Here is a 144179-nt window from a genome sequence, read left to right on the forward strand (position 1 = left end):
ACAAAAAGTACTCAGACCCCCTAGAAAAATTGAAACTACTTCGAAATAAACTTTATGGCTGTTGTAGGTGTTGCTCATCGATACCCCACAGAAGGAGAGGCAAAGGTAATGTGGACAGATTCATCCCTGAGGTAGCATCTGCTTCTGCCTCTGTTATTGCTGCTAAGCAAAAATCTAGTTCTCTTTGCATACTTCCCTTCCATTTTCCTGACTTTCCTGTGAATTGTCAGGGAAGATAGCAGTGGAGAGTACATGAAGAAGCAGACAAGGACATCTTTTATTGTTGCTGCACAACCTGTTGCTGGGTTTGGGACTGAGGGATGGAATAATTCACTTTATGCAGTTGACTCCACAAATTGGCTCATTGAAGAGATTTGGTTTTTATAAGTCCTTGAGGATTTTTCTGCCTGGACTGAGTTTCTCTCCTCACTTGTTCACATTCTTTGTGTTTTTCTCTAATTTGTCTATTTTTATTTGTGCTGCTGTATATATTAAAAGACAGAGCAATTTGATTTTCCTAGTCTCCTTGTGCCTATGTGTGTAGTGTACCCAGCATGGAATAGAGTGACTGAAGTATCTTCTTAGAGGATAACAAAGTGAAGGACATACAGCTTGACTTTGCTGTTAAATCTACACAAGTAGATGAAGAAAGAGCTGATTATTAGGATGTCAAGTAACTGGATTGTTATTCCTTGAAAAGCACCTGAAGCATTTTTAGATTATATTTTCTTCTGTCAGAGCTGGAAAGTTATGATTTTTTTCCTATATTTTTTCTGTTGCTGGTGTATTTGCTTTTTGTTTAGTGGCTCAGTGAGGAATGTCCAAGGTCTCTCTAAGTTGCTGTTGATAGAAGATGAACATGAAAACACATTTAAATTCAGCAGTATCTCCTACTTTGTCAGGAACCCTAGTTTTCACTTTTAGTTTTTTACTGATGGAAGGAAGAGGGCCTTACTTCATTTTTGTCATTTTCCAGGGCAATTTTGGGCAGAGCTTAATTGGTATTACTAGTTTGCTGTGGAAGGAGTGAGCAGCGTGTGTATTGCTCATTTTTCTTCCCTTAGATCACCTGCAGAACTTTAGAGAGGCATTCCATAGCTGCTCTCTCTACGAAGAACAATGAGAACTACGCATCCTGCAAACACCAAGAGCTCAGAAGGTATTTAGGAGATGTTGGTCCTGTTCCTGACTCTGACTGTGATGTGTTGGATGAGCTGAGGAAGTTGTTGCCCTCATCTTTTCTTTTTTGTCTGACTTGTTTAGATTATCAAATCGCACTTGTTTTGTTGCTTGTGTGGGCCAAGTGGCACCTTTACAGCAAGTATACTAAACTGATATAGACAACACATGTCACCAAAAGTAGCTGCTGCCAGGGTGCTTGTCCTTCAGCAGTAGAGATGCTGTTCATATGGACCCAGACCTACCCTGGAGGTGTTAGAATTGGATGGATGCAGTGGTCATCAATTACTGCATTAGAGGCACACAAGCAGATCTGTAGAAAGGACTGTTTCATGTTATATGTTGGCCTCATACCAAATGAAAACCCTACTCTGACTTGCAAACTTCAGGAAATGCTTCAATCCTGAGAAAGAACTCAAAACAATACAGTGAACATCAAAGTAACTAGAATCCAGCAGAAGATATTAAAAATAGATTCCATGGTTTTATTTTGGATAAATTTGCAACAAGAAGATGACTTTATTTTAAGAGAAAATAGTGAGAATGTGCTCTGGGAGGCAAAGTTTTAAGAGGCTGCTGATCATGGCTAGTGATGCAGGTAGCAGTATTGTCCCCTCTCTGTGTCACTGTGGTACCTCTGGGGAAAACGGGAATGAGGATCATGGAAAACAAATGTGGTCTCTACATATATATATATTTTTATCTGTTCTTCCTGTGTATCTATAGTCATTCTAGCCTTTTTTCTATTTAGAGGTCACTACATAGGCATCATACTAAAAGCTGTGAGTTTTGTTTTTTTTCCCTGCAGATATGTAATGAATTCTGGTAACGAAATTTTTTGCTTCATTAAAACTAATAGCTTTTCATTAGCATTTCCTCTGATGTCAGCATTTTAGTGTCATATAATTTTATTTACTTTTTCAGCACACAATCCTACCCTGGCTTTCTGTGTACCATCTGCTGCAGTGGTGTGAGCGGGAGGATTGATGATGCAGTAACATGCTCAGAATCTGCTGTTGATAGAGAAGGAATGTCAAGCTCTGCAGCCGTAGGCTACCAATGTAACACAAATATCAGGAGTGGCAAAGAAGGCAAATCACGGAATCATCATGGCGTATCCTGTGTGGATTTTTAGATACAAAAGAACAATCTGAATTTCCCAATTAGACTGTTGCACGTGCTTTGTGTTACGTTACTCATCCTGTTGACCGGGTGCACCACATTGCGCACCCTGACAAGCCCTGTGCAACCTGGCGTTCAGACGTTGTGGTGGAATCAAACGAGCAAGTTCCAGTTTCCCTCCTGGGAGCATGGTTATAAATAGAAAGAAAACGCAGTTAGGAAAGTATTCTTTTATAACTGGTTCCAATAACTGTTACACAGTTATTGGAGCTGTTACACAAAGGTCAATTCTGTTAAATCTGGTTAAAGCTGTAATAGTAACTGTGGAAACTGAAGGAGATATTTCAAACACTGACCACTTTCTTCTGTCTGTGGCTACAAAGTCTCTACCTAATCTAGTGATCTTACACACTGGAAAAAGGAGGCAGTTCTTTGTACCTTGGTGTCTAATGTGGAAAAAAATGTGGAAACAAATGTGGAAAAAACCACCTTTTTTTCTGTCTTTATATTTAAAGATAGCAAAGAACGTAAAATTTAATTAGGAGTAATTGTCTTTCTCACATGCTTGAAACACACACATTTCTTTCTATATTTAGGTCTTTGGAAATCTGGTGAATATTGTCAAATATATCACTGATGAAAAGCACCTGAGCTTTATTGCTATAAGAATTTTTGGGTTTCAAGAAACCATTTAAATAAGACTTTTCCCTCAAGTCCTGTTAATCACTGAAATTGCTGTAAGCCCAATTTTAATGAATCAAGGACATCTTTAATAGCTTTTTTCTCTTTAAATAATCATTGCATACACGAGGTTGAAAAATCAGTTACAAAGTCAAAATTAATTGTAACTTTGCAGAAAACAACAGCAGACAATGAGATAAACATTTGCAATTTAAAATCAGGATAGGTTTTGGGTAGATTGAGCTTGTTTTCAGCTTTTGAAGCAAGATAGTCAGAATAATATTCTTCCTTTTGCATAGCTCTGATTGCAGACAGTGATCTGCTAACAGTGATTGCTGGATTATTTAGAAAACTGCATAGTAAGAACCCATTTACACTTGGACATTCAACTGCATATTCAATGTCCTTTTAACAATGACTTTTCTGAAGTTACAAATTCTTAAATTCTGTGTCTTCAATAAAGAAAACCAAGATGACCCCTTAGAAGCCCCATGTCACAGATGACAGAATTAATTTTAAAACTATAATGCCATCCCTGTATCATCTGACATCAGTTAAGCTGTTGATGTGATGACACCACTTTCTTCCATTCTGACGTACAGTCACAACATTTCCGTAGAAGGCAGGTTCTTCATAGCTGTTTTCTCTTTTTGCTTCAGCAGAACTTGTTGAAACCAGAGACGGGGTCACCTGCACTGCATTTAGCACAATGAGGTCTATGGTTAGTGCTTCCAGGCTACCTAATGAGCAAATAGAGCAGATTTCTGAAACAATATAAAGGCATGAAAGGAAGCCTTGGCTTCCCCTGAATGGGATGCTTTGCTGGGTGTCTAATAGGAAATCGTGTGCATTCCTGTTCTGCAGGTCTCTTTTTTGGAGGTAAAACACTGCTTTTATTTGGTTGTTGTTGTAAGTAACATGGGGGCAAAAAACCTCTGTCTTATGAAACTGAAGAGCATTCAGCACCCAACTGTCTTGAATAATACTGCAGTAAATGTGATGTGCAAATGTATTAGCAGTGAAGATCTAGCAGAGACCAGGAGTATTAGGCACAGACATTTTTGCAGTCTTCCTCCTCCTTATTGACATGACAGATGCTAATTTTAAAGGAAAACAAACAAACAGAAAACAACTTAGAGAATTTGAAGACACTAAATAAAGTGAAAAATGTTGGTACTATTTTATGGTAGTACTAAGCAGTATCAAACAGTAAGTCTCAGCCAGAATGAATCTCAGTAAAAGTTCTTTTTAAAAGTGTAATAAAATTCTAATATCCTCAGAAAGGTTATTATCCAAGTAAAGAAGGCATTTTGTATAAAGCTATGCCAATTTGCATCGTCAAGATGGGGCTTTTCATCACACCAAATGTGAACTAATTCTCTTTTCACTTACCTTGTGAGTAGCTTTATTCCAATACCACTGAAGTCGATGACAGAGCTGCCATTAAATTCTTCTCAAATAATAGCACAGAACTAATGGTAAAATGGCCATGAGATGGCAATTCCGGCTGGCAGCACTTACAAAGGAGATGTTATGAGGAAGCTGGATAAATTCAAAGCCGAAGTGCAGAAGAAGGCGGCAAATTCTTAGGCATTAGACTAGATTTACAGAAACAGAAAAATGTACTGTAACAAATGAAAAAACTGACTTAAGTTTGTATAAGTGCTATTACATTTAATTGGTGGAATGTAACAGAACTATGGAGTTATAAGCTGATAAAGAGGTTTATGGAAACCAATTAAAGTATAAGCATTGGGAATGGCTGTACAGGCATTTCATTGCTAGGCATTTCCTGAGGTTGTGTTCTTCCATAGAGATGTTTTAATTGCTAAGGATAGTATTCTGAAAAGCAAGTAGCTTATTTTATTGCTTTCTGTTATTTCTGTAGCTACTCACTTACCACTCTAGATTGTAAAGGCATTTCTGCTGATTTAGCTGTTTGTGTTTCTTTAATTTGAAGTCATTTGGGGTTATTTTATTTCTCTCTGTATATTACTTCTATGGGGAAGATGGACATTCACCTGCCACCAGAAACCCACCTGTCTCACTGTGGCCAGCTCTTAAAGAAGTATAATATTATCATCCACAGAAGATGTTTGTATAGTAATTCTGGAACAATCTGCTCCTAGCTGCTAGTAATAAGCAGCTGAAGAGAAGGCAAAGCTAGTCATTGGATTAGCATCCAGTAATAAGCATTTCTGTCACAGCGTCATATCAAATGAGTCTCTCCTGTGCGATTTAAGTATTTTTGTATCTGAACTTTTGTCTGTTCTCAAACTCCAGGTCCCCACTTGTAAACAGGGAATAACAGGGATGTTCCACTTCGCAGGCATGTACCTTGATCGCAGAAGCACATAAGAAGGAGAAATATTTCAAAGACAGAGGGGCTCATTTATAGGACCCTCCTTATCATAATATCTAGCTAGAGGAGGTAAATATTGACAAAATTTATTTTCAGGCATGAAGGTCCCAAGGAAGCAGGCCCCATACAGTACTTAGAAAAAGAATGCTGATTACCTAGCCTGCAAAACAGAAAGGTAGGGGAGATGCACAATAAATGTATTTAACTGATATACTCTGGGGTTCAGGGAAAGGTGTAAAATTGAAGGAAAAACCTATACAAAGTCTCTTCAAATTAAAACCTGCACATTTTGCTTCTCAGAAAAAAAGATAGTGAACAAAGAACTAGTCAAATCTGATAAAGTTGCTGTAGGACTATGCACACTCATTAATTCCTGTGTGGTTATATCTTCCTGTGGTTTCGTTACATATGTGCCACTTTTGATTTCCACCCCATGATCCTTGCACTTCTTTCTGAGTGATAGAAAGGGTTCCTGATCCTGTGTCTCCAGATATGTTGGCATTTTTGTTCTTTATTCAAGTTTCTCCCCATTCAGGTCTGTCTTCAGGTAAACAAGTCTTTTCTGCAGTCTCCTTATGCATGAGAATTTTCCCATGCCCTTAATCAGATTTAGCTAAGTCATTAATTGCCTCATTATATACGGTCAGATTTTCTAATGCGATCATTTGCATCACTTAGATGACATAGAATGGTCATAATCTGGCTGCAAATTCCCTGTGGCACAGAGAAACTGATGGCTGGACAGAATTTGCCAGCTCTGAGTTTCCCCCTTCTCTCCAGCCTCGCTGATTTATTGGAGGGGAATGACAAAACATGGGAGCGGGTGGATGAGATCAGCTGTGCTACATCAGTCCAAGGCTGGGAAAGAGTACGGCCCAGTGGGTTTCAACCACCTGTAAGATGCAGAGTTGTAAGCATACCTCAGTGGTTGTTTTTATTTGTGCAATGTGAATGCAGTAAAATTTCACCACAGCATTTTGGATGACAATTTGTGTGTCTGAAATGGGTGAAATATTCAAGTGTCACACGCCGCAAATCCCAATGGCTGTGCTATTTAAGGCAAGTTCTGTTTTTATCAGTAGATCATTTGTGACATGTGACAAAAAAAAAGAGAAAGAGAGCCTACGGGAAAATAGATTTTAGCTAGGTCTGAATTGGATTTTATAGGTCAGCTATTCTCAGTTAATTCACTGCCATCTGATTGCTAAAAAGGTACTTAATGAGGCTTAATTAGAAGGGATGTCTTTTATTGTCATTTGATGCAGTTGCATTTATATGAGCTCAAGGGTTGGTAGTAGGTTTTTCTGCTTGTGCTTCTTGGGTCTCAAGCTAACAAAGGCAAATAAATGATCCCATCTGCTCCCAGGTTTCCTGTCTGATGCTTGCAGTGTGGGCAGCATAAGGACAAGGTTTAGAGAACATATGACCACTGCACAGAAAGAGTCTCAACCTTAAACTCCTTGATAAACAGAGAAATAATGTTGTAAATGCCATAGTAAGTTGAAACTTGAACTTTGCATTTCAAGAGAATAGGACTTTTATGAGAAATTCTACTACTTGAAATTTCTTCCATGTTTTCCATCTCATTCTGTTCTACAATTTTTAAATTCCCTCAAAATACGCTCCATTAATGTTATAATGTGCCATAGCAGGAAAAAAAAAATGCTGTTATCTTTCTAAAGATGAATTAAGAGTAGCTGCTTCTTGGTATTGACTCTATTATCAGTTTTTTTGTGAAGATGTTTCCTGTTTGTCATAACAAATTTGCCTCTTAGGTATATTGTACAGTAGTTCCTAAATATGTTGTGTGTATATAAGAAGACATGTATTAAAAAAGAACCAGCATTTTAAATTACAGTTCAAGTATTTAAGAAATAAATTAATCTTTGAGTACTTGGGAGTGTTTCAGACCTTTCAAAAACATCTTGGTCTTGAAAAAAACTCCATTTTTTTCAAAGTTTTTTAAAAAACATTTACATTAATGTTTTCTACTGACCAACCAGAAGGAACAAGTTTTGTAGTCAGACTCCTAAGGAGCTGCTACGTGATGTTCTGTGAGATACACCTGGTTCTGAACACCAGCACTCTGCGGCCTTTTAAGTGAAAGTGCAAGCTTCAAATTACCCAATGCGCAAACATGCTTTTACTGAACAGATATTGGAAATAGGGCAGACAGACTTGGCTATCAAAAAGAAAAGAAAAATGTTGACATGACAATAAATGAACTAATTTTGAATTCTAGGAAGTGTATCTTCATCAGGCTCCCAGATGTGCTTCTTTAACAGTTGAATGCTATTAAATTCTATACAATAACAACCTTGTTAAATTAAAATTAAATGCTAATTTAACACATCTTAAGGCTTTATCACATTTTGTGCTGAATTGGTTTCTTTAATGACTTCAAATCATGTGTGATGTATTTATTGCGAATTTCTACTGCAGTTGTTCTGGGGAATTTGTTATTTTTATTTATTAAATTATATTCTGTTCCCTGTCAACATTTTACAACAAGCAAAGAAGTCACAAGAGTCAGTGAAGCACAAACTGAAGACATAAAATAGGGAGTAGTTCACATAAATTACGTAGAAATCTAATGACAAAATGAGGGAGAAGGTTGTAATGAAGAAGATGCAATTAAGATTTAGAGGAGGAATTTCAAGTTACACCTTCAGGCATCAAAATCCTGCCAACTAAAATGGTACGTGAGTCCTAGTGTACTCATACGTTGTTTAGAAGAAAAGGTGTCTGTATTTTTTAATGAAATTAGGATCTACTTCTCAATACACCATGCTGCTTGAATAACTAACCTTTAACTAATGTGCTAATGCCACTTCCAGTTCATGTACCTATTTAAAATGAACAATGCTAGTGACAGAATTCTGAAAACAATTAAGCTGAACTTGTCAAAATTAATAGAAGAGATGGCATCTTCATCGTAGCCAGCAAAGGCTATTAGAATCAAATGTTTTTCATAAGTAGACTTTGTCCTGTTTGTGTGTGGTTTAGAAAAGATGTGCACTGCAGAGTCTTGTCTTACAAAAGCTGTGCTGAGCTACATGGTTTCAGCAGATCCCAGCTGGACTGAGGTAAGAGTTTCCTTTTGGAAACTCGTATTCTCTAATTCTTTCCTTTCCCTGATGTTGCTATAACAGGTAGCCCCCGCTGGCCCTCAGGACGTTAACAGGCCTTCAGACAGTGGTATCTCTGTGCGTATCTCGAAGCAGGTCTGACTTTTCAAGTGCTGACGCACCTTGTAGGTAGATTTGTTCATGTGAAAGGAAACTCAATGAAAAATATCCATTCACAAGGCAAATGAAAGGACGTAATACATAATATGGTGTTCCACAAGCAACAGAGCTAAGTGAATTTAGTTTCCTCTAGATTTTTCTCCTATGTTCTTGTATTCAGGTTCACACTAGGTGCCCTCTGTGGTCTGGTTCATTACTACAGTACCATCTTCATCTTTTAAATCCCTCCATACTTGAAATCTACCTCACACTTACTCTGGATCTCTCTTATGGACATTCTTATGTTCTTCTATAAAATACGATCACCTGTGCAACCTAGTGAACAAACCACACTTCCTGGACAGTGCCTGATAGCAGCATCTTCTCTCCAGCGTTTGTATCATTATTTTACTAGAGGAGATAAACTGCTGGTGTAATTGCGGTGTTTTTAAAATAACAAGCTGAAGTCATGCTAACATATGCTAACCTAACAAAGGTTACAGTATATAGTTTAAGGATAAGTTGACCTGCTGTGTTTTGCTGAATGTTTGCGTAATGTTTCTGGACTTAGTCAATAACTTACCTATACTTTGGTAAAACAAAGATTTGCTGCATCTTTCCCATCTACTGAATAAAAAATACTAGTCTCAGTACTGTATATTGAAATTTTCCTGTCTTTCATGTGTTCTGGATAAGTCTTCATAGTATTAAAAATAAATATTTGGAGTGTATTTCCACAGAGTTATAGTATATTGCTATTATTTTTGGAACGACGTTTGATGCTCTATAATTACTACTGTGCTACCAGAAGCCTTCATTAATCACAAATATTTTGCTCTTCTATTTACGACTCTTCCTTCCCTTGTTCCACTGACTTCCGCTCGCTTTCTTCTTTTGTTTGAATCACTGGCCCAGAGCAGCTATAAAGTGATAGACATTTATGACAAAAACAAAGAACAGCAAATTCCATGCTGGGCAATGCAGGCAGTCGTTTGTTTGTTTGCATGCTGAGAAATCTGCCAAAAGTACCAGAACTTCTCTCTGGTGAATAATGTAATAAATTAGATTTCATCACCATGTAATCACAGATCCATGAGAACTGGTTATAAAAATCTTTTTTCAAATATTTCTCAATGGAGCCCATCGTGCTATACACACCAGCTCTGTTTGAAAATGTACTTGCTTATTAGATGCCTGTGTTTTCTTTTCAAAAAAACCCCAGTCTTTTCCACCTCAAAAGCTGCATGGAAGCTCTACTTCTAACTAGCTAATAAAAATGCATGAAGAAAAGATGACTGAGAAAGTAGGGCATCTTTATAAGCATCTGTTACATTTGTATTTCCTAAATGTGTCCATTCGGGTGGGCAGATCCACAATTTAGGTGAAATTAGAAAAGATTTTACAAATATTCTGAACTTTTTTTTTTTGGTCACATTTTTAGTACCCCCAGAAATGTAAATAAATATATGAGGAGGACTGGAAATGTTCAGAAAGGAAGCTGATATGGTCCGTGAACCTGAAAGCTACTTCTATCATGTTTATTGCCACAAGTACACAAGGCAGTGGCTGGAGGGCCAGATGTGCTGGGATTCATCAGGCGGTTAAAGTGTGTCAGTCCAACGCTGCTGAAGAGCAGTTTAAAACCACAACGAATGGAGAATGTGGCCTGTAGCTTATGAGCTGATTTTCTGAAGCATTAGTTCCTCACAAGCTATGTCAGAACCATTAGTAGGGTTTGGAAGTGCTCAGCTAAGGAAGATACCTGGTGGATCCACTAGTGTTCTGCCCTTCCACACGGAAGATTTAAGGCATCCTAAATGAGATTATAAAGTTACAATCTTTTAAGTGTTTTTTAATACCTGCTGCTAGGTACATATTGCATTTTGGTGATAACTGTTGCAGGAAGACATGAAAATGGGTAGAATCGAGGGAAGGTGCCTGTAGATATCTTGTCCAAGAAAATGTTCTGCTTGAGAGAAGGCTCCTGTATTGTACCCATTTCTTTTTTAGCATCAGCACCCTCTTTACAGCTTAATGATCTATGGACCCTGCAGTTTCTTTGGTGGGTTCCTCTTGATCTGTTTCAGAAAGTGTTTTTTTTTTTTCTGGGAGAGGGGTGTGTTCCTTTTTGTATGTAGACAGCATGCTAAGTCTCAGAATCCTGTTTTATTGTTTCAAATATAGCTCATTAGTATAATTCCTGTCCCCCCCCTTTTTTGTGTGTGTATGCTTAATTGAGCAATAACTACAGCTTTGTGCAACAGGCTTTTTACTTCTAATAGTCTCTCTCATTCTGCAATTTAAAAGCAACATCTTTTTTCCCCTTCCTTTAATATAGTTTTGAAAATTTTTATACACTTGCTGTGAGCTTCAAATAATGGTGTCTTTTAATAGTCTTCCTACCATGGATAAGCATTTGTACCCTTTTAGTTGCTCTTTTTTGTTTGCTTTCAGAAAGCTGCTTCTTTTTCTAATAGTCCTCTCCTTGGAATTGAGCGTTACTGTGGTTAATTTGTGTCTGTGCAAGGCTTCTTCACAGCTCCAAAGACACTGAAATCAATTTTGTATTGAAGAGTTGTTCTTATTTAGTAAGTGGGTCTTCAGTAATTGCGGCTTGTGCTGGGTCCACTGTGCTAAGAGAGTCATGAAAAATTGCTTTTGCATTTCTGGATTCTCTTTTTTATCAATTTATAAATTAAATAATTTCGCTTTTCTGTCTCTTCGTCTTTCATCTTATTATGGGTATAAGAAAGACAATGTGGAAACTGTTGACTAGGGAGGTTGCAATTCTTCAGATGGGTTTACTTTTATAAAAGTATTACCACCCTATTGAAACTCTGAATTCAAAGGATGAAGAGGGAAGAAAAGAATTCTGCCTGAACCTTCATCCATTTACCTATCGCTGTTTCCCTAAATGGTAATTATACAAGGTGCTATAATGTGGTATATGTTTACTAACTATTATGGTATAGACAAAGCTTCTTTGATTAGACAAATGATGGTACAGCAAGCAGAGTTCAAAGCTTGTAAAAAGAACGTGTGTTTTGATAGCTGATTTCGTTGTCTAATACAGGAGTAGTAAAGAAAACAGTTAAAAGAAGGGCAGTTAAAAAAAATCTCCATGCAAGTCATCATTTCAGCCATTCTCATTTTGTGATTTTCATCATCAATTGCAAAATTTTTTTCTTTTTTAAACGAGGTATTACATCTAAGTAGAGTATCATTTATTCTAATAGATAGATAATTGGACTAATTGGCTGCTGTAATTAGCTAGAGATCTAGTACATCTTTATTTTGAATGTTAAAGGCCTCATTAAATTTCCTCCTTGGTGAAGAGGTGAAGAAGAAGGTGCCATTAAACTAATTGTTTATGTGAAGTGAAAATGTTCTACTCCTTTATGTGATATCAAAGATTTGAGCACTTAAGGATGTATCTTGGGAACCCTTATCCATCCAGAAGGACTTTCCTTGGGATGTGCTGTGAGCAGGGAGAAAGTGATAACCACAAGAGAACTTTGGTTATAAATAATAGCTAAGATTTGGCTCAGCAGAAATTTATATTAGTATCTATGCGAAAACAACCTAAAGTTAAAAGTTAACATACATGCTGAAAACAATTAGGTTTCAGTTGATACGATATCTGTTAATTGTGTACTACATTTCAGGTAATTCGTGTTGGTGTTTGTTGCCATACCTCATAACTAAGAAATCAGCTCCTCATTTTTCAAAATAACAGTGAAATCAAACTTCTGAAATTGGCAATGTCGGCCAGAACAATTACTACTTAGTATCAAATATTTTCTGAATTGCCTGAAACAGCTATTTGTGTCTAGTGACATTTCTTGGGATTGATATCTTACACCTTCCTTTCTTTAGAGGACAGAAAATTGAGCTAACAGCCTGACAGTAGTCTTATGTATTTCTCTAGTCGTTTTCAAAGGTAGATACAGCCAAAATTACATCAGACTAGCTGCATAATGTCTTTACTGAAGAGACTATCCATTGCCAGGCTTGATGGGGCATATTAGAGACAACAGCTCTGAAATGTATCATGAACATCAGAGTTTATGAACGATGAATATCCTGCGTTACACACACAGCAGGGTGTCATTGCAGGACCAAGTGTTACAAAGTAGGTATTATCTTAAAAGTGAGAGTTTGGTCATTTAGTTTTCAGCAGGTAGGACATTCTTAACACATGAACCAGCAGTGTGGCTGCTGGAAAGAACGTTACTGCACAGCTGGCACCTGCCATGCGGTGTTTATCAGGAAGGAATAGGGGCTTCATTTCCATCAGCTTTTGGCAGTACACGATACAGCTATCTTTTTCTTTAGGGGCCGCTATCATTTTTATCCTTAAAGGAAATAATTCCCATATTGTAACAGTAGAAAGCCAATGGCTGGAAGAGTTTCATTGTGAACACTGATCCTCTCCTGGGACAAGCTCCCACACAGCAGCTGAGATGAAGTAGTACGTACTGAAGGGCTTGCACAGAACCCAGCTGAATTACGAGCACTTCAGTTCTTGTTACATACTGAAGTTTTCTAAGGTTATATTTCGAAACGTTCTGAAAGCAACAATTAGGGAAAGAAAAGCCTATTTAACTGTGGTCCTCTTGTCTCAGGATATCTTCATTCCAACACAGACCATGGGAAAGCTGATAACTTTCTCTTGGGAACTGGGTGGTATTTTTCTTTCCTGCAACAGCTCTGCCTTTGATTCCTTCTGAGCAAACCATATGTAACACCAAAATCTGTATTCAAACAATCCATTAATCCACCAAGGTCTTGTATTGAATTTTATTGAAGTGATTATTTGCTAAAGAAAAAGAGTAATTCAGTTATTTAAAGGTTGCTGTTGGGCAGTGGAAAATGTGTGTTCTCTCCTGGTTTCTCTGATGCCCCCATGTAGACTGATTTTTAAAAATAAAAAAAAAAAATACAGGATATTAAATTAGAGTAAGTATAACAATGTTGCTTTGTCAATTATTTGTTAGACACACAGCTGGCTGGTGTGTTAAATTATGATCTTCTATTATATGTTGTGAGCTTGCAAACTCTTTTTTTGCAACCAAAAGATTTTAGGATAGTGATTCTGATTTGATAAGCTAATTAGCTTGATCTAAAATGACTGACTCACATGCCATATCCTTGAAATGTTATATGCTTAATATATGTGTTTAAATGGACAGACCTTATATAGGGTTTCTTATAACTAAAGAATGGGCAACTTATTCCTGGAAACTTAGTAATTCTCTCAGATGGCAGTTTAAATATGGGTCAAAATATAAGGCAAAAATGAAATGGTAAATGTTTATCTGAGATAATATCAGATTTTTATGCTGGAAAATTTTGTTCTGCAGCCATTTTTTGATTCCTTCTCTTGTCACAACTATCATAAATAAATCAGTTCTGTTTGGAACAGTTTTAATTTGGGAGTTCTCACATTCTGCTTTACTATCTTGAAACTGTAATATAAATTTACAGTAATCCATTCATTCTTCCTCTTTTATATGCAGTCTTGACCTCACATACTCTGATATAAACAGAGAAATTACTTGTGCCAGCAAACATACTGTAATTTGAGGCTGTTAAAGTCGAGGTTAGAATCTGGCCATGAGTATAAATAGAATGTAATCTACTTCCCTGAGGTCTGCAGATTCAGTAACTTTTGATATTTATGAATTCAAACCCTATAAATGGTTTATGCTGACATGCAGTTCCTTGATGCAGCTTAAAATTGGGTGAAGGAAAAATTATAAGAGGAATGTGTGCCCAACTTAAGACTGAGTCTGGAGGCAGGGCTGTGAAAGTGAATCCTTCATTCCTGATATGCTCCATCCTGTCCCTTGCATACACACCTCTGCACCTATCGTGTGTGCCGAATACCTTGCAGATATTTCTATTTGTTGGATTAGCCATGAAGACTATATATATATGAAAAAAAATCATCTCTTGTGGAAACTGAATTTAAGGCAACTCTCAAGTATCTGTGCTGTCAGTTAATGATGGTAGTGTAATAAAAGAGAAACATTTTCATTTTATTCATGATTGCATAGTGTGCCTTAACTTCATTTTCAAAGGGAAATACTCCTATGAGCTTTTTGTCTATTTTATGTATGTATAGTTCTGTAAATTTTCTGCTGTAGTAGTTCGCATACCATCATCAAGTTTGCTGTCATAGAGCTATATTGTTGTAGTTCTCATTCAAAATGAAGGGAGCATAAGTTGCTTACTTAAGCAATGTACTGTTTCCGACTGTTTCAGAAACTTGTGTAATTATCTTTCACTGTAGTAAGACCAACTAAATCATGACTCTGCCATAACAGGCATGATATGTGAGATAGCTTTGTTTTTGCGTGATGCTGTGGAAAGACTAGAAGTTTCTATGGCTTGTATAGTGGAGCTGGGCTCTCTGTCTAGGTGCAATAGCTCGCACCTCTGAAGGACAGACACAATGGGGAGAAGATGCACGTGTACACCACTGACCAGAAATTTTGGGAATGCTTCTCTGCATATGACCTAAACTTTTTCAGTCCTTAGTGGCTCAAACAACAAATGAATCCCATCTGGTGACAAAAGCCAGCCTGGATGAAACAGAAAGCATGGAACCAAGGATATTTGAGCTAACCACAGCAATTTGCAAAGAGTCAACTAAAATATGGAAAAAGAGACAGTCATTGTATTTAGATTAAGGCTAAATAGCATATATGGGTGGGTTACATATCTGCATATTAGGAGACTCCATATGTAAAAAATAACTTGCATTTGTAGGAGACAAGGTAGCCATATAAATTATGATAAATGAAAAAATGTCATTACTATTTGCAGATAGTAACTGAGTTACAGGAAAGTAACTTGCATGCAAAAATAACATCATCCAGAGTTTGCAGACAACGAGCAACAGTAGCTCTGAAAGCTGTGACTTGCCATACTTCTGACAAGGAATCCACATCTGGTTTTATCCAAACAGCATTGCTCATTAAAGTATTTAAGTTAATAGGAGAGTTATTCTGCTTTGAAAACCTCTAGACTATGCTTTCCAAATTTCATTGAGATAAATTTTTAAGTAAATTGAGTAACTGTGGTCTCCTAGGCTTTACATAAAAGCAAAATGATCGAGAGAGGTCTTGATTGAGTACAGAAATGTTTTGCAAAACTCTATTACCATGTAGGACAAGCTGTGTATTCAGAAATTCTCCCACTCTAAATTTTAAGCATTCCAGCAGTTAAATGTACCTCATTTTGGAGTGAGAGACCCGAGGCAGTGGGACAGCAAGTTCACTTTAATAAGGAGTTAATGGTGAACAAATTTGGTGTTTTCTTTATTGACTTTCTTGGTAGCACTAAGCATTACTATTTAGATTTTCTAAATGCATGAGCAAAAAATGCTACTGTGCCTATTACTATATACCTTTGGCATGTGATACAGCTTATTGGAACAACCTGTGTTTTTGTTTCAGTAACTGGAGTGTGAAGAGCTCTTGTGAATGGAATAGTGTGACCTGAGCAACTGCTGCTCAATTTGAAATTGTGTTTCAGTTTTCATTTAAAAGATATGCATTGGAGAGTGGAAGCTGCTAACAGACTGTGTCGAGATGTCTTGCCCTGGGTGCCTCCTGGTTCCATAAACATTGAAAGTGTCAGATGACAAATGTGACTGTCTTCAGGGCAAAGAGGTAAGGGCACAGATTAGGGTGCTCAGTCATTTTGTGTGTCCTCAGCTGAGCTAGACCTGATGTAAGACAGCTTTGTGTTCCTTGGATAACTGTCTGAAGCAATTGCGGTTACTTTGTAATGGAAAAGCCAGTTGAAGGTCCAATACCTAAAAGGAGCTAAACATGGGGCCTTTTTTTTAAAGAGTAATAGATCTGGGAAATTTTGCATCAGTCAGTTTAACCCGAGTTCCCACAAAAACACAGGAATACGGAAACTTAGCTGTATGGCTTACTTAATTCTGTTTAGTCAACAGAGAAGGGCTTCAACAAGGAGTAACTCAGAGCAGCAAAGCCAGGGCGTCTCTGAATCACTCTCTGAAGAAGAGCCTCTTTGCTTTGATGCACAGACTCTAAGGTGACTGGCCTTTTAAATGGGCTACCTGAATCTGTACATTACAGATACTCATCTGCTTATATATCAGCAAAATATTGTAAGCATTGTCACCTAGATTAATCATTCCTGATTTTAGGTACTTGAATAAGGAGCATAACTATGGTCCTACTTATCCTTAGGCTTCTTTATTAGTGGTGAAAAATAAGTGCTGGTAGGGACAATGTTAGACCATAAATGGGTCATAGGAATGAAATGTAAAACAGAAATTTGAGATTACATACCTAGAATTTTCTAACTGTAGGAATAGTTAAATATTGGGATAAATGGACTGTGGATTGGGTAGTAATAAAGAACATATTAACTAAATAGTTGTTAGGAATGGTTTAGGAGCAGACAATCACTTTGGATTAGGACAGGAATATAGCAACTTCTCACAGCACTGGCCCACCTGGTTTCTATGGTGGTTGTTTGTTCATTGTACCTTCCGAGAGACTGTGGACAGGCAAGTGGTGACTGAGCCTCAATGTTTTCCACAGCAGAAACAAATTCCTCATTAATGGTTTCCAAGGTTGCATGACTTATTTATGTTTTTCTTTCACTTTTATTTTACTCTGTTGACTTTGTTGGTTTCATGTGGTCTGGAGGGATACAAATAATAATAGAGGTAATCCTGTAAAAAACAGGGGAGAACCATACAACTGCACAGTTAAAGTTGTGGTCCTTTAACATCTTTTGAGAGATTAACCTACTCTACAGTGGTTTACTAAAAAGCGTAATTGATCTGAATTGGCACAATTGCTGTTAATGTAGCCATAAGAACTCAAATTACACATGGCTTTCATACACGCATTTCCCATATTTAAGATATTTATTTGCTTTCTGGAATACTAGTGGTGGTTGAAGAAAAAAAATGCTATTGTCCCTTCCTGATCTCATAACTGAAGCTGGACTTTTTGGGTACAGTACAAATCACACTAAGTGTCAAGTACTTGGGATTCAGAAGTAGCAACGTCTCTGTGACCAGTCACCTTGAGGAAAATAGTACTTAAAAATATAAAAGGAGATGAAACGTAGGACTGAAACAGTCACTTGTCTAAATTCCTTTCATTTTCTAGCCATGTGAGATAGGCAGATAGATATATAGTATTTTATTTAATTCCTTTTAGTGCAGAAGAGTTTTAATTTCAGTTGTACGAGAGTAGTGCTGCTCTCTGAGTCATGTTCTGTGTGACGAGGGAACAAAATCCGTGGTATCTACTATCAGAAAATAGCAGCCCTGCTTTAAATTAGGGTCAAAGACTGGGATGGGTGTTCTTCTTGAAGTATGTAGAGCTGAGTGTTAATAGAAAAAGCTGAGTGTTAGATCTATGACTATAACTAATGTAGAGATAAAGTTATAGTTTGGGTCTCTTTAGAAGTTAAATATGGCATTTATGCATGGATGAATCAGAAGTCAGATGTGAATGTGCTCAACTTCTATCAACTATTATTAGGCTTTTATAACTTTTGGGTTTTTTTCTCAAAAAGTTTTTCAGCCTTTGTTCATATTTGTTCAGCATAAGAACAATGGGCCCTTAACAATATGAGTTTGGCTGGTTTTACTCAGTTATCAGCTTCCTGGTCAGACAGCCTTTTATAGCTTATGACACAATTGTTAATTATGAGTATTGCTCTGCTAATGCTTTGGAATATTAGGGGAAGATTAAGTGATTCAGAGAGACATAAAATTGACACACCTTGCATCAATGTGGCATGAAAAGGGTCTGATTTAGGAAGATAACCCCTGAAATTTAGTGATATTTGGAGGAGTCTAAGTTTATATTTCTGATTAGTGTATAACGGACTAACAAAGACAGGTTTGATTTTGCAAGGTGCTCTCCAATATCCTGAACTTTTTGACAAGTAGAATTTTATTTCCATGTATTTTATTTCCATACCTCTCTCTCAACAAGGAAATCCTACAGATTCTGTTCTACTGTGCACAGATATTACAGAAAAAGTTTGTGAATCTGTTCCCAAAGTCCTCTCTAGAGTTAGGTTGTAATGAAAAGACAGACATACAGTGATTGGAAATGAGAAGGGCCACTCAGATGATACCAGCAGCTGGCGAGAGGCACAGGGAAGTGACCAAGAGCAGGAGGAGCAGCACAGTCAGTGCAGTTCTGAATGTGGATCTAATCCTGGTGCTGAGCAAAATCCACTCTTGTTGCCTAAAATGCACCCTGGGGATGAACTGTATTATTTAGTTCTTCATGACAAGGCTACCGCAGCTTATGGGTGACCAACGCCTCTCAAGAAAAATCAAGTGCCCTCACATTTTTCTGTGTAATACCTATTAATAAGTGCAAAATAAACACAAACAAGCAGATGTTGTGTGCAACAAAAAGAAAACAGTAAACATGCTATTTTATCCCATTTCTCCTTAGATTTCAGCTCACAGATAAACACAACTTTCCATTCAGAGCCAGTATTTAGCATAGCTTGACAGGTGGACTTGCTTATTTTTAGTGCATAAAAGGATCAGCTCCAAGACAGTCCATTTTTCATGCTAAATCAGCTCATAAATTACTAGGATCCAATCACAGTCACATCCCAGATATGCCAAAGAAGTGAAGGTCACATAATGTAAGTTGAAGCTGTCCTAGTTCATCTACTGGCTTTTGTGTTTGTATGCATTGGAAGGGAAAGATCCTGCTTTTCCAACCCGTAAACCGCTATGGGAATAGAGTTTCCCTAGTGAATAATTGGTGTTGGTGAGTAACGCCAGTTCACTCCGAATGAGGCATGGGAGTCCGACTAGGCCAGTTCTTTCTAAAAAATAACTTTGTAAGGAATGCAATTTGCTTGGGTTGTCATCATTGAAAAAAACTTGGCCTTCATTTGGTTTATTTATGTTGGGAAATTTAAGGAAAAAAAAAATGACCCCAAACAACAAAAAACTTGACAACTTGGCAATTGAAAATCCACAGTAGTTTTGGAAAAATGACAATGTACATTTTCTTTTTCTGCCAACAATGAGTCTATGTCTTTGCCAACCACAAACTCAACTACTAATGACAGCCTTGGGTAGCCTATTCAAATTCCTAAACCCTCTAAGTGACAAGAATGTCTTGTACTGTCTGCTTAAATCATTCAGTACCTCTTGAAACTGATTAAATAATCAATTACATCAGAAATTTATTGCAATTAATTGACCTACAACTAAAAGCTGACAAATTACAAGCTTCCTAAAATGCATTTTTACAAAGCAATTAAATTCAGAACTCAAGTTTTAAATGTTAAAAGACCTCTCTGTGCTGAGTACTGGAGTCTTGAGTACAGCTGGGACCTCTCCAGTGCCAGAGATATTGGGAGCTGCTGGATAGAGTCTGCTGAGGGGCTGCCAAGGTGATGAAGAGGTTGGAATATCTCTCCTATGAGGAAAGGCTGAGAGAGATGGAATTGTTTATCCTAGAGAAGGCCCAGACAGGGAACCTATGAATGTGAACAAATATCTGAAGGGAGGGTGTAAAGAAGACAGCGTGAGGCTTTCTTCGGTGGTTTCCAGTGAGAGGACACACATGAGGCAATGGGGACAAACTGAAACACAGGAGGTTCCCTCTGAACATAAGGAAACACTTTTTACTGTAAGGGTGACCAAGCACTGGCAGAAGTCGCCCAGGGAGATTGTGGAGTCTCCCTCCTTGGAGATATTCAAAAGCTGTCTGGACATAATTCTGGGCAACCTGCTCTGGGTGAACCTGCTCGAGGTGGTGGGGTGGGCAAAATGAGCCAGTGCAGAACCACAAAGATGATTAAAGGAGTAGAACATCTCCCTTACAAGGAAAGGCTGGGGGAGCTGGATCTCTTTAGCTTGGAGAAGAGGAGACTGAGGGGTGACCTCATTAATGCTTATGAATATGTAAAGAGTGAGTGTCATGAGGATGCAGCCAGGCTCTTCTCAGTGACAACCAATGATAGGACAAGGGGCAATGGGTGAAAACTGGAACATAGGAGGTTCCACTTAAATATGAGAAGAATCTTCTTCCCAGTGAGGGTGACACAGCCTGGACCAGGCTGTCCAGGGAGGTTGTGGAGTCTCCTTCTCTGGAAACATTCAAAACCCACCTGGACACCTTCCTGTGTAACCTCAGCTGGGTGTTCCTGCTCCGGTGGGGAATTGGAGTGGATGATCTTTCGAGGTCCCTTCCAATCCCTGACATTCTGGAATTCTGTGGCTTTCAGAGGTCCCTTCCAATTTCAACCATTTTGTGATTCTGTGAAAACATGTAGCAAACTGCAATAAGACGAACCACAAGAGGGAAGGCAAACAAGACAAAATTATTTATGCAAAGACCTTATTTATTGTACAACGAAACTAAATGTTGAGGGACAGATTTTCTAAGTAGGGACTGTGGAGTTGTACAACCAAGGGCAGCAGTTCGTCACTGTTACAAGATGCCATATCTCTTTATGTCTGCAATGCTTGAGAGAAACAATTTTCCTTTAAACCTCTTTAACAGATGCTGCATGTTTTGTGTTCCCAAATGCCCAGGGCTTAGGGAGGAAGAACTACCATCTCCTCACTCAAGCCGACTCTTCCTCTAATGGAATGTTTTGTCAGGAAAGTTTGTCATGTGGAATGTCTGAAATAATGGGGAGCCCTCATGCAGACTAGGAAAAGTAGGTAAAAGAAATGAGGGCTATAGCCAGGTTACTATCTGAAGGCTACCTCCATTTCACCCACATTCTGATATTGAACAATTTATTTCATGTCTTTACAGGCCTTCATTTTTGTACATGGGATTTTTTAATTATCATTATCCGAGCTATATTTGCAAATGCATATGGAATAAATAGCCATTTCCCCCACCTTTATTTATATACAACATATATTACTTCTATTGTTTTGTTCCTTGCATAGTTAGAAATCAATAAGTTGTCCGGTATCAAGAAATTCCACTTGCTAGTTATGCCATACGGACACTCAAGTCTGCCAAATGTAAGAATGAAAGATTGGTCATGGAAAACGGTCAGCCAAACTGTGGTGTTCACAGAGCTAGAGCTTGATCAAAACTTTACAACTTCAGAAGTAATGGATTATTTCAAACAACGGTATTTCTTTTTTAGTTGTTTAAAGGATTTCTCAGTCTCTAAAATGACACTTTGATTTATGCCCCTACGTTCTGGTGGCTTACTGCAAAATATTTATCTAATCAATTGTGAGGTTGTCACAGAGGAAAAGTCAAGTGCCTATTTAGAATGCAAATTGGTATATACTGAAAGCTGTAGTGTTTGTGTCTGTTACAGTATTCTGTCTCCTTTTGTGTTACTAACATCCGATGCTGCTGAATATTTAGTTACATACCAAGCTCAGTGACTGAGGCTTTATTACATTGCAAATTACTAATATGGGGTGAAATTCTCATGTTCAGCCCCAGGTGCATGCAGGACTCAGTAATCTGATGTTCAGTCTAAAACTGATCTAAATACAATTGCAAATGTGCATTTTTATTGTTTTTCCTCTCCGTAGTATTTTATGGCAAATTTAAAGTGTAAGATTACATATTTATGTTAGGCAGTTCCAAGTATGACTTTTCAATACTTCAGCACTTATAAGCATAGAAAGCTGTGATTTCTTTTCTGATTACTTCAGTGAAGTAGTCTTTCTCTCTTTGTGATTGCTATCTGTCCTGATTTTCTGTTAACCACAGCTACAAGTGAATAGAATCCATCCCTTAAAATGTCTGCCTGAGAAAGTGTGTCCTCCTCTGCACCAACCATTCACTTCCAGTTCACAAAACTTTCAAGCTCATGAGGCAACATTAGCCCTTGTCAGAATCCCCATGTCTGAGGGTAACTTAAAGAATTCAGACATACTTTTACACCCTTGACAAGACTCAACTTACTTTAATGTACCTCAGAAAGTGAAGCCATGTAATACAGGAAAATATCCGGAGTAATTTTAAAACTGTTGTTTGTACTTTTTTTCTTCTCTAGTATTGCACAGACTCTTTGTCCAACATTGGGGGGAAAAATTCTGGCTTTTGCTATGGCAACACAGAGGACTTAGAAAATGATCTCTCAGCATGGAAGAATGATGACTCCTAAAAATAGTGTAGAAACACTGAAAAAGAGTGAGATTCTCTCTTGTGCCAAGGTCTTTTCAGCTCAGGAATGGGGGTTTTCCCAAAGAATTGGCTGTCATTCTCTCATCATTAAACTTCTTTAAACGTACAGTAATTTAGAGCAACCTATACACTGGTCTAATTTATGACTGTCCAACTATTGTTTGCAAGGACCCATGTATATATTCTGAGCTGTCAGAGTGCGGCAAGACTTTGCCAAACTTTAATGCATCCCCGTTCTTGAAGTGACAGGAAGGGATAAATAGCAGAGGATGAAGATTCTCTAACTTGATACTACTGGCTAGCTCTAAATAGTTGGGAGAAGTCTTAAGCTAATTAATGTTTTTAGCCAGATTTAGGTCCTTTGTACTGTTCAAAAACTTTCTCCACAGGTAGTAAATTGATCACAAACTGCTTTAGGAGCTGGCTGTTTTGCTTCATTAATCCAAGCAGCCAATGTACTATGAACCAAACAATGTCACAAATGTGTAAGGTGATGTTTAGTAATACAGCATTGTCTTTGCCACCTTTTAATAAATCTGGAGGAAAGAAGAGCTGACTGTAAAGTTCTGCAAAGTTCAAGCTAATTATATCAATGATTTTAAAAATGACTCAAGTAGCTCAGTTAACGAGAATGAATAAAAATAACACATATACTTTTTTTTTATTGCGAAGATATGTGCATTCCTTAACCAAAAATGAAAATAAAAGTAAAAATGCCAAACCGTATCTTATGCAAAACAGAAGTATGAAGAAGCTTTTTGTGAGGCTTAGTATCCTCTGCCACTTTCTGTGAGGATCATACAGGATTTTTACTATTTGGAACCAAAATCTTGCAAAATCCACATGCTGGATTTCTGCGTCATCCAGTCCAGTGCCTAACCTAGTTGTTCCCTTCAATCTCCTGTTCAATGCATCTTATACAACAACATGGTCACTTGTGAGACATGATAAAAGGTAATATATTGAGTCAATAAGATCTATTTCATATGCCCTTGAGTTCGCTAGTTCTAATTTTCCCCTTTTGTAGTAGTATGTTGTACAATATTATCTCACAGCTTTCTTATCTGCAATAGTTTATAGTCTACTAGCCAACTGTAGAGTGTTCTTCAGCTAAATTCACATCTCTGGCTGATATGTGTTGAATGAGATGTAATATCTGCTGCTGTTCATGACACTTCTGTTCCTAACCCAACATGCCATATTCAAACTAAGATTACTGTGAGTGTTCCTTATTGGGAGTATTTTATGGTATTTATTTCTGAGGTCAGAGGGATGTCAACTGTCTCCCTAGAACCTTTTAGACTGCTGGAAGTGAAAGCTATTTGTGTGTCTTTTTTGCAAAAACTGCTTATCAGCCTCGTAGGCAAAGGTAAACATTTGAAGGAGTCCACTGATCCATGCATACATATGATACACTGAGCTTTTTGTGTTCACAGTGATTTTACTCTAAAGTACATGGCTAAACATCCTTTGCTTACAAGAAATGTTACTTGAAAGGTTTTGGGAACTGCTAGATTTTGCTCTGCCTTTGCTTTGTGCCTGTGCCCATATCATCTGAAGTTATTCAGACTTCAGGATTCATATAATTCACCTGGCAGCTGGCATGACCCACGGGATGGTTATTATCTAGACTCAGGGATTCAAGCAATGGCCCTTCAGCCTGCATCCTTAAATGAACGAATGCTTCGTTCTGCAGCAACAGTCTCCCTCTGAACAAATCTCTCCAAACACTCATATCCCATGTGAAGTTCACATGTCCTTCTGTTTTTCCTCAATTCAGGTATATGAGGTTTCTGTGTTCTGTAAACAGTTGTGTTTAGTGTGTTTGAGAGGCTTAGGACTGGTCTACCATTTTTGGCCTTTGATAAGAGGGTTGTGATTTTTCTTCTTTATTGCTGGAGTTGTGTTAGTAATGCCCCTTGAGTGCTTGCAGTTATTTAGCTATCAAGGTGCCAGATTATTTCATTCATCTTTTAGTAAAAGCATAATCTGTACATATAAACTCCTTTATGCTATTATCACTAACTGCTGACACTTAGGGGAGTTATATCTTATGTGTAGGCAAGATTGTGGATATCAGTAAAAGTCAGCATATTAAAAACTGTGTGCTAGTAATAATTTACCATTGGGGGGGGGGTGCTGTGTGTTTTTTTTCTCCATCTCTTTACAATTAGAGATGTCCATTTGTATTTTATAACATGGGAGTGTGAAAAGCCTCCATTGTTATGAAATTCTACTGCTATCACAGGGTCAGTTCTCCATCTGCAGTCTCTCTTAAACTAGAATCTATAATTTCACTTGTCCTTTGTGTTCAGTGTGGTTCTCACATTATCAGCCTCAGCTGAAGTGTCAGTCTACCACAGGATTCTCCTAATATATATATATAAATATATGTATATGATCTTTTCCTTTCCCAGCTGATGGGGCTTATTCTTGTTCACATTTTTTTTCATGTAAGTGGGACACTTAAAATCTCATATCCTTTGGAACTGGGATTAAATCCGCTTTGTTTTATGATGCCAAAGCTGCCTTTCCATGTTGCTTATCATCACCCACACTATATTCTTGCAGTGACATTGCTTATCCATGAGGAGGTAATTTCTGGAATGCAAAGTGCATTGCAGTGCTAACTTTTACTGGTGGCAGCTGTAGTTAACTCTAAGCACATTGAAAAGAGCTGCCTTCACATTTAAAAGGCTGATTTTTGTAGTCATGAGAATATTTGCACCTTTGACACTCCCAGATGAATGCCCCTTATCTATATGCCTCACATGTGGCATCCAGAATGTATGAGATTTTGAAAAATAAATACAACCCGAAGCTTGTAACTAATTTGGCAAACTGAATGGGGTCAGAAGAAAATAAAAGTTCAGATTTCTACATTGCTACAAGTCTTTTGTTTCTCTCTAGAAATGGAAATCAATCTATCAAAACTAACAGGAAATGTGGGAAGAACTCACTGTTGTGGTTTTTGTTGTTGTGGTGGCAGTGATGGTTTGTTTTGTTCTGTTTTTTTACTTGGTGTTGTTAAGCCGTTACCAAGATGGTGAGCTCTTTCCTTCTGCTTAGCGGTGGTCATTGGCAGCAGCTTCATGTGATGTCTCTTCTTCGTAATTACTTTCCTAATACTGAAAAAGGTGTAATATATATATATATATATATATATATATATATATAAAATAATGACGGCAGAGGACTTCTTTTTATTTTTTTTGTCATATGCCCATTAAGGAAGATGGGATCTGAGAAGAGGATCAGCAGTTAACGTTGTTCCTTGCAACTCACGTTGAAGGATTGGGTAGGCTTCTGGTTTCCCACAGAACTGGTGAAACTACAGGCTACTGACAAACAGATCTCTCTGCCTTCAGAAAGGGGCTGTGCCCTTGTTATCTGGCTGCAAATCTGTATGTGAATATGTTCAAATTCTGTGGCCTGATGGATGAGGAAGAAAGGCAAGCTTGCTGGAAAAATTAATAATTAACAAAATGGCAGACCTGTTGATTCCCTTGCACAACCACTAGTCAATCAAATTTGAATTAACTTAATACCTTTGAGACCTTTCCTCTCCGCAATTTTATTGAAGTTAGCCACATTGTTGGAAGTTACTGCTGACAGGACAGACACACAATAATCACATAAACATCACTTTATTCAAAAATCAGCCTCATGATCTGAGCTTTTAGAAGGGACTGGTGCTTGATTCTTTTATTAAAAACAAAACAAAACCACTTTTCCTTCATAGATTTTGTGCCCTCTTGTTAGATAAAGCACATCAGAAAACTGTTGCTTATTTAAAAAAGAAAAAACAAACAAACCACCAGCTATACTGGAGTGCTGAGCACCAACCATTCCTGATGGCTATGACCAGATTATATAATCCACAATATGTTAAGAAATGTAGATTGCTGACTTTTAACTGCTTTCCTACCCTTGGAGTTTCGGTATGGTATACGATTACTTTTTCCCAATTCTATCAAATGTGGGTGCTTGGAAACCCCAATTTTCTGTAGTGTTCTGTGCTGAAGCTCATTACTGGCTCTGAGGGCAACAGAAGTTTGATGATACTGGTTTCTAATGGCTGTTGGATCATGTCTATGGCTGGGTCTTTAAAAACTGAGGCAGTGAAATAAAAGCTATTCTTGAATGTCTTGGGTCAGGAAGAAGATATCTGTAGGTCCTCATGCCAGCTCTGAAAAGTTGTTGTGTTTTTTGTTTTGCTTTTACTAGTAGTACCTTTTGATACTGTGTTTTAGAAGAACATGTTTGGTATCTAAACCTATAAACATACTAATAAAGAAATGCCTCGGTGAAGCAATCACGAAAACACCTTGAGTGAATTTGGTGGTACTTTGAGGAAGATTAGTTTCCTTGGTACATCCTCGGAATGACAAATTCTTGCTTCCAGGAAAATGACTGACAGAGAAAGTGTAAAGAATGTTTTTCTTTTCAATGATATTTCAGCAACTCCGAAGTGGAGAGGAGAAAATTCGAAGTTACAGTTATCAGACTTCTTTCTCACCTGGCAAATGATAGTACTTGCTTCACTAGAAAAATATATAATGAGAAAAAATAGAAAATGAGCTATGGTTTGAAAAGTTCCTTATGCTATTAAAAGGAAAGGACAATGGCATTTATATGATCTTTTAAAACTAAGCAATAATGACACATGAAAGACTCGAATGAATGGAACAAGGGGTGATTTGCTGAAGTGTTTCATAGAAATCTTTTCCCATAGAAGCATCACTAAATAGATTAACTTACTAGAAAAGCATACATTTTCACTGAAGGAGAAGGCTTTTTATCTTATTTCTGTCATCTATGTATTCTGGTTGATTTCAACGTTTGTTAATCAAAACCAATTTTTTAATAGCTTGGTGGCATGGAATAAAACATCTTGTTAAGCTCCAGGTCAACTAACAAATACAAATTGTACTGTCTATCTTTAATTAGGATGTTTTGTGGGTTTTTTTGTACTTTCTCCTGTCAGGCTGCTAGGAATCTATCCTTATAATCAAAATGTTCCTGGGGAAGAAAAGAAAAACCTTCATCACCAAAATTCAAATGAAAATATAAGAAGTGAAATGAAGTGAGCATTGCCATTTGAGATAAAGTGCTAATAAAACACTCAGGTGTTAGCTTCTGCAGGAGATTTTTATTCTCAGACAGTTAGAAATCCCTTGCAGCACTGGAAAGACTGGTATAAGATTGTAATTGGCATCCCTGACCTGTTTTATATAAACTGCAAAAAGTTTTTCTTCCTCCTCTTTTGGGAATGTTAATTTATAGCTTGTAGAATGATGTCTCTTGCTTGCAAAGTTTGTGATAAAACAGAGCTCCCAGAATTCCCTGGTCTTTTGCTTTGAAGGTCTACAGTTATTAAAAATACTTATTTAGCCTTTTTATTAAAGTTTATGTGGAAATACTGTGATGCTTACAGGGTTTTTTTTTGCTATAGCATAGAGAAAAATGATCTGGTTTACCTGTGATATGGAGCAGAAACATCAGGTGTTCTTTCGTACACATTCTTAGATAATATTTTTTGCGATAGATTTGAAGAGATTACACTTTTACTGTTGAAAGCATGACCTTCAAAGTTACGATATGTTACAATCGTGTACAGCGCCCTCTTTGGGTATCATTCTTCAAAACATTTTCATTGCTTATCTAGGCCTGGGAACTGTGTTAAAATCAAATGAAGCATTTATTCCTGTAAAGAGGCAAAAATATAGCCTCATTAGCTGTGACAGAATCAGCATCAGCTCTGCCATGAGGGGGATTACCAACGGCAAAACAAGCAAAAAGTATTCAGGAGCTGCAATATTTGATTGAGATATTGAGGGTGCATTACAAGTATTAGCAATTTCTTACAGGCAGGTATAATGCATCCTTCTCACATATAGTAGTGTAATTACAGTGATGAGGAAAAGATTTTCAGGTCAGGTCCTTCATTTAGATAATTCTGTCTTAATATTCAAGGATAATAAACCAAAATATTAGCATTCTGAATGCTGAAGGGATTTTTGTGCCTTGCAGCGTTTCACTCCAGCTAGCTTTGTTGTGGATATATTTAATCTCTTTCATGCTTTATAACATGGACTATGCTCAACAGAGATGGAATTAACATTTTGCTTATTTAATTCCTTCCTAACCATCACTCTCAAGGTGGAAGCCTTTGTCAGCCACAAATCATTATTTCAGCACCCTGTAGGGGTGGGTGCTCACTAAAGGAGAGCAGTAGGATGGGCACAGTGTTTCAGATGTCCCCTTTCTCTGCTCTGTGCGTCCCGTGATGCTGCAGCTCTGCATGCATACATGTGCCACACTTGTGTCTGAAGCCACAGTGTTGACATTGCAAGTCTTTCCCATTGCAGCAGAAAATACAGGTACAAAATTATAGACTTTGAGACATTCTCAATCTTAAAATATACTTCCCTTGTACGAAATTACTGTTATTGAACAGTAAAAGAATGGGCTTGGCCTTGCTTCTATTCATCAAGATCTATTCCCCTTTCCCAGAAATTTGCTCTGAGTTGACAAAATATATGGTCTTCTGAGTAACAACCTATATTAACAAACACAAAGGTTAATAGAATTTGAGCATCTTGAAATGTGGTTTAATTTGGAAGACTGTAATCTGTGAATATTAACTACTAACAGATTAAATTATTCAATGACAAATCACATCAGGCACCTCTGTAATATCAATAGGTATTGTCATTATAATAATTCTTCTAAATAGCAGGATGCGGGGAAGCTCTGCATTAGTATTTTGGCTCAAGGTGTTCATTTGCAAATGAACAATTCATCATGTGAAGGGAAAGGGAAATAGCTCCAGGTTTGTGTCAGATTGCCCTGGTGTTAACTGCTGCTCTTTGATGTGACTGCCTGGACCTAATGCCAGTGGGAACAACAGAGGGGAAGAGTGGCCATTCTATTATTTTGGATGAATTAAACTATTGCCTACCAGTACCCAAGTATAATGCTTCTAGTGAAATATATCTATAACTTGCATTAATGAAAAAATTGATACGCTAGGTATTTGCTTCCAAAATGTAAAAATATAACCTCTGTATACATACGTTGTTATAAAATAAGTACCTAGGCAGTATCTTATAGTAATTTCTTTTTTCTATTAAAAAAAAAAAAAAGTGTGAGCCAGGGCCTGCTGAAATTAACAGGAGTCATTATTTTGTTTTCTATTGACTTTATATTAGCTTTTATAGGAATGCATTACTAAACTGCCATCAACGATATAATTTATTCTGGCAACTATAGAATAAAATTAACAACTGGAGGGCTACTGCATAGTGCAGTATAAAGGAAAGAGGTGCATCCTTAGTCACATAGAACAGGATACTTTATTTCCAAGACTTATGCAGACAGAATCTAGATAGTACCAAGGCACAAGTTTCTGCCCTAGTTCACAAAAAACGAGGGGAAGAGACTTTAGATTTGCTAATTCTGTTGTAAAGAACTAAATTTTAGGATGTATTACTGTTTGTTTGAAATCATTTGTAACTGAATAATTAATAGAAGAAAACCTGTTATTATAAAATTAAGTTTGTGTGTATATGGTAAGAGACTAAACGTATTAGAATTGTAAAGAACATTCCATTTCTATCCTAGAATAAACAGCATATGCAGAAAGCAATGGATTAACATGTAACAAAGTCAAAGATATATTTTGAATGCCTCTGAATTCAATCAATACTTTGATTTTGTTAAAAAGAACCCTGAGTATTTCTTAATATCATTAAATTCACGTCTATGGAAGGGTTGCATGCCAGGAATTAGATATAATTTGTTCATCTCATTTTTAAAATAAGGCTGTATACTTTTGAAACAAGACACACAGCTTCTGTATTTGTCCTTTTTATGTTTTTAATAGGCATTCTGTTTCAATTCTCAGGCAGTCTCTTCCGAGATACTCTTTATACTTTTTACAGATATTTACAGCCACAATATAAGAAAACTAAACCCAACCAGAAACCTCTTCAAGGCTCTGAAGGTTTGTCTTCTCCATTGGGTTTCATCAATTTAGAAATAGTTTGTCTCAGCTGGAAACCAACACCACGGTTGGCCCCAGTTACAAGGTGTCTTACAGTAGTAATTTCAATACTCTAACAGAATATTGATATTACATGGAGAAGAGATGCTGGGTTACCTTGACCTGCCAACATGGGATTACAGCTGAATTAGTAGATGTGACTTCTTTGCCTGCTCTCAAATGATCAAAGAGACTTTTGTTTCTTCTCCCAAGAGCCATCAACACAGCACAATAGACTCAAGTTAGGCTTTCTTCCTCCTTTATTGCTGTGTCTTTTGAGAACAGCAATTATATGGTACCATCATAAAGAAGTCTTCTCCCTCCCTAGTATTCATTGTCCTGTGATATTCCTCTCTTTTCTGCTTTGGATGGTTTAAACACATTTAGAAGCTTTTCACAGTCTCCCCATTCTAACCAGAATAATGTAGAAGGTCAGAACAAAATTCTGCTCCTGCTTTCTCAGCTTCGTCAGGCTCGCTGGTACTCGATCTACAGCAGAGTCATGTCACTGAGAAGCACTTCACATCAAAACACTATGACATAAACCTGGAGCTATTTCCTTTCTGTTTCACATGATGAATTGCTCATTTCTAAATGAGCACCAAGAGCCAAAATATGAGTCCTGACTTTGACTACATTGTAGTGTTTGGAAAACTCTCCTAATTTCCAATTCACTGCAAACTTGAAAAATCACGCAGTGTTTACTGACAAGTTAATAAAACCTTTCTGCCAACAAGGACACAGTTTACAGAGTTGCACAGAATTACTGGAGAAATTGAAGCTTACCCTAATTTTGAGGCAAAGGCAAATGAAACTCAAAGAGTTCAACTACATTTTGGTTTGAGGTCTGGGATTTGGTCTGGCACAAATGTAAGGCCACCTAGATGTACCTTTTTTGAAGTAAAAAGTCTGATTACCATGACTGTAGAGTTCATCTTTTCCAGTACATGCATTTTCCAGTACATACATACATTTCCAGTACATTTATTTTACTACCCTTTAAAAATTTCTGTCAAGGAGTAAATATATTTTCAGTGTCCAGAGCTGTATGTTGTACTGTTGTTACTAGATCCCTGGTGTTAAATACCACCTAATTACTTAGATAATTACTTTGATTTCCTTTTAATTTTCAGGCCTCTGACTGGTGATATTACATAAAACATCAAAGTACTGCAGATTATTTTAGTTAATATCAAGCTATCAAAAACAAGAAGATAAATTGTTTTACCCTAAACCCTGGACTTTAGCTATAGCAGAAGCAGATTTGCTGATTAAGCAAACATACGTGATTGTACTAATAATTGTTTCTCCTTGTTTTCATGAACAGGCAGTATGTCTGTATGTATAAAAACCTCGTTACTTAGAATTTGTGAATAGGATTTACATGCTTATGAAGTTACAGTCATTTTGAGATGTTCAACTCAGGCCCCACAGAAAGCCAGATTTGCAAAAATGGTAATAAAGTAAATTTACGAAGATACCTAGCTTCTTAAAGATTGAGAGAGTTTTGTAAATGCAACTGTAATTATTGATGTTAGCGTAACTACCACTGTAACAGTGATTAAATAACTAACATGCCTATTCCTAACAATCCCAGTAAGTATATACTTCCAGATTTAGAACATGAACCCCTTTTAGGCATCCTTTGTGCTGCCTTTCACAATCTCACATTACATTGGTTATGAAGTTAATTTTACTGCCCCCTGTGCAATATCAGAATGGAGACCTGTTCAAGTAATTTGCCATCAAAATTACTAAATTCTACATGACTAGGGACAAGGATTTTAAAATATCAGAGACTGAAATAACCGGCAGTGATGATGGTTTCTTTACAACCCTTTCCCATTTCTGTTTTGCTATCAAGTCAAAATTCCTATCCTTATGAAGTTATGATGACAGAATCCCAAATTTGTCATGTTACAACTGCTTCCTGTTCATATGGCCAAACAAAATAGCACCAAACACTATGTGTGGATATAATTAAACTACAATAGCAATACTCAAGCTCAGTAATGTGTGGATATAATTAAACTACAATAGCAATACTCAAGCTCAGTAATTTAAGACCAACTTCAATTCCTCTACAAACTTAAAAGACTTCAGCAGCCTGTATTTCACCCAACCTCAAGTTTCTGCATTTTCATTATTGATAAGTTTCTGATATAAAACAGACCAACTCACAAACATTGCCAGGTAAGGAAAAATAAATTGGAACATACTCAGAAAGAGCATAAATTGTTCTCTCTTAATTAGTGTAGTTTAGTATCAGTGTCCTTCTGAACCATACTATGGCTGTGATTGTAGGTCAAGATAACTCCCAGCACTATAAGAAAAATTATTTTCCTCACTCTTCTGAGATTTATATTTCTCATTAATGAAATGTCAAAGTCATTTAGGAACCATATAAGTCAATGAACTCCTTGTGCACATGAAAATTGAGGAGATAGTACAGAAGTGTGTTTCATTTTTTATTTTTTATACTAGAAGTTTTCTGTTTTAGAAGAGAAATGGAGTAAATTATTCAGCTTTTCTGTCAATGGTATTATGAAATATTTTGGGATGCTCTCTTCTTTTTACTTACAGCACAAGTAATATCTAGATTTTTTTTATAATAAGTAAAAGGAACCCAAGGTAACCTGGCATGTCTTCCTCACAGAAAAATCACTAGTTAAGTTGAAGAAGTTTTGTCTCAGTAAAAAATATCAAATTCCATCTCAAGGAATAAAGAAACGTTAATGATTTATACGATACCATACTGTGTACAGCTCTGGTCATCTGACTTCAAGAAAGATGAACTCGGAACAGAACAGGTTCAGAGGATGATAACTAGGATTCTTAGAGGAACAATGTACCTAGACAAGCCTGCCTTGTTGGGCCTTATAAAAACAGAGAAGGGAGAAAAACTGCAACCTATGAATATCTACAAAGGTTATGGAAGGAGACATGAAGGGTGTTGTGAAACACCGTGGCAGAGAGATGGCAAACTGAACACACATTAGGTCAAGAGAAAGTGGACATAAACTATAGGAGCCATCAGATTCTGGGATAACCTTCCATGGAAAGTTGTAGGAGAAAACACATAACCACATGCAAAATAGAGCTTGAGAAACTAATTGAAAGGATTATAAGAAAAACTGTTTGTGATAGCTGGGAATCTGGATCAGTAATCAATGTCCTTTGTCTCTTGGCTCCCCTAATAATATTTTCTGATTTCACTGAAGAGTCAGGGAGGGAAACTGAGGGGCAGTCAGGCCCCCTGCCCATTGGGAAAAGAACAATTCTGCACCTGGGCTTGTGTTTGATGGCATATAGTAAATTAACTGTATTGGCTGCTTGCTGAATGATGGACATGTAATGTAATATTGATTAGTTAGTTCACCTGAGGAGTGTGAACCACCCCAAGCCTGAATGAGGCCAGAGGCATCTGGAAAAATCAATACAGGGTATAAGAGGGCAGAAATATGGTTATAAGGGTCTCCTGAATGCTGCTGTTTCATAACTTCCAAGTGCTTGATTATGCAATATTAATGAGTCTTCTTTTGAAGATCTTCCAGAACTACAGTATCAAATACTTCAGTCATCTACAGTTGAATATTGGTCAGCAACGGATATATAGGGATGAGAGTAACCATGGACATACGGAGAGTGATGCCTTCCTTCTCCCAGCAGTCACAAATTCAGAGAGTTCAGGAGCAGAATGAGGCAGATCAGATGAAAACAAACCTCTGAGTTTAATTTGTTCTTCAATACTGCTTAGAGGCAGCTGTACTTGTGGCATCCAAAATACTGTGTGGCATTCTGAAATGTTTATTTTATATCTGCTGCCTGTTCATTTATATGAGTAGTGACTACTTCCTGTGTCATGCAAACTAGCAAATCCCTGTCTTTCAAGATTTTATTGTGGCCAGTCATATATCATCTCTTTCCAAACCTGAAGTCATAGACTATTTATTCTCTCAAAGTGAAGGGTGTTCCATACTTAGCATCTTTCTAATTGTTTTCTGTATCTTTTCATGTTTTGCTATGTTCCTCTTCAAGTTGGCGTTATCAGAATTTCATTCAACGTTCAAAATAGAGGGAACACCAGGAATGTACTATATTTTCTTAATTTTTCTCAGTTTTATTTTTTCTCTAATATTTAACCTTACTTGCCTTTCTTGACCTATAACAGGGATTTTCAGAGACCTATCTGAAATTACTCAAATATTTTTTCTCCTAGTAAAAAAAAAAAAAAAGAATCCCATATTGTAAATGCTGGGGTTATTATTATTGATTGCAAAAAATCAACACTGCATTTCATCTGCTATTTTATCCTGAATAATTTGTATCACCTGGAAATGTTTTATCTCACTGTTCACTCTCTTTTCCAATTCATTCATAAATATGCTGAACATCATGTGCTTACAAAACAGATCCCAGTGGACTTCTGTGGCAACCTTCCTTCATTGATAATTTTGGCTATTTCTGTTTATCCTTATTTCTTAGTTTTTAATATGTTACTGATATGCAAGAGAACAGTTCTATTCTGTGAAAGAACCCTGTCAAAAGCTCTTTTAAAAATCCAAGGACAACGTGTTGATCACACTACACCTATCCCCATGCTTATTGACTCCTTCAGGGAACTGTAAACAGCTTGAAGGACGTACCTTCTGCCTACAAATCTGTGTGACTTCTTCCCTTATGGTTATCTGAGTATCTGCCAGTTCTACTTTTCATTCTGATTTTTAGTTATTTGCCTGAAAGTCACAATTACTTATCTATAGATTCTTGTATACCCAGTGGAGTCCCTCTCAAAGGCTAATGCTGCATTTGTTGCCTTCCACTCCTCAGGTACTGATAAGGATTTAAGTGACAGATTGTAAGACACGACAGTATATATTTTCCTTCCTACTCAGTTATGTTCAAGTTCTCTCTGACTACTTGAATACACAGGAGAGTACAAAACAGTTGTTTAAAAGCTGCACTTTGTCCACCTATTTCACTGAGAGACACTGATTTTTTATTATGGTGTAAATAAAATCTATAATTCAGCCAATATGACCTTGCTGACAGATTCTGAATATCTTTCAGTCCTTGAGATTTTGTTTAGTACAAATGGATTATATTCAGTATTAGCTGGAAAATCAAATGTAAATGCTGGCCTACTGGTTATAAAAAAAAAAAAATATGAATGATTTATTAAGTATCAAGATATTTAGCATTTACCTGTCACAGTGTTCATACCAGATAACTAAAAGCACACAGTGTTCAATACAACGGGAAAGTCATAATTTATTCCTTATTTCCATCTGACCTAATAAAAAAAAAGGATAAGAGAGCTTTATGATTTTGTTAACTTTTGGGTTTTTTTTGGAGTAAGCAAGTGTCCACAGGGGCCTTCACTTTTATTTTATAACAGACATCTTGTCAGGAGAAGCAGGTGGCATGAATTTTACTAGAAGCACAGTTCTCTTTATCAAAAATTTCTTCTTTGTCTTGGAATAATGCTCAGTCCATTTTAGCCTGCTCTCAGATGACTCACGTTCGCTCAGCGATTTGAAACCCAAAGGGTTTTCAGCCCTTTTTTCCTATTTCTTCTAAGTCACAACTCTACATATTAATTTTTGTGCACATTGGTGATTGTTAGCTGGTTTTATTTATGCTCAAACTGTGCTGCCAATGCACTACGAATCAACCGCAAGAGATTTGCACAAGTCAGTTTAGTTTGGTTTTGTCCTTTTATTTCCAGACAGGCCAAGGCACTATTGAAATGACTCAACCATTTTCCTGCAGTGTGGCTCTGTTGTTTGTATCAGACCTATTTAAAAAGCTGAATGAAGACAAGAGCTTAAGAATTGATGCGAAACATTTGACCTCTAGATTCCATAAAAAATCAGTGGTAAGAGTTAGGATCTTCCACATGTTGTTCCTATTCCTGAATGCATAGACATAAGAATGATTCCAGAAGAAAAACTAAATCTCTGCCTCATTATGTAGTAAAACACAAATCATCAGACTGCAAAATCAAAACTTATAATATATTGAGTCTAGAGTGCATAATCCTAGACTTCAGAGACTCTGTTGCAACAGGTTGGAAACAGCTTGCAAACATGTTGCTATATCATATATATATATCAAGGTACATCATGTTTAACACTCAGCTAGCTAGAAGCCTACAAAGAATTTCCTTAGATCTGTATCAATGCCACTCATTCTGGAGCTAGAACAAAAGGCTGCATTTCCAAGCAAATTAAAAGCATGAAACAGAACAAGAAAACAGAGCTAAGGCATTACAAAAGCTAAAACAGGGATTTTATTAAAAAAAAAAAAAAAAAAAAAGAAATTCAGCACAATAAGCATCCAAGAAAGATCTATTATGATAAAAATACTGAGCTTTAAAAGCAAATCTAAGCCAAAAATAAAATGACCTGTTCCTTTTGTTATTTGCCTCATGGAAATGCTGTTCTGAAATGGTTTTTCTAAGTGTAGAACAAAGACTATGCTTTATTGTCAAGCTTTTGATATGATATTAGTAATCCATTTCCTTCCCATTCAAATTACATGTCCCACTGTGGATTATGCTTTCTGTGTTAATAATATTAAAATGAAAATAGCACAAACTAGCTATTAAACCAGTTATTGCTCTTGCCCACTGTTGGAGTCGTCACTCTAACCATTCTCTATGCCCTGCCTATCAAATCTGTTCACAGCAGCAAACACACTTTGTGCATTGCAGTGGAACTTCTTTTTTTGAAGCAACATAACTTTTTTAGTAGTTTGTAACGTTATGATATTGAAAAGACGCAAGCCTATAGGAACACGGAAGAGAAACGAACTTCTCCAAATAAGAAGCAATCTGATACACTTTATAGATGGCTCCACACAGGCTGTGAAAAGCAGGGAAGTAGAGACCAGAGGAGCTGGGTGTTACACCTGGTATCAGCAAAGTAGCACCTGAGGAATTACCTGTAGTGCTTGAAATGTTTGTGCTTATATGTGAGCCAAAGTTCAACTTAGAGCAGAAAGAGTGAAGAGATTAATTCTGGTCAGTGACACAAAGTGTGAGGTTCTTTGTATTTTTCTCCCCCTTTTGGCTAAATTACTTCTCTGTGTAAAACAAAAATCTGAAATGGGATTATATGCAAATGATAATGATCTGAGTTGACAATCCAAATACCCTGTATGTTGTTTTCAAATTTGGTTTGTAAGTTGAATCACACCAAGACTTGAATTTTCCACCTGGTTAGATACCCCACAACAGTGTAGTGAGGAAATTGAAACCTTTCACTTAGAAAGTAAATATAAACAAAGCCATTCCCTGGAAAAGCGTCCCATGTAAGCGCAGGAAAGAAAAGCTGTTACAGTTCAGTGCTGTGAGTGTTCAGTCAACATGAAGTCCAGCTGACAGCAGTTGAGAGGAGCTGATCCTCATTTCTGGAGACAATAATTGAAACAGAAGTCAAGTTCCTTACAGATGGTGTGAAACTGGAAGATCTGTAGAGTCTTCAATGTATTCTTCTCTCTAACATTTTTGTTTGTTTCTCATGATCTAATTAATAGACAAAAACGTAGGATGGGAAAATGAAAAATTCAGCAATAAGGTCTTTTCCTAAGTATATACACATCACTTCAGTGACAGAGCTGGGTGCATGATGATTGACAGGTCTTGTTCATGTGAACAAAGGTTATAAAACTTATGGAAAAATACAGCATCTCTGGCCCTTTGCAGTGTTGTTTGAATACATGTTAGTTTACATACTTTACACATTGTAATTAGTAGACAAGATGAGTAGTGATTAATATTTGTTTAGTGTAAACATCATGGCTTTCTGCTGCATGTCAGTTCCCCCAACATATTCAGCTGCTGTTTCCAACCTGACTTCTGCCATTTTTGCAGTATTGACATTGACTTTTCTGTTGTGCTTAAATAGCATTGCTTGTTAGTCTGTGGTTCCCTTTGCTCATCCCTGTTGACCTCAATGTTTCAGTTGATATTACTGCCTGTAGCATTCTGGCATAGCCTATTGGAGTCAGTGATTTTTGTCTCTATTTTCTACAACCAACTCACTAACATTCTTACGCTGCCATTATATTTACATTAATGACCCTCTGTTCAATGATGGGGGATTTTGCTATGCATTTCTTATCAGACCTAGTTCTGGAAGTCACCACCTTTCTGTGACTCCAAGATACAAATTGTTGGAGGCTGAGAAATATTCTGAGGAACTATCACAACACTGTTGGCTTGTTCATATAATCCTTTAAACATCTGTTCTTGGCTGTTTAAGGGAAGGGATGCAAGGAAATGGTGATCTTTTTTTCTGGTAGAAAATCCAATTTAATACATTGAACCTGGGATGCTTGTTATTTCTAAGCAGATACTATAGAGATCCATAGTCTTCATGCTTACTAATGTCTTTCTCCTCTATGAATCCCATCAATTCTACTTAATAAGAAGATTCAGTATGTAATTGTGCCATTCAGGAGGGACAGGAATATCCCTTCTGAGTTCCCCAAATTCAAATCATAGGATAGCTGATGTGAACTATGAGTGAGTGTGGTTGAGGTTTGCTGAACTAGTGTCAGCTTAAGTGCTTCTTTTTAACTTGTTTCTTTTGTTAAAACACCAGCTAGCATAAAAGGAAAATAACTGAATAATGAAGTTACTCATTGGCTGTAAATAGATAGAAATATGTGTTAACATATGGTGACAGTTAATAGTGGATTACTTGTTACAAGAGTTATATCACCTGTCTGTCCAAAGGATCTCACCACAGAAGCATGGCAACATTTTACTCATAAGCTATTATAGATTTGAATGTTAACCAACTCTACTTTCTGTGACTTTGCAATAATTCTGATGTTTGGTAGAATATCTCATTTGTACCACACTTATAGTGATTTAGTGCAGCTGCGTTTAAAGCTGCAAAATAAACTTGGTTTGCTGGCTAATAAACAAAAACAAATGTCTTTTTCCCACCTACCAGGCATCACATTTGCAATTAGCATTGTGCATAGCAAAACAGAGGCTGCAGAATATGTGTGAGGACTCAGAGGTACTGACAGAAGGAAAGCTTTTTAAAAGCGAAGCACACCCACTGGGCAGTTCAGAATCTAGGGCAAAAATTGCTCGTTCACTCACGCATCCCCTATATTTACACATCTTTTATATAGAAGTCAGTAGTGCTTATTTGAAAGCAATTCTCTAGCTGGGTGTTTCTAGGAGGTAGGCAAAGCATTTTAAAATTTTCAGCCTCAAAACCAATTGATGCTTGATAATGGATAGTGGCAAACAATTCAGTAGGAAGAAAAAAACCAATATACTGTGACTGGTCACTTGAAATGATGGCTTAATTTACTTACAGGTGATTTGAGTTTGCACTGTTCCTATCCATCACTCTGAATTTTGCAGACTCAAGCGAATCTTACACCTCAACAGAAGCAGGTATACACAAGTGGCGTTACTGGCAGTTTTATAGAGTTTAATTTATCAGAAAAGACATTTCACTTCACAAATGTGCCATAAGTCTGTCTTGTCAACTTACATAAAGCTTATTTGAATTATCCTCTTAGTGTAAATTAAGGAAGGTTATAGCCTATATATGGATTCTTTTGTCTGCAAACACCACTGTTATACATTTTCCTCCAGCTGTGTGTGAGCCAGAGTTACAACTGCATCGTCAGGGAAGAATAAAGGCATTTTTAGCAGCACAATATGAAAGGTCATTTTAAAAAAAATCTAGAAAAAATAAATAATGTTTAGCTGTGAATTACTTGCCATTCTAGCAAGGCCTGGTGGTGCTCCCATCAATAACTCTGTATAGTACCTTTGTGAGTGGCCTGTTGAGTCCCAGATGGCAACTTCTCCAGCATGGCTCTGAGCTGCAGGATGCAAGGAGGCATGTAGGAAAGGACCGGGGCACAGTCTAGCCCTTGGCTTTTGGCCAGTGGGAAGTATGGCTTAATATGAAAAAAATGAATGTTTTTTACTCTTCCCAAACTCTGCTAATTATTCACATCTCATTAACTCAACAAGCTGTAAATAGCAGGCAATCATGCATTGTGAATGTGTCCCCGTGAATGGTGTCCCTGCATTTTTACTCAGTCCTATAATACCGATAATATTACACCAGTCCTATGATACCGATAGTACCTATAGCACACAGTTAATACGGAAATGTGAATCATTCCCAAGAAAGCATTGCCATACTCTGGAGACACCTGGATTAAACATTTCCTTACATGTATTTACAGATGCATTCCTTACTTTTTTGATGGAAACCAGATAATAAGTCTTCCTCAAATGCTATAAATTGTTGATATCTCCGCAAATTAAAACCTGGATTGTCAAATATGGGAATGGGAAATCTTATTTTTCTATTGATTGATATTTTATTATAACACTGTTCTTCCTGTTCCAAATGCCGTCTCATCTGTGGGAGCTGCACACAGGAGCTGTAGGTAGCCTCATAGTTTCCATATGCATGTTTACTGAGATGCTACACCTTCAAAATTTTGTGGAGGTGTTCAGACCTCTGACCAGATTTTAAACTCCATTTACAAAAAAACTTTTTATTACTTTTTATTGCTGTTCTCATGTTTGATGCTGCCTGGTTGAGATTCTGTCTCCTCACTTGCATTATGTGTGTTGTCATCTTCTTGTAGCAATGTTGGACAAGGAAGCTCTGAGGATCAGGAACAAAAACTTTAGTATCTTCTGCCATGCTGGCAGGGCCTAGAAATGTGTGTGACATGAAGTATGGATGATTGATTTTCCCTTTTTTCCTTGGCATATGCCAAAGTGCCATTATCTCTTACAGATATAAGTCAAGTGAACAGGCTTCTAGGAATGAAAGAAATGGTGAAGAAGTGCTGAAGGAGTTTTGCTTTTCTGTGGAAAATTCTCAATTCTAGCTTCAGGTTATGATTGCTAAAAGGGACCTAAATTATTAAAGCTCATATCTGAAGATCAGATTCTCCCTTTATTACCTGTAACTACAATTTGATCTTTTTTTTTTTTTTTGAAAATAGTAAAACCAGTGGAGGGTTAAAACAAATTCAGAGCACAGTGAAAGAGTGAGTCCTCACCACCTTAATATTGCACTGTAACCTACTGTTTTCTATTTCTGAAAGTATTTGAATTGTTCTATACTGCATTTCAGTGCATTTTATAATACCTCAGTCTAAATTTATTCTTTACAGGAACATATTCCCTTACTGGAGAAAAAAAATGAATTCATAAATTCCTCATGATCCTGATTCATATTTTATGAGAATCAAGGGGGGAAAAAAAAAAAAAGTATAGACAAATTCTAGAACATATTTTCCTTGACTTTCATAGCATTTGTATTTTGATAAGGTAGCTTCCAGATTATGTAAACATTGAGCTGGGGTCTCCATATGCAAAGGCACTAGAAATTAAGAGTTTCTTCCTGACGAGTAAAATATAAAAACAATAATTGAACCTTTTGTAGGTGCAATAGTGCTTAATATATTTAATAATTCCTGAAAAAGATTATGAATAGGAAAGCAGCAAAATTTGCAGAGGATATAGGCATATTGGTTAGTAGTCATGAAGGAAGAATGATTTACAGTGTGTGGGAATGGAAGGAAAATGCTAGTACTGAGTTTTCCGGTTTAAACATTAATTATGTGGTGAAGTGCTTCCAGACTTAGAGGCTCTGTGGTCTTATTCAGTACTGTGTGCTGATGGATGAGCTTCACCGGGACCATGACACCAAGTGAGACTCACCATCAATACAGGCAAAGTATTAAAACATCTATGAAAGTAGAAAGGATTCAGAATTAATTATTCAGTTCAGGAAAGAGATTTGGATGCTGTTACAGACAGCTTAATGAAGGCTTTAGCTATGGCTAGAAGTCCAAAATGACATTAAGAAGCATAAGGAGTAGGATGGGGAATAACATGTAAAATATTGTAACTAGACCTGATCGGGAAATGTTCCCTCAGCAATGGGTAGTTTTGATATCTCTGAACAAAACCCATGCCTTTATTTGCAAAAACTCTCCAACCCTTCAGACCCAAAATTTAACAACTTTCATCTCGTCAATTAATAAGAAGAATAACAATAAGAATGTCCTGAATTATTTTTTGAAAGGTCTAATAAACTGGATGTTTCATTTCTATGCTTATCCAAGTAAGGAAATATTTCACGGGGAGGAGTGAATATACCACAAATTGTAAGAAGTGTTGTGCTGGCCATTATTAGAGAAAGAAATAGGATTATATGGCTAAGTGAACCACAGGGTCAAGATAGCGTAGTGTTCCTATTTTCTTGTCCTTTGCCTATGCTAGGTGAAAATTAATCCATTTATACATGGGTCAGTATTTAGACATGAGCCTTTCTGATGGATCTTGGGTCTGGCCAGTGCGCATTAAAAGGTGTCTCATAAATCAGAGTAAAATTCTACAAAAATAAAAAAGAAACTGAAGAAGAATATTATTAAACCACAGGAAATTTCTTGTGTGCTCTTAAATAAAGGACACAAACATGTCTGCAATTTGGTATAAAGAAAAAAAATACACTGAAAGTAATTTGCGCAAAACAATATAGGACCTGGTTAAAATACCTTCATTCCATTGGCCTCAGTACGGTACAATATGTACACTTCATTGAAGTTATGTCACTTTTAATTTTAATTGTTTTATTAGCTATCTGTTCTAGGCAGTACTTGAACAGGCACAGTCCCCACTAGTGTAAATTAGTGTAACCCTATAGAGATCTTAATAATTTTAGCATTAATGATCTGATCCAAGTTAGCTTTGAACAAAGAATTTACCTTTAACCTTGTGACATTTTTTTGATTAATTTTGTAAAAAAAATCAAATAGAACTGAGCAGAGAGTAGACCCTCCTAAATTTGTAACAGTATTTTGCACAGGATGATGCAGAAGCAGAAAGATCACAACTTCTGTGAATGAGTAAAGGTTATTGTAAAACACTTAGATGGAATGGAACTAATCACTACTATCTCTCAGGCCCAATAATGCATTGGTGTTTGTCTCAGCTAGAGGCAATTAAGTACTGAGTGCTTTACCTTCTCTTGGTCAGCCTCAGTGAATTCTCATTTTCTTTTCTTGTTAATCAGGAATGTTTGGTTTTCCCTCCCATCTTTTGGCATATTCCCTCCTGCTTATTTTTTTTTTAATCCTAGCCATTCTGTATTCTTTATGGCTCTTACATTCTATGTACAGCTTCTTTATATTTCTTTTGCATTTCTTTTAGGCTTCTCTTAACTTTTTTCTCCCTTATCTTTTCTTCCCTCTGCCTCCAGAAAGTTCAGTGTGCAAGTTAATCTAACAGTATGAGGCTGATATGATCACGACTTGTGAAATAGAAACTAAGCTCTCACTGACTTTTAGAGCCTGCTGGTGGCAAATCTCACATGAACAAATTGGTTCTTGACATTGAATTGGATCTACTTGCTTCTTAAAATGCTTTAAAAACAACCTGTAAGCCTGATTCTCCTTTTATGCTGGAAATGTTGTACATTTGTTCCATAAAACTTACTTCTCTGTAGAATAGCTCCTGATGTGATAAGTATAATCAAAGTCAATTCTAGGAAACTTACAGTTAGTTTGTTTCATTATAATCCTGTACATTAATGAGAAGTTATCGTCTCCTTCTGTGTACCTATAAAGATTCAGGCTTTGTAAGAAAAAATATCTTCCTTACATCATTAATATATATTGGAAAATCAGACAAACTTCAGGTCTTAGAAAAACCTGGAGAGCCCTAGGAAATGAAGGGCGTCTGCTCTCCCTGTCATATTCCCTGAATTACTTTACTTTCTCTGTATTTTTGGACTAAGACAACTGCTGCCATTCTGATGACCCTGAGTATACCTACCAACCTGTTGTCTGGACAGACTAATTAAATAACTGCTGCCACCTTAAGGACATAAAATAGGCCTTATCAAATGCATCATAATAATTAGGTTCTTAATTAAAGTAACTAATTAGGTTCAAACTTATCTTATTGAGAAACAGATATAAAAGGTGTCAGATCGGCATAGGCTAACCTCTGTAACCCATTGTAGGACACAGGATTGCAGCTCTGACATCCGTTCCTGATCGTGACACATACAGCATCCCATTTCGTCCCACGCTGGGCGTGAGATGTGGCACTAGAGACTCTTTTCTCAGGCACAGCAACTTGGCTCTGCATTTTTAATCTCTCTTTCAAGCAAAGAGGTTCAGAGACAGCAGCCAGGTCCGAAGTCCATTCAAATCAGTGTACAAGTGCTCAGGAAAGCTGGATAAGGCCATTTGAGTACAAATGAGCAGAAACTTGTTGCTTCAAGGAGGCAGGAGACTGGCATTACGTTTCACTTAACGCATTGTGTAAGAAGCTCACAGCGTGTGTTAAAGTGTGAGCCCAGTCGTGCAGCTGTTTACAGCACTGCTCTGTACGAGGCACGGGCAGGTACGTGGCACTGATGGTGTGAGGGTACAGCAGTGGGCAGGCTGGCTTTCTGCTGCAGCTGATTGAGATTCTAAATTGTAGATCTGGTTTCCAGAGGGTCTCTCACTCCTGATTCTACCTCTAACAGGTGATTCCTGCTCTTTCTTTTCTTATTCAGAGAATGGCATTGACCGCACGTATTTCAAGTAACTGCAGCAGTTCTAAATTTACGCACAGTTCCAAATATATATAGAGTATCATAACCATAATGCCCTCATTATGTCATGTCTGCTTGAAATGTGTATACTTGTGTATTAGGTAGTTTTACTCTGACCAGAAAAAATATAAAAACCAGAATGAACTTTTTCTCAGTGTTCAGACAGCTTCATTCCGTGAATACTATTAAAAAATAAAAATAATTACATTGAGATCAGAGATAATTATCTCAGAGACATGTTGATACTGGTCTCCGTATGATTTTGTTCAATACAAATTTTGTTGTATTGGCTCAGCAGAGCTTTTTAAACTTCGTAGTTGAATGGAAAGCTTGTAAGAAGAGGAAAGGCTTTGAAAGAAGACTAAATAGGAAATAACTGAATGGACTTGCTGAATGGCAAACTTCATGTATCTATTTTGCCACAATGAAATCAATCAATGCCCAAAAGGTTTTGTATATTTCCTATACATACAGACACAAGATATTAAGTTGATGCCATAATGACCAAAACGCAGATCCTTGGCTGGCCATAGCATAAAATGGGATGTTGTGGCTTCCATTTCAGAGGGAAATTATTTGAGCTTCATTGTGCAGTACAATCTCCACTAATGCAGAAGCAGCTATATGTCATTTGATCAATTTCCTTTCCAATAAAAGATACAGTACTTTTTATGTTGATCATCTTATGGGCTAATCAATGGATAGAATCATTTTATAGCAACAGGTCACTATAGAGTCACTTGCTTTACGTAGGCAGAGCTGTTGTTCAACCTCAAGCCCCTAACAGAAGAGGGAAAGAGTGATTCCTCTGCTTGAAAGAGGGTAGAAGGACAGAAGCACTGAGTGTTGTCATTCCAGTGAATATAATATGTGCATTAAAGTCCTGTGGAAATGTTTGGGAGCTATGTATAGTGGGGATGATGTCCATCCTGCTGTGTCCAGTGGCAAAATTTCCACTTATTGCTGTTAAATTAGGCTCATATCGAGTACATTTTTTCTTTGGAATAGTAGGAAATGTGCATTCATCTCCTGAAACTTCTGTGTATTCACTTAATCTGCCTCTAAGCTTTTTCAGTAAGGCAGCAATGAAATTGCAACATGAAGTCCAAGGGCAATCAAGAGAGACTTCAGGGCCTTGGAATGACTAGTCAAGGGATCAGGAGCACAAGCAGTGTTCTCATCTGTCCTTCCAGTTCCATGGAATGAGGAGAGAAGAAACAGGAAGAGTCAGCCAATGAATACCGTGGTCTTTGGTCTTTTCCAACCTAAACAATTCCACGATTCGCTAAGATTTGAGGAGTTTCTTAAAAAGCAGTTGTAAATGCAACTGGTTTTACGTTTCTGAACCGAACAGCAAAATCTTTTAGCAGCAAAGATTTGCTGAGTAGCAGAGAGAGGTCTGCTGCTCTGAGGTGTCAGATATAGGACCCTCATTAAGATCGCTAGTTTTCGCAGGTGTGATGTGATCTCACTTTGAAGTGATTCATAGCAGGAAGGAGAGGTAAGACAGAGTTATTCCCAGGCCAAGCAATACGGTAGTGGTGAGCAGTCTTCTTCCATGGGAAAGATGCAGGACTAGAAACTAGTGGCTTCGTGCATGCTGCATGGCTTAAAATTATCTTTTCAGCCACAAACTCGGTGTCTCCTTACAAATCACTTTGTTGCCGGGAGGATTTTCAATATATGAAAGCTGTTCCGGTAAAGCCTTTAATCCCACTCCTACTGAATTTACATGGACTTTAGTGATACAGAATTGCATTCAAAAGTTGCAACTGGCTTATAATATCATTGATGGGTGTATTTCATCCTTTCTCAGTAAGAAAGAAAAAAAAAATAAAAAGAAGATAACGGGCTGATATTTTTAGAAGAGTTGTCCCTACAGCCTGAAATTTCTTTTGTATTTAGCATGCCTTAGAGTGGAAAGTGAAGGGTATCAAATAACAATGAGCAACAATAGCAATACATACTTTACACTTCAATAGCTCTTTCTACCTGGGACTGTAAGAACTCTAAATACTAGCTGAGGAAATCTAATGACTTGTAAAAAAAATACACACCCCCTTTTTGCAAAGAAGAGAGTAATTCTGTAATTAATATGACTCACCTCTATGACTTTGTAAGTAACAGTTTTAAGTTACTTGATTTCTCAGTTTGAGATTCTTGCTATAGAAGGAATTGAATGACATGTGGTTTTGTTAATTTACCAAATTTACATTCTCCTTGTGTTTGAACTTCCCATGGGGAAGTCCTTATCTTCCTTACAGTTCTTCCAGTTAAGCCCACAATTATGCAGTTATTGCATGGATGAATTACCCTATCAGTTGATATCTGAATAGGTTATTTTAGTGGAACCAATGCAAACATACAAGAGACATAGTTATTGCTGGTTTATTTCTTTTATAATGGAGAGAAGTGTGGATATGTAACTGGAAGACAAGAAGGGCTCACCTATAGCAAGAGTAGCCTGTATTGTCTTTCTGTCTCTTTAGTACGGAACAGAAGAGTAAAATATGCATATTTATTATTATAGAGAGCAAGTAATAAAAAATAATTATTATTTATTTGCTAGAGAAAGTAATACCCACAGCTTTCCAAATGAAGATTAATAGTGTTGAATCTATAAGTAAGATGTTAAAAAGCCCAGTCAGGAAAGTCTTTACTTTGTGCATTGTATTACACATTTTGTCCATAAGGCTCATAGGAGGTGGATGGAGGCAAGCCTGCTTGGGGAGGTGGGGCTAGAGATTTCCAGCTACTTGATCATTTATCTTGCCTTGACTTCTGCAAAAGGGATGACTAGAAGTCATAGAGCACGAACTGGAATGGCTGCAGGGGAACCTTGTTCATTATGTGAGCATCTTGGAAAGGCTGCAACAGCTACTCGAGCTTTGGTTTCACCTTGGGAGCTGGGACAGAGGCCTCAGGGGTTCATTGTGTGTCCTTCCCAAACTGAGTGTTCCTTAGTTTCCCAAGGCACTGTTTATCTGGAGAAATGTGACTGGTGACAAAATACCAGCAACTGAAAAAAGAGAGAAATCACCAAATTTTATAAACTCACATGACTTGTCTGGGTAACAATAGTTCTCTGTGTTTGCACTGCTAGAGTAAAATGGGCATTCAGGTATCCTATAGAACTGCTCAGAATTTGAGAAATGAATAAGCATTAGCTGCTTAAAAATAATTTGTATTTCTTTTATGACTGGCTGTTCAAGAGGTAATTTATGGTTCAGCTCAACACTCAAGAAATCAACAAGCCTTTGAAAATGCTACCTTTTCCTCCCAAGCATTTTCATTTACAAAAGGACATATAAAAAAGATGGAGTGATTTGTCTAAGTGAGTAATAGCAAAGTGAGGTCTCTCTCTATAAGCAACATTATTAGGATACACGGCAGATCATAAAGCCATGGTTGGCTAAGCAGAATAATTTTAAATACTTGGATGGATGCTCACAGCAACTGTATATGGCTGCCGCTGCCTCAGAGTGATCAATATGAGGATTGACAGCACCTGGTGGAATCTCTTGCTTGCTCAGTACAAAACCACTCTCAGTCCCTTCCTGGTAGTAACTCTTAGGCGTTTTCCAAACAACTATTTTGTCTCTCCTGCACTTATTTAAATCTATGCATGAGTACCTTTGCTACCTTTAAGACTGCTGGATCTCTCTCTTTGGGTACATGTATCCAAACGTGGCCTTCAGTAGCTAGAGAGAACGTAATTTTCCTGCTGTTGTGACATGTTGTGCCACTAAAGGATTTATCTGCTACAAAATCTCATTTGTGGTTAGGGGACTTGTGTTTTACAAGGACTACAAATCTCAAGTCACATGTTTTGAAAAAGTTCTATTGCCTGCAAGTACGTAAGGGGGAGATGAGGACCCATACCATAGGTGTATCTATGTAGGATTCCTGGGCTAGCTAAGTGTTGCTAAAAAGATGGTTTTCACAGGAGGAATCTGGGCACAGGCACAGAAAATTTGGAACAGCATTATCTGAGATGAGTGTCTTCAAGAAGAGAGGTGGGTGGAGGAGATTAAGGCTCAGGGAACACTGAGAATTTGTGGCTGTGGACATGAAGGACGGAGTTGTAGAGAGCTGCGTGCCACTAACTGTATGGCCTTCTCGTAAAAAATATTTTATATGAGAGAACATTGCCTTCTTCTTTTCCTTGATTCTTTTTTTCTTTTGACGACAGTTTCACCTTGCCTTTAAAGCACAGACAATTAATTTGTTTCTACAAGAAGCCTGAAGATCCGTAAGGATGTGACTTGAAAGTTAAAACTGCTTTGGAGGTTTCATCTCTTTCCTGTTCAAAAAGAATTTCAGTTCTTAGTTTAATTTGGGGATAAGACTTGTGTAATTCACAAAAGTATAAATAGTGTGCAGACAATGCCAAATTGCTGAGGTGGGTGAGATGAATCAGCTTGTGGTGGGGCTGATTTCTTCTGTTAACTATAAAAAGAACACTGATGATTAAACTAGAAAAGAGACCTCATACTTAGGTATCTACTGCTAAATGACATGAATCCCCCATGAATGACAAAATCAAACAGTAAAAAAAGCAAGATTTATTATAGAAAACCACCTGTGAAGACAATGATGCTTTCAGTTCATATGTCAAAACGCCCTCTCCTGTTATCACTGGAGTTTATATCTCTTGCTGCACTGGACTAGAGCGTTCAGTACTGCCCTGTTTGATATAGAGGTCATAACTTCTCTACATTAAAATGGTAGATCTGTGCATAATTTTTAAGAGTAAGTCAAGCACTGATTCCAAGGGAGTAGCTTTGCTTAGAAATTGATGGTGCTATGTGACTCACTTTATTACAAAGGTAGAGAAGAGTCCAGTGTTCTTTCTGTCAACCATGCTATCAGAACACTTGGAGCCAGGGTCAGTAAATAAAGAAGACAGGATTCATCTGTTCTTTTCCTTTAGACGTCGTCAGGGAGTCCCATTTCCCTAAGTCTCCTGTTCAGAATGGTCCTGTTCATATATTTGGGATAGGTGAAAATTTATCTCAGTCTAGAAATGCAAGGCTGGTTCTGAGGTATTCACCACCCTTTCTACCTCTGCCCCCAACCCCCTATTCAAAACCAAGTTGATTTCTGAACATTACATTGTTCATCATAGAGGAGATAAAACACAGTGGAATACAGTACCACACGTTGAAGTATTGACAGAGCAGGAGAGCTAAATTATTTAAAGTAGTCATCCCCAAATTTTGCCATCCCATGGGAAACAATACTTAGCTAATGGCATGGTATTGGCAACATGTTTTCCTCCACAAGAGTTGAGGACTGCATTCAGAATAATGTCTGTTCATCCAGGAGAACTTCACCCCGTGCATCTTCCCAGTATCTTCAAATTCAGTGCCAAAGTGGGAATCTTGTTTGTTTGGCCAGCCAGGTCCCTTGAAAAGTAGGCAGTGCCAGATTTTGCATCCTGTGTTTAAATGTACCCTATGCACAGTGTGACTGATTTCAGTGGGTAAATTTGGGAGAACTCCAACTCAGCATGAGTGATGATGAAAAAAAACCCTTTAGAAACTGTGGGAGACCTCTGATCTGTGCTTTTCTGGTGGCAGCAGTATCTGTTGTCACAGACAGAGCAGCAACATGTAACATTCAAGGGACTCTACTCTCGGATGCCAGTTTGTATTTTAGCAGCTCCACCACTGGATTCCCGTTTGACATTCAACACCAATTACGTCCTCTTACATAACCATTTAGCAATTTATTTTCCTCTGTGCCCTTGTTGAGACACATCACTTATTTTACCTTTTCTTTCTAGTGATACCTTATTCAGTGCAATGAGATAAGGCGGGTCAGGCCAGACTCCTAGGATTCTTGAGGAGAGTTGTGTGTGCCATTCGCTTTTTCCAGTCGATTGAAACACAGAGCACTCCTGACTGAATTCCTTAACCCTGGGATTCCTACCAGCCTGTTGGATTTCTTACCAAATTAGCTGGGTTCAAAAGAACGTAGGCAGCTTTGGATGGGTAGATATCAACCCAGTGCAACTGGCTGAATGTGTATGTCTTGCAAGAAGTTCTTGGGGAAACAAAAAGGCCAGGTGCCCACTGTCTGGTTTGGTTATGCCAAAGCCTACCTAAACCTGACTCTGGAATGTGTGGTGGCATGTGGTGCTGGAGGAGCCTGTCTCTAGTTGTGTGCGAGGGAGTAATTCCTTGGAGGGCAGTGCTCTCCTTGGTGGCCTCAGCCTTCTCTTTGGGGCTGTGCTTTTGTGGCTCTGTTGCAGTTCCACTTCTGTCCCTTTGCAGAAGCAGCCTGACTGCTCAGCCAAGAGGCGACAAAATTCAATTCATCAATTCAATTAATTCAATTAATAAGCAAAATTCAACATATCAGAGAATTAGCATTGCCATTAACATTGCAATCCATGTTGCTAAATGGAGTTACTTCAGCTAAGGTATAGCCCCTGTTATTTCCACATTCATATTTTATTAATTTGGAATGCACTGTTATGGGTATTACTAAATTGGAATCTCACATAAAGGCAAATGTTCTGGAAAGATGCTGGTAAGGCTTGCAAAGTTTTGTTAATTTTTCTCAAAGCTTTCACAGCTTTCAGTGTGGCTTTTTCACAAAGCTAAACTTAGAGGATTAACACCATTCTCCTCATGGTACTCTGTTTACCAAGGGAATGTTGGTCAAAGGGAGAAAAGTGGACAACTTCAGACTTTTCATGTCAGTGCGACTTACAGAACAAATATCCATTGGCAGGGTAAGAGCCTGAAGAAGAAGAAAAGAAGCTTTCTACCTATTGTGTAATAAATCAAAAGGTTCCACTGAATTTCTTTGAGTGTTAGCAAAACTGCTTAATCTAGGATTTCAAAGGGTGATCAAAACTATTTTCAATTATTCCTGACTTGCACTTGTATCATTCCAGACTGAGCTAAGTCTTTTTCCCTAGTACATTCCTTTATTTAAAGGCAATAGAAAGAAGAGAAAGAAGTGAATTTCAACGATCAGAATGCCGATGTGTGGGAAATATGACTTCAGTTCTTCCTCTGGAAAGTCTGAATAAGACCAAATAATTACAAGTTCTTCACTGATTAAAAGCAGAGGAAAAAAAAGAAACAATAACACAACATTTTCAGAAATTGGATTGTCGTTATCTGTAATAATACAGGAAGCTTATCTATTGTGAAAAGAGCAAGCCTGATTCTAATGTGGCATCAATATTTGCATGATAATAGGGTTATGTATTTTAGATTAAGACAATGTATTGCTCACAAAGAAGAAACATCTGTGGCCACCCTTGGGAAAACATGACTTTCTAAATATGACTTAGTACAAGTCCCAAGACTCTACAGCTAGTTTTCTTTGAAAGTATATTTACTGTGACAGTGCAGTTGCCCTTGATTACAGCCTTCCATCCAAACTGAGGGTGGCAGAATAGGTATGCAGGAGCTGTTAAGTAGCTTTGATCTTTCAGAATAAGTAAGGAGTCCCAAATGGAGAACACAGAAATATACTTTTCTGTCTCACTACTTTGTATTGCTAACTGTAAGACTTCAGAATTAAAAGGCCTTGTAAAGCACCAAATGTATAAATGTATCAACCAAAGAGTTTTATTGCACAAATTATTCATTTGCATCCTAAAGTGAACTAAGTGATGAACTTTCAAAGATCTCTTTTTTAAATGCCACTAAAAATTCCAAAACGGCAGCAAATTGTATTGGTTCTAAAGCAGTGAAATTACAGTGAACAATGTACTGTGTTGCTTATAGTGCTGATCCATTACTGGTATAGGTTGATTGCTTGGGTTAATAGGTCTACAAAAGAAAGTGGCTGCATCCTCAGCTGTTATAAGCCATTACAGTAATATTTATGGATCTGAAGACTATTTACAGAAGCTGAGGATCTGGATACCCTTATTCAAATAATAACATTATTATTGTTTTATTATTGTTATTATGTTATTAGTATTATTAGGATAGAAAAGATACCACTTAAAATCTCTAAGATGAACATATTCAAAGGATCACTGAATATTTACATTCCTTGATCTAGATATTTCCCAGAACTTAAAGAGAAGAAGTCTTTTGAAGGACTATTTGAACTACTGCTTTTGATGTTCTTCTGCTGGTCCAGGACAGATGGTTTATGCCAATTGCTAGAAATATTTTGTGGTGTACCATTTATCCTATGTTCTATATAAATTGCCTCTTGACAACTGCCAATTATCTAGAAGTATAAAATTGTGCATGAGATCAGAACACTTACCACATCCGGACAAAAAAAGCCCATGTCATTTACAGTCTAGAAATGAGGAACGATTGTTCAGGTGTCCCATTTTATGAACTGGCAAGAGAAGTGAGAGCATCAGTCTTAGCAGTCCCAAAATTGAGATGGCCACAAAAATCTAAATCTAAACCAGAATAACATGTCTTGCCAGTGAATAAATTTTAGTCGGTTAATAAAAAGCCAGTTTAAAAGTGGAGGTGACGTTGTGGCTCCATTGCATTGAATGAACATGCTGCCACAGATTCTTGTAGTGTGTATTCCTGCATTTACAAATCATCTCTCTATTGCAAGGAAGCATCCTCAGCTTGCTAGGCATGACTTGTCCACATATGTTCTGGAAGACTGTCTGTGAAAAATGGTGAGTTTTCCAACACAAACAGTTGGATTCTAGAGTATGTAACTGGGCGGTAATATGGATAAGTATGCCCACACTCTGCATTCAATGGGCAAGAGAATTGTTGTCGTAACTATGGGTAAAAAACAAGGAGAGGTTGCAGAGTACAGGGAAGAGGCAGAAAAGGAAAGTTGAATCCATGTTTTTCTCTCCCCAGAGCGTTAGGTTATTTCAGCAGCTGTCTGCCACTCAGAGCCTCTTTCGGCTCACTTACCAGCACAAAAGCTGTCTGCAATAGCCAAACCGCCCTCGTGCAGAACAAAAAGGTGCATAAAAAATAACTGGCATGCTAAGAACTATTGTTCAAAGGATTCTATAGGGCAGAAATAGACAAGGTGATTCAACTCACCCAGAGAGGGAAGATTTAGGAGATGGGATACTGTTCATTTTCAAGCATTTAAAAACAAACTGTAGCTTTTAATTCCATGTATGTCATCTCCTTTTACAAGGAGATAGTATTATTCCATCTACAGGGTAATATTCATGGTTTGTTTTTAACTGTAAAATCAGAAAACCAAATTAAATCTGAAATGTGCACACCACATTCTTAGATCAGAATAACATATGCCAAGGAAAGAAGCAGTAGACTATTGCTGTATTTGGATGAAGCTATAAAGCCATAAGCACTGCCTTTGAAAAACAATTATAGTTAACATTTCTCATCAGTAAATCTCACTAGACTAAAGCAGAAAGTATCATCCTCCTCATTTAATGATCCAGAAATTAGAGCATGGGGACACAGGTATGCCCTGTGCAAGGTCACTGGCAGAACTAAAAAGAGAACACTGATTTGTCATTTCCCAGCAAATGAGCTCTTAACGAGGCCCAGTGCCTCCCTATCTAGAGCAAATAAATAAATTAATACAATAGTATAAACTAAGTCCTTGGTAGTTCAATTTGAGGCATTCACTATGAATTATCCATTAGGACTCCACAGCTAAGAATTATTCCCATGCATTATTTGGAGAATGAGATGCCATAAAAAACATAGGCCACCAGCAAACAAATTTGTAAACATTGCATTATGGAAAAGAAGGCCACATTAATAAATAAGAATTATCCACTCAGTTCTGGTAAGTAGCTTATGCATTAGATGGGATGGTAAATATGGTCTCAGAAAACACGAGCTAAATCTACACCACTAATTAACATGTGAACTGTAGCATTAAGTGTTTCCTCCACTATCATTGTCTTTTCACATGAGCTATGCTTATTTCTGAATTGCAATAAATGTGGTATAACTTTAAGGCTGGGATTTTCAGCTGTCCAGCTCCTCTGGCCATTAGGAAAGCAGTCTGTGTACCATTTCACTTTTGAAGTTTCACAGAAAATAGGCATTTGTGTGAACTCTTTGAATTATGAGTGCTGAAGTCCTTAGCTTTCTGGTAGTCTCCTTTTAACATCTTGACAGTGAAGACAATTATAATCTACCTTGCCCCCTCCTTTTTTTTTGCACTATCTTGCATAAAGAGGCAAAAAACCCCAACACAACAGTGTTGTTAGATTTCCTTTTGGTTCACTAATAATCATAATAAGCCCCTCTGAAACCTTCAGAAGCAAAGTCCAGAAAATTTGAAAGGCTTTTCCCCACCTCTAACCCCTTCTCTTTTTTCTGTTGTCAGTAAGCATGTAAGCTGAGTATTGTAAGGATTTCCACAGATACTTATTAGTGTGTATATGTTTCAAGTTGGACTACATCTGAATAGAAGAAACAGCTCAGTAGAACACAGCAGCTGTGATGGGAGCAGTAAAGCTTTGGTAAAGCTCTGCTCACTTGAGTGGATCACTGAGTTTCTGAAACTCTCTGAGCAGTTCGAGTCTCAGCTGCCTGTATTTGGTGAGATTCGTGTCACTGGTGCCAATCCTAGGGGATTTCCACTGGAGCCACCAGGTGTAAAGTTAACAAAGGTACTTACTCGGCATCTACACCTCAGTCACTCAGATTTGACTGCACCCTGAAACCTCTAAAAACCTCTGACAGCATTGGTTTGGTATTACGCTGTTTGTTCTTTTGCGATTAGAGGAGAATTTATGTAGTCATTACATTTTCAGAGTTCTCTCAAAGTTTTCTGTTCATATTAGCTGTCCAGCTGAGATACTATCGTGTACTAAGTCAGTAAGAAATCCCTGGGGAGAAGGAAAAAAGTTTATAGCATGGGAAAGAAAAACTGCCTCAGCTCCAATTCCTCTGCCTTGGAGATTGAGAGGCGCTCAGAACAAAAATCAAGATGTCTTAAAATAGACTCTGTCATATTATCAGTGATCTCAAGGGGATTTTTTTTCCAGCCTTTTGTATGGAAATAGGTCTTATCTCAAGAGGAGATAACTGCAACAGGTCTATATACATTAGCTGTGCCTTTTCCAATGCAGACAGCATTCTTAAAATGGCTGTGCTGCCTCCTACTCAGAAGATAATTGGTGCCTAACACTTCTGGCTCTGGGGAGCAATGTGCGCAGAGGGCGAGAAGACACAAGGAATCTTTGTTGCTAAGATGCAAATCTATACTTGTTTTGTCGCCAGAAAGAATCCTGACATCGTATTGCAGACACCTCGTAATGTTGGTGTAATTTCTGTTACACTGCAAATATGGATTTACATTATTTTGATTTCTGAATGGTAAACGGTAGCACCACCTTCCTTTTTAAGATCAGCAACAATGTTTTGCATTCCTTATGTTTTGTAACTAGCTACATATATTGATCTGAACAGTCTGCTGAAAAGTTAGGTTTTACAAAGGACTTTAGAAGTTAAAAGATTAGTGTTAATTACACAAATGGTCAATTCATTGTATTTTTAAAAATAGAGATAAAAAAGATTCAGAAATACTGCAACTAGCTCTACTCTTCCAAACTTCACCTTGATTACTTTTTCAGAGAGCGCGTCAGCAGTGGTAATGCAGATGTGTGCACAAATAGGGTAACAATTAGAGACGAGAACCATATTCTGAATACTTCAGTCACCTGAACATCCTTAAAAATAACAGAGGTGCATCTGGCCTCTAATTTCACCCCTCCAAATGTTGAACAGTACGTAACAAAAGCTGCTGCCACACTGAGATGGGGGCCTTCTGTGTTTATGATCTCAGGAAGAAAACTAGTTTTATGATGTCTTGTTTTTGAAACTTCAGTCATACTCTTAAGTCTATTTGGTCTTTAGAATGACTGAATCTCCGATTGCAGCTCCAACATTTCTTTCATTCAAAATGATCTATTCATCTGTATTCATAAACATGTCAGTCTTCTGGTACAAAAAAAATCTAGTCGACCCTCCAATAACAAAAAACTTCTCATTAATCCACCCCCCTCATTAGCTAGGATTAAAAACCTTAGTCAAATAGTTGGCCTTGTGCCCAGAAAAGCTATGAGATCAATAATCCAAACAGACTTAATGATCTTCTTAGAAAAGAATAACTTTTGTACTTCTCCTACAGAACACTTTGAAAAAGTGAAGGGAAAAATACAAGAAATGTCACATCATGTGCATAAGTTGATTTATCTGTTGGAGTTGGACAGCTGGAGGAGGTGCTTTGGGAAATAGGGGATTTTTTTTCTTCTCTTTCTGTTAAATTACATTTACTGTCTGCAAAAACGGTAATATGAATAATTACAAACTGTATCAGTGATTAGCCTGGAAGAGCCTAAGAAGTTTCATTAACATTTCCCGTATCTCATTTCACTCATGAGCAGTTTAAAATTATGACATTTGCGTTCCTATACAAGATCAGTCTCCTTTAAGACTTTTATTTAGGCAATTTAACTTGCTGGTATCCTTATTTTGACACTATTAATTATAGTTTCTAACCCTAAAGTTTGATATTTATTTTATAAACTTAAGTGTTGATGGGAAGGAAAAGAAAACCAAACTAAACCCTACTGTATAGTTCTCTATCAGCACAAGAAGGTGCTCTAAAAAGCCAGTTCCTTTGACTGAAGCAGGCTAGGAACTCCACAGGGAACACTTCATGGAGAGAATGGAAATGTCTTGGGGTAGACATTGGCAAATATTCAGCAGAACATCCATGTTGCATGTGGGTGTGCTAGAAAATGGCCAGGCTGGGCTGACCGCAGCTATGTGAGAATTAGCCATCTGATCAGGACTCATCACCTACCCTCTCTATAAAGTAGGCATATCTGTAGCCCAATTCATGCCATATATTTTGAGAGGGAATAAATCAACTTTGAATGGCCCAGTTTTTGCTATTTAGAGCCTACACAAGCAGTTTGAGTCTTAAAGTTTAGCAGCTCATTTTGGCAAGATTAACCCGTGCTGAAAAGAACTTGCTGAAACTACAGCAAAGCGCAATGTGATGCCAGTAGTTTCAGGTACCTCATCCGTTTGTTCTCACTCAGAAACGCTGCTTGCACAGACAGGGTTGGCACATGGGAAATCATATGTGGGAAGTGAAACACTATTTGATCCTGCGTTTCTCTCCTCTGCTCAAGGAGTGGAACAGCTATGCAGACCTTCCTGCAGCGCGGCCCCCAGGAATACCACTGGGATCAGGTGTCTCATTTAGCATGGAGCGATGCAGCAACCATCGTGGGAGGAGGTAAGGGCTGAGCTCTCAGTGGAACAGGGACATCAGTTCCCTTCAAGGCTGAAATAGGACCTCCAGAGCTAGCTAGGGAAGAAAAGGAAAGCCCTGGGGAACAGATGTGAGGGGAGAAGTTGGAGCATTACATGGTGAGGTCTTGGGAAGCAGATAATGGGGATGAGGTAGGAACTGAGCAAATGCTGGAAGCCATAAGGATGAAATCTGGTGGAAGAGAGAGACAGCAAAAAGGAGGACAACCAAGGGCCATTTGGAGTGGCTCTGCAGCAGACTTGAGAACCCAGACAGGAAGCGTAGACCCTTTTGCAAAAAGCAGTATTTGTTTTGGGGGAACAAAAAGGGAAAGCAATTTACATGTCATCCTCTGGGTGTGTTCTGTTGCTGGCAAAGCCACAGCATCGTCCCAGGAGACAGATATCTGCCCAGGGAACGTGGGGCAATCCGGGCACAGTAAGGCTAGCATCTCTCTCCACTTTGCCATTTAAGTTACTTATCGAAACTCAGTTTCTAAGATTGTTGCTAAACATTACTTCATGCTTACACAGGAAGAGCTCTTCAAAAATCCATTAATGCATCCGAAGTGTACTGCCCCTCATTTTCACTGGAGATAACTGCGTAATTTTAACAGTGCTTCAGTCTGCACCATTACTGTTTCTGTAAAGGTCGTTATGTCCACTTTCACAAAAGAAAAAGAATTAAAGAATTAAAAAGAATTAAAAAAAAAAAAAAAATATTTGCATGCCATTATCCTGAGGAAAAACACACCTTGCTAACCTGGTTATGTAATTTTCACAGTCCAACTTTTCAAACTATGAAGGAACGTTTTTCAGACTCATTATCAAGCCATTACTCAGGCAAGCAGGTCTCCCCTAACAAGCAGCAGCTCCTGGGGCTGCACAGCTAAAGACACACAGAGACCTTCTCTGCAGCAGCTGCCGACACACTTTCCCTGTTAAACAAATCTCTTTAAGTGTAACTGAAAAAAAATCTCCTTCTCTCTCACCTAGGCACAGTATGAAAAGAATTGCTTAATAGATGTCAGCTGAAGGGTATAAAAACAAACCTAAAAGATCCACAGCAATACTGATTTTTAAGTTGGTACTGGTGAGGCAAAATAAAACCTAGTCACTAAATAAATTCCACTAGGGAAGCTAAGGAAATGTAAAGCAACAGCAGCCTCTGTGAAATATCTCTGTGCTATCAAAGGAAACATGTTAAGACAGTCTGAGACTGAAAGAGTAAAAATAAACAAGATAAAATTATTCAAATAATCAATTCCCTATCTCTGGGTGGGTTTTTTTTTGCAAACACTAAAAAATATAAACCATTTTTGTAGGAAAAATTAGTATTTTTCTGAGCAAAAAACCTGTAATTGGTTCTGGTTCACTAGAGGATAATAAATAATAACATCCTAGCTACTAGAATGCCAGATACAATATGGTACTTGTTTTGCAGGCAGTTCTAAAATCATACCTGGAAAAAGTTAACAGCTTTACTTTAAAATAATACTTATACTTTTCTTAGGGTTTCAGTAATAAATGCTTTTAATTACTCAGGGAAAGGAGGCATAATAAGACAATCACTACTGCAAGCTTTCGAACAAGTACCTTACTCAAAGATGGATGCTACTCCAGTCAAATGTTCCAAGTTGAACTAATGTGATACCATTTCATCTCCTTGAAGTGAGACCATTTTGAAGACTGATTCTTCAGTACTTCACTGGAGCACTTCAGTTTTAAACCTGATCTAATGAGCAGCCATAGATGCTATGGACTCTAAACATAAAGAATTGACATGTTAGCATATTAATGTACTCAGATGTCACATAAATCATTAGAAGACAGTTTACTGAATGACTCAGATAGCTGGCAATATACATGCACAGCCTCTTTAGCTCTTAAATATAAAGCAACTTCCTCTTGGCAACGTCCTGATTAGAACAACATTGATTGTAGTTATTTATAGCTCAAATGCTATTGCTGAAAATTTCTCAAAGTTGTAGATACTGTATTATTAACTATAGTAAAGCTCTAAAACTCAGTCAGCAGAGGCCACTTCAATCTCCGCATGATAATAAAGGATTATTATGTGCAGTAACCTATTTATGAAAAGGAAACAGTGTGCTTCTTTCAGACTCCATCAATTGCTTTAATAAGGAATTGAAAAGCCTGGCCTACTTTATATGCAGATCACCATCCCAGTTGCATAAGGATTTACAATAGACAAAACAAAACTGGTTTTGTTGTAAATAAGGGCTGTTTGTTTAAATCGCACAATAATATTTGCATCTAAAAATTATTTAGAAGCTAATAAGGCTTAATAAAGCTTGACTGTGTACTTGTTAATAAAAATGGTTTCAATATTCTCCAGGAAGGAAATGTAAATTGAAGGTGATAACGTAAAACTTGAAGTAAAACAGGCCTGAGTTAATGGGAAAGGAGAAGACTTACTGCATTTGTTCACTGATGGTCTTAAGAAAACCAATGTTGGGAATGGAATTCAGTTAACTTAAAACATTTTATAAAATTTAAGATCATAAACTTAATAATAGTTTTCTCTACTAGATTAGAGTTATTGCAATATTACTTTTCCTTTAGAGACTAAAAACTTGACACAGTTCAGACTACTGAAAGTTAGTGTGATGCACGTACTGATTTCCGCTACTTTGATTTGGAGGACTCCAGAGACCCAGGTTCAAATTTTACCTTTGGCATTGGTTCATTTGCCTGTATGTTAATAAATTTAATGAGGTGTGGGATGACCCCTGCTGGTGTCCTTGCTTATTAAAAAACAAAAACAACCCATATCTGGCAGGAAAAGGACATGTTAGTTTCAGTCCAAAAAATTTACAAATATAAACTCTGTCATAAAATGTATGAAAATACCTAGTTTAATGCATTATGAGTAATGTTCTCTTAAGTATGAAAATATTCTTAAACCACTGAACATTACTCTGTTACAGCTGCAATGCAATGTATGAGGAAGGACATTAATTGTCTAGTTCACTATGATATTGTGTTAAACATCTTTTATTAATGAGCTGTTACTTGCAGCTGAGGCATTTGATAACCTCTAGTCCATTGCTAAATCCTCTCAGTAGATTTCAGTGAATCACTCTAAAGAAACCTAGAGGGAAAAAAGTACCCCAATAATGTACATTTGAGTCTAAAAGGTCCTAGAATTAGATTCCTTTAAAGAAGGGCAGCTTTCCTATAAATCAAACCTTCTGATTTAATGCAGCTGACATATAGATCTATTTTACAATTATTTTTTAATTTCAAAAATACAACACATTAAAATAGGTTCAATTTATCAAAGCTAAGAGCAACAATTAAGTAATAATGTACTTAAAGTGCAAAGGCACTTTAACACAAAAAAGTGACGCCCAGTGGCTATACTTGGTAATTAAAACAGCAGTACTGTATATTATTATTTACAAAAGAAAAGTCATAGTCCAGGAAAAAAGATCTTTGGAGATCTTCTACATAATACATTAACATCCCACTTGGAAATGAAAAGAAAAAATCAGAAAACCCAAAGACCCCCTTCTTCATTTCCTTCCAAATCAAAAAGAATTATGCAAGATATATTACAGAAACATACATTTGCAGTGACAGTTCCTACAGAAGGGGCAAAAGGAGAGAGATATAGAAATAACTTAAAGGGAACATTGCAAAAGCAACACCACGTCCCTGCTATGCTGTAGGGGTTCCATTTCTCTCTCCCTCTCTAATTTAAAAAGTGGAAATGTTGGGAATGTGACAGGTGACATCAGCACTGAGTTCAGACTCAATCAAATGTGACGCTGAGCTCATTTAAAAATTTTCCTTTGCCTCCCAATTCCCCCCTCACAGCTGGCTGATCGCAGTTTGTTTTTCCAGAACTTCGAGGTAGTCTGGTTCTGTTTGTAGCTTTCCTTGGAGTAAAGGATGCTCGGGTTTAGACTGTTCTGCAAAATATTTCCTGGGAGTTCCATATAAAACAGTTTTATTTATCCTGTCCTGGTTTTGGCGCCTTGATTCATATGAAGGAGCAAACTGCCTTTTGGGTAAGGTGCAAAAGTTATAATGAACTAATCCTCCGGTGGGGAGTTCTTTGACCCTTTCTGCAATGTTTTGATACAGAAGCTCTGGTTCCCTTGGCGAGGATTGCTTTTCCAGTAATTCAGCTGCACTGATTGTAAATGCAAGACTGGTGGGGTCTTCTTTTTTGTGGTCAAGATTGCTATAGCTAAACTCATGGAGATTCCTGTAATAGGCAACTGGATCCCCTTCCTTTTGCATGTAGATTGGGTTTTGGCACATCTGTCCAACGGGAGGGGGAATGTAGTTATAAACGTGTCCTTCAGTTTTATCATGGGTCTCAGTGTTGTAAGACCCGTACTGGAGCTGAAACGAACTTATATCTAAGTTGTTTGCGCTGCTGGGCATACTTTGCACCCCCTTCCGGCGCTTAAGGACAAAGACAAACAGGCCTGCCCCAAAACAGACTGACAAAATAAACACAACCAGCAAGCCTAAAATTAAGACGGACAGCGGAACTTCGGTGTGTATTTCTGGATAGGAGCTGGGTGACACACCAAGGAGATGGGGTGTATCTGTGTTCTGGTTCATGGAGAAGAGAGACGAGTCTGACATGTTGGGGTTCTCTGGGCAAATGGCTGCTTTGCTCAGGAATTTCAGATGCTGTCCAGAGTGCTTGGCAGGAGACTCGCATATGACTTCATTGATAACCACGGGGGGATTTGACTGCTGGTTGTTCTGGTTAGTGACTTGCTCTATCCAGTTCCTCAGTCCCAGGATGTCACATGTGCAGTCCCAAGGGTTCTCCTGAAGGTCTATCTGAATTAGAGCTGAGAGCTGGTCCAAGACTCCTCTCACAGGCAGGTGTGAGAAATGGTTGTTTCTAAGGTTGAGTCTTGTGAGGGAAGTGCCGCCAAAGACTTTGTCGGGCAAGGATCTGAGCAGGTTGTTATTGAGAAATAACAGATGAAGATTACTCAGAGCATCAAAGGTGCGTGGCAGGATCTCCTTAATGACATTGTACTCTAGGTAAAGATATTGCAGGCTGTGCAGCCCGTCAAACATGGATGGGTACAGAATCTCAAGGTAGTTGCCATTAAGATAAAGTCTACGTAAACTTGTGAGGTTTCTAAAGGCACCTTCTTGTATCACTGCAATTCTGTTATTTCCTAGATGTAGCAAATCCAGAGAGCTGTACTCTATGAGATCGGTTCTATAAATGACTTGCAGATAGTTACTGGTAAGGTAAAGTTTCTTTGGACTGGTGGGCCTAGGGTGGAGATCAGAGATGTTACTTATCTTTTTCTCTTGGCAGTTCACATTTAAGCCGTTGTCTGAGCTCTGTGAAGTACAGATGCAGCCAGCTGGGCAGGTGATGGGCACGGGAGACTTTGTCTGGTAAACCATGATAGGTCCGAATATTTGTCTGTCTTTTGAAACAGTGACACGAGGTGTGGGGCGGTTCCTGGTTTTGGGTGGCCGGCTGGCTTTTGGGGCTCTGGTGGGATTGATGGCAGAGTTGGCTGTGGGTGATAGCCTCGAGATGTGTGGGTCTGAGAGAACAGGGTGTTTTTCCCTCTGGTTTGAATCACCGGAGCTTTTCCTAGGGCAGAGATCTTGCCTGGTGAGCTGGGTCACATCTTTCCCATGAAGCCTGAAGGGGGTTTCGCAAACTATCTCGCCCACAAACACGGTGATGGTATCTAGCCAGGCCTTGAGCGGCAACAAGTCGCAGGTGCAGTTCCAAGGGTTTTCCTCCAGCTGGATTTCCATGATGCCTCCAATGTGCTCTAGCACACCAGCAAAAGGCATCATTTTCAGCCGGTTCCCTCGCAGGTCCAGATGAGTGAGGAGCACGAAGCGGAAGACATTGCTGGGCAGAGACAGCAGCAGGTTGTCATTGAGAATCAGCACCTTGAGCTTGTTTAGCTTGCTGAAGGCCCCAGCCTCAATAGCACTGATGTAATTGTAATCAGCCTGCAGGTACTCCAGACTCTCCAAGCCCAGGAACGTGTCCTCCTTCAGCACTTCCAGCTTGTTGTTATTGAGGTGCAGCCTCTTGAGGGTACGAAGGCCGCTGAAGGCCCCTGTGCGGATCTCCTGCATGTCGTTGTTGCCCAAGTGGAGGGTCACGGCATTGGAGTAGTTGACGAACTCATTGGGGAACAGGCGGGTCAGCGCGTTCCCGTTGAGAAACAGCTGGTAGATCTTGGACGGTGGTGGCAGGAGGAGGCTGACAGTTGTAAATCCTTTGTTTTCACAATTAATGTTCAGCACGTTCTCCTTTTCCTCACAAGGGCAGCGGCTCTTGCTGCAAATGTCTTTGGCAGGTTTGCGACTCTCTGTCTGCGAGATCCCAGCCACTATTAACAAATTGAGCAACCAAACACCCTTCAGCATCTTTATGCGCCGTCGATCCCTGCTTCAGTACCTACAGTCAAACCTTTTGAGACAGGTAAGGAGAGAAAGAAGAAATCCCCAGTGAAAACGGCCAGGAGCAGAGGCTGCCAAGGGAGGGCAAAGCAGCTTGCAAGGTTGGAGGGGAGAGGAGCACCAAGGCAGCGACTTGCAAAACTCCGAAATGCCCCTTTCTCCACCGCTTGCTTTCCTCTCGGAAAGCGCCAGGGGAGCTGCTGTGGGGGAAGCCCCGTCGGGAGCCCTCCGAAAACCTGGGCTCCCCAGCGCTGCCCCCGCCCGACCCCTCCACCCGCCGCAGCAGCCGCCTCCACCTCGGCGGCCGCCAGCAGAGCGGCCCCGTCCCCTCCCGCCGCGACGCTGCCCCCGCTCCCAGTCACTGTCAGCATTTGAAACTGGAGGGGAAGAATTAACGACCGCGAACCCTCCCTACCCCCTTTCCAGCAGCAGGGCACCTCCGCACCGCGCATCCCGTACCGCCCCCGCGCTGCTCGGCTCGTACCTGCTCTCGGGGCGCCCGAAGGGGCAGCAAGGGCAGGGGCCGCCGCCGAGCGCCGTGCCCCGGGAGCCACGCACCCGGCGGCGAGAGGCATCGCCCGCCTCACGCCTCAGGAGGAGCCCAGCGAGGTGCCTCCGTTCCGTTCCGTCCCGTCCCGGCCGCGGCTCGGCGGGAAGTTGGGCCGAGGAGCGGCAGCGGGGCCGCTGCGGGAGCGCGGGCGGCTCTGCGCGGGGCGCGGCGCGGAGCGGGGCTTTTGCCGGCTGCCCCGCACGGAGCCGCGCTGACGTCACTCCGGGGGCGGGGGGGACACGTTTTTTTCCAGCCCCCCTTCCCCCCCTGCCCCCCCCCAGTTCCGTCCCCGCACCCCCCGGTGGCTCCAGCAGCGGCTCCGCTCCCGGCTCGGCTGCTCATCGCGGGAGCGCTCTGACAGCACTGGCAGCCGCGCTGCGCCCAGGACAGCGCGGACACTCGGAGCCGGGGAGTGGAATAAGGTAACAAGCGGATTTACCTGGATCCGGAGAATTTTTCGCCCCGAGTCCCTAAATCCGTGCCCTCAAAAATGGAGAGCAAGTCAACCACATTCTTCGGCAAAAGCCAGCCGGCAAACGCGCGCACACACACACACACGCACCGCACACGCACAATCTGGCTGTCGGAGCAGGGGTGCTGGAAAACCTGGATCTGGCATCAGCATCTATCCCCCATTCCTGCTGCAGCAACTGCCTTCCCCAAATTGCCGTGTCCAGCACGTTGACGTTTTCTGCACGTTCAGGGAAGTTCAACACCTTCCACCGAGCTGGGCTGGCAGGTACCGGCTGTCGTGTGGCTGAACCCCTACGCGCTCCAGAAAGCTCCCCCGAGTGCTGAGCAGCTAAGACCACATCTAATGGGATCATTCACGCTGGCTAGACTAGTCCCACTGCCAAATTGATGTGTTTTGGTATAGGGGTTTGCTGCCTTTAAGAAGAACAAGATGTTGAATGCGGTTTATTGTTGTTCTGCTTAAGCACCATGCACTGGGCACAGATCTGCTTGATGGGAAAGGATGGCTGCTCTTGATCTCTGCCTGTAAAGTAAAACTTTGGATTCCCCCTAGCAAAGGAAAAAAAAAAGAAAAGGACAGTCCACAATAAAAATTTTAAAGTGCTAGAATAGCAGGGTGCATTATTACCAAATTTTTATAGGGAACTAGACACACTTCACTTAGTCTTTAGAACGTAGAAGTTTGCTGTAAAAAGAATGCCGGACTTCGCAGAAGTGACACTGTCATCTTGTGTTATTCTTTAGCCATTATGTATCAGAGCCTACATTTTAGGAGCAGCAGAAATGTCTTATCTATTCTTCTAGGGGTCTTGAGATCAGAAAAGGTAGCATACTACAGCAGCCAACACAGTTGCCTTTGCAGTGCTGCTAGGCAGGAATAGTGCTGGAGTTTGCCCTTGGGATTGGAGCAGCTGCAACTTCCCTACCTTAAATTTGGAGAGGTTGCAGAAAAAAGCAGGAGCATCCAGCGCTGGAGCATGCTTTTGGTGTGGTGCTGCTTGAATTTCAACAAGATTGGGTTTCTGAAATGCACTCAGAGCTGCTCCATTTGTAACTCTCTTTATCCAGCTGAATTCAGGAGCAAAAACTGCTAAGATCAGGAAAGATGTATGTAGCAGGTCTGGGCTCTTGCAACACTAATACACCAGCAGCCAGATTATTTTTCTCCAATATTTTTTGCTTGTTTTCTGCTTTAAACATTAGAATATGGTGTTTGGGGAGCAAAATTGAACTAGTTACTAAACATAACAATTCTTATTTTCAGATCTTTCTAACACGGTCTGGGGGCATGCACCTAAAAAGAGACAGTAAAAGTAGACCCAGGTTGATTTTTGTTTTGTTTTCCTGAAGGGAGCGTCTTCATAGCCAACACTTGCCCACACTGACACACACATGATCCTGTAGCCTGCCTTCAATGCTCCTCATCCAAGCAGCCCTGCACAGCGCTGCCAGCACTCGCAGAGCTCGCTCCAACACACAGCAATAGCTGAAGGCAGAAGTGAGTCCAATGCATTTCCTCTCATCTCACAGCGTACATTTGTTTCATGTCCATGAGTTTCAGTGACGTGCAGCTTTCTGGTGAGCAAGGATCACGTCCTGAAACTGGCTCATGGGGCAGCATATACTGTCCCACTTGCCTCTGTTTACCAGTACATAGGAAATGTGTTTGTGTTAACTGCTGCTCCTGTCTGGGAAGGGAAAGCATACGCATGGCATGCCTCAGCAGTAATTACCAGATTCATGTGGGATGGAAAGAACAGCATGTTAGGGGATTGCAGCAGTAATAAGACACAGAGATGATACTGATTCTATTACACTGCAAATGCATGCATATAATAACCACTGTTGGAGGAGGAGGAACAGGGATTTTTTAAAAAAAAAAAGCTACAGCTTTTTATTTAGGAACAAAGCATCTCGGCATGCCTGAAGTGTTTTATAATCCCTTCAATTAAAAACACAAAGTATAAAAAAACGGCTTTTCCCCCTACCTGTTTTACTGCCTTTTTATTTTGCACGTTGAATGTGAGAACATTTTCAGGCTGTGACTATCTAGGAACCTCCAGGAATGGAAAGTCAGGAGGCAGGTTGATACGGGAGCCTGGGAGCGTTTGGGAAAATTCAGTGTGTTAGGCCTGATTTGTGAGCATTGTGAAGGTTGTTTTTTATTCCCAAATGCTTTGCTGTGTTCCCTCATGCTCTGTTTTGGAGCAAAGTTAAAAAGACCGAGTGCAAATTTGCAAACTCACGGATTCCTAGATTATAATGCTTAATGGAACCATTGTGGCTTTTGGATCTTGGATAACCCAGGCCATCAGCTACACTGGAATTAATTCCTGTTTAAACTAGATCATACTTCCTAGGAAAAGGTAAAAGCGGAACAAAATACTGAAAAACCAATAATATATCCAGGCATATTTTAGCAATTGCCTCTGAAGAAAATCTGCCATAATCTTTGGTATATTGTTCCAGTAGCTTTCATGTCCCACAGGTAAAAAATTATGCTTTCTCCTCAACTCTGCATCTGACTACCTTCAGTTTGCAATTTTTGTCATGCTATCCTTGTCTGCTGGCTTAACAGCCCTTAGTTATCCTATATTTGTTTCCCATGGGCCAACTCCCAAACTACTCCAGAGCAGGTATGAACTAAAGACTTACCTGCCTGATACCAGCATTAACCAACTTCTAATAGTCTGTATTAGTCCTATGCTGGTGCATCTACCGAAGCACCAAAGCAGATTTTGGTTCCTACATGGTCCTAAAGCCACCACTTTATCTATCTGCTGGCAGGAAAAAACAAACAAACAAACAATAAGTCAGACCACAGCATGAAGCCTAAGTACATCAAATTTGTTGTAGATCATTACCCTTCCTGTCTAGGGCACATCATGCCAGTGTCCTTCTGTGAGAGTAAATATCAAGGAGCAAAATATGTCTGGAAATGTGGAATCATTTTCTTTCTCCACGTTGTATCTGCAGATGGATGCTGAACACTACTTACACATCTTTACCTGTCAGTTTGTCTGTTTCTGTTTTTCTGTATATAAATGAATAAGGAACAAACATATCCACCAAGTCTTATGGAATAAAGAAAAGGGTGCAGCAACAAACTACGCGAAAATCTCTGCAAATTGGATGGAGGGCAAGATGTAAGTTTTACTGATCATTAGAAACTAACAAGGTAGCCTGTGTGCTGGTGGTGGGTAAGGAGCGATTTATTCATGTAGTATAAATAGGTGTCAATACTGACTTTTGTGAGCAGAACATGATGACTGATGTGGTGAAACAATGGGAATTTGTAAATTTAGGTATTTAGTGATCTCATGTGTTCTTCAGCATGTGATCCTGAAGTGCATAATATGAGATGCCTACTCCATGTCAGCTTTTAGGGTTCTGAGATATTCATTGTTGCTATTCAGCAAGTACCCTATATCCTTGCTTTCCAAGGGAATATTTCTCTGTATGCCTGTGTTTGTATATGTGCCTATTTGTAGCTGGAGGCACTCTCCCTTTGTGAGTATGTACATTTTTGGAAAGTTTCCTGTAGTGTAAGTGGGATATTTTTGCTCCTCACTTAAAAGTAATTATTAAGGAAATAAACAGTTTCCAGATTTAGCAGTGAGCAGTATGCAAAATGATTGTTCCTTGTAATCCAAGGTTTTATCTTGTTCAGCAGCACTGGAAAGTATGCTGTAAAGGAGAGGGTGAGGGAGGAGGCTCTGGCTGTCGCTTGCTGTCTTTGGGCAAGGGATGAGTGAGGGAGGGTGAGCATGAAAGCCATGGAGGAAGGAGCTGGCAGGCTCTGCCCGCCACGGCCCTGGCACCCATCCCTGCTCACCCGTGCTGCCCAGCAACAGCAAACTGGTGCGATGCCTGCCCGAGAGAGGCAGAGGAGAGAGGTGTTTGTGACGAAGGCTCCATGGAAGGGGAGCTGGTGGCTGCCGCAGTCTGTGGGCAGCAGGGCGCTCCTGAGTGACAGTGGCTTCTGAATGTGTGGTGTCTACTGAGCTGCTGTTTGCTGCCAGTCAGGAAAGGCCGTTGCTATTACCTCTTCTGAATTTCCTTGGCTTCCAGATGCTTTTTTAATGTCATTTTCCCCAGCCATTTAAACACCTGGAGAGCCATGGGCTACGTCAGAATATTGTTTGCTGACACTTCATGACTGCCAACTGTATAAGTAAAATGATTTAATGAACTATGACTTAAAATGAACATGCTTTGTAATTCTTCCCTCAATTGCTGCTTCCTGCAAGGACTCAGATCCTGGCCAAGGATACACATCATTGAGAACTATTATTTAATTTCAAGATAGAATAATTTTTTGCCAAGAGATTTTGCCGTGATTTGTTTCGGTATATCTGGGGTAATCTGTTTTGAGACAGCACAGCATGATTTTACACTGGTGGTGCAAATCACAGCAGTAAAACTGTCAGTTTCTGAATTTTTGTATCATTGGTATGGAATTGTAACTTTCTTAAAAACAAGGAGCAAATTTTGTGGGTTATAGCACCAGTAATATTGCTTTCAGTAGGTAATGTGATATAGAAGCTGTCTGTCAAAAAGCATCCCAGGTAGCAAGCGTACTGGCAGTCCTGACAGAATCACCACTGTGTAGTTAAGACTGCACTTCATTTTAGCTTTAGCCCAATTTTTTTCTTTTTTGCATGGAAAACCAAATCTCCCCTCCCGTTGTACACACACTCCTTTTAGCATAAGACCCAGCAAAATACTGTGAGACAGTTGATATTTATGGATGTTTTCATCCTCTTCAGCAAGTAGTATGCCTGATCCAAAGCCCTTTTGTGTCAATGGAAGGACTCCTACTGATTTCAGTGGGATTTGGATCAGATCTTTGAATAAGTGTTTAACTTAAAAGCATGCACTTACATCTTATTGAGTGGGTTAAATATTTTTGGAAGTGCTTTGTTTCATCATGTCAATGAGTTCTTTTTCTCTGATAGGAACAGTGAGATGAATCTTCCAGATGATATTCTGTGATGACACTGCTGAGCATCAAGAACATAAAAAATGATTTTTTCCCATCCTTAAAACAACAATGGATTTATTGTTCCTTCCACTTCAAATGGGTGAATGTCTACAGCAATATTTACCACTTCCATTTATAAGTGCAATTTTTCAGATCTCTTCAGACTCCTAATCTACGTGTTACATACTGTGAATGTTTGTAACTGAAGATGTCCCATCATGCAAGAACAAGTTCACACAAGTGGTTTTAGTCATTCAGAGAGTCTTGTTGAAATTACCAGGTCTTCTTGCTTTACTGAATGGGCATGCCTTAGTAATGGGGCTCATATTTACATTATGCAGTTGATATATGGGTATGATGAATGTTCTCTGTTGAAAGTCTGGTGGGCTGATGTGAGAGGTTTCTTCCCTTTATTTATTAGTGGCAAAAGAACCATAATGAAATCTCTCGATATCATTATTTTTATGGCTGTAAAGTTGAAAGAATCCAAATCCCACTGTGCTAATGACATATCTAGCAATATGTGAGGAGCAGGAGCAATGGGTGAAATTCACTCCTGGGCAGAGGGCCAACATAGAGTGATTCATCATGAAAGCCCCCAATTAAGACCTCAAAACAGGGCTTAAGTGGGACTCCGGTGCCCTATGCCTTGAGCTGGCTTTCTGCAATGTGTAGGGGAGTAGTTCCTTCAAATGAATTATTCATCATAAATAATGTATTCTATTAGTTTAGTCTCTTTTTCTTGACTCCTTGAATTTATTTAATTGAAATTACTCACCAAATAATTTCTATGAATAATCATGGCCTGAGGATTATTTTTGAGCAGTTCATGGTAAGCATTTCATATTCCACATTCAGAATGAGAGCTGTGTCATTGAGTTGTCATTATGCACAGAGGTCACATATTTCTGATTTTACTCCATGATGGGTAGAAAAAAAACAGTATTTTTTCAGATTTTGTGTGTTCCCAAAAATTCCTTCCATTAAGTTCATTCCATGAGATGTTTGTGGATAGTTGCTGGCAGAAGAAAATTTTGGGCAGTCATTGGCTTTTGTGCTTTTCACCCAATTCCTAACATAAATGTAATTGTGCTTTACGTATGTGCACAATATGTGCTGTCAGTTAAGGTCCCCTTCCTTCACAAATATTTTAACCAGGTTTGATGAGAAGTGGTGGCCATTAGTGCCTGAGAATTGCCCCAGCCAGAAGAAAGGTTGCAGCCTGGCCTCAAGAACTGTTATCTATCAGGAAAATCCACATCAGAGTTTGGGTGAGAACTGAAAACTTGTGTTTTGGGTGCTCACCCAGCTGCCTTCCAGGAACAGGGAGGGAGACATGTTCTTAAGCATTTGTCTTGTAGTTTGCAGGCTCCTCCAAGATCAAGTAATAACGGATTGGAATAGCCTTAGAGCTTGATCACATTTTCATTTCAGATCGGACACTCACCATTATTTGCAGGTTGTTTTAAGGCCTTGTTTCTGTGTGGGTTCAATGTGAGTACTTCACTGCTTAATGTTGCACAAGAACAAAAGAGTTGGCAGGACTGAGATGGTGGTTTCTGGTCTCAGAGGTGAAGCTGGTTGATGGCTAGTAACTCAACATGGTGCAGGCCAAAAAGCCACCTGGAGTCAATAAGAAGGAAGAAATTACACTGAAAAGGCAAGCAATTTGTGTCTGAAAATGAGGTGTAATAAGTCAGAACATTAAAAAAAAAAAAAAAAAAGGCTCCAAAAACCCCCAATGATATAGCTTTTAGGAAGAAACAGCTTCTTTTCTGTTTTTCCAAGGATAGAAAAGATAAGTCTCTGAGAAATAACGACTCATTTTTTCGACTAGAGAAAAGTATTCCCTGCTTTCCTGCAGTCTTTCCCACATTGTTTTAGCTACAGACTTTGCTGTCTCTGAGCAGTAATCATTTAACTGAAAAATACCCTATAATATTTCTCTTTGTGGAGGCCAGTCGGTTACACCTAATGACTTTGAAGCATGATGTATAACTCAAAGTGGCATGAAAATAAATTGATGAGACAATTAGAACTTATGAGGATAGTGGTTGCATTAATATGTTGGGGAGAATCTCTTAGAATAAAGAATTTCAAACTCCAGGGAGACCTTAAAATTTATTTGGCATCTGAAGTAGCTCCCTGAGTTGTTATTGCACAAAGCACAATACAAACATACATAAAATCCTGACCTAGACTTCAGCTGCTGACAAATCTCCCTTTGGCTTCACGGGGCCAAGATTTCATCTGACTTCTACTCCAGGGAGTTTGCATACAAATGCACACAGATCTCGAGTATCTAATGTGACATTTTATTGTGAAACTTAGGTGCCCAGGTAGAAAATAGGCATACTCAGAATGTCCTCCCCTATTGACAGTGACCAAATTCTGATGGTGCTCAAAATCACTTGGTATCTCAATTTTTAACATGTACGGTTTACCTGTTTTCCTGAGCATCGTCAGAGCCATCTCTGTCCTGATAGACACATTTCAAAGCAAAGTAAGGACACGGTGAATTAACTGAGAGGACAACAGGGAGAGAAGAGGTTACAATACTTGTGCTTTATATTGTAGCTATTGTAGTCCAGGATGCTGAAGGTAATTAGTCATCTCCCTTCCAGCTTGAATGCTGGGGGATGCTGGGGACACCTGAATCTGTTGGATAGTCAGTGGATGAGTACACGTCCTGATTGTCACACGTGGGGGTTCTTGTTCCTTGTGTGGTGTCTTTCTAGTCCATTAGATTCCATGTGGAGTGGAACAGCTTTGGCAAGAAGGAGTGAGCATTTGACCTCGATTTAAAGTATGTGTATGTATTCCGTAACACTTGTGGCATTTTTTTCCATTATGAAGCATAGAATTTATGAATAACTACCTGTCCTTTATATGGCATCTTTTTTTAACACCTATCAGTCTTTCTTCCTGCAAAGCAATAAAATTGTTTGCACAGCAAGAGATTTTAATATCCACTTCATAACCGAGTAGCAAGTGAAGCTGATAGGAGGACAACTCAGTCAACCTTGGTAATCAGCTCTAGTTTGGAATCTTGAAAACTGCGGGCAAAACCAGTTATTTGCACACATATTTGCTCCAAAGTATTTTTGCTTTGCAACCACTATACTTAGTAGCATTTGAACTTTCTAACTAGAAATCTTGTTGTTGCTTTGCTAATAGAAGTGTTTGACTTTATGATTTCTAATTGGTGATACTTATGCACTTGGAATTCTATAGGGATGAGATAATTCCTTTATAGTTATTTGGCTATGAACTGGTCAACAGTCCTGATCATGTCAAGTACAAGCATTGCAATGCTTTCTGGTTTAGAGTTTTTGTGGCTTTCTGAAGCCCCTCTTTCCTTATCACAACTGTGTGTTTACTGTTGAAAGCAAAAAAGGCAGGTTGCAATCCTTTCTAAAACATAGACCAATATGCAGGCCTGGCCCGCTTCTAAGGGAAGTGCTGTCTTGCTGGGGCCAAGGTTAAATGTGTAAAAACCCCTTACTGCCCTGGTTAAAGCCTCAAACCATTTAGGCTACATAGTTTAGTGCTAGAGTTAGGTTGTGGTTGGAGTCAATGATTCTTGAGGATCTCTTGTGACCAAAATGATTCTATGCTGCTTCTTTTGACAGAATAACATCAACGGCTAACAGCTCTGATTTTGCAAATGAACACTTATGCTGTATCTGTAACAGAACTGGGGTCACAGTTGTCATTTTTTACCCCCTTTGTACTCTGTATTATTAGTATTTTGATACTGCAGGAACATCTGATAATATGAGACATGGTCCGAGCCCTCATTGTTGTTTTTTTAGCTATTGTTTTGCTTATCTCTTTCTTCTGCAGAGTGCAAGCATATCTGTGAGAAAGTGGTCATATCTTTTTCGTTCCATACCTTAAAAGCTTTTATAATATGAAGGTTTGGATCTGGAATTATAATTACGTGGGATGCTGTATGCACAAGCAGAATGATAGCGCTTGCCAGGTAATTTACAATGGTGTACTGAGAATTTGACTATTTTTTTAAACCAAATGTGGAGGTGAAAGATGCAACTATCTCTGAAAGATAGGTGCAATTAGATTGACAACTTGTAGGTCAGGCTTCTTGCTGGTGTCATTTAAAATAGCTGAAGTACAATGATACCACTCCCTCCCTCCATCCCCTGAAATGAGGCTTATGCTGGAAATGCTGACAAGACCCTTATCTTTTGCGATGGCACCATGCACAGCTTTAAATGCTGGTTATGAATGTTAATGTGTTATCTGAAAGATATTTTTTCCACATGTAGGCAGCTCAGGATAGAGTCTCAGTAATAAATTTAACGAGTTCAGGGGGAAGACACAGTATGCTTATGTGAGTATTATAATGATTGACATTTTTGCAAACAGCATATGATAAGTGGTGCAATTTTATTTTCAAAGTTTAATCAATAAAGAGCTCTTTGATATTGCCATGTACTTTGCAAATAGATGCTTTCTTGGGATGACAGCAAAACAACTTCTCTATCATGGTGTGTTTATGCTTAGGGTGTAATCAATCTGCTTTAGTGATTGTCATAAATTTTGATATTCCAAAAAATAAAGAGAGGCTATAAAATAATTACACTTCAAGGTGGCATCTTGCTGCTGCTTGACTGGGTTGTCTGGCTTTACGAAGGGTTTAAAGGGTGCAAATTCCATCACTGTGCTGAGTACAAGAGCATGGGCTATGTACCAGCTTATTCCCATGTCTTGTAAACCCATGCCAGCTGTTGGAGAGGGAATTGAGTTGGATCTTCAAGGGCTTAACAAGGACTTTCTCAATGTCTTGTGTTAGCTTTTGGAGTGAATTTCCTCTCAAATTAGAGGAGTCAGAAGTGACCTTCACTCTCAGTGCTGGGAGGCCACAGCATTTCACTGCAGCCCAGCCTCCTCAGTAATTTTGATCCACATGGGTACAGAGAAGTGGTTGAAGCTCCTTCTGTGTGAGCATGAACATCCACCTAGTCTAAAACTCTTGGAATGGTTCCTCCAGTTGGTCCCAGTACAAGTGCTGCTGCTCTTCAGGGAGGCTGAGGGGAGCAGAACATCCCTCACCCTTCTCTGGGGCATTTCAAGCCAGCACAGAGGACTTTGGGGATGTGCTCGCTGCTCTGGATGAGCTTTGTTCTTGCTGAGCAGACTCATTGCCTGTGTCTCTTTTGTTCTTGAAAACAGTAGCAGTTGAAAGCTGAATTGTGAGAGATCATTTCATGAACATTTGAAGGCTGACCATGTCCACAAAGAGCCGTGGTGCCAATCCAGCTTGTCCTCTTGAATTGCAGTAGCCTGCACAAATTCATGCTGGCCCCACAAAACTGGTCCCAGGGAAGCCTGCTTGGAAAAGACAGCGTTAACGATTTGTTGGATGTGGCAGCGTAAGGACACACAGTATGAACTTGGAGATAACCTTTGGCAGGGAACTCTCTCTGTCTCATTCTTTCTGATAAAAATATAGTAACTGGTAGGCATTTGTGAAACCAGGAAGCTGGAGCATTTCAGGTGACTTGACCTGAATTTAACAGACTGCCAGTAGCACTGATGCAAAACCTCCGGAGATGTCAGGAGATCTGTGCTTGGCACCACTGCAGGGTATGACCCGGTCAGCATCGGGCCACATCCTGATCTCAGCACAGAATTTCCTCTAGAGGCATGAGGGGTTACGGCAGGCTGACATCAGCATAAGATCAGCTTTATATGTGCTGTGCATACTAGATGAGTAGTTAGAGACACCCATGAAAAAAAAAACAAACGGTCTTTTTAAAAATAATTTTATTTCTAACACTTTTTACTTGCAGCAAGAAGACACTGTTTCAATAGCCAGACACTACAGCTTCAGCTGTAGTTCTGCTTATTTTCATACAGGCAATTTCCAGAGAATGACCTAAAGAGAGCAAAGAGTTTTTTCTCCTTTTATGTAATTACATTATGTGATATATGTGTGTGTGAGAGCTCTGTATGTGTAAATACATACATATATGTATGCACATCTGTTTGTTTTAGTAACATGTGTTTTCCTTTGCTGTCCCTAGCCAACATCGATTTCTGTACTGCCTTTGTAAATATGCCATAATGGCTGATTCTTTTGCATTCCTTGTGCTATCTTTGCTTATGCTGAATAGCAGCCGACACTTTAATTGGGATGACTGAGCTGAGTGCATTTGCCTTTGGAATTGGACACTTTTCAGTGTGAAGAGAGAGTACCACAGACTGACTCTTCTGTCTTTATCCTCAATCAAAACTCCAGTAAATCAGACCTGTAGTTTGTAGCAAGGGACATTCTCCATTGCATTGAAATGCATGGGAAAGGCTGGAGACTCACAGCTTTTAAGATTAATTAGATCCTGAAAAGGAGAATTTACTGAAATTGTTTTCCCTGCTTTTTTTCTTGTTTTTAATTACCTTCATCTCTGTTGGTGTATTCATATACCCTTTTCCTTTTATAGGAAAAATACCACGTACTTTTGAGTTTCTTAAAAACCTTTTTGAGAGACAGATTCTACTAATTCTTATTTTAAAGAAAAATGAACACAAGGCTGGTACACTGTGTTAAAATTTATGCGTCACATCTTCCAATATATTAATGTGAGCCATGCAGTTAATCTTTATTTATGTTTAACTGAGGACTAATATTATTCACTACTTAAGCACTAAATAAGAATTTTGTTTTCAGGTGGCTACATTGTGTTTGAAAATAAAGGAAGGAATAGTTTAGCATGTGACTATGCAAAACTTCTTTGGTTGCAGTGGTGGTTTTAGTGACCAAGTTTTTTTTTTCAGGTTCCTGTTATGTACTTGCCGTGGACCCTACAATTGATTCAGAAAGGTAAATAATCTTCTTTACAACTCTGTTTGGAAGGTTGCGTTTGGCTTCATGAAAACATGCTTTTTGTATTGATATAGAAACAATAGGTAAGTGACCTGCCCATGTGCCTGTAGAAAAATCACTCCAAAGAGGGCTCTCAAAGCCTGACACTGCCAGCAGAGCCAGCCCCTTGTAGGAGACCATGCAAAGTTTGAGGCAGTAGAAAACTGTTAGCTGGAGTCAGCCTTGTAACTTCTTTTGCATATATCCCCAAACTTCTTTCGTCTTTGTGGGGCTGAAAATAGAGCTATTTTTCATGCTTAGCTCTCTTATGTCAGTATACATGCAGAATGGAATGTAATGTAGGAGGGAACCATCATCTTGTTCTTTTATTCAATTTTAGTTGGACTGATTTTGCAGATGAGGAAAGTTACATTCGTCATCCTCCTCTCCATTTCAGGTTTTCTTGTGTTATATTCACTTCCAGCCCCTTCACTCACATCCCTTTAAAGAATACTGTGTATTCAGTTCTCTAAACCCTTAGCAATAATCCAGGCATGAGCTGGCTTGAGCAAGAAAGGCCCTGTAATTTCACCCATCATATGACTCTTCTCATTCTAATGAAGTTCCTTATTCCATGTTAGATTAAAGCAGTTTTCCATGGCTTCTTTACTGTTGCTATACAGCACACTTCGTTAATGAAAGAGCAGTTTCTTGATGGATTGCAATATTTTCCTCTCGATCCTTTCTTTCTGTTCCTATGATCTCCTTCTTCTCATCTTAACTCTAGGTTTTAGATGCCTGGCTAGAGTAGGACTGAACAGAGAGTGACAAGATAGACTTTCAATCAATCATATTAAAAAAAAAGAGAAAAGTAGTCAAACTGGAAGAGGCATAGAGGAGGGACTGCTGTGGGAATGCAAAACTAGAATAGGGTGAACTCCATTTTAAGAGCCCAGTTTGGAGATCCCAGGGTTATCAGAAATAATCAAATGCTGGAACTGGAAGCCATGTCAGTATAAAACAGTGTGGAAACTAATTGTCCTGGTGTGATGCTGAGGTGAGCTGGTATCTCCATGATACGAGCTACTGCATGCTGTGCTTCATTCCTTGGAACAGATTGAGGATCTCTTCAGCATATGGCAGAAGAGCAGTTATAGAATTGTTCTCTCTTTTGATTATATTGGGTTGTTGAAAACAAGGAGATACCAATGCTTCTTTTCTTGTGCTCCTCTGGCCCTAGTGGCAGTGTGAGTCAGTCTTCTGCCATGACTAAGCCCCTTGTACTTTCGTGTTAAGGACCCTTGAAGCCACAATGTGGTGATTCCCAAGTGCGCAAATGCAAGCAAGTGGAAGTTCATGTAAGAACACAGGTCCCTGCATTTTTCTTGATGTTCTAGTGCTCTATTTACATGATCACCCATTGGTTTTAGAGCTAATGACCTACTTGAGATGCTGAATGGATAGTCATACACTCAGTCGGGTTTATCTTCAGAAATTATCTTGACTGCCTCCAGAGCTGGAAGCTTCCCTTTTCCATTCTTGCCTATGCTTTTTAAGCACAGATTTGGTGTGCCAAAGAGGCAAGCTGAAAGGCTTTTCTGAGCATGTAAGACTTCAGTGCCCTATACTGTGTTGTGATCAGCTTTGCTTTGGATCCTTAGAATCAAATGTCAGGTAGCTACAAAGAGATTGCAGACAGGGTCAATGCGTAGTTTTGCTGCAGTCTTACCTTAACACCTGCTGTTATCTAAGAGTTCTTAAGCACAGCCTCATTTGACACATCTTCAGGCATCCAGGAACACCTGGAAAGTGATTGATTTCATCCAACTTCCAGCATACTCTCAAATCGTAGCATTCTTGTTTGCATAGCTTTGGGGTTCTGCCATGTCAAAGCAATCAGGCATGCGTGGACACAAACATACAAACAGATTAAGTGGAGGTACAAAGCAGTGAGGTGGGGTGTTCACAATTAACTAGTGGCTTTTAATGGAAGCTGAGTCATGGAATACCTCTGTGGCTTTGAAACTGACAACAAAACAAAGTACTAGGCTTATTGGACATTTTTTTGACATTTAATGCAGTAGTACAATTGGTACCAGTGCAGTGTGCAGGAACCTTAACTATAGATCAGGTGCCCCTTGGTCTTGACATGGGAAAACACAGAATAAGGTGGTCATTAATAATCTCTTTTGAAATATAAACTTGGTTTTGCTGATGTCAGAAAACAAGTTGTTTGGATTCCATACATGGGAGCGTTTGATAATGAGTCAGTTTTATACAGAGGAAGCCAAGATGCTTTATGTAATTGCTCAGTGTCAGAAGAAAGCTATTTTAACAGAACTTAGCAAGTTATGAATCTAAATCTATCTTTTTCTAGCATCTCCTGAAAGTAATATATTAGCTTGTTAATAGGCAAAATGCCATCCAAGCAGATGAGCTGAGATAGGCAGCCAAAATACCATGGCCAGGTTCATTAAGTGTGTTTGTTGAGGTCAAAGCTTCTGGAAGGCAGAGTAACAGATGTGCTGTGTCCTGAGCTTCTGAGGCTGCCACCTGCTAATTGGATAGACTGTCTATGCCTTAGCACTGATCACAGTTAATGCCCAGGATCAAAAGTTAGCCCTATGAAGATAAATTTGCAGCATGAGAGAATTCATTGTGTAATTAACTTACTGAAATATGGAATAAGTAAAGCATTGATATTATGTAGGTGCGTGTAAGAGTGTAGTGAGGCAAGATCCTGAGGCACTCACTGAATCTGAACAGTTTGCCACACAGTTTAAAGAAAATTAAGGCTCCTAATTTCTGTTTGAAGTTACAGGCAGTAAAGAACAGAGGAGGGAAGACTCCTGCAGCTAAATTTCATCCTTGCTAGCTATTCCAAATATTTCAAAATTCCTCCCTCAAATTCTCTAGAAATGGTCCCACATCCATAGAACATACCCCAGGACTTTCTGATTGCTGCATGATCTTTTCAGAGATCCTGAGGGAATGAGCACATCACCATGAGAGCATGTGAAGACTGTTCCTATACTGAGGCAAAACTGGCTCTGCCTGCCATCTTCTGTAATATAGAGGATTCTGGCTGTGACAAAATCAGAGAAATTCCTGCCATGGAAATATGAATGGGGAAGCACAGTGTTGCGGAAACTACTCTTCACCATTACGTTTCAGCCTTGTCTTTCATCATCAGTGAAAATTTTGTGTCTTACAGCCAAGTACCACTTATCTCTATCCTGAAGGCCTCCTTCACTCAATAAGGATGAGAACTCATGAATCATGTAACCCCGATGTTATAGCAATTTTTCCTTTTACGGTAGTTAGCAAAGTTTTTCCAGTTCTCTTTCTTTCTATTCAGTCGCTTTGGGATAGATGGCAGGTGAAGGCTTTTGAGATAGAGTGCACTCTAACCTGGAAACATGGAGGATCTTTATTTAAAGAAGGTGTATGCTCACACACCTCCTACACATACAACCTCCTTTTTGCCCAAATGAAAAGAAACACTTCCCAAGAATTTGCAGCCAGTGCGTGCTGTTCGCATGCGTTACACGTTCAGGACATCAAACTGTGATCAGCAGGATAAGGCCGGAGAGTCCAGAAACTTGCTTTCTGATGCAGAACATCCTGGCGGGATGTAAGACAACAAAGAAACCCTCCTGGAAACCGCTGAGGAGGTCTGTGTATGCAGGTGATGCACACCATCTTCTGAAAGGCAGCATAATGCTTCTGGAGAGGATGAAAGTAACCTTTTAAGGCAGATAGAGCCAAACTAGGATCTACCAGGAGCATTTTGTGATGTGTGTTCTGCTACTTAGCAGCACTTAGCAGTAGCTTGAGTGTTCTGATTCTTGGTGGCCTGTGAGCATGAGACTTCCTCCATTTTTTTCCCTCATCTATGTCGTGTCCTACCCAGAGCTATAGGTGGGGGGAGAGGTGACTCAGGTTTGTGGGTCCCCTTGGTTGGAAAACAGTATGCACAATACTTAAGGTCGATAAACAAAAGGCTTTTATTTTGCAGCTGAGGCCAATTGGCAAATGTTTTGGTGGCAGAGGATTTGTTTGTGGCACACGTGGGGCTGTAAATCTTACCTTACTATATTAGTTATACAAAGGAAAGTAAAAGAATAGAAGTACAGGAAAGAAAGAAAAAAGATATTTCACCATCCTTATGGCTCTTCTTTGTGCATGATGGGGTTTGTAGTCTTGGATCCAGCGGTGTGCAGCATCCTCCGGTGTCTTGATCAGTTCCTTCAGTGAGACTGGTGGGCAGAGTGGTCCTCAGGATGGTGGGTGCACACCAGTCCAGGGCTTGCACAGGTGGGCTTCTCACAGTCCTCTGGATTGCGTGCTTGCATAATCTTTGGTCTTTTGTGCAGGCATTACTGAGAGGGTGACTGTGAAAGATGGAAAAGCCCAGAAGGGTCTTGTCAGTCTGGGGTCTTTTCCCTTGAATGCCATGATGGACCCATCAGGATACAGGGCTACGTGCTCTACATCCCCCACCTTCTGTGTCATCCAGCTGGCCTTTGTCTGTGACTCGTTAGCTCATCGTTGATATGTAAATCACAATTCACCTTTCTTTAATGTCCCATCTCCTGCTACTAGGGATGTCCCTTCTCCTGTGGCTGGATGAACTGTTTTTGCCACAATGTTTGAGAAATTATCCTTTTCAGTCTCTGACAATCTACCTCTTCCTGATCAGGTGGCCTGTAGCAGACACCCACAACAATGTCACGCACTATGGGCTGCTCTCCAGTCCTGACCAGTAAGCTGTCAGCTGGCTCATCATCTGTGCCAAGGCACAGCTCCACGCACCCCAGTTGCTCTCACATCAAGGGCAGCTCTCCCTCCTTGCTGTCTTGGCCTGTCCTTCCTGAAAAGCTGGATCCATCCATCCATGACAGCTGATTGCCTCCCGCCTGAGAGCCAGTGCACCACATTGCTGTGATCTCAATGAGATCACAACCCAGCCCAGGACCTCTAATGTCTCCTGTTTGTTGCCATGCTGTATTTTGTAGTGTACTGGGAACCACTATGAACCAGGTGTTGCACCTTGCCCAGAGCCCCGCTGCCCCAGCAGCAGAGCGGATACAGTGTCAGCCTACCAGCCCCATAAAGACTTCTTTCCTTACACAGCACTTTCCAGTCCTGACAAACCGCTTTACAGATGGGCAGATACCGCACTGATGGCTCAGAGACACCTGCCCCTGCACCTAATTTGCAACGTGATGCTCTCTGATGGCTGCGTGAGCCAAGCTGCATTTCGGTGTTGTGTTTCACAGGTGTACCAAGCACACAGAATTTAGCAAAACCATGACCTGAGCCCTCTGCACAGCATTCATTAGCAGCGGGCTCAGCCTTCTGCACTGTGTGGTGCATATTAACGACTTGTTTTCATCATCCCATGGCATGGGAACTGCCTCTGTATATGCCGGCATCCTCGGCCACTCCACGTGTGCCGTTAGGAGCCTGCACTGCAGCAGCTTCTTCTGGCGTGCCAGCACCTGGGGCTTGGGGCAGTCCTCGAGAGACCTGCAGAGGTTTCAGTATCACTTGCTCAGAAAATTGTGTACAGGATTGGTGATAAGTAAGATTTTTTGCATATTTTTTCTTGGTGTGCAGACACCTTTTTCATAATTTCTGTTTTCCCTTCAGGTGAGATAGGCTGCCCACTACACTGGCAATGTGATGCGGTGGAGCTGGCAGCCTTTCTTTTTCACAGCCCCACACTAAACGCAGAACAAACAGGCAGGAAAAAAAAAGATGAAAAGGGAGGAAGTTGTTCCATTCTGTTTTCCCTTCCCCAATTTTCTGCCTCCTCTTTTCCTCAGGTCTTTCGCCCTAGTACAAATGCAGGTAAAACCCTCTGAGTCTCGACTAGCAGAATCAAGGGAGCCACTGCCTCAGTCAGTACATATCAGCGCTGATTTCTCTTTTATCTCTCCTCAATCCAGACAAGTCTTGGGTGTTTTCTGCTCCATTCTTTGGGTCAAGAGCACACTGGTTAATAGCCAATTATCTCACACCCTAAGGAAATTCTGGAAAAGAAGCTCCTGGGAAGAGTCAACTTGTTTAAGGAAATGAGACTAATATTCAGTAGGTGAGATGTTTCCCTTTGCTCTCCTTCTTAATACTGTCAAGGCTGAATTTATTGCTATAATAGATGTGGGTCAAACAGAGCATAATAGTTTCTCTGAGTTGTTTTTTTTTTCCTTTACACAAAAAGTGAAAGATTAGCCGGGGCATCATGGCAAAATTCCAGTTAGGTAATTAAATTCTGCTTACTGAAAATTCGCCTTTTAAAATCTGTCCCAAAATACAGTCTGCTTTTCCTGCGAGCGCTTTAAAAGAACTGGTTCATTTTAACTTCACAGCTCTCCATATTCTGAAGCCTGCTGAAATTATCTTGGACTGTCTAAACCAGAATGTGCAGTTCCACCTGAGGTATCTAAAGGTATGTTTTTGCATGCTTAATTGTTGTTTGAATTCTTGTTTAGATACAATTCATGTAGACTCAACCTGTGTATCAAATAGGTCAGATTCTGCTGACTAACAGAAGCAAACAAAATTATTTGCACAGGAAAAGCAAGCACTATTTAAAACTATATTTTTATTAACATGTAGAGTAGACCATGAATAAATTCAATTTCTGCATCGAGGGCCATTTTGCATGTGCAAAACCACAATTGTGAAAAAAACCTGAAAGACAACCTGAGGTGTGCAGTCTGGAAAAACAATCCAGAACAGATCATGCACAGTATAAATTACTGTGATTTATTTTTTAAATTTACTTGTGCTACTTTCATTTATTATTGTTTATTCATTTCGTATATGGCATTTAATTCCAGTATGAGACCTTCAGGATGAGTGTTTGATGCTAATGGTTGGAATTTGCTCCTGGGCAGAAAGCCAATGTGCCACAGCCATATTCCACTTATGCCCTCCAAGCTGTATTTAAGTGGCCTTCTGCTGCCCTTGGGGGATGTTTTACATGGGAAGCTTAAAGCCTAATCCAGGCCTGGAGCTCAGTTGCTGGAGGGAGGGATAGATGGCTTTCCCTCTCTTCTGTTCTCATCAGGCCGAAAAAAATATAATTGGATTATTGGCCCTTCGATTGTGCTCAGCACAAACAGTTTGAAATCCCCTTGTATTGGACCTCTGAGATGAAATGTAAATTGATAAAGAAAACAAATGTATTGAATCGGTCTTATTTGTCAGTAGTGTGCTATTACCTGATGAAGTGAAATGGCTATGACCGGTCTTCTAAACAGCTAAATATATGTCAGACATCTGCTGCTAGACTGACCACATGACAAAAACCAAAAACACCCCCCCATACACACACAGCTCACCCCGCCCCGCAACACACCAAAAAAACTCCAAACCAACCCCAAAACAAGCAATAAAACAAAAAAGGCCCACCCACAGGAGCCTACTAGAGGCACAGATTAATGCAGGTATTCCTTCCTTGCTTGTTTTTATCTCTGGAACAGAAAATCAAAGCAAACAGATGAATCCATTGCAGGGTTAAAATTAGAATTACCCAAGGATCTATGCAGCACATGAAATATTTGGGCTGATAGAGTAGAACCTGACTGCTTTGTTAATACCTTCATATGCATTGACTTGAACTTTGAATCCCCTGCTTTCTGTCATTTTTTGTTTCGTGTGCATATGTCTTCTGTATTTATTTGGGGCTAAATTCTACTTTTTATATTGTGGTTTTAAGGCATAATATCAGGTAAGACTGGGAGAAGTGTCCTAACAGATTTTAGACTACTTTATTTTTGTCACTATTCTGCATATTCACACATGCATGTCATGATCCAAAATATTTTGAGGCAAATCATTCAATTGTGCTAAATAAATAGGTCCATGTGAAAGTGTAGCTGAGGTAAATCCCTATAATTTACACAGTGGAGGAACATTCTTCAACAGAGAGGGATTTGATCCTTACATTTTATGTTAAGTCTGATTTCTCTCCATGTTTCTTTTAAAAATTGTTATCTAACTGTTCTTTTTATATTTATGTGTCTACAGAGCAATAAATAGCTGTTGAAATTACGCTGTCATCAGAACTATGTGTGCCTATATGTCACTCCACAATTTTGATGTATATGGTCTGCACAGAGAGCAGAAGGCTGTAACCTTGGATGATGTAAGTTGGTGGCTCCTGTGTTCACATGAACTTTTTGCTCGCCAAATAGCTGACATTCTAATGGCTTGGGTTTAGAGTAGAGCCTCCAAAACTGACTAATGAATTACATTAGAAGCTGAGATTTATTTTTGTAGCTTGTTGAGATTCTAGCACATGTTTGTATTAATAAGATAATCAATGCATAATGGATGTGACAGCCACCTGAACATTTTTGAGTAAGAAAAAAGATTGATATACAATGCATTTCATTAGTTCTCTCTTTAACAACTAATAAACTTCCAGTTCATTAAGTTATTACATGCCATTCCTTATCTCACAAATAGAACCCATAATTCAGTTTTTCCCAGAGCTGCACATTCTTTAAGTCTGCAGACTAAATTACCAGAGCTCATTTCATCAATAAAGCTTCTGTTTGGTGGAGAAAGGAGGGGACAGTTAAGTAAAGTAATATAAAATGCAAGCCATTTTTTGTGTCAGAGGTCATTCGTTTGCTTCAATATTGCTGTTATTCTATTTATACATTTGCTAAACAATGATTATTATGGAAAGCCCATGATTAATCACTGCATTACGTTTAAAGTCTTTTACATTTTGTTGCAAACTCTTATACTTGTGACTATTTAGAGTTATCTTGAACAGTAAACTGTCCTTTTGCAATGGATCCTTGACAATCTATTAGTTCAGATGTGCATTTAATGAAAGATAAAGGCTTTCTTCTGTTAGCAGTGGGAAAGCCACAGAGGCAAACAAAAATCATGCATATTCTGCAGTTCCAAACCAAAGGACTTGTTGCTTCTCGAGACAGAATTGCCCAGAGCAGATGCAGGCAGCCAGTGAAACCTTCTGCATGGGAAGTTATATGGGACTAATTTGTGCCCTGTACCAAGTTTCCAACACTGCTCTTCTCACCAGGGCTCAAAGTGAAATTACTGTGCCCTGTGTTGAGTATAATATATAGTATCTATTTGTAAAAAATACAACCTAGTGATAAAACGCCTGCCTAGGGAGTGGGATAGCATGGTCTGGGCTCTTTGCAAATTGCAGTGATTTAGAACTATTTCTGCTGTCCAGAAAAAAACAAGCAATAGTGATGGGGGAAAAAAAGCTCCCTTTGCTCTCCCAGTCCCAACATTTCGGTGGATGCTCAGATAAGGGTCCCAGTAGGTTTTGAGTCATCTCCCCCATGAGACAGCACTCTGTGAAGAGGAGTGAGGGTGAGAGCCAGGAGGGGAAGCCGGGCAAAGGGGCCACATGCAGCATGTTTAGCTCTATTTTGGGCTTAGCAGGGGCAGACCCTGGGAAGCATTGCAGTGCCTTCCTCTTCTGAGTAAAAACTGCCTGCTTTTTATTTTTTTTGTTTTCCTTTTGGTGGAAATTAGCAGCTGTGAGCAGTCGTAATTTTCACCAGAGGGAGAAGTTGTTCCCTGCCCCAAGCTGGCCCAGAGGGCTACATGGTTCAATTTGCTGCAGGTACACTATTATAGCAATTAGCATCACCTATACAGGGGAATAGGTGCTAAATCAGTGTTACTGTGAGTATGGAGAGGAATAAATAAGATTAGCACTGAACAGGAATACTCAAGCCTGGACATTGCTGGAGGGGGTGTGAATAAAATGTTAACTGGTCCAGATCTGTCCAGAACACTATCACATTGTGGTATGGTACTTCAATGTCAGCAAGTACTTCTTCTCATTAAATTTGTAGTTAAAAAATACACAGGTGATTGTTGTCAACTGAAGAAATAACAGCGTCATTGAAAAGCACTTTTTTAAAATTAAGAGTTGTAAAATGGTGCTATGACAACAATATAATGGGATTACTGTTCATGACAATTACAAACTATGACTTCTTATTAATGAAAGAACAATTGAAAAAAGAAATATATATATATTTAAGTGGAAAATGTAATAAATGAAAGGTAAGCATAAAGTTTCTAACTGAGTCTTTTCCCAGAGATCGCTCAGAGCAGCATTTGTGCAGAATGGCCTGTCTTTGGTGAAGATGCAATGAGTGTATGTTTAGGCTCTGCAACAATCCATCACAACTACAGCACAGTATACATCTGTAGATTCGTATTGTTGCTTGCTCTTGGGCTTATTACCATCCAGACGTGAAACCCCATTTAGAATATGTCCTGACTTCACAGTATGGGAATCATGCTGCCAAGGCTATATTATTGCCATAAAATAGCCATGGAAATGATGGCTCTCCTGAAAGTGAGTTGATAGTGCTTTTGCCTTATCAAAGCACTTATAAAATCAGACTTACCTAGATAGTGTAATACTCAGTATTCTAACGGAGTTTCCTGATCTATTGTTACTCTTTATGGTGATTGTAGCCTATGTAATTTGATTAGCCATTTAGTGGGGTGATGGTTTTTTTAATAGCATTTTTGCTCTTGTAGACAGTAAACCATTGATTTAGACTATGAAGACAAGGGCCTGTTCACCATATTCTGGTCTTTTTCTGAGTCTTGCATGTCCTTTTGTCTGTGCTGTGGGACTCTTCACACCTCACACATTCAGGACCAGCTAGTTCCCATCATTAGCAGTGGTATTTTTTTTCTCCAGTCTGTATTTTGAATATTTAAACTCTGATACTTTCTAGTAATGTTTGTGCCTCTATTTAAAGCAAATATATATATATATATATTTCATACTCAAATCCATTTGAAAGATGTTATTGTTCCTCCTAATATTTTTTCTCTCTCTGCCCAAACTCTACTCTTCCTCCTATTTACTCAGTCACCTTGTAAATGTAGATCATTACTATACAGAGAAAGCACAGCTTTTTCACTGCCTCTATGACTTTGACAATTGCACTTATTGTAATTTTTCTTCTCTCCTGTCCATCTTGAAAGCTCCAGCAATATTACTTTATCCATTATGTGACCTTCTTACTTGACATTCTATTGTCTTTGCTCTAAAGCCAGGCATGAACAACTGAACAAGGCTGGGATATGTGGTAGAGACCAGGATTGTTCCACGTAGATCACAACGCAGATTTGTCTAGAAATTTCTGGTCTGTAACACTGCATGTCTGTCTAAATGCTAAAGAGTATGCTCGTGACTTCTTCATATGAAAAATTATCTTTGATTCGTAAAAGCAAGGCGACATATGACAGTTCTTTATACTCCTGCTGGATATTACGATTGGAGAACCCCCACCCTCAGCACCATCAGCCTGCATCACAGACTTCACCAGGTTTCTGATAGTCAATATTATGCTTTATAATTTTGTGTGACAAATTGTTTTGATGTATTTGAATATAATGTCTGTCTAGGTACTGATTTTATTTTCCTGTTTAATTTATTCTCCAGATTCTCTGGTCTTCAGTCAATGCAGTGGCTGATTAAATTATTTTCTCAATAATGAGATTTGACACAATCTATGCCAGTTACCTATGTGACCTGCTAAGTAGGTTAATTGGCAACCCTGAATAATTATCAGCCACTTCATCTTGCTGACTGAGAGTTTGACAATAAATGAAACACAAAGATGCTGAAAAAGACACACAGTTTTCAATTTTAACTTCTGAATTGTTTCATAGAAACCTTTAAACTATAAGGCTGTTAATAAAATGCAGCAATTAAAAAAAATACCTTGTTTGCTCTCCTGCATCATCATGGTATCCTAGGAGAAAAAGAAGTCTATGACATATTATATGAACAGGTTCCTCTATTCTGCGAATTACTTGCATAAGTGAAGTGTTGCATCCTCAGAGAGCAACCTCAGAAGCAGGGAAAATTCAAGAAGTGCAAGTGATATTTGTGGTGACATTGCAAAAATAATGTTTTAATGCTTTTCTGTGAAACCTTGAGAACTAGAAATTAACTTTATTGTTCAATGAAAGCTGTGATTCTTCTATTCCCATTTTTCAGGAAACAGAGTTAAGAAAAATAAATATTATGGTGCCTGGTGACATGTATTGTATATCTGTCTATGTTTTCTACCTTGTTGATTTCTAAAAAGCCAAAATGATATTTCTTTCTTCCCTAGAAAACAGAAGACTGAAGCTCAGAGAGGAAGCAGAATGTACTCCTAGGGATGAGAAGATGAGGAAAAACATGCGAGATTTCAACTTGTGGTCTTTTCACAAGCTAATTAGTCCAAATTAGTGGTACAGAACCATGGACCTAGACTTCACACAATGTCATTCCTTTGTCCTTGCTAGACATCCTACTAAAATTTGGAGTAGAAAGAGCAATCAGAGAATCCATTACTTGTCAGCAGTTAATGACTGCAACAGAAAGTGTCTTCACAGAGACCCTTTGGAGAGCCCCGCTTGTGCTCCAAGGGACAGAGGAGGAGTTGCTTATGGACTTTGGGATGAGACGATATAATTCAAGAGAGGATCCCACCTACAATAAAATCACTTAAACCTGAGCCTAAGCAGGTGAGCAGACCTCAGATTTTGAGAGAATGACTCATGTTAAAACCAAACATATGCTCAAGAGTTTTTCTGGATCATGGCCATATTGAACCATAATGACCTAAATGGATTTACTCCCCAGACAAATTTCCCCTTCCCTTTCCTCCTGCCCACACATACATTTGCACCTCAACCAATTATTTATGTCTCCTTCTATTCCCTACATGCTACTATTATTGAAAATATTACGGCTTGTTTAATCTCATCTAAGCATGGCTTTATTTCCTGTCTTGATTTCCTCTATGATTCATCAACGGGGTTTTTTTTACCCCTACCCAAAGGATTTCAATTTTACTGTACAAGTTTAATCAAAGCAAAATTGTTAATGTCTATTAAAGAAGTTGGTACTGTCTGTGCTCCTTCATCTTGCCCCTCTCCCTACAAAAAGATGAGGAAGGTGCTGGAGATGCACATTAGGTGAAACTACTGTCTACAAAGGGCAAAAATAATATTTTTCAGCTCTCTGCCTGTGGATTTTTTTTGCCAGTGTGTGGTCCTGATATCTAAAATTGTAGGCATTTAGATGTCAGGTAGCAGGAGAAAAAAAAATAAGAAGAGGTATTATAGTAAAATAGCAAAGAACCAATGTCTTGGTGATAGTTATAAGTTCTTTTATTCCTCAAAAATAACACAGGCTTATAAAGTTTTTATCATACCTGATAGAAAACTAACGACTTTTGCAACTCGTTGCTTGTTGATTACATAAGTGTTTTTGAATGAGGGAGCACTGTAAGGTCCTGTCAGAAGCTAAGCTGACATGACTTCTGTCTTTCCTTCTTATTACTATAGTCAATAGCTCAGTTGTAAGGAATATAATTGCTCTTTGTGAGTATATTAGGCATTCTTTTGGGAGAGCTAGCTAAAATTTGAGAGCAGAAAAGCATTTCTGGGAAGAAAAAGAATAAAAAACCCCAAACCCACCATAAACAACCCAGCACGCCAGACAAATCAATAATAAGTGGATGGAGCTGAATCTGAGACTTTTGGGTTGGGTTAGAACCTCAATCAAAACAGTATTAACTCCATAAAGCCTGTATTTTTAGGGATGGCTATATCAAAGTCAATATTACTTTCTTGCTTTATTCAAAATCTTCCATGCATTTATGCAAGCAAATCCATTCTACAATTTGATTTCTTTTCTTGATCTATAGTCTATTTGGTATGTGTGACCTGTGTACTGTGGCTCTGTGTAAATTAACAGACGGTGGATTGTGTGTGATATCTCTCACCAGTGTTCTCTACTAGTGACATTTATGACGGAAATGAAATATCTATGCAAATTCTTCAATGCATAGATTATGTACAACTCATATATATGTTCTGTGCAAGCTGTTCACTATTACCTCAGAAATAATTATTTTCTTTTCTTGAAAAACGGTGCAGTCATACATTGATCATCAGAACGTGAAAGCACAAACTGTAGGCATTAATGATCCAATGCTTTGTGTTTATGCTGTTCCCCATCCAAGATCTTCTTATTGTACACAATATATCCAATATTGCGTTATTGAAACATACCACACCTTTGTGAAAGGTAGATGTTTGTATACCCATTATGCAGATAAAGCTTCAAGGGTAAAGATCTTGTGATCTTGCACTTGGCTAAAGCACTTGGGCTGATCCTGTTAGGAAAGCTCAGTGGGGCTTAGGCTTAGTTATATGGTTCCTGTTCAGAACTAGTTTGTGTTGGCCATTTCAGAGCGTGCCTAATGAAAGCCTGTCTCTGTGCACCTGCATATATAGACTTGCCTTAAATAAATTCGAAAGTGAGACTTTCAACATTTAGAGAGGAGGTGATGCAGTATTAGCTGCTAAATCCACTCAAAAATATAAACCTGGTTTCCAAGGTTAAACCATGAAGCACACCACCCCCAAGTCCGTGTCTTCTGCAGGTTTTGGAATGGAAAAGTATTGCTAATATTTTGATTAACTGTTTTGTAGAGCAAAACTACTGCATTCCCAGGAAGCTCGTTATGCTAGAAAAATGCATCTATCACAGATAACATCTCCTAACTCCTGATGTCTCTAATTTTTGCTTGTGCTACCAGTCTTCCCTTATCTATCTCCTAAGTACTCTGTGTGTGGTATTTATGAGGTAATATCCAGGTATGATGTTTAATCTTATAGCACGAAAGAAAAACACAATGCACTTACTCAGCAATTCCTTCTGAACAGTGCTTTGATGATCCAATTTTCCATTCCTTGATATGACCAAATTATTACTTCAGCAAAACCAGGAGCCTTCAGTGCAAACACACACACAGCTGAAGTAACAATAATAGCTGGTTTTACACACACATATGCACATCCTCCAAATCGCATTCCTGAGAACAGAGGTTAGAAAACCTATTTGATAATAGGAGTGTGAAAGGGATTTTTTTATACAATCATTATACACATACTGTATGATGCTTGGTATTGATTTCATCTACAGGAGATAATACATATATATAAGTGTATAAAATAAATATATTAAATACTAGCTCTGTTTTTATAATAAGATAAAAGTTCTGAATTAATAGATATGTTTTCCTTTTTTTGGGTACATTTTAATGTCTCGGAGTTACCATCAAAATTCTTCCTGATTTAGAAAAAATAAATTTACCCTTCTGGGTAAAACATTCCGATTATGGTTTAGGTAAGGTATAAAGACAGAAAAAAGTATGTGGTTTATAGATATATAATAATGAAGTTCAACAATGGAGCTAGAGGAGATCAGAAATGTAATCCCGATGGATTGCTTTATGAACATCTCTGAGACTATGTCTTATCATGGGATGTTTCCACCAGAGTATTGTAAGTACAGAAACTCTCTTCATAAAGAAAAACTGCGTGAGCAATCACCCTGGTTTCCCAACAGCTTGCCCTCTAAAACTAGAATTTGCTTGAGGAACAGTCCAATACAAAGGCAGATTTGGTGTCTGAGTCCCACAGAGCAAGGGGCTGGGCAGAAAAAGCTCTCCAGCTTCCCACAGCTTCCTTTGCCCCACGCTTCATACCAGTTATTGTCCCTGGGCCACCCCTGTGCTTTCTGGGGCCGCTTTTATTAGGCAGATCAATGGATTGATCCCCGTTAAGAGTAACCAGCCAGAAAGATCAACTAACACACTGAAAGTAAGTCATTTCATAAAATAAAATAAATCAATTTGCATTACCAAAGGAACTATTAAAATCTGATGGGCAATCTCACCGTTTCAGCTTGAAAAAAATAGACCTTCAAAAGTCTGATACTAAACAGCAATGATTTCATTAAATAACAATAAGCTATTGCTATCTCTTGTTTGCAGTTTAGGAATCCCTTTGGTTCCTGAGAATACAAAACAAGCCCAATAGCTAGCAAGGTATCTTTACTGTGCTTTACATATGCTTAAACAATCTGGACTGAATAGAGCAGCTTTATGTAACAACCAATAAGAGTAGAAAATAGCTGTAATTCTAATGAACAAATTTTGACTACAAAGAGTTTCTTCTTGTGATGTCTGCATGACAGATGAATATCCAATTACTGGTACGCATTAAAACCTAAGCAGCTAATAGTCCCATTATAATATTTTGCCAACGTTCATAAACCAAGGCTTCCCAGAACACCATCGCTGCCAAGTAAATAACTTTTTGTTTCCTATTAAATACAGAGAGTACAGGTTACTATGGTGATCGACAGAATACAGAATAAACTCTGATTCATCATAATTGCCACATGCTAGAGGAAAAAAAAATATCTGAACATCATCTTGCAGTTTCAAGCTGGATCTCTGAAAAATATTTCTAGAATATAAAATTATTTGATGATGCCAAAATAACACTGGGTGAAGTATCACAAAAATGAAAGTGTTGCAGCACTGTGCCCTTCAGAGTGAATTGTTTCAGGTCTCAAACATTTTAAAACTCATGATCACAAACCTTAGGGTTTTTGTCCTTTTATTCTAATCAATGAAACACATAGAGCTGCAAAGACCTGCAGAGAAATACTATGGGCCCCATTGTCATGCACGTAAATGATCATCTGGGTCACGGACACCCTAGCCTTTGCCTGTCATGAACTTTTAGTGTCCAGTTCTTTTCAATCCCACTTATTATTTATTTTATGTTCAAAAGGCTGAATTGCTGACATTGGATAGCCACCGAGCAGGGACCGCTTTGATGGCAGAGTTTTGGAGTTTCACTCTTTTGATAAGAAGGACACCCATGCTTCTACTTGGCACTTATTTGCACTCGCTGTTGATTTTGTATTACCAAGGTTTAAGAAAGCAATGAAGCAGCATTTACGCCTGCTTTCTCAGTAATCTACTCTTTAATATATGTAATCAACACACTAGTTTTTCAAATACATATAATCCAATGAATTTCACACCACAAAATTAAACACAATGTTATAGTTATTTCCAGTCATTCCCAGTGTTAGTTTCTAGTAACGAAACAACTTTGGTTAATGTAGCTTTATTGCAGTACAGGTGAGACCTTGGTCTTCACAGGGTCATTGATCTGGTTTAGTAGCAAGGAAGGCAGCACTAGAGCTGACACAACTGGGTGGATGTAGGAAAGAGCCAATTTCTGCTTCTTTTAACCTCAGTACTACATCAGATCTACAAAATACCCAAATGAATTAAAACAGAAAGATCACCTGGTAGTTTGTATACTGATCTTCAGAACACAGCTCTGCCAAGTCATGCAAATCTCTATTCACATTTATTAAGATCTGAAGAGCAGCTTTGAGACATGTGTCTGTTTTTACCCACTGTATCCATTCAGTGTACTGGATAATAGTATCTATTCCTTCTACCCCGATAGATAGTTTGAAAGGGATGATAACCTAATTTTTAGTTGCAAGGCTGCACAGGGGACTTAGCAATTTTAAAAAAATTGTAGACCACTGTAAAATACTTCTAACTACTGTCCTCTCTGGAGGTTTGGAGCCATATACAGTTATTATCTAGCTGGTCCCTTTCTATTGGTTTTATCTCCAGGCCCAAGCATGCTCCCTCCACACATTTATGGCAGTCAATTGAAGTCAAACAAAACTCATACAACATGGAAGTGTTCTGCAGTCTTTACGTTTCAAATGGGGTTCACAAATATAGAAAGCATTTCCATCAAAAGGATTAAAAGTGGGAGATTCAAAGGCTAGTAAAACCCAGAGCCCAGAGCTTTTATCATTTCATGATGTTACAGGGGATCTTTCCTTCCCAGATGAATCTTGCTTACCACAAATTCTCAGCTGGAGTAGCTCCACTTTGATACCCATGAGAGAACTGCAGACTCTCTGGCATGGTGTCTCTTCCATAAATCTAAGGTGAGGGGGGAAAAAGGAAAAGAGAGAGAGAGAGACAGAGGAAGAGAATAGATTTCACATTTCAGATTATTGGCAGCCTTCCCTGAATTTCTTAAGGGCTTCAACACAATGTAAGAATAAAGGTTTTTTGGTTGGTTGGTTTTGGTTTTTCTTAGAAGACATGCTGCAATTCAAACAAAAAACAATTCAGCAAAGCCCTCTGGTTCATGCCTTAGATTAGACTTTATAATCTAGTCATATCATCTACAAACTCAGTAATTCAGAAGGTAACAAGTATCCTTGTTATTCTGCACATGTCCATTACAATGTAGCTCTTATTTCATAACCTTTAACCAACTGGTCTCACTCTGGTGTCATTCTCTTAACCCATCACTTCTCTCTACCATGGGTGCCTTTTGTCTTTAAAATGCCATATTAAATATCATCAGCGTATGCAATCTTCTGGACAGAACATTTAAAATTGAAATAATTGTGGCCAATATACATTGACACTAAAATGGAACTTATTCAGTGAAAATCTATATGAATGAACAATTACTGCAGCACCAGCTCTTCTCTAACCCAAATGTCATTCTACATTATGGCCTGGCTGGTATGAATTGCACCAGCAATTTCAGTTGCCCTATCATTTAAAATAAATAAATAATAATAAAAAAATCCAATGAGATCCCCAAAACTTAGTTGCCCCCCTAACAGCTTTTAGTAAAGGGCTCTGGATTTTATGTGTATGAATAATAACCCTGCATGGCTATTGACTTCTGTGGCAACAGTATACTCATTCCTGCTAACTGCGGGTTTTGAATTGAAGAAACATCTGGATAATGGGGACCTGAAGAACTGCTGAGGCTAAATCTCATCTTGTGGCTCATGAGCATCAGCCTTTTATGGGATGAATATGCCCCAAACTCATGTAGATACCAACGCCTCTGTAATGCTCTGGCTCTACCTCTCTCAGCTCTATTCTGCATAAATATTTATGCCTTCATTTTTTTTTTAACCTGGCATGATCGTGGAAAGAAAATGTAGTAAGACAGGAACATGCCCACAAACGACTCAGTTTTCATCTCAGAAAGCAATCTAGTAGTTTTTCCCATGTTACTGCAACATTAGTAGAAGTTGAAGCAACCAGCAACTGTCACTTGTACCAAACTGTAGATCAAATCTTAAATCCCTGGATTAAATTTTAAATTCAGTTCTTACTTTTGCTACTAAGTTCTCTTTTCTGTGAATTTGACCAAGAGATTTTTTCTTCTAACTCTGCTGCTCTAAACAAATACAAGATTTCCCAGCTGTACAAAGAGCAGAGAGTACACACATAAATGCCAGGAAGGCAATCAGCCTCACTGGTGAGTCAGATGCAAGGGCCATTAAGAAAGATCTGGGTCAGTTTGACCACACTATCTTCAGGGGCTGCAGTTTAGAAAATCATAAAGGATGCTCATAAAGAACACTTGATGTGGCAAGTCAGGGCCCTAGTGAGAGATTTCGATAAGAGTGATTTCTTACCAGGGACAAGCATCTAAGCATGGACTGTGCACACTGTTTTTGGTGGAGAAACTGACACTTTTTGGAAAGAATATAAATGTACCAGCTGATGAAATTTGAACTCAAGGTGGGTTTGTTGTGAATGGAGGTAGAAGCAGACAGACTGAAGTTTTTAAGAAGACCCACTCGGCCTTTGTAGCTTTCCATGTCAAAGTAGGCACCAACACAGGTCCAGGATGAAAATGCTTTCCCTGTGACTTTCCATGTGGAACTTCATCTTAAAAGTCACATGCACACCAAAATAACCATGAGGATAAAATGCAGAAGGTGGTACATCAGGCCATGGGGTTTAGCTGTTCTACCCAGAACACTGGATGAGTTTGGGATCACGCACCCCTCAGGTGAGGATGAGAAGTACTTACCTCTTGCAGCCCTTCAGCTCCACAGGCTATCAGGGAGAGCAGAGCAGCTTGAGAGGGTGGAAACATCTCCTGCCACATTGTCAGCCTCTCCGTCCAGTCTCCTCCCTTTCCCGGGTCGAAGATCACAGGCTGCAATTCTGTCAGTACTTCGCTGGCTCCTGTAGCACCAAGACAAAGGGAACGGTCAGTGCTGCTTCCTCGATGGACATGGAACTGGTGTCGTTCTAAAATGCAACTTTGCTAACAGACTGTGGAACTTCAGGAATCAGCAACAGCTGTTTCACTAGTGTCAGTCTGTTGAGGAGACGCATTTTTAATTTGAGTGGTAGAAAAGCTTATTTTTGCTCTGTCTTCCTTGTAAGTCACTGGAAATTTTTCTCACACAAATTCTATTCCATGTCTCCCGCGTGTTCTCTTTCAATGAGCACTTGAACTTTTACCTACCTTAAAAAAACTTTCCACCAGTTATTGTTAAGGCTCAATATGAACTGAATCAGGGGATACAACAGCAATCAGCATTGACAGTGTCCTGCATCTTGTAGCTCAGGTACAACACCCACACACACACATACACATACACACCCCTTATATCTATCCTTCCTCTTGCCTTTGATTGTTCTGTGCCAAATATGTTCTTAGGTAGTAAATGAACATCTTTTTCCTTTCACCATTCCTTGGTGCTTCAGCCTCTATTTATCAGGAACTTAACAGATGCTATCAAGATTCTACACTGCATCTCGATATATAAGCCACCAGTTTCCTAGAAACCAAGAGACCTGAAACACAGATCATCCAGAAATGTCTGCCTGAGTCCACTCTCTTTTACCTGTTAATGCCCCAAAATAAACATAATAAAGTGCCTTTCCTAGCATACGGGGTAACTGAGATATGGTCACATAGCACACTTGCTACTCTGCAGCCAGTGTCCCAGAGTAAACCCAACGAGTTCACTTCTCTTTCCGACCTTCCCCACGGCATGTGTACAACAGAGCACCCCAAGGGGCACCTTCATGGAGCAGCTCATATGCTTAAAGCTTATTCCTTAGCAACTTCTTAGCACCGTCGTGGAATTAATGCACTTAGCCCAGTTTTCTTTGGAGTGTCCTGCAGCCTAATCTTGTGTCTTGCATATGCATGGAGTATTTAGCCAAGTAAAGCAGAAAAGTGTCCACTTTGATTATTGATTTTTTTTTTCAGAGCAACTCTCCTGACACCAAAAAACCTGTAGTAAACTGGCTCAAAATTACTTAGATGGTTTGAAAGTAGCCTTTTCATCCCACTACGAAATTTGCAAAAGAAAACAAATTATCCTCTTTTCCTCTCTGACACATAAATAACTGTTGCTGTATTTTACATTGTCTCCATCAACCGTGAATATTAATTCCCTAAAATGTAATTTAAATGCAATTAGAGAAATGCTATTAAAAATCCTATTAAAAATAGCGGAAGCTCCAATTTTACATTATCAGTTTTAGAATGCTTAAATTAAAAAATAGACAAGTGCAAAAAACTGTACCTATATAGATTACATGTTAACAATGGAACTAATAATATTTCTATTTAATTTTTAGCATTAATTCACTAAGGATGAATTTCACCATAAGTAAAACATTCTGCGGTCATGAGGTTCGGTATTAAACTCCAGTGAATACCTTATTCCTGCTTTGTAACAACTGATGTTGATGCAGGAGGAAGAAAAAAAGAGAAACAGTTTCTGAAGTGATGTGTCTATATGGACAGCTGCATTTAATTAATTGGAAGCTCATTTATTATACAGCTCCTATAACACTTCTGATAGGATTATAGGGAACATTCCAATAAAAGCCCTATTGTGCTTGAAGCAGGAAATAATTAGCTTTCAGTTTACTTCAGTTTGGACTAAAATAAAATAAGTCCTTGTAAAAGGAGAAGTTGAATTTCTACTTCAAAACACCATTATGTGCACAACAGAAATTGAAAAAAAACAAGAGAGGTGGGTGGCCACAGAACTTGAGATCCCCTTCAAACTGCATGAACAGACTTCTGTGGTTTATTCACTGTACCTTCTTAAGCAGATGATCTAAACAGGGTGTCTAGAGCTCAGCCTACAAGGCACTGAATGGCTCCTGTATGGTCCTGAATAAGTGGACCTCATTGCTGGAGCCCATGGGGACAGGGAAGCAGCCATTCCAGCCTCCTCGCCTGTCCCGGCTGGCATGGACTGAGAGACATTTTCGTTCTTTTTTCCCAAACGCCTTGGCAAATAGCTCAGAAGTCATCACTGACCAGGGACATACCTGAAAAATGCTTCCTGCGTGTTGCTAAAGGCAACCCTCAGACTATGAGTCTCAGACTAGTTCCAGCCTTGCTCTGCTTCTCTCTCACGCAAGACAGTGGAATGATATCCAGGAGCATTTTTAGTGAAGACTTGGCAAGAGATGATTCATCGACCGTAAAGTCTGTGATTTATGTGATATCAAGGAAAGTAGTCTACATGAAGATGTCCATTTTATGTTCCATTGTCAAATATCTGTCATTCATTTATCCAGGTCCCCTAAGATAGACAGAAGCCTACATAAAAGTATAGATCTACAAAAGCAGAGATTGTCAATGACTATCTTTAATTTAAAAAAAAAGGTAATTTTTTAAATTGCTACTTATTTATCTTCTAGTTTTGACATATTTTCCATTTCATAAGGAAGCAACGAAGTTCCAAAAGAAGTCCTGTACATATTTCCTAAGAGTAACTTTTCTTCAGTACTTGTCTTGATTTTATTATATGTTATATCATTTCAAGACAGCTGGGTTGTGGCAAAGCAATTTCACAGCCCCACGCCAGATCAGCCTGGTGTGTGTCACACACTTGGCTGTAGCTCATTGCTGGGACATTCTGCTGCAGCCCTGCAGGATTTAGTGCTCTGAGGACCCTGTCGGAGAAGGGATGTTTATGCCCAGAGGAGTGGGAAGGTTGTAGATGAGGAGGTTTCTAATGCATAGCTTTCAGTCATAACTCCACTCCACTTGGATTTAATACCTCTGAGTGGAATTGTTCTGGTGAAGGCACCTTCTTTCACCTGATGGCAAATGAATGTGTTATAACGATGCTGGAATTATTCTGAGTGGCCAGGAGGTCAGAAGGGAGGTCTTCGTGTGAGAAAGGGAAATATGATTATACTCCTCATTGGAAAACTACTTTGATTTCTTCACAGGACCTGTGGGAGGTCCCCTTGTGCCAAGGATCCTTCAGAGGTTGTGGTCACAGTAATGTCACTTAGATGACAAGGTAACTTCAAAGCAACAGTTGGTCTTTGACCTGAGCATTCAGCCACACATTCAGGATTTTGCAGGGTGTTCTGCATAGAAGGAATATGTAATGAAGGTGAGTGTCTCTTTGAAGCAGACCTATGACTTTTTTTTTCAGAGAGCACAGACCTGTTTCACTTAATAATGAAGGAATCGAACAAGAATCAGCATCATCTTTGCTCACAGCTTCTGCCTCTGTATGCTGACTTTCCAGGCTGAAAAGTCCTCTCACATGTTTTTTCTCTCTTGCCAGCTGTTTTTAAGTCTGCACTACAGGCAAGTAGAGGTCTGAGCTCATAAACATACAGATAAACAAGCACATTGCTTCCACAATAACAATATCCACTGCCTCTGTTATGGTGTACAGTCACTCTCAGGTGGCTTTATTTTGGGCAAGAAATGTGCCGACAGGCACATTCGCATTAATATAGGGGATTTTTTTTGTACAGCATTTCTGTGCTATATAATGTTCTTAATACAAATGCCTGGCTTCGCAGGTTGAAGCAGCATATTTTCCACGGTTTTATCTGGTGGTGTTTGAAAGAAACACTAGAAAGGAGTGTTTCTGTTCATGGCAGGGCATGGGCAGTTTTGTTAGAAACAAATACTATTTATAATTGCAATTTCTGAGCTGTTATACAGAAGTCTGAATCTGTTATACAAAAATACTCTCAGTCCTATTTTCTAACTTACCTGAATTTCCACATGCAGCTGTGGTAGAAATGGGTTCTTTTGGGGGAAAGAGAAACAAGAGGAGCATATTTATATCACTTATGCCTTCCCAACAGAGTGTAACAGTCCACGGGTCAGCTATGTATACATTCTCCTTCAAGGAAAACGTTGAAAGAAACTATAACATCTAGCAGTAATATCAAGTCATATCCTTTCCTAGCTTTCTCTAAGGCAGTGGAGTTCTGGTGGGATCACAGCTCCAAGTCACAGAATCCCAAAATGTCAGGGATGGGAAGGGACCTGGAAAGCTCATCCAGTGCAATCCTCCCGCCGGAGCAAGAACTCCCAGATGAGGTTACACAGGAATGTGTCCAGACGGGTTTGAATGTCTCAAGAGTAGGAGGCTCCACAACCCCCCTGGGCAGCCTGGGCCAGTGCTCTGTTACCCTCACTGAGAAGAAGTTTCTTCTCAAATTTAAGTGGAACCAGTTGCAGAGGCAAACCGTATTCTTTTAAAATGCTTTTGCCTGTCAAATTTGTATTTTACCTGCCCTAATACTCTCGGTATTTTAGCAGAAAGACAGTCAAAACAATCTATAACTGAATTATTGAGGGAATGAAAAAATATTGTAGATAACAAAATTACTTTCTACAGAACCACCCGAGACAACATCATCTGACATTTAAACAATCTTAAAGAATATTCTTGCTCTTAAAAAAGAACAATATGAAAATCAGGAAGGACTTCGAGCTCTGGATATGTCCGTTGGCATTTTGGCACTCAGGAATGCCCATCTGACATCCAGGGGGCAGGTGGGGAAGGAATCACGTGCACATTTCTCCCAAAAAAAGCATAATCTACCTTAGCTGCAAGCTCCACACTAATATCAATCTGCCTTTGCTTCGTACAACTCTTAAATTAAATCTCTGTGATTTTATTGTGCAAGATTTCATGAAGCCATACAAAACCATGCCTGCTTTTCATCTTCCAGTCACTCCAATCACTAACACGTCTTTGGTTCTTATGCTGTGTTCTGGCCTAAAAAGCTGGTTTGAAATAAGACAAAATAAAAGTAGCTGGAGATTGGAGAAGCCTTACTGATTAATCTTTGTGTGGTTCACTGCAGAGTGTTCTGAAAAACAGAACCTAAATCTGTTCACATTTAAACTGTCAGAATTGGACTATATACAAGTTATTATTTGATTATGGGCATTATATCAACAGGAGAGCAGGAGAAGACACTATTTTAGCTAGAAAAATATCTGGAAGGATGTGGGCTGTAGTATCTCTTTTGACCCAAGTAGCAGAATCAATACTTAATGTTTTCTTGAGTATTTTGGCTAAGCAGGAAAAAACGGTGTAACTGTTGTATTTCTGCTTATTTATAAAAATGTACAAAATACTGCCTTCTTGAGGACACAGAGAGTCAAGTGAGCCTGGTTTTTTATACTTACAGCTCCAAGCTTTGTTCAGCTGTCACATGACTTCAAAAGTCTACTTCTTTAATCTGTTGTCAAGGTCAAATCCAGGTGTTGCTCAGGCTGTACAAAAACATCTGCTGCTTCGCTCTCCCATGTCAGCAGCCTGTCATCCTCACGGACACATTCACACACACTTCTTCCCCAAACAACACAATACACAGAAGAAATTCTGAAGAACAGAATACTGACATCTTTGTGATATCCTACAGTTGCTTTTGACTGTGGAAGGGACCATGTATCTCCTACAAACGTGTTAAATGAAAATTAAACCCAAACATTTTGGAAGTTTTAATCCAACCTGTAAACGCAGTACAAGCAAGAGAAGGAGGAGATTTCTTCTGCAAGCCAGTAAACTATTTACCAAAAAAAAAGCCAGAATTAAACTCTCTTCTAAAGAGTTAGATTGTCAAAGCTGGATACCAAATTCAGTCACTGAAGAAAAGGGATTTTAGTACTGCTTTAACCGTATATTACAACCAACCACCTTTAACTGTGGCATCACTTTTGACGTCTTTGTAATCTGTGAGCATGTAAATAAGTGTATATACAAACTACATTTCTTACTGAGACTAGGACAGTAGAAAAATTCTCTGCTGACATGAAATGCTCTGTTGCATAATGGAAAAAACCCCAAACAGCTGATATTTGTTCTTCAAACATATCCCATGTTCTGTCCAAAGACACTTTATCACTTTTCAAAGATAATTTTTCAATTTTCTCATTTTGCACTTTCCTAAGATAAAGTAATGCACCTTTTTTTTCTTTCTTCCCCTTCACCCTCCCATTTTAATGTTCTGATGGCACATTCAACTTCTTACCTTCTCCTAGAGATGATGCTTCCACCCTGAGTGTCTGTGAGCAATGCCAAACAGACAATTATCAAGGTTGCATAGTATAGGGACAAGCTATTTCACAGTTGGATAGATCGAAGCTCTCCAGGCAAGAAGAAAATGGAAGTCATGGCCAGGAAGTGACTGCGTTCCTCCTTGGGGGAAAAAAAAAACAGACAAACATCTTTACCCAAAGGTGAAGCAAAATGCAGCAGAATACAATTGTGTATATATACATATATATATATATATATATTATTCTTATGAAACTTTTACTCCTTCTGATGAAGAAAAGGGGAGAGAAAAAAAAAGAAGTGTTTTCTACTGGATCATATAAAATCAGGTTACAATAATTCACTATAGAAAATAATATTGCATTTATCCCATAGCCAGTTTACTTACCAAAATTTGCGCACAGGCACCCTAATTTTATACAATAAGATACTTTAGACCACATTGAAATCTGGTAAGCTTTACCGGTATTTTTCTTCCATAGTCTGGATACAAAGACTGTCAATGACCTTATGAAAAAAATTACATTGGAACACTGCATTCTGTACAGAAAACCGTGTGGCTATATAGCAAGAGTGCAAAATAAATTCACCTATATTTTCTTGCTAGTACATTAATGCAAGTCTTTGATTTTAATTCAGTTATGTTGTACTATATCAGATGAGTCTTACCAGGTATGGTAAAGAGGTCTGGGACTGGTAATTCAGCCTCTGGAAGGGCTGTTAACCGTGTGTTAGCAGCCAGAGGCAGGAGACTGAAAACAAGTCAAGGGTCAGACAAAAGGCTTGGTACAACAGGACTTCAGCATTAAAGAAGGTAGTATGCCACTACAGACATTGTTTTCACCAGAGCTAGGTGTCTTCAACAGAGATTATAGTTCTTTGAACAAGAATAAGGCAACAAAATGCCTGGCATCACTGCCCCCCTGGAAAGAACCTACTTTTTCAGAGGAGCCCTGCCATGTTCTGTACAAATGCACCAGCAATGGTGTCTAATACAAGAAACTTACTTTCTCAGATGACTTCTTCTATTGTGGTATCTTCAGCTTTAAAGAAAACCACTTAGAAGGAAATATGGGACACTATCCTGCCCTACCCCCCACCACTAGGCCCCCTGTAATGTCATGAGTATTTTTAACAAACAAAAAAATATCCAAACCAACCTGCACATTGCACTCATAGCTAATCATCATAACAGGAACTACAGTGCATTTGTCATTTTTCTTGAAGTTTGCAGCACCTAAGTATCACTTATATCTATGCTCTTTCATAAACCAGCTCTCAACCAACCGCTCACCACGGAGACATTCCATTAGTGTCATGCTGGGAATGGAATATGTTTCTGAGTTTTATAACTCGACTTTGAACCAGAGCCTCATAGCTAGTGTTACTCTCAAGATTACAGTTCATCTCATAGTCAGAAGGAAAAGTGGATGTGATGCATTTCGGCATTTCCCCTGCCTATGCAGTTAAGCTGGCTGCTGGCTGACACCCACCTGCTTTGATCGCCAGCGCGGGGTGGAACAGTCAATACAGTCAGACCAGGGTACAAATTGTGACTCAGTCGGTGTTTTTTCCCTGCTCCTTGCTTGCATAAGGAGTGAGTAACTTCGCACCTGCTTGTTAAATAGCTTACTCTCTGTCATGGATACAAAGAAGAAATTATCCAGCTCTTTGTTTCTTTGGCCTGCCTCCTATCTGAGCCTGTGAGTGTGTGATGGGCTCAGTGACAACATGGCTGAGCAGAAGCCTGAGGAAAGGCAATTTCTCTCCCATAAACACCTTTTGTTCTGCCAAATAGGTTATAACAGCACAATCCAAAATGAATATCAAGTGACTGTAATAATTATATGTTTACCTATTCTTATTTGGGGTGGTGAAGATATTATTTTCAAATACTGAATGCACAGAAGGGCCAGATTGATAACTGTTTCATCTCTAAAGTGCTCTATGTCCTTTTTTAGAGCTCATTTGGCCTTTTCAGAGACTTTAGTGAAGTGTAGGACTAAATCTCTGATCAAAAGGGTGAGTATGAAGTCAGAATCTGGATTTCATTCTTATTTGTTAATTTTTACATGTAGAAGGTGTTGCATTTGCTATTCATTGCTCTGTGGTCAATCTTAGAGGTGAATGTTGATTTAACATCATTTGATTAATGCTGTGCTTGTTAAATGTCTACAGAGCAGCATTTATCTCCATTCCCTTTGAGTGAATCATACAGCTTATATTTTTTTTTAATTTTGTAACTTTTTTTTTTTTCATTTTCAGTAAAATCTTCTTTCATTGAGTTGGGTAATAAACTTCAAAGGGACTGACTGTGGAGAGAAGTGATTGACTATTCAGGGAGGGGGGGAATGTAGCTGGTATGGAGACAGGGAGAGCAGCAGGGCCATGGGGCTGTGATGTGATGTAGGCAGAAAAGCTGAACTGACTGCTGAGAACATCAAGTTGGGACCAACGTGCACTAAACCACTTAGGAAATCTGTGATGACCTGAGTAAGAAGAGTGAAGAGCAATGCCTTTTTTGATGTTGTTTTTTTGTTTGTTTTGTTTTGTTTTTTATGCAACCATTTGCTCTTATTCTCACACAACAATATAATGGATCACAGTGCCAGGACTGAAAGAAAAAGCAGTAGCACCACAGGCTATCATTAGCTGCCATCATTTCCAAAGACTGTGTGTACTCTGGTAAGCAACAGAGCAAGCTGCCTGAGCTCAGAAATTGCTTCCTGAAAAGGAAACAATTCAGAAATTCTCAGTCATATCAGATAGCACTATGCAATGAGCTTCACTGACTTTATGTGAGAGGAAGGTATTATTTAATATGGCTAAAATTAGCAGAATATTGCCCATAGTAAATCAGAAGGCAGTCCACTCTTATTAATAATGAGGAGTAAAGATATGTTTAGAGTTTGTGTCAAGTGCATCTGGTCCACCAATGACAGATCTAGCAGTGAGGGTAAGCCTCGCTAAAATACAGCATTCCTTCCCTGTTACTACAGAGGGGCTCCTCTTGGTCACCATTGAGACTTACCTCCCATCCCCTTCGCTTGTCCTCTACATGCCTACTGATGTGGGAATAAAAAGCTATGAAATCCAAAATGCAACACTATGTAGCCTTTTCGCATTATTGTAAATCATTATATAGAAAAAGAAAAAAAAAAAAAACAAAAAACAAAAAAAAAAAGGCTGAGTTGGGTCTAAATTAACTCAGGAAACATTGTCAAAACATATTCTGCAATAATGAGGACAAATAAAGAAAAAAGGACTTTTTGTTAGTTCCCATTTACTTAATGATGATACAAACTCTGAGCTAGCTATTTTGTATGTCAGGAAGTAACTGTGCATGACGAATTTTTGCTCTTGGAAGAATTTTACCTTGTGGCTACATTCTGTTTGAGATGATTTCAAGGAATATGTTTATCACCCACAGGCTTGTCCTGGTTTCACCCCATCTGGGAACTAAGCACCACACAGCCGCTCCCTCACTCCCCCTACACCAGGATGGGGGAGAGAATTGACAAAGTAAAAAGTGAGAAAACTCAGGGGTTGAGACAAAGTTTAATAGGATAGCAAAGGAAGAAAGAATAATAATGACAATAATAATGACAACAGCATACAAAACAAGTGATGCACAATGCAATTGTTCACCAACTGCTGACCAGTGCCCATCCCATCCCTGAGCAGTGGTTGCCAACCTCCCAGCCAACTTTCCAAGCTTATATACTGAGCATGACATCATTTGGTATAGAATAGTCCTTTGGCCAGTCTGGGTCAGCAGTCCTGGTTGTGCCCCCTCCCAACTTCTTGTGCACTCTCAGCCTTCTGACTGAAAAGTCCTTGTCTTGTTATAAAGATTACTTAGCAGCAACCAAAATATCAGTTTATTATCAACGTTCTTGTCGTTCTAAATCCCAAACACAAGTTAAGGCCGAGTGAGAATCTGTAATGCATTATTTGTGGGGCATTGAAGCCCAGAGTTTGGCTTTAAAAAATGTATTTGTAAGATACAATTTGTTAACACATGACTTTTTCATTATACATTTTGATAGCACTCAGATAATACAATGTGCTACCTTTTTTGCTTTGCAACACTGAGCATGTAATACTTGGAATGTAAAAACCATGTCAGAGTGAAAATCATGCTGATCAAAATTACAGAAAAATGACCCAGGATTTTAGATAATACAGCAAGTATCTAGAAGCCTTGCAATTACTGAAGATAATTACCAGGGTAGTTCTAAGGAAATGCTTTCAGTTCAAGACAGATAGCAGTAAGGTAATTTTATCTTTTCATTCCTGCCACTCAATATATATCCTAATGTTTTAAGTATCTCAAGATCTAAACAGAAATGTGACATTTAAAATGTGTTTTACTGAACTGATGGGAATTTTAGATATTTAGCAAAAACAATAGGCTTGGGTGCTACCACTATGACTACCATGTTACTAACACACATATCCAAACAGTTTTTTAAGACATTTTATATTTCAGTATTTTAAAAGATCACTTGAAAGCTCAACTTCTTGCTAAACTGATGTTTTCATTAAAACTGTTTGAAAATAAGCCTTTAAAATATATATCATTACCTGCTTTGCGCCCATTCCTTTCCCAGAGATAAATCAGAAGAGAGAAGGTAAAGGTGATAAAACTGAAAATAAATGGAAAACATATATTTTTATTTTATTTTCACCAAAATTACTTGTATATTTTGTAAACCACTTGTAAAGACTAAAAATAAGAGAGTTCACATAAAAACACAAGGAAGGAATATATATTTTTTTTATAATAAGTTCTAAAATTTTTTTTGTAATTGTGAGGAGCAAAAGAACTGAGAAACAATAGAGGAAGGGATGCTGTGGGTTTCCATCAGTCCTGCAGTTGGGTGTAGCACCAGTTCTTGCCTTTGCCTTTTCTCTATCCACATCTCCATGAACTCTCAGGACTCTTCAAACTGCCATTTATTTATTTCAAACCAGGAGAACTGACCGCAGTTTCTATTTCAGCCTCAGCTCAGGGAATGAAAACTGGAATAGAACAAATCCTGTCCATACTAATATAAAGTTCTTTATATATGTATGTTTTAAAAATGGAACTATAAACATCTCAAAATCCCTGCTCTGCCACCAGATTTGACCATCTTGTACTGACTGATATCACCTCTGACAAGAGCCAGTTAGTAAGGAAGTCTTTAGAAAACCTTCTGTATAATATTCCTCACAAAACCTCAGTAACACAATATGAAATAAACCAAAACAGTTGTGGTGAACAGGTCACGTACCTCACTGTCATTTTTTGCATGTAGCTATACAAATCCTGTGCAGTTGGCCATTGGGGGACACTTCTTTCAGCAGTTTTGAGCGTTTCTCAGGGGAAATATAATTTTGGCTTCTTTTCCTGCTATTTTTCTATAAGACCCAAGACATTTCTCTAAGGTATTTCATTTCCCACAGGCAAATGGAAAGTTAATATTTTATACGAAGATGAGCACAGTCCTCTGATGCAGCTTAATGTATTTTTTACTATTTAAATGTCACTGTACTACCAGTATAATGGGTCAAATTTGCCCAAGGGGAGCTGATGGTGACAGAGTGATAAGAGTGCTGGGATAGTCTCAGAGCAAGATAAATACGATGAACAAATGGGAACTAGGGGAATGGCTTCTCCAGAGGAAGTAAACACATCTCAGCTCCTCCTTGAATATTTTAATGTTTAATCTGGGTAAGCAAATGGTGAAATCAGCTATAAATTGTATAACACACATTTAACGTAGGGACAATAACAAGCAAAGTTTGGAGAATCTGAGCTGCACTGACTACACAAGCAACCCTCTTTCACATTCTCAGCCATGCCTGCCAATGTAGTCCGCTGCATTTATTTTCCCTTTTATATTTGCAGCCAGTTCAATCCAGAGTCAGCAAGCGAATCAGAAGCAACCAGGAAAGTGCACAGACAAAATGAAAATATGAACATCAAGCACATTCTTTTCTTTCTTCCACAACCAAACTTCAAAAATCCCTGAAGCTGTCTGGAAGTGAGTAGATGTATGTAGGTCGTTACAAGGAGTTTCAAGGCCAAAGTTCCCACAGAAAATGAGGGCGAACTCTTGGCCCTTCAGGTGCTTAAGGGCTGGTAGAGATGATAAAGTCTCACATTAGCCAGTTTGGGCCTCATGGTTTCAATCAAATGATTTTAGACCTATGTATCCAAGAGGCATGAGGAACAAAGTCTTTGGTATAATTCAGGCTGGTTGAACCTGGACATAACTCTTCTTTAGTATCTGAAGCATGTTTTCTTCTGCTGTCAAGAGACTGCTTTTGTCTTTTCTGCTGATAGAATAAATTGGTCTTCAGCCTCACTCAACAGGCCCAGGTACGCACATTTTCCAGGTGAAAAAGGGGAAGGCACAGTCCTGTCCACATGGTCTTGTAAGTGGTACTGGTCCAGCAGTTTTATGGAAGGGCTAAACATCCAGCCTCTCACCCATGAAGTGCCCAAATAACAAGAATCAGACAATCTGTTTGTCTAAATCAGTTCTTCCTTTATGAAAGTGGGAATAAGGCTGCTCAGCCATGCAGGAGCTGTGAGGTCAGAGAGGTGCTCAGAGGACTGCCTATGTACTTAGCTAGATGAATAGTGAGTCAGAGGGGCATGGGAAAACAGCTGTCAAATTTATCTTCTTCACACTAGCAACTGGGACTCATTACCGGGATCCTAATACACCAAAGGATACTTTGAACAGAGATGATCCTCATTTATTTGTCTACATATACCTAAAGTGTTGCTTTGTGGTGTAAATTACTGGCAGAGAAGGAAGAGTTTGGGCTTAAATTATTTTAGGGACTATTTAAGTGCAAGAGATTAAAGCTGATTTGTTCATTTCCAGTATCATATTTCTCACTGTACTGTAGGGAACCTGTTTTTGTGAGCCAGTCATCATTTTTTTTAAACATATAGAGAAATTATAAGAGATAATTATATCTCAGGGGCACCTTAATTGTTCCAATTACTTGGCCAGTTTTGACAGTCAGATCTGATGAAGAAAGGGAGGAAGGGAAATCTGTAGACATAATACAACATTTCATGTGGTACTTGGACAATACTCATGGTACAGCTATAATAATCTAAGATCTACATTGAAACATATACTATATGTTTCAATATAAAACTGGAGGATAAAAAGAGCTTTGGTGAATTTTAAGAAATTCTTTACCCAGTAAGCCTTCTGCATGAGATATATAGCATTAGCACTAAATCAATTATAATTAAGCTGCACGTAACAAAAATTGGCAAATTCAATTTCACACCTCCTCCCCCCATTTCATTATATCTTAGCTGCTATAATGACAGGTTGAATTAAGCCACTTTACACAATATCTTCCAGGTATAGTTATTATCAAATATAGTTTTACTTTTCACTTTTTTTTGGATGAAAATTAAACAATATATAATTGCTGTAGATCGCTGATGAGGTTACTTGTTCTGGTACAATAGGCAATATAAAACCCCTGCTATCAGCTGTGGTGCGCAGATGTTAAAGAACCATTTCAGTTCTTATTAGGCACAATAGACATTCTTTGGTGTTAAAAGATGAAAGTCAAATATTTGAACTCACGGTACCAATGATAGCTTGAATTAAACAAAAATGACGAAAGTGCAGAAATTTCCACTCCCTGCAACTTCTGAAAATGAAGCAATTAGCCTCTTCTGTTGGAAGGCTCTGGTTAGTATGATTTCAAGAACATGGCTAATGTTGAACACATCCTTGTTTTCTGTCACATAGAGGTGCTTTCTTGAACTGAGGTCGTGGTTAAGTGTATAGAAATAAATAAAGACCTTCCACTTTTTCTGTCTGAAATGCTGTTACAGCTGTAACAAGGTTTTAACATCTTGCCCAGATCAGTAAAATGTTATTCTCATCATTAAACTGGTACTTGCATGAAAGTAGTTGGATCAGACATAAAATTGATGCTCTTTCACAAAGTTATACTTTGGGGTAATCAGGGAGGGGACAACCATAAATGAAAACAAAACTTTGATCAAATTGCCTGGTCCCTAAAGCTCCAAATCAGTTATTTTAAAAATTCACCTTATTTGCAAGAAAGTTAGATTAGGAGCATGTATTTTGAATAGCTCTGTGAGATAGAAGCATCCACCTTCTTCGGTCTAGAGTTACCAGTAACTATGCCCACTTTGAAATGCAGCACAAAACACATCTCCATGAAGAACTACTAGTACTAGGCATAATCCATAGCCCTGTTCGTAATAAAAATGTATTTATCATATGAAATAAGTGTGGTGATACAGTCAAAGGCTTGCTACTGAACTATTCTTACCAGTGCATGTATGTTACACTGGTTTCTTGAAGAAAAGATCATCTTTGTGCAAACCCTTATGTTATTGTAAGACACTCTAGCCAAACAGCGGGGTTCCTGAATGTCCAATGCCTTTTTAACAAATTTGTTTTACTGGAAAACAAAAATTATTAAAAGCAAGGAACATAACAATCAGGTTTGAGGTCCAGCTCACCTCTGTCATCTGCTCTGATTCCAGAGATTAGCCTCTTTATTTTCTATAGAGAGATTAGCAATCGAAACTAAATTATATTTTCATTGGATGAATAATTTACATGTAGTTTAGGTCATTGGTCTTAAAACTTCTGCATGGCTGAACAGAATTCTTCTGCCATTTCAAGGGCGTTCAAGTGAAATCTATGTGTAAGCTGATTCTATCACCTACAAATTCCAGTCCATTGAAAACTATCACAGGCAGATGTAAAAACTGTTATCAGCCACAGAACTGTGTATTGCATATAATTCTTAATGAAAACTGACATTTTTTACAGTTTCTTTGGACTCATGCTAAATGGCTACTATATGGGAGACTGCGTCACCAAAATTATAAGGCCAAAGTACTTAGCTAATGCAAAGTTGTCCAATAATCTTGATGCTGCAGACTGCACGCTTGATATAGCTAAAAACCACTGGATATATATCCACATATGTTAAAGAAATTTATTTGTCCTAGATTTCCTGTAACAGAGCCTCAGATGTCACAGCCCAGAAAAATAATTAATTTATTTGGATGGTACAACGGAAAAAAAAACCCTTGAGCTGGCTGCCTTAGGAGAGGGACCCAGGACAAAGAACTCCCTGGGCATTTATACCTGACGGTCTGTGCACCCACTCTTCATGTATTGTACATGCATCTCTTGGCCCAATGATAATAATTGGTCTGGGGTCTTCTTGTTCTTTGTTAGATTGTTTTTCTGCTTTCCATGCATTAGCTGTTCTTATCTGGATGGGTTGCAGCTTCTGTTGACAGCGTAGACTCCCTATCTTCCAGTTTGCACTTGGTCTCAGGGCCTCCTTTCATGTAATTAAGCACCAGTTCAAGAGAAGTTCAGCTTTTCTAGGTGAAAGTTTGCAGCTTGTGGCAAATCTTGCCACTTATGCTAAGTAAGTTCTGCTATTTCAAGCTTCTTTGCAGTTTCAAGAAGCTTCATTCATAGTTCATTTTTATGGCATACTGCTAAGCAACTAACTCTAAAAGGTTAGATTGGTTATGTTTCAAATTAAAATGATTAATATTCTTTAACACATAACTGAAGGATGAGTGAACTTCTGGAAAATTCATAGGCAACATTTGGGAGCCACAATTCATCTATTTGTGAGCCATATGTGCTCCAAGAGCCACAAGTTAGTCATTATTCTGCAAATAAAAACAAAATCAGGTCCTCATACCTACTATATTCAAGCACCTTTCATAGTTTTTGCTAACCGAGCCTTAGTGTCAAAGCTGTTGTTACTTAAAAGTGCAAACCTTGCATTCCATCCAAATAAACTTCATAATCACTTAGCAGCACTGATCTTATTTCCTGTGGGTCATTAGGATTCATGTCCATCATCGTCTTGATTGAGGACAATGGATCAAATGCAGAGCATATGCCCTTGTGCCAGGACACAAATCCATCTATTTTAATTTTTTACCAAAGATTGAAATCTACACTATTTAAATCCTGTAGATGTCAGCCAAGCATAGATCTTCTAGAGGATGAAATAATAGTATACAGATACTAATTCTGCTCTCCTGGTTCCTCAGTTTGCTTCTTTCTTGGCACATTAAAATCTCCAAGTACAGTATTTTTCCAGTATAAAGAAAATCATTCAAACAAATATAAGAAACAAGTGTCTGGACTCCACTACAGCTATGAAAGCAGCAGGAGTTATCTAGGCTCCTGCTTCTTCGTTCATGCTGCTCCTCACAAACATACAGCTCTTCATGTTCATAGAGCTCATTCCATCAGATGTGATTCATGAAACTCTGCAGAGCTCACTCTGCTACCTAACGGTGTAATACAAATGTAAGCACACTTGATGATATTGATATTCACAACCATGGCTGCTTGCTGCAGAAAGCCAATTGGAAATGGATAGTTCATGCTAATGAGCTCTTCTCTGCTGTCCCTTAAGGGACCTTTAAGTCTGATTTAAGTGTGCTGTACATTTCAGAGATAGAACTGATAGCATGTCCTAACCTCAAGTACTCAGCTACCTTTGGCCATCAGTTTTCTAATTCACACTCGTTAGCACTTACTGCCAATGACAGTGATGTTTTAAGTATTGATTCACATACAAATACAGTATTTAATTTTCTCTGGTACTCAGGATGTCTCAGATAGCAGGTGGTCTAATTTAGTACTCTCTCAAATTGATGACAATGTTGCTGCTTTTGTAGATATGTAGTAAAGTAAAATTGATCGGGTGTTCCTATTACATTCTGCTAACAGGATTGAAAATCCCAAAGATAATTTCACTGTAATGCTTGCCTTGCATTGGCAAAGTACACATGGAAATTTCATAGCCTTGATGATTTTTAGTCATTGTGAACAAAATTCATCCATCTTCAGAGATCCTAACAAAAATGTATCAGCCAGTCAAGTAAAAAATGGACTTAAAAAGGACTGATAAATAAGGTTGAATTTCACACCAGGTTGCTGTGACTTCATGGACATCTGAACAGATAAGCCATATAAACATCAAGTTGTTAGTTTTTAGTATATCATCTCGCATGTGTTATGGGTGTTTCTCAATAGATCATTGCAGAGCCCCAGAAGCAAAGGCAGACTATGCTGAATCCAGAAAAAAAAATAGTACTTTTAAAATAAGCCAGTTTATTAGGTGAAATTTAAGCACTGCGATTGTTAAATATGTTTTTTATGTCTACATCCCTCTCATGCAATCTACTTCATGCATTAACTATATTTTAACTGTACTTTTCTTTTTTAACTGTACTTTTTGTTTCTTTTTCCCTACTCACCTATCCCCTCAGGTACCAATAAAGATAAGCTATGTGTTTTACTCAAGATTACTGTGGAAATAGTGTACATGTACTGATCATACTGTAAGATGACAATAATCATAGCTCTCAGTCTCTGCTTCACTATCTGCCCCATTCCTGTTGTGTCTGTATGGCTGTGAACAAGAATTAATGACACATGCCTGCAAGGACTATGATGAAAATGGTTGACTCTACTATAATTTTGTCTTCAGCCAGTTCATCTGGAGTTTTGTAAGAGAGCGGGGGTAAGGTGACCTCCCATTGCCCTGATGGCAGATTATATTCATGTAGTAGGAGAAGGAAAAGTGTTGCAGGAAAACCAGAAAAGGATATGGAGGGCAGGCTAGCAAAGAAAATCACAAAAGAAAGTTTCTGAAGAAGCCTTTGCCTCCTCCCAGACTGGGAACTTTAGGAACAATAAGAGCTGTTTCTTCTCTCCCATGAATTAGAAGAATGAAGACATGGTCCTGTTTCTAAGGACTTCCACAAATAAAATTGTATGGCTTTTCTTAATAAGACATTAAAAATAAATACTTAGATTTATATGCAGTAGAACCTGCACTAAACACACAAGGATAAACAACAGGGCAGCAGCTAGGGAAGGTAAAACTACTTATTTACAAAATTTCTGGCAAGTAAATGTTGGTATTTTGGAAAAACTTACCTTTTAAACATTTCCTTTCTGAAAGCGGGCAGGAGTACTGGGGTCTTCATGCTAGACATTGGAAGAAGATCCACTGAGGAAAGTTTGTTTCAGAATTTATCCTATAAAATGAGAGACAATACATAAGTACAGTGCAGAAAGCAGAAAAATATACGAAGGGTAGGCTAAAAATGATCTGCCAGAATTATTTTCAAACGATAATTATGTTTTCTAAAACCTATTTTTATAAATGAAGAATACGTTTTTATTAGAAAACTACTAAATTTGAAATTGGTCTAAAATAAATAGGGGTCAGAATCAGGCTAGCTACAACTTCTAGGAAGCATCATTTGAAAACAAACAAAGCCTACCTTGTTTTTGTCAATCATTTGGTAACTTTGCCACAGTGATGTTCCCAAAAGATGGATCAGAAAAAAACTTGTGTGGTAGCTGTAAGATTTAATGACTTGTTTCCATGCTTATACAGCAACTCACGCAGATGTAGCTGTAGGAAAATTGACGAACTTACATCATTGACCAACCGATCCTGCAAAACTAATTTGTTTTAAGCAAATGAGTCAGCTCGGAGAATCCCAGGATGGTCTGATGTGAGAAGGCACTTCTGGAGACCATCCAGTCCAACCTCTGCTCAGAGCAGGAGCAGCTAGAACAGGCTGTCCAGGGACATGCTCAGTTGGAGTTTTAATGTCTCCAAGAATGAAGACTCCACAGCCTCTCTGGGTGTCCTGTTTCAGTCTGTGAGTATTCTCACAGTGGGAAGTGTTTTCTTATGTTTAAGTGGAATTTCCTGTATTAGTTTGTGCTCATTGCTCCTTATGCTCTCACTGGGCAACACTGAAAAGAGTCTGGCTCCATCTTCTCTTCTTCCTCCATCAGACATATATCCACAAACCTCTTTTTCTCCATGCTGAGCAGTGCCACCTGTCTCAGCCTTACCTTCTGTGACAGATGCTCCAATCCCTTAATCGTCTTAATGGCTCTTTGCTACTCTGTGGCATCCACTGTTAAATTCAAAAATCAATCCATTTTCTCTACCATGTTATTGTTCAGTATTCCCGAGGGTGAACTAAGGCTGTCCCTATCGGCACTTTCCGTCCTTCTCGCCATCATCTACTGTTTTGCCTCTTTTTAATCATGCATTCCCAATTGCACAGTTTTGATTGCATCGGGTTCCCTGGTTTCAGGGTCACTGGTGAACAAGGCTGAAAACTGTTTCAGCTGCTTAAAAAAATAATGGAGGAATGACATTTCCCTCCATTTATTTTAACAGCAATCAGACTGCACCTTTGTAATATTTTTGAGAGATTAAATGCAAGGGAGCTGCTATCTTAGGCTGATTGCTCACGATATGTTTAATCACATGAAGATGTTTTTTACTTTTTCAAGCAGGAAGTCTCAGAACATGAAGCCCATGGAGCATAATGGTGGCCTGCACAGCCTGAAAAATACACAACTAATTAGGCTAAAATATCAAAGGAAAAGACATCATTAATAAGTCTCTTGAGATTTAATGCTCATATGGGCTTGTAGACTTCTTTCAGGATAAATGCTTCAATGAGCTGATCATGTCTGTTCTTTATTGTAATGTCTTTATATTTAATCTTATCATTGAAATTCAGTTGCTTTCTCCTGGGTTTGTAAGAACTCTGATGATACCCTGCAAATTACACAATCGACTAGGAACTTCCTTATACTTTTACATACTTTTGAGGGAGCATATCTGCCCTTCTAAGTCATCACCACAAGCTGAGATCTGTTCCTTCAGATGGGTGAACCTGTTGGTCTCAGAACTGTCATTGTCATCTATCTGTCTTTATCTGTCTTCTAATCTTCACTTAAGTGAAGGCTACTCCAGAAATGTCTTTGCTTCCATAGGTTTGAGGAGTAAACTACTGGTACCGGGTGGTGTTGGGTAAATGAGGAAAAGCGTGTCTTTGCCCTGTATCACAGCAGAATATTTTACTGGGTGCAAAACAGCTCTAGTAATAGACAAGAAGTCCACTGTGGGGAATATACTTCAACCAGAGAAGAAAACCTACTTCATGTCCCAGTAGAGCTTACAATACCAGTATAAAGGAACTACAGATGGATATAGACTGAAGGGAGCACAGGAGTCATCTGTGAGTGAAGATGAAGAACTGCAGTTCTTACCTCAAAGACACTGTTGAAGTAATTTGTCCAGCTCTTCATCTTTCAAAAGTAAGCTGGAAAAAGTGCCAAGGCCTTTTGGGTAGAAAGATTTGGGTATTTTGGTTTGGTTTTGGTTTTTTTAGTAAAAGAAATTTTATCTTTCAGTTTGTGATTTCTGTTTCACCAAGAAAGGGTTTCTGGTGCATGTTGCTTTAACTTGCTTGAAAAAAGAACACAGATTTGCACTCTTTTGTACATAGATGTATGTATGTGCACAAAATGGGCATTTACACGTTTAGATGATTACTTTGATATATTAATTTTAATTTCTAATAACACTTATTTAGTATTAGAATAAATGAATACATGCAACTTAATGTTAAACTATTCACTTTGCTACAAGAAATAGGGTTAGACTACTGAAGAAATAAGAACTGGATCTCGTGTTCTCCTTTATCTCCCCAAACCATCAGCAACTGTTTAATGCTTTACTACATACAAGTTTCTTCCATGAAATATCTCTGATGTGATGAAGTAGTAGATTACCTGAAAATGACTAAGTAACTCAAATTCTGTCTCATCAGACAGAATGCAGAAAGGTGAAATGAAGTGAACCACAGGTTGCAAAACAGGAGCAAGAAAAACAAACAACAAATAGGGAAAAAATGCAGATTATATGTAAATTCTCTGACACATTATATCTTCTTTCTATCACAAGTCACTGTTCTGCTTTCTTGCAGATTAGGAAAAATACATGCCCATGCAATAAAGGTCAGTCTTTTCCAATCAAATGTAAACATTCATTTTAAAAATATGTATTTTCTGGTTGGTTCTTTACCCTGTCCCATGCAAGGAATATGCTTTTGTCTGTTTTGTTTCTATCTCTTATTTTCTCTTGCCTTGGAGACAAAAGAGAATGTCATCTGCATTGCTGCTGAGATATGAAAGTCAACACAACCTGATAGAAAACGGTGATGGTAATAATAGAACAGGTGACATTTCAATCTAACACATTAGCGACATTTACTAGCATTTTAGCTTAAAAATATATTGAATAAAGATTTTTCAGACTTGGGCCCAAGCCTGAGTTTATTTATACAGGATTTAACCAAGTATAATTTACCTTAGTTTCTGGAGCAAATGACCAGAGCTGAGTTCCTAGACAATGTTTCTCAGACTACAGCTTACAGCCCTTCAGTAAATGAGTCACAAAAATCACACTAATTTAGACTTGCTAGGCACAGCTCCGTCCTCCTACAGCTGGCCTCAGTAATCTTAACCAGTTCTCATTCCTCTGCCCTACGTGAGCAGGGTTGCTAAGGGGAATAAAAGGTGCAGATGCTACAGAAGTTTTCAGAGCAGAAAAGAAGTAGAGGAAAGGAGAGGTATGAGAAGAGACAGAAGCCTATAAATGGGTCATGCTTACAGCAGTTCAAGAAATATTTTTGCACAGAAAAAAAAAGCTTTATTTCCTGCTGCAAACATTGATGGAAAGACTCGCAGTTACAGCATCTGTACTGCAAGAAAGCAGAATAATACTAGCATCTGAGAGCCGAAGTGATACATAACAACATATTGCATCACTTTCTAGTCACCCAGCCATTGCAGTCTCCAGCTGCCATGGAACAAACCTGGCAGATCTGTTGTAGCTCTGGAGAAATACTGCCCAGTGTCATACTTTGTAAATAGGTGAAGTGAAATCTTGATGAAATAACAGAATCTATGCAGAAAAAGTCTAGATCCTGCAACTGATTGATGTGGCCTTCTCTAAAACAAAAGCATCATAGCAGATAAATTAATAGTTGCCCAATCATTGCTACCCCTCTGCAAAATAACAAGGAGAGTGAGTGAACAAGGTATGATAGATTTTGTTAAAGATTAGCATTTCAATATGGAACTTCAATTTCATTGTAATGATTGAGGCATAACAACTCACATGGAATAGAAACTATGTTTTCCAGCTGACTCTATAATATAACTTTTCCTGCCCTGAGAACACAATATTTACCTATCTAGGTATTTGTTGTTCATATAAGAGACATAAAATTACCTCTGCCTGCAGTCACTAGCACCTACAATATCAGCCCGACAAAATTAAATTTCCTATGCAATATAAATGAAGAATGAATGTTCTGCAGCACTTGTTACACTACCCAAGGTATTCTATGTTCTCATCCAAAGTCTTTGGAGACAAATATCCAGCCAGATAAACACAGCTTCTATCTCAGAAGAACATATATCTGAGGTTATTTAGATGTACTCAAACCACTGATATCAGCACAGCAACTCGGGGAAGCAAAGCTTGGTATAAATCTAAATCCAAACAGAAATCTTTTCAGAATCATTGGTGAGGAAAATGCTGAGGATTACTATAAAGAGAATAAATGAATAATATTTTATAGGTAGCTGTATTTTTATTTTCCTTCCTACTACATCTCAAAACTGACTCTCCGCAGACTCCAGATACCAGAAGCCTGTGGAGAAAGCAATCCCAATGCCACCCCCATTCTCTCTAATCTGCTTTTATTATAATTAAAGTATAAATCAGATAAATTCAATTTTCACAAAGAGCTGCTATTGTTTTACATTTATTTCCATTTTTATTCTGACATTGCTGATATGTTGTTCCCTTAGTTATCATCAGAGACATTGTTATAATGTAGGAAGTGACATGATGGGGTAAATGCATGAAGGAACAAAAGACAAATCTTTTGGCTGGCTCATATTAGTAACTAACATCTGATATTCTTCCTGTGATATGTACATGGAAGAGAAGGCACAGTTTAAAAAAGCATTAAATATCCTACACTATGCTGCATACAAAAATATTTGGTGACAATTATGGTTAGAACAACAATATGCACAGAGAGGATACCATCGGATAATTGCAATTACTTGATGTTAGCATGTAATAAATAGAACATTTCAACTTTCAATTTTAGAACTGTTTCAGTTAGAAAATGAAAATATTTTAATTACAAATTGAATTTAAAAGGACCCAAAACAGAAGAAATAAAAAAATCCAATTCTTTTTTTGAGTAAAATGTTTTTGGAGGTGACACTTCCAAAGGATTGTTCTGGTAATTTTTGGATCCGCAACTGAACTTTAAATTCCATAAAGAACACAATGGTGTATTTTAACTACAAACATTGTGCTGTTCCTTCACCTTCAAGTGTGTTACTAAGTCTATTTCTTATGCTTCATATAACTAGAAGTTATTTAGGACAATGTTGTTCTCTTAAATGGTTTCAGAAGACTAGAGATCTGATCCCTACCCATGCCTCTGCATGATTACATTATAGAAATAATTAATGTAACAGGAAGAAAACTGCTGTTCACAGCTATTGCAAAGATTCTCTGAGACATACTGTGAAACTCTAGAAGGAAATATTTACCTGTCAGAATGGCCATTTCCAAACTAAAAAACACTTCCCTTCTCACGCTGTCTGTAAAAGAAGAGTAAGAACAAATACTAAGAATTTACCCCACAAAGTGTTCACGCCTGTTAGGGCTTGTCAAAAGACTCCCGAATTAGGTTATAAATAGGTGCAAGCCCCACTTTCTGCACTTGATGTCACAGCATCCCCAGTCCCACCTCACATTTACAGCTTAGTTTGTCCATGTTGTGGAATGCAGAAACTTTCTAATTTGCCTTCTCTCAGGCATAATTATAATACAACAGGCATGAAACAGTCAAGATTATTTTGCCAGGGTTATAACAGTAGTAAGATAACAAATCCTTAGAAGTGGCTTTTCTCACTCAGGGGTATAAATGTTACAGAATGACCGAGGTTGGAAATGACCTCTGAAGGTCATCTTGTCCAATCTTGTTTTTACAACAGGTAAGAATAACTCTGTGCTCTCATCTAAGATGCTATGGAAGTTTATATATTGTCAGGTTGATATTCAGGAGACAATTTTTCTTTTTTTTTTTTTTTAAATCTAACCACAGAAATTGGGTCTTCTGAGACTCAATTCAAAGTTCCTAATTAGCTCTTTTACCTATATATCCACTTTCTGCATATTGCCATGAAATAGAAATTGGCCATGAGGGAGAAGGCTGCTGATAAAGAGTGAAAATTCAAAGACAGATTCTGACATGTGAACTAACAACTAGGCAAAAGGTGAAAACACATGATCTAGAAGAAGGCAGGGAAGGACAAAGAGCTACAGGGCCTAATGGTTGTGGACAAAGTGACACAGTGGCATGAGGACCCCTGGGCTAATGAAACTGAGGTGCAGAGTATGAAGACCAGGACAAGTGGTTGCTTCTAGAAAGTGACATTTGTATATAAGTAGCCCTTAAACGTGTTGATTTGCACATGTACGCATTGCCACTGTTCCATGAATGGGGATTTACTATCAGACCTTCATTGTTTATTTTCTCTTTCTGTTTGATAGCCTTTGTGTTTGCCTTTAAGCAAGTATTTTTGCAGCCCAGTGAGAGAGAAGCAAATGGATAAGGTTGTTAATAGGTGATCTGCACTACCATGGCAATCTGCTTGAGAGAGAGCACGGAGGTTCAGCCAACATGGCTTCATCTTGCAGCCAACTCGCTTTTAAACAGCTTGTCCAGACCCAGAAGCTTTTCCAGCAGCTTGCATGCTGCAGAAGGCTACATGATCATTCTGCGAGAGTGGGAACCTGCAGAGCCAGAGCTCTCTGTCACTTTATTAAGTAAGAGTTTTTGAGGGAGCCGTGTGAATTAATGAGGGAGTCAGCAACTTGACTAAATCACTGAAGAAGAGTCCTACAGTAGTAGTGAGTTATTGAGTTCTTGCTCCAGGGGAAACGGAACAGGAGCTATGCTGACTGTATAAAATGACCTAGACAAATTACTTGGGGATCTTTTGCAGAATGAGGAAAAAAGTGTGTGTATCCCTTTTTTCACCAGAGAGTCATCACAGAATACTGTTTGGACACTTATTTTCTCTTCATCTGAAAATCCAAGGATAAAACCAGAATATTTCAATTGCTTCTGTTCATTGTGCAGAGAGCAACAGAATTACTTAAAAAGGAAAATATTACCTTTTAAAATTGCTGCTCTGATAGGAAAATCTGATTTGCAACTGTGAAAAGTTCAAGCTGTTCTATTCTGGAAGTGGCAGGTTTGTGCTGCCAACAGAGACTGCACAAAGCCTGCCTGGAGTCTCTGACATGTAACTGGGCAAATAGAAAAATGGAGGTGCTCAAGCTTGAGTACTTAATGGTTATTAATGGAGAATCTATGGTACAGCATGTTGATTATTAATATATGTGCCTTATTCTTGCGCTGCAAATCCATAACAGTAGTTCAGTCAACACCCTAATATGCAGGAAGGCCACAGTTAGATTTGTAAAAGTGTAATATTCTTATTAATCTAAAAGAGACATCAGGAGAAATAATTGAGAAATTATGTAATACAAAAAAGACATCAGCAGAAATAATTGAGAAATTTGAGGCTACATCTTTGGAGGATTGTTTAATTACTTATACTTTCTCAAATACAAGTATTCTCATTTTTTAGGTACCTAAATACTTGTATAGGTTTGGCTCAAGATAATTAGCAGTGTGCAGACTACCCCAGAAGACAAAGTTGGGAGTGAGAAGAGTTGAGAGAAGGACCATCACAACATAAGCCGCATTCATGTAACACAAATTTGTTTTCACATTCATATAACAACCAAGCCTTCCAACTTTTCACTTAGACTGAGGCTGCATCTGTCAGTGCTGTGAAGCATGAGATGCACTGCTAGAAATATCAGCACTTTATGGAGGCGAAAAAATAGGGGCAATATTGTGTGACCTGTAATAAAATGAGAAGGCTCACTTTGCAAAATGGGGATATATACAAACTCCGATAAAGTCAGGCCCCTTTTGAGTATTTACAAGGAAGAAGCTGTTATGAGACTTTTCCTAAAATAAACAGTGCACAGACTGCAATCCCTGACACAAACATATAAATCCTTGTTTGCCAAGAACAAAATACTCTGGGGAAAAAAAAGCCTCTATTTTAAAGGATGCTCAAGAGTATTTGCTTCTTCATTGTTTCACAGAATCTCAGATTTATCTTCAATTATTACACAACTACCAGCAGCTCGAAGGGTGAATCATTGTCTCTATAAACCTAAGAAATTTGAGAATACTGCTGCATTCTCTATTCATCAGATATGGGAAGTTAGAGATCTAGCTTTAACTTACAAAAACTTCAGGGAGAACTGAAACTTTTTGTTTTGTCTGTAATATAGTCACAACTACAAGCAATTCTAGGGGAGAACTTTCCAGTAATCTTCCTAAGAGAATTAGAAAGTTTATGAAAACTGTAATCTTATGCCTCTTTATCAGTAATAAAACTGAATATAGCATTTGGGTTGTTTTCTTTGTTAATCTTTGCACATCTGATATTTCTTTCTTGTTTGTCTGATCTGCAATATGTTCCTCGCAATGTATTTGAGTGCATTCCTGTGAAAGAGATGGTTTTAACCCTATCTGGCAAATGTGGCACTGAGACACAGTGACAATTGCCTGTGTTTCACAGCAACTGCTCAGAAGGCTTGGTGTGTTGCAAGCTAAAAGAGTGTGTGGCAGGGAGCAGGGCTGGCCTGGTCTTCTAAAACTCCCAAGGAGGGTATAGCCAAGGGCAGCAGAGCCAGACAGACATCTGGGAGGACATAAAGTAATTTCAGTGACTGTTTCTACAAGAAGAGTATCATTACTATTAGTTAGCTTAGTTTAATCTCTTTGGCTCTGGTTCAAGACCCTGGTCCACAAAGCATCCAGCTGTGTTCCCGAGATAGTCCATACTTCACACTGAAAGTGGCATGTTAGTTCATCAAACTAAATAAGGTCCTGCTATATTCTCTGGTGCATTAACTTCCTTTAAACCTTATTCTGTATTAGCTGACTCATTGCAGCATACAGCTTAATCTAAAGGACATAGCTTGTGTAAATTTATAGTTAAAGTAGGATTGTGATCTCCATTTGTGTGAGGTAGCAGTACTGTTCCATAGCACAGGAGATAAAATGCAGGTTGAGGAATGTGACAGCCTTTAACACTTATTTGCCTTTTTAGACTTCCAGCAAAGTTTCAAGAAAGAAACAACAATTACCCATCACCAATCACTTTTTCCCACTGAAATGTCTTCTCTCGGAATGTATCAAATGAAAAAACAAACCAACCAACCAACCAAAACCTAATAAAACCAAAACAAGAAAACCCTCAACTCTCATTAGGGGGTTATTGTCCATACTTCTGTCTGTACCTCTATTGCTACACTAAGAAAGTGTTCCCATCTTGAGTGCTTAATCAGATAAAAGAAAAGACAGTGCTAATGACTGATTTAAACTCAAAAGCTCAGAGACATTTACATTTAGTGTCTTTACCCAAGTAGGCTTCTCTACTGAAGTGAGGTAGGTAACGCTTACATCAGCAGCAAACATGATGCCTAGCATCAACTGGATAAGTCAAGTACTAAAAGTGAGTCTAGCTTGCTTCTCTGACTTTTACTAACTATTTAATTTTACTTAATGATGCTGTCATCTATTTATTTTAATCTTCTTTTGAATGGTTGTGGTTTCTACAACAGAGATGTAACAACACACAGGGAGCTCTCTCCTTAGAATCAATTTGATCTGAGTGGAAGTGAGAAAGCTTACTGGGCCGTGATAATACTGTAACAATCTCTATTATATTATAGTTTTTTCACATGGAAATCAAGATTTGTGTGTCAGTGCTGTCACTGCATGTCACGCCTTCTTGATACAGGCCTCAAAGAATTCTCCAGCTACCTAGTCCTAGATATGAATCATGAGCAAGGGTTTACAGAGTTTGTACCCAGTTTGTTTTGCTATTACCGGTTTTCTGATTAATTCCTCATCTCCCAGTGAGTAACATGCTTGCAGGAATCAGGCAAGCAGGATGGACAAAAGGCTGCAGCTGTGTTCGGACTTATTACCTTAATAGCTGGTGTATTTCTTCATTTCTGCTCCATATGTAACCTCCAGGTGATAAATACATGAAATATCCCAAATAAGACATAATCTGAGTAATGTAAAAACAGAGGTTTCCTTTGCAGACAGTGAATGAATAGTGTCTGATTTCCATTCCAGCTCTCATGCAGACAGTCCATGTCAGGTTTATCTGACAATGCATCTGAGATAAGTTCTTCCACATCCCTTGCTGTTGTGAATTTTAGCCAAGAAAATGATATTGACAATGGATTTTGCTAAGTGCTTTTTCTTTATCTTGTCGATGCTACTGCCACATCTTCAACTTCATTGAAAACAAAAGGCAGTATAGCAAAACCAAATAATATCAGTTACCTTAATTTCCATGTGGTCTGAGCCAGGGCTTCCAGATGCTCTCAAAGGTCACACTCAACCTGCAAAGAATTTGTAGAAGTCTCGCAAATGGACTCCTTGTTTGAGACATTGCATTTAATTTAGGCATTGCACTGAAGATTAATTAACACTCCTAACCTGGTGTTTAAACATCCATTTGTGAACAAAACTTGGAAGTCCCTGCTCAAGATATTCTAAACCACAGCTCTTTATTTTACAATTGTCAATGCTGGACTCTGTTAAAAGGTAACATTTTTAGGAACGTTTGAGCAAAACACCCTCAGGTGTCTGATTTATGAAATAATGTAAAAAAATACATGTTCTGGTGTTCATTTCAATGAATGACTGCCTATTACTCTTTAAAAACCAACATTACCATGACGGTGCTCTTCAGGATTATAAAGATAAGAATCCCAGTCCAATAGCATTAGTGAGACAGTAAGGCTGATAGGTCAGGTTTTAAAGCTAAGAAGGAGTGCTTTCCCTGAATATTTATGAGAAAGAACTAGATAGAACTGATATTGGAAAGGACTCCAGTAGTGTGCAAGCCATGTGAATCAAAGTGATACTTTCCAAGACATTTTCCCTTGCATAAAATACTCACCTTTTAATCAAAACTTATAATATTCATAGTACCGTATTGAAACAGAGAAAGCAAAAGACAATGACACACACTCTTACATTTGTAACTGGGGAGAGTTGCTATTAATAGGAATAGACAACAACAAGGAAAGCATATTCAAATCAGGAATTTCATTTTTTAGCATACGCTATAATTTTATCTGAAATTTGTTTATAATCCTTATATAATCCTCAGACCAGGTGCTTGTTGAGAGCATAAATCTTGAAGGATTATCACTGCAGAAGTATTTTTGATAACCACTCTGTCTCAGAGGAAGTGGGCCCTGGCTGAGCCAATGAACTTTCAAATGGTGACAGTGTGCTGGAAGATTTTAAAATGCAAAGCCACTACCAAACCTTCGTTCACAGGTTTATCTTTATAAGGAACTCATAGTTTGGTCAAATCAAATAAGATAAAACAGGACACTGAAAATATGACAATCCACAAGCTGGTCTAGGAACTGCCTATTTGTTTTTATCATACATTAGAAAGAACCATTTTTGCTCTTTTTTTTCCACCCCCCCAGGTTCCCAGCTTAGTTTGATAACATATCAGTTCTATTGCTTCTTTCACTGGTTATCACGAAGGAATTGCATCTTTGCAGCATGAAACCAGCTCAGCTTGTTCCTCCTCAGAGCACCTGTCAAGAGGAGAGCTTTGATTCTGCAAGAGAAAAAATGGATTTCTTAGATAGACTGCTGATATCCCTCAGCCCAGCATATACAGCCTGGGGAAAACTTATAGATCCACAAAACACTGACTCAAGGGACAGAGAACAGCAGCTGAATTTCTACACAAAGCTGATACTGAGGATCATGCCCATGCTTTGTGGAGGAGTTACATTATCCTTTCAGTTGACATAGTTATTCCAATTTATTTCATATCATCTTTGAATACTGAGTTTGAATAACCCGGGTATAACCACCAGGAGCTTTTGCTCTAAGAGATTAAATATGCAATATTTTATAACCCAGTTTAAACATGTCCCATGCAAAATTCAGGATTGGTTTTCAATATGTAATTTTCTTTCAATTTTTAAACAAGTTCTTGCAATGATTTTCACTTTATTATCTGTATCTATGGAATGATGAACAAATCAAAATACAAAAATCTACAGATAATTTGCTATTTAATCATTAATCTGTTCTTGTAAAATGAAATTTTAACCAATCATGAATTTTGATGTAATGGGAGCTAGATCTGTCACCATATAATTAGATTGCTGAGTTGTCAAATAACAGAAATCCATTATCCTTACATAAACTTCAAGTTTCCAAGGCAATTTAGTCTCTCAGCTCTGAAGAGCTGGTGGTTAAATAAGTGCAGTATTCTTTCGCATTTAACATAGAAAAAACCAAAATTTAAAATGAAAGACAAAAAGAGAATTATGGAACAATAACAAAATTAAATTAAAGGAATTGATAAATTCTGGACAAAAAAAAACAAACAAAAAAACCAAACAAAAGAAAAACAACAAGTAAAAGGAATACTTGGAAGAAATCTTGATCAGTATTAGGAAATGCCACTGGTATAAAACTCTTAATCCAATGCTTTCTATCATTAATGAATGCACTCCATTAATGGAGTCTCCAGATACTTTATTTCACTTTTTGAAATCTACCCACAGCAAGGTTTAGAAATAATGTAAAAAGAAGCTTACATGAAAAAGAAATTAAAATACTAACTGATTTGGGAGGAAGGGAAATGGCCAATCCTCATTTGCTCTTCAAGGGAATCTATTGCATTGATCTAACTTTTAGAGCCAGACAAAAAGTAAAATCATACAGATTACTGATCTACAAATGGAGAGCTCATTTAGAGCTGCATTGATTTTCAGTTTGTGGAATACATTGTGATTAAAAAAATCAAACAAATAACCCCCTCCAAAATTCAATTATGCATTACTTTAATTTACTGAGGCTTTTTACTCTGTGGTAAAAAAAACCCCAAACCAAAACTTCACAAAATCAAATGCAAATAAAGCCCCCCAAAAACAACATGGGAAAAAATGTTGTATCTTTGCAACACAGGTAAAGATTCCACTTTCCCTTTTCTCATGCCAATGCAAGAGGAACTAACATCTACTTACTGGTACTCTTTCACTGTACTTTTCCAAGTTTAGAATTAGCAATCCCTCCTCAACCTTCATTTCTATCACCCTTTTCTGCTCTCTAGCTCTTCTTGCTTTGAATTTGAGATGCTTTGGAGGATGGTTGATTATTAGACAATGTTATAAGAAATACAGACACGTGGTGTGAATTTTGGGCTTGTTCTATGCAAGAACAGGAGTTGGTCTCTATGATCCTTGCAGGCCCCTTCCGACTCAGGACATTCTATGATTCTATGATATATGAAACAATTTGAGTGTGTGTTTGTATGTAAACTCAGCTGACTATACAACAGTCCCAGAAAACTACAGCTTACTGGTCTTCTTCAAATGGTGAATACTGACTTCCCTGTGGTTCAAGAGAGGTTAAGAAGGTAAGAGTGTGCATATAGAAAATTAGAGATGTAGTTAATTTGAAAGGTTTATTCGTGAAAATTTCTCTCTTTAATACCAGATCTCCTTGATGTCACTGTTCCTCGCCAAGAAGCTTGTTCATCCGTCAGGATCATTATTAATATTAATTATTATTATTTCCACCAAAGTGTGTGTCAGTCCATTAGGACACTATGAAAATCAATTTTCACAATGGTTGAATACTGTACAACTAGTAATCCAGAACCTTTAGAAAAGAGTGTCAAATATTTCTGTGTACTAAGTTTCTCCAGACCAGTCTGTATCCCAGAAGCCAGAAACTCTTAGATTGGTCATAGTAACTGTGACTTCACGTGTGGTTCTGGCATACAAATGACAATGCTCGTGAAAAAATTAGACTATTTTCCCAGATACTCTGCAGCTGGATATTTATAAACTGTGCAGATGGGGAAGGTAGAAGAATTTTCCTGTTTTGTGTAAGAACCTTGCTTATCACTGAGCTAGGAAAGGTGGAAAACAGATGGACCGTGCTGTTAGTCTTAATGGCATTCTCATATAGGTTTTTATTACCAGACCAAACCCTCACCAACATCCTATAATACTTTTGTGGAGATTCTTCCCACTCTTCCACTATACAATATCAATGAACTGTTTATTGCCCCTTGATACACCTTGTTTTGTTTTACAACAGATTTAAAAAAAAAATACTGCGTGTCTATTATCTAAAATGAGGGTGTCATCTGGTTCTGTAACAGCGTATGATATCCCTATATTCTTCCCTCTCACCCACATGTGCAATCCAGTGCTGTCTTTTCCATTTTGACTGAAGATGCCTGTTAAAATGTTGTTTTAATTGTTTGCTGTTGGGGGTACTGGTGGGTTTGGGTTTTTTGAGGGGCTGAAAGGCATGTTTTACTTTGGCTCAGACAGCTATGCCACTGCTGTGCCTCTCACTTATTCTGTTTGTGCCATTCACAATTCAGACAGCTGACACTCAAAAAAAGATCCAATGTATGAGAATTGAAGTCAGGAGGTGGCTGCGTTGTGCAGACACTGATGTGAGCACAGGTGTCAAATATCCCTGGGCCTGGCTGCTGCACATTACCTTCTGCCCCGAAAATGAAGTAATTGGCAAGCAGGACTGCAGCAGGCTGTTATTTGGCATGTAGTATCCTTCCCCTTCTATGTCATGGGCTTTCAGGCAGGCTAAGAATTATTCATGTGGCAAACATCTGGATTTACACAGCAGCTAGTAGAGTTAATCTGTTCTGGCACAGAGAAGGGACATGTGCAAAACAGAGCTAACGACCCTAAATCAGAACCTGGTGAGGGGCAGGCCAGTACCACTACACTGTCCATCCAGCTGGAAAAGTGGAATACAGGGACAGGATTACAAAGAATTACAAAGATTTGAGAGGAAGGATTATGTTGGCTGCTCAATGGCACATGGGCAGTGTCTAGCACCTTCACAGAAGCTTATGTCTAAAACCATAATTGTGTTCTGTTGCTAGGACTGATTTATCAGGAAGACAATAAAATGAAGCAAAATAAACTCCAAAACAAAATAGGAGCATTTAACAGGGCTTACAGGAAAGTAAACAAGAAGCTTACAACAATGCTAATGCATGCTATTAAAACTCACATTTGGTCCAACTCTTGGCATAGAAGAATGTATCTGTCACCATCCAGAGGCAGGAACGACAAATTGTACTCAAGCCTGTGAGAAACCATAGTTATAACTCATCTAACACAAGCAATGGATAGACCAAAAAAACTTTTAATCTAGGAATACAAGCGAGATAAAAATTGTAAGAGAAAACCTAAGAGATCACAGATTCTGCTAGGTTTTTGTGTGTTGTTGTGCATATATTTGCTCATTTAGATACACAGGAAATAGATAAGAAAATAGGTTTTCTACGAAGGTATTCAGTAAGGAAGAGGGATGGATCTCCTTGCAAGCAGCTGACACTATCCCTTTCCCCATTATACAAACCAAGTTTAGGAAGAACTTCTTACAGATACTCCCAAACATACCTCATAATCATGTTTCTTTCAGAATACAAACTGTTTCCTAGGTATTTCGTTTCCTTTTGGCCTCACTGGAGGAACAAGAGGTTGGCAAAAGGTGTTGCACAAATAAATGGAGGAACCAACACTTGGCCTTTGAAAGCCAAAATCTTATGAAAACAAGTGAGCTAACTGAAGGCACACAACTACAGGATCAGCTCTGTTTGATTTCTCAATGAATTAAATATTTGTATGTTCCTATGAGATGAAACCATGATAATAACCATACCTCAAGCAGAGAAGCACGTGATTATGTGCAGTTATCATGAATCATCCATTTTATGCTCTTCCAACCAACTCCTCTGATATTTCTGCTTCTTTTCCAAATTTTCTCTGGGGGAAACACTTCAGCCTCTGAGCAAAATGCTGATTTCTCCATGAATTACACTGATCTGAGCTGTGGAATGGTTGGCTAAGGAGATATCAAGTTCTTCTTTTACTGCTAAAATAGATGTGAGCAGCTGGAAAGCAAGAATTACAGATATGATAAAAGTGGGAGTGAGAAGTCAACACATCTTTTCCAATACCAGGTGCTGATTAGATGAAGAATGCCTCTTGAGGCTGAACAAATAACAATCTTTTCTGGTTTTTAATATCTGAAGCTGGAAGAATTTCATAGATAAAATGTAACATGTTTTGAATTACTTTCCAAGTTGCAGTAGTATCTTTGGTTGACTTCAGCTCTAAAAATATTAATATAAAATGCTGAAAGGGATAATGATACAGTGGTACTTCAATGTTTCTCGATGATGTCACAGAATGGTTTATCAATTCTATTTAATTCCTAATTGGCTCACATTATTAAATTACCAGCATTCAGGCTAGAAATTAGTTTAAATGATCAATCAATGCAAAATAAGGTCAAGATTATTAGTGACAGACTGGATAGGCAGATAAATAGATCAATAGAAAGAAATGAAGATACATCAATCAGAAGTTTAGTCTAAACAGAAAAAGTAGGTCGACCTTTTTTCTCATTCTTAATTACATACCCACTGGCTTTTTCTGTGGGGACTTGAAATCTTGAAGTCTATTTCTACACTGCATAATTATAATTCTTAGATCTGACTGATCATGTCAAATCTTAATGCAGAACAAATAGTGAAAACTGAGTTGTTGAGCCATCAAATTAGATTAGTAAAGTCATAGCATAATAGAATCCTCTACTAATTCCACCAAGTGCAGATATGGACAACACAGAAATACTTTCTAAAAAAAAAAAAAAGAAACTCCACATTAATTAAACAAATTTACAATAAATCAGTCTAGACTAGTTCATAGCCTTAAATTTGAACTGTTAGATTATGCTGAGTGTAAACTGACTGCACTTTTTTCTAATATATCCAAACCATTAATTGTTGAAAGAAACGCACAATCCTAATTTAACTAATGTTCCTAAATCGAGAATTTATTTTATTGCCTTTATTCTGTCACACCACTGAGTAGAACATGGTATAATACCTAGTAAACTTTTCACTTTCACAAAATATGTCTGATCTCATCTTAGCCACATGCAGAATACCTTATATTTTGGCCTCATTAACCAAGAATAGGCTGGATTCTTCTTAATGATCACTAGGGATCACTCAGATTTCTGCACAAACTAGGACAAGCTATTTCACTTTTCTGTGCCTTAGCTTTCCTTTCTGAAAATGGGGACGTTGACTTTTGCTCTCTTTAAATGAATTGAGGTGCTGGTGAAAAATACTGTTTAAAGAGAACAATTATTTTATTTTTTATTTTCCTATGAAAATATCACCTCAGGTTTGTTAAAACCCTGTTGATAATGTTAAAAGTTACATGCCAGTTGGTTTTAGGAAGACCCTTGATTGTACTACTGAGGTTCAAATCTCCATCTTGAGTTATGACTATTACTTCTTATAGGGTTTTCTGAAGCTGTCCTGCAAGGGATATTTGGGCACAGGGACACCTTTACATCTCTATATATGCCTGCAGGTGCACGCAAAGGTAAAGCCCAAAGCATGGACAACCTTCTAGAATTAAGCCTTCCTCCTTCCTTACCAATCCTGCCTCCTTGAACAGTTCCTGGCCACTGTGCCAGCATTTGTGTCACTAGAAGGAGACAGGCAGCAGAAAGGGTTGTATTCACTTGTGGTCTCACCATCCAGATACTGGGTGGAGAAATAAGTCCAGCCATAATGATCCAGAAGGTTAGTTTCTTGTTATAGCTACCAGATGACGTATTCTCTACACAGTGACGCTTGAGGAACATATAATCAAGCCAGTTCCTTCCAGTAGCAGAGGTTTAGACTTTATGAGCCAGGAATTTCCATGTTTTTATGAAAACTGAGCCCTCCTTCACTCTTAATCAGATATGAAACTTTTCTGCATGTACTTACCAGTAAGATTTCTGAATATATCCATTATTCCTTTTGTATTTTTGAAAGTTTTCTTTTCCTTTTCATTTTTTTCTATTATATCTCACACTCCTTAGTCCCCCACTGCTATGCAATTGCCTACAGTAGCAGTTGCTATGCATTAGTGCTGATCAAAAACATAGAGAAATGTATTGAAGGAAGAAGTTATTGAAGTCACTCCTGTTGTTTGCCCAGCCATTTTGTGCTTTCAGAAAGTTCCAAATAGTGGGGGAAAAGAAAAAGTGGAAAAAAGTAAGGAAGTATTTCAAATAATTCTTCCTGACAGTTAGTAAAAACACACAGTTCCAAATATTTCTGCACTACATTTGCAGCTCCCATTTGCCCTCTAAATCTCAAATGCTGATCTCTCTGACCAAAGTAGTTTCTTTTGTTTCTCTTCGACTTCAGTGGCTCTTGTGGTTACCTTACTCACTTTTACAGACTGCATAGTGCTTTGCATTTTAAGGCTGCAGAATTCTCCTACCTACAAAAATCAACATGTATCTGCCTTATAGCATATAAGGGCAGCACTGAATCCTTCAACAGTCTTCTGATGATGTGTATTATTTTAGGTGTCTAGTCTAGGAGTCTGAATACAGCAGAACAGATGTGATGTCTTTCTCTAGACAGACTCCTCATCAGCCTTTTCAAACTCCCACTGGAAAGTCACTGTTTATTCTCTCCTCCCCACCCACGCAGCCTTGCTGCGCCTCAGCAGCTGCCATAAAATTCTCCCCTTGATGCTAATGTATAACTCACATCTGCATTAATCAGAGTATATATGCAGAAGCAGTGAGGGGAGAAATATATAGTCTTGTGAATTTGGAAACTCCAAGAGCATCTAAAAATACATGTTATCTTTTCCTTGAATGTACTATTAAAAATAAAATAAAGCATCTCAAACACACAGGATTCAGTTCAAGGCACTCAGACATCTGAATTAAGGCGAGTTCATTTTTTTCCTTGTTTATCTGGTGGTGTTCTTGTCTTAAAAATGAACAATGGCAAGGCACTCTGGAGGATATTTCAGCCCTGACTTACTAGACTAAAAAGTGAAATAATGTATACAATCCTGATATCGAAATTTTGCTAAAATTGTCATAAATCATGCTTGTCATATGCATTTACTTTAGTAGCTGAATACTGAACTGACTTCACAACACATTGAAGGAAATTATTAATGCTTTTCCCACGGACATTTACTCAGCCATTTGAGGTGTGACAGAAAATAAATTCCTAATGTACCATACTCAAAGATATTCTGTGATTTGTCCCAAGGTACCCAGGGATTATGAACCCACGTCTTCCCCAATCTGTGCATCTGTCTGTTTCACCACTCCTGCCCAATCACAACCAATTCTATTATTACAAGAAGAAATACAATAGAAATGCAAGTTTGCAGCATCGAATTATGTCATTTATCCTCTCAAACCAAAAGAGAAGGGAAAAAAAAAAAGAAGAAAATGTAAACAGAAAATTGAGAAATGTGTTCTGGGAAACAAATGAGAGTTTTGTTTACTGAAGTTCAGAAAGGACAAAAGATGAGAATTGGAAGCAAAAGGGAATTCAATTCATCACAAGGCAAATGACCTACTGTGCTTAAGTTATATCTGTCATCTTTTAGGTGGCTTCTTTCACATAAATATAGGAGTCGTGCACATGATGATCTTCATCACTGTTCTGAAGACACTGATGTATTACAGAACTGACAAGGTCTTTCTAGGACTTAGACATGTTCGAAGTGTTTCTCCTCTGTCTGTGAATAAATCAGAGGAAAAGTTTCAGTGGAAGACAGGTGTGCCCTTCCCGAGTCCCTTTTGTGCTGCTTTCTGCGTACAAGTGATTTGTAGCCCACTCACCAGTTTGACTGAAACATGAGACAATTCCAGATACGGGCTAAAACAAATGCTTGTCATGTGGATATTTTCCATAATGAGCAATTTCCTTCTGTGTAGCTTAAAGGGAAGAAAGTCTTCAAGAAAAAGGGTGTTAAAGTAGAATAACCCAAAAGTCGCCATTCTTAACAGGCAAATTACATTTTCAATATGTTTGGAAGTCTTTGTATATTTAATTTACTATACTGCTTTACTGTCCTGAACCTACTCTGGCCCTGCAATGTGGTAAGAGATCCATCTCTTTATGAACTTTAAGAAATCTTTAGAGAGCAGTCTCCCTGTGTTTACTGCTTTCAGAACCAAACATCATGACTTCTGGCTGTTCAGAAGCTTGTATCTGGGTATATAACTCAAAAGCTGAGAGGGATACAGTCCATTAAGTTAAAAGCCTTCTGACTTTAACTTTTTTTTAATGGTATCTCATACAACTGAATGAATAAATCTTCCCCATGCACCTCTCTTCTCCCAGTGTTATGGCAATAAAGAGGGGATACTAATTCTGCTGGGCATTTGATTTCCTGCACACAAACTACTGCGTTTTAATTAATATCCAGTTTTCCTGATGTGATTTTAAGAAAACAAAATCCCAAGTCTGTCATATTTGATAGAGTCTTCCTTTGTAACAATATTCATTATTGCTCAAGTCAGTGTAAGAAACAGATAATACGTTTTGTTCTTTTGACAACATTTCATTGAGAGCACAGATGTGTAGGCCTGTGTAGACACAGGATTTAAGCAAGCAGTGTTTAAATCAAATCTCATTTTAAAAATCTTGATTGACATGGCAGTACACCACATGACTGTTCTGCAAATTATAACTTGTATCCACTAGAAGAAAAAAGTAGAAAAAGTTTGAATTTGAATTGAACAGTTTTCCTACGTCAAAGAGATTCGTTCTAGATGCCAAAAGTAGGACACCACCAACAACCCAGTAAAAATTTGAATGGAAGGTATCACTTGTGAAATCCAGAGTGCTCTTTGGATGCAGTGACTATTGAAGAGTCACTCCACCTGATCTTCCCCCAGCTGCCAGTGAACACGGCCACAATAGTTCAAGTCATTTGCTCTGAGGCAGGATCTGATGAGTTCTGGAGCATAAATACCACAGATCGCCAGATGCGTTCATAGGATCAATGAGCTTCTCTAGGCATGACAACCAAGATGCCCTGTGGTTGCAGACTGCAACCTGGGAGTAAGGTTTTTCTCAGAATGTGGCTTTGCCAGTAGGCTTCCATAACTCAGCTCAATTGGTACCAAAAATAATCTTGCAGTATAGTTTTCAGATTTTAGCCTCTGAAGACAAACAAGCAAAAGGTCACGTACAAAGTTTTAAAAAGAAGTCAGGCATCCCATATTTGAGCTTGGCCAGAAGAAACAACAAGAAAAGTTTTGTTCCCCTGGTAATTTTATCTTCCTCTTCCAGTAGAAAAGTTGGACTGTTCATGCCAGTCAACCTAGCCCTCAGCCCGAGTTTCTGGCTTTATGGATGGGATGAAGCAACAGCTGAAGTGACTTAGTTCATGACTGCTCACCCAGCTCACAGACAAACAGTCTCTGAACTTGAGGGATGTAGCTCTGACCTTTCCTTGCACTTTAAGGAAGGCAAACACCTCTGCTGTCTCCCAAGATGTCATAACATCTACCACAGCAGGTTTTGTCTCTTCTGCAAGACATCTATCTACTAAAGGATGTGAAACAGCAGCTCATTTCAAGCTTTTTGAATAAAGCTGTGGTCTGCTTTCCCCTGGAAAAAGTAAATTATGCCATTACACAGTGATTTCTTATTTGTTAGGGGCACCATTCACAGTAGAAGACTTTCACACTCGCTCTCCAGTAATTTCAATATCACATACCTTCTGCTATTCTGTCATGGCAGCCTGAATTCACAAAATAATGAATTTTAGATACGTGTGTGTGGGATGAAGGTCTTTGAGACTGGGTTCAGTTTGGTTGTTTTTTCTCTCCTCTGGTGTTGTCCATGTATTTTCCCCCACTATATTAGATGCAATTTTTAGCACACATGCCTCTTTATCCACCCTCACTTCCTCTAAAACATTTGCACCTTCCTTTCATACTGTGACAGTGTCCTGACATATGTGATTTAAGGTGACATGTCACCAGAAGTACAGCTGCAGGTGTGATGACAAAAAGACAACATCCTCCAACAGTGGCACAATTTGTATGCTTGTGGCTGGTGAGTAATGGATGGTTGACATTGTGGATTACAGAACTGAAGTGACACCATCGGAAAGATTTACTTTCATATCTTACCCATGATTCAAGGGGAAGGAACAGGATGGTGTTTTGGTGAAAGATTTTTCTTTTAAGAGTGAGTTTCTCTTCAAGTTTCATGCTTGTTCACTGGGTTCATCACCACAGCTGCTTTCTTTGAGAAAGAAAAGGCAATCTAGATGGTCCCAAATCACTTCTCGAACTCATTATTACAGCTCACACTGACTGTCAAGCTACCACACCTAAGAACAAGTGTATTTTCATCTCATCCATAGTAAGTGTAATTATTCTTGGTCTAGAGCAAACAATGGTACTCTTAAGGAATAAAACACAATCTAGTCCTCTTAAGCCTCCTTTCACTGCAAAGCTAAATTCAGTTGCTTGAATTTCCTGAAGGTAAAGTGCATATGCACAGAGAGTAAGGGAGGCTCAGCTGCTGTGCACTTAGCTGACTGGCAGTTGGAGCTTCTAGAATAATTTTAGGTCCAGATTCTACCTATGTCACTCGGATAAACACATCTCTGATAAACCTAAGGTATGCATTACTCCTATTTAGTAACTCTCCACGATGATTATTTTTAATTTTTACTTCTAACAAACAGAAGGTGATATTTTTAGGTGATTTTTTTTTTTTCTGTTTAAAGTTTAAAAAGTCCAGGAAGTTCTACAGTTCTTCAGAGCCAGACTCAAAGTCTAGAAATACAATTTCCCTCAAAATTTAAATACAGTGCCTGAATTTAAATCTTCTTTGTGCTCAAACCTGACAGTGACTAAAATCATGCTGGCAGACCCTCAGTTTTGGATTCAGACAGAACAGCTGAAGCTGTCTCTGGGCAGGCTGCAGGATATCTCTCTGTGTTGCTCCTAAGAGCCCATTTCACTCTCAGTCAAATCTGGTGCAGAACTAAGGTCTGTGTGAAGTTTTGCACAAAGGAGAAAGCAGTGCAGTAGCTAAATCAGAGCCTCTTCCTGCTTCTGCCAGTTCTCACTCAACATTAATACTTCCCAAGCCCAGAAATTTCCCTGACATTTACAGTATTTAACATGTGTCCGTGACAGTAAATTTAGCTAATAGTGGGGAGAGCAATTCTTGCACATTGTAACTTGTGCACTAGGTTTGAGAGATTTTCCTACATCACAGCTGTTCCCAAAACAAGATTGAAAAATCAACCCAATTACATCATAAACCTGCAGTGAGGCAAAACCAAGGGATATGCCTAATTAAAGACTTTAACATGCACCATTGCCCCATGTCAATCATTAATGCCTTAATAACCAGTCATCTTCTTCCAGCTGACATTAAAGAAGTGATTATACTTATAGAAGAAAAGAGACTAAAACAACTTAAAAATCCACAATCTACTCAGAAAAACATCTCAAATGAGGACAACAGGAGAGTTAAACTGTTCAACCAGATGATATAATGGGACTTGTGTGCAGAAAACACTGTAGAACCAGAGAAACAGGGCAGATCAGAGTTAAGGTTTTAGGTTCTTTTCTTGATTCCATGTATGTAAACTTCCTAATTATTGGTAGAAACTGGTAGATTGCACAATAAATGATCTATCATGTAAATAAATAGCTAACTTCACTTGATAACATAGTTAAGATTTCCACTTCAGAAAACTATGAATAGTGTTTCCATTTATTTCACTAGAATGCTTTCTGCTTACTGTGTGGATCTTCTAAGGACTGTTTCTCTTATGGCAGAGAATAACAGTGTGAAATGTGTTTAAAATAACATATTTTACCCTTAAAATTAGTGTATCAGGATCAGTATTTCATGTAAGCACAAGGCTTGCCAGACTCAGCAAACTCACAAGTTTCTAAATGAGCTTGTGAAAATGTTTGGATATGATTACTATTTTGCTATTTGAGTATATATTGAGATTCAAATCTATTTTAAAATTACCTTTGATTAATGATTACCAAAAATGACATCATAAAATATAAAATAATACATATTTTTGTTAGGATTTTAATGGAATTTGGTACCTTAGAATTTCTAGTTTGCATTCATACTAACCCAAGCCTACAATTTATTCATCATATGTTTTACTGTAGAGCGCTTCAGTAAGAGTAACTGCTTGCTGCAACTCAGGTTTCCAGTCAACTGCAGACATCTTTAAAATATAGCTCTTCAGTAAAGATATGGTCTTGGCAAACTAAGTATTCATGTTTGCAGCTGTCACTGCTCTCACAATCATTTCTTCACTTGCAAGCCTAGGCTGCTGAAAACCTTGCTCAGACACACACTCTACAATACTACAAAGAATGCCTGGTTTAAATGTTATTTTCCCCACATCTAATTTGGGGAAAGTCAGGTAACTTTAGAATTCACTGCATTTTTTTTCTTATCAGCCTTTGTAGAAGCAGTTTTATTACCATGTGGATCCCTAACCATTACACCACTACTAATTAGGGGACGATATTTTATGTGCCAATACGGTGTCGCAATGGAATACACAAAGATACAATCAATTGCTCTTTGTTGCCAAGTTTAATGATGATGTGTTTACCTGTATTCCCTTCCATACCACAGCCAGCCAAAGTTTTGACAAGGAAGTGTTTTGCAGATTGCTTCTACCTGGAAATCTTTTCAGTCAAATTATCTGAAGCTTTTGTATGTTCTATAATGTGTAAAAATACTTAAACAGTTCATTTTAAGCGAGAAAATTGTAGATCTTTCCTTTTGAAATCAGAATAAGGCTTGGTCTTAGCAGTTTATCCAAATCTGTATTTGGTAGAACTCCTCTCTCCTTACCCAAAAAGCTTAAGGATATTAGAGTTACTAACACACTTGAGGGTATTTTGGCTGATAACCTAGAGACTGTGGACTGGGACCTCACAGGGAGTGGTCTCTGTGCCATTATATTTGTCACATATACTGGAGAACACCTTGCTTAAAAGACCACCTTTATCTCTCATTTGGCAGAATGAGCACCAGTGACTTTTTAAGCTATCTTTTTAGAAGAAAAAAACCCAAGCTTTCTTCATCTGTCACTCGTCTGAGCCTCTTACGACTGTAACGCTCCATGTAATGATTCTCACCCTGACATTATTTTATTTTCTTCAGACTTTGAAAGTTTCCATCCATTTTACATCCTCTTATTCCCAACTGGACCCCTTAACACAGCTCTATACCATGCCCTTCCAGTCCCCTTTTCCCTCCTGCCCCTGCCGCACTTCCATGGCTGTCAGATCATTTTCTCCCATGCTGTGGTTCCACTCTTCTTGCCCCTCTTTCATCCTTTGCTTTAATAAGGTTATGGTTCAAGCCCAAACCAGGACAAATAATCAGAGTAATTTTTTAAAAAAATAGTCTTGAAATTATAATAACAACATGTGGTTGCCACAGAATTTGTGTCTCATGTCTGAGTGAATTTTAAGCCGAATTATACTAAGGCTGCAGCATGAGTCTATCCCTTATTAGACACTACAGACTCTACCCAGAGAGAAATACAACCCGAGCCACTATTTAGATTACTAGTAAGGATGTATACTTGTTCTTTTAGGGATAACAAAATGGAAGCTGCACATGGAGAAATTCCTTAATTCATCAACGTTTCAAATACTTATATATAGCAAATATAGCCATGATAAATAAGTGTAGAAACTTTCAACAGAGACAACAATGGGGTGTTGGCAAATATTTATCTGTTTCTCCTAATTAAATGACACCATTGTAAACTTGAGCTAAAGATGAGTCTGGGTGAAGATCCATGAAGTCAGGCATACTAATCAGTCTAGAAACAAAACCAAGAAAGGTGTGGAAATAGTAGCAAGGAGATTTTTATCTGTTTTTTAAGTGACAGGTCAATTATTTTGTTTGCTGCAAAAAATGTTTCGTATTTTTTTATTAATGCAGACTAAGCTCTCAAAATGGCAAGTAAATGTGTTTTAAAAATGTCAAGTATGTTTTGCCTTATTTGTCAAAGGTACAAATATTCTGCCTGGGAATCATGAAATCGTGAAGTCAGACAATTCCATATGAAATAAATACACAGGCAATTTATCAGTTCCCACAGGAAATTAGTCATACTATTGCTTGCAATTTTTCTTGTGTACAGTTAATAATAATGTATATTAAAATATTTATTTTATAATTCATGAGATTTGGACATTAAAGGATTTCTGAAATTGGACATACAATTTTAGAATCTCATAAATATACATGCCTAAAAAGCCATAAATAGCAACATGTCTATCCAGCTAAGAAATGTGCTGCTTTTGTGCTTTTATAATCATGCATTGAAATGAGATCAGCCAGCTACCAGTAGCTGTTGAAAAATGGGATATATACAAACACACCCTTGAATATCAGAAATGTTAAATAATCAGGTCTGATTCAATGGCTCTTAAAAATCAGTAGAATGAGCCAGACTATAACAAAGTTCAAATTGCTTCTTCCGTGATGTTTGGGGGGTAAGGGAGAGGGTAAGTAATAATAACAAAAAGGAGAAAAGCAGATTTTTGGGTATTATTATGTCCCCGAGAGTTCACTTCGCATATACAGTGGTGTATAATGGGCTTGAAAGTTTATTTGTGATTTTAAGTATTTCTCCCCATGTACTGAGAAGAAAAATAAACAAAGGTTTTAGAGATTTCCCAAGAAAACAAACCACTGCTCTTATACTCCCATCCCAAAACATTGCAACTCTGGTGGAATTTTTATTGAGGCTTTGTAGCATATTAAATGTTATAAGATATAACTTTAAAAGGCCATTTCACAATGAAATGAGATCTCTTTATTTTTTCGCCTAAAAAAGAATATCCAGACTATCACATTTCCAAATCAGTATTTCCCAGGAGAAAAATATCATGCCAGAAAATTTCTCAAAAGCGCAACTAGAACGCATCCTTTAAAAATAATATTTAACAAGCTTTTAGGTTTTGCTCTCAAATGAGATATTTTAGCTATTCCAGAAACAAAAACAACTTGAAAATTACATCTCCAACTATGTATTAATTTTAGCTTATTTTTGGCTCTAATCTTCAGACTTACAGAAGACATCTGTCAACAAGAAGTAAAGATTTCTGTGCCCAGAGATTCTGTCAACACAAAGAAACAGCCTGTGCCACCTGGCTCACCTGCTTCCTAACTTCAAGCTGAGGCACCTCAGTCACTTTGGCCATCAAGAGTAACAGGGCGTGCAGGGTGAGTTCACCAAACCTGGAAGTAGCCACAACAATGTCTGTGCAATGTCCATCTGCTTTTCATTTTGCTTGTAAGAATGAACAGACACTTAACATTATTACTGTTACTACTATTCATAGATTTTTAAAATCAAACATTTAATTTACTGAGAGTATACACTAGTAACTTTATCGCTTTTTTTTCCCGGGTAATGCGTCTATTCACACCTCTCTCCAAAAATACAAGGCAATTTACCATGTAACAATAGAAAATTTATGAGCCGTGGAGTCTCAACAAAGAAAAAAGAAGCTTTTTCTTGGCTTTTGCAATTGTTTTTGAAAAGTAGCAAATGCAAATTCCCCTATTGTGTTTCCCTGCTAGCTTTGGCTTTTCTGTGCCTTTTATGTAAGATGCACTCATCTTCAACACAGAGATCTGTTCAGAGTATATGAAGAATCCTTATCCAGGGCACAAATCAGCAAAATGACCCTACAGTATGTTCTAGAAACCAAGCCAAAGAGATGTACATTCGAGAAACAATAGGAGGCAGCAATGCAACCTTAGCAGGCAGTTGCTACTTGTGCCACTCTCTACTTTTCTCCTGTGTGATTTTTATTGCTCTTACATTGTCTTGTTGATTCCTCTATGTATGTTGGTATAGACTTACTACCTGGAATGCCTTTGAGACTGCACACAGGAACAGTTCTATGCAGAGAACTTTTTTTCAGGTAAGGTTGAAACATCTTCAAGACAATGCCTTTGAATTCCTGGATCTACTGAAATTCTAATTAAGAGTCCGCAGAGCTTCTCTACCAGAGCCAGGACTTCAACCGGTCATCCTGAGTCTCTCAAGCACTATACTAGATGGACAAAATATTTAAACAGTAATAGATATCCTCCAAGGTTTCTTGCTGTTGTTTCATGCTCAGTTTAAGCTTTCATG

The 144179-nt window shown here is 38.5% G+C and overlaps 1 protein-coding gene and 4 long non-coding RNA genes across 6 annotated transcripts; 1 reads left to right on the forward strand and 4 right to left on the reverse strand.

The window, feature by feature from the left end:
- Positions 1-61629: 61629 nt before the first annotated feature.
- On the reverse strand, positions 61630-66458 carry SLITRK2 (SLIT and NTRK like family member 2). 2 transcript variants are annotated; one of them, XM_071813584.1, is made up of 2 exons: positions 66061-66458; positions 61630-65081 (listed from the first exon to the last, which is right to left on the reverse strand). In XM_071813584.1, the coding sequence occupies exon 2, from the start codon at positions 65036-65038 to the stop codon at positions 62465-62467; it is 2574 nt and encodes an 857-aa protein (XP_071669685.1). In that variant the 5' UTR covers positions 65039-65081; positions 66061-66458; the 3' UTR covers positions 61630-62464. The 2 variants fall into 2 exon arrangements, with proteins under 2 accessions (XP_071669685.1, XP_065702928.1); XM_065846856.2 differs by lacking the exon at positions 66061-66458 and adding an exon at positions 65556-65802.
- LOC139828857 (uncharacterized) lies at positions 65913-90858 on the forward strand. The gene is made up of 7 exons (XR_011740905.1): positions 65913-66043; positions 77878-77923; positions 83860-84005; positions 84280-84359; positions 85946-86063; positions 88993-89268; positions 90064-90858. It is a non-coding gene; the product is annotated as an uncharacterized lncRNA (long non-coding RNA).
- LOC139828858 (uncharacterized) lies at positions 81941-104115 on the reverse strand. Its single transcript, XR_011740906.1, has 5 exons — positions 103948-104115; positions 97694-97851; positions 95699-95781; positions 92651-92820; positions 81941-82299 (listed from the first exon to the last, which is right to left on the reverse strand). It is a non-coding gene; the product is annotated as an uncharacterized lncRNA (long non-coding RNA).
- Positions 104116-107353: 3238 nt separating this feature from the next.
- On the reverse strand, positions 107354-116061 carry LOC139828813 (uncharacterized). The gene is made up of 3 exons (XR_011740799.1): positions 115976-116061; positions 108561-108622; positions 107354-107464 (listed from the first exon to the last, which is right to left on the reverse strand). It is a non-coding gene; the product is annotated as an uncharacterized lncRNA (long non-coding RNA).
- A 5439-nt stretch (positions 116062-121500) lies between these two features.
- LOC139828899 (uncharacterized) lies at positions 121501-132042 on the reverse strand. Its single transcript, XR_011740957.1, has 4 exons — positions 131824-132042; positions 131170-131244; positions 126409-127711; positions 121501-121552 (listed from the first exon to the last, which is right to left on the reverse strand). It is a non-coding gene; the product is annotated as an uncharacterized lncRNA (long non-coding RNA).
- Positions 132043-144179: the final 12137 nt, after the last annotated feature.

Source organism: Patagioenas fasciata, chromosome 11, assembly GCF_037038585.1.
Source record: "Patagioenas fasciata isolate bPatFas1 chromosome 11, bPatFas1.hap1, whole genome shotgun sequence".
NCBI classification, from domain to species: domain Eukaryota; kingdom Metazoa; phylum Chordata; class Aves; order Columbiformes; family Columbidae; genus Patagioenas; species Patagioenas fasciata.

Excerpts from the sequence above, each read along its gene's own strand:
- SLITRK2 (XM_071813584.1), bottom strand. The coding sequence starts at position 65,038 with ATGCTGAAGGGTGTTTGGTTGCTCAATTTGTTAATAGTGGCTGGGATC.